The 144179-nt window shown below is 41.4% G+C and overlaps 1 protein-coding gene across 1 annotated transcript; it reads left to right on the forward strand.

Annotated features, from left to right (window-relative positions):
• Positions 1-7196: 7196 nt before the first annotated feature.
• On the forward strand, positions 7197-97703 carry LOC114656786 (leucine-rich repeat-containing protein 38-like). The gene is made up of 2 exons (XM_028808393.2): positions 7197-8406; positions 97313-97703. Exons 1-2 carry the CDS (start codon positions 7767-7769, stop codon positions 97558-97560), a joined length of 888 nt encoding a protein of 295 aa, XP_028664226.1. The 5' UTR covers positions 7197-7766; the 3' UTR covers positions 97561-97703.
• Positions 97704-144179: the final 46476 nt, after the last annotated feature.

Raw genomic sequence — 144179 nt, forward strand, 5'->3', positions numbered from 1 at the left:
TCAGGGTTGAAAGCCGGCCATACCTTGGGTCATCTTTGATGTCCTCCAAGATGGACTTCTATAGCCTCACTCTTGACTATAAAGGGAATGTAGCTGGTACACGTTCACTAGGTGGGGATGAATCCATGGGTGTGTTCTTCTCTTGTGTTAGAAATTCAATGAGCGTGTGATGCTTAATTTAGCAGTTTTTGACATGCATACTGATGTTTGTTAAATGGCTAAACATTTAGTATAAACCACAAATGATAGAAACTTGGCATTCATACATTTTAGAATGCAGGAGTAAATGATTTAGCCACATATAAAGAATGCCCTTTTCATTGTCACATTAGAAATGCTTTCTTTTGCCAGAATGAGCGCATTGTGCCAGACACTGTAAATGCCAGCTGGCATTATTTTTTCTTTGTGAGGAGCCTGTTACTCTTCATGATGTAAATATTTATTCTAAATTTGTAGGTTTCCACTTCTGAGTGGGTGGACCAAGTGCTAAGCAGATCTTGGTACTGTTGGGAAAAAAACAAAACAATCTAAGATCACAGGAAGACAGGCATGTTTGTAGATATTTTCAGATATGCTATTTTTAACAGGCTGCAGGAGCCAGCGTATGATTCAGGCGGGCTGTCACAAGGAGCAGGACACCCACACTTTCAAAGTACCCACTTCACAGGGAAGCATAAGACCGGAGCAATGAAACATTCAGATGCTTAGGCTCCTATTCTTAGTTAATCTTCACACTGCCAGTGACACAAAATTATAGAAATGGAAAGCGATCAAGTATGACGTTCAGCAAGCTTTGATCTGAGCTCCTCACTGCTCATCAGCCAATTTTGAAAGCGGACATTTCCTTCGTTTAAAGGTGTTAGAGTCCTATTTCTTTAACCAACTTTTCAGTTATGAGCTGGCAAAACAGCAGAACCCTTAATCTGCTGATGTGTCAGCTGAATGTCCCAGAAAAAATTAAACAGAGCTTACAATGTTGTTTCCTCTGTTTTTGTATTTTTGTGGCAGTGTTCAACATATATTTGTATTTTTAAAAACTGCAGAAAAAAAAAACAAAACTTTGCCATAAGCATCAGGGTTGGCATACTGAGCACTGAAGGAGCACAATGTCATGAAAAAAATGGGCAGAATATATCGTCTGCCTGTAGGGGGCAGGGCGGCCTCTTCAAAAGTCAGTCAGTCAGTCAGTCAGTCAGTATCTAACCCGCTATATCCTAACACAGGGTCACGGGGTCTGCTGCAGCCAATCCCAGCCAGCACAGGGTGCAAGGCAGGAACAAACCCCAGGCTGGGCGCCAGCCCACCGAAGGACACACAGCACAAACTATGGACAATTCAGGATCGCCAATCCACCTAACCTGCATGTCTTTGGACTGTGGGAGGAAACCCACGCAGACACAGGAAGATCATGCAAACTCCACACTGTGAGGACTCGGGAAGCGAACCTGGGTCTTCTTACTGTGAGGCAGCAGCGCCACCATGCCGCCCCCTCTTCAAAAGGTCAGGTTTAAACTTAAAAGTCATAACTAATTAGGTGATGCATGATGCATTTTTATGATACATTATTTTTTTGTCTTTCTAGTTTATCAATAGTGTTGTGACTGTTTTACAGTTTTGTTCTTTTCTTTGTTTCTCGAATGTCACTCTCACCTCATATGTATTGGACACTTGCCTGGACATTTTATTCTTTGTGTAATGAAACTGTCCTGAGAGGCACTGAGTGGCCCAGTTAAGTGAAGAATAAAATAATCAATTAATCCACCCAACCTTGCATCACCGAACTATCTTAGTAATTTATTTTAAATTAGAGGAAATTCTTCCAGCTGCTGTAAATGTGATTTATGTTTGGTTTTATATATATATATATATATATATATATATATTTTTTTTTTTTTTAAGATCTTGGAGATAGCAATCACAGTGAAGGATCCTATATAAAGAATGTATGATTAGTAGAAGCACTTTCTATATTAATACTGATTAATAAAATTATTTTGAACATGGTGGCACAGTGGTAGCGCTGCTGCCTCGCAGTTAGGAGACCTGGGTTAGTTTCCCGGGTCCTCCCTGCGTGGAGTTTGCATGTTCTCCCCGTGTCTGCGTGGGTTTCCTCCCACAGTCCAAAGACATGCGCGTTAGGTGGATTGGCGATTCTAAATTGGCCCTAGTGTGTGCTTGGTGTGTGTGTCCTGCGGTGGGTTGGCACCCTGCCCGGGATTGGTTCCTGCCTTGTGCCCTGTGTTGGCTAGGATTGGCTCCAGCAGACCCCCGTGACCATGTGTTCGGATTCAGCGGGTTGGAAAATGGATGGATGGATGGATTTTGAACATATATATTGCTAGACACATGTGCATGGGGGAACAGCTTAAGGGGCTCTATTGATGGTAGTAACCTGCCAAATCAGGTTTAAGCTCTGTGGTTTAATGCCTTCTCCCTTCCTCCCTCTGTAGAGCAGAAGCCTAACTTCCACCCTTTTGGACCCTCACCCTTCCTGTCTAAGACCTACATATTAAAGAGGTCCACCAACCTAGTTCAGTTCTGTCTAGGACTGTTGTCTGAAAGGATGTTTGTTTTCGTGCTGGGATAGAATATATGGGGTTCTCCCAGGGTGGTGCTCCCAGAATCTTTAACATTGTTGTATCTCCTCTTTACTATATATATATATATACTATACTCATAAATATATGTGTGATTGGAATGTGCTTTTATTTTCTATATATATTGAATGATTGGGATGCTCTTTTATTTTTTGTATATACTGAGTGATTGGGATGGACTTATATTTTCTATATACATGTACTGTATATTGAGTGATTGGGATGGGCTTTAATTTTCTATATATATTGAGTGATTGGGATACGCTTTTATTTTCTGTATATACTGAGTGATTGGGATGCGCTTATGTTTTCTATATCTGATTCAGTTACAGAGATAGCATACTTTCACACAGGTGGCACATCGATTATGTGAAATCAGCTGCAGGCAGGTGTGCAAAGTTGCGTGTCTCACACAATGTCTCATGCTAGCAGAAATCTATAAAGCTCAGTAACTTAACTGTATATTCGGTTCACTACTCAGCTGAGTTTTCTATCTTGCAGACCTTTCCTGGAGCTTGGTAGCGCTAATGGAGATGCCTCTGAATATTTTTAATTTCCAAGAAGAGATAACTGGAATTAAGTTTATAGTATTTGCTGTCCGCCTTTAAAAAACTTCAATTTTTTTCTTTCAAGTTGAACAACGAAGTGTGTAAAGCCTCTGCACACTTCATTGTGTTGTAGATTTCACTTTAGATGGATACATTTGCATTTTTTGCCCATTAATCTACACTCAATAACCCATAATGACAAAGTGAAAACATGTTTTCAGAAAGGTTAGCATTTTTTTTTATTTAAAAACTGAAATCTGCTATTTTTTAAGTGTTCAGACCGTTTGCTGTAGCACTCCAAATTTTACTCAAGGGGAATCTTGTTTGCTATAATTCTCCTCGAAGTTTGTGTCTAGAACTTGAGCGGAGTCCACTTGTGGCAAATTGAATTGGATACACAGTTTAAAAAGGCACACACATACCTGTATATATAAGGTCCACAATTTATGTTGCGTGTTACAACAAAAACCAAGAAGTCCAAGGAACTTTCTGTAGACCTCCATGATCAAATTGTGTTGAGGCACAGATCATATATTGTAAGGGTGATGGAAAAGATGGGGGAAGACAGCTTATCAAGGACACTGCCTCCCCCAAGACGATAGATAGCAGCTTCCCTGGAGTGCAGCGGTGCTCTGGATGCCTGCAGGGCACTATGGGACTTGGAGTTTGGCAGCACAGCCCTGCTGGGTACTGTGGGTGCCGCCAGGGGATGCTGTGGGAAGTTGGTGGGAGAACAAATTCTCACCTAATCCGGAAGTACTAATAGACTATGACAATGGAAGCCCCAAAGTACTTCCGGGCTGATTAAAACCTGAATTCTCCAGTTGACCCAGAAGTGCTGGCAAGTCACGTGGGAGGAAGAACAGAAGCTCTCCATTCACTTACAATATATATATTGTGAGATGTCGCCCGAACACCATTAGACAGACACCAGCACTTTATAAAACACACATTTAATACCTTCAAAAAGTCCCACACAGCACACAGAGCTCCTGCACCAAACACCCCTACACACGGGCTCCTTCAATGTCCATGGGCCGCCTCTCTTCCTCCAGCCACTGGAGCTTCGTACTGCTCCAGCTCCTGACTCTAGCTCCTCAACTGTAGGAAGGTGGCCCTTTTTATATTCACCCGGATGTGCTCCAGGTTCTTGTTGATGACCTTCCGGCGGCACTTCCTGGTGTGGTGGAAGTGCCGCACTAGCACCCGGAAGCACTCCGGGCATCCCTGGAAGGTCCTTCCTCCACCTTTCCAGGTGTGGCGGAAGTGCATATCTCCCGGGCTCCACGATGCTCGTGTGCCCCCTGGAGGTGGCCACGGGCCCCACTGGGTTGGAGCCTCCTTGCTCCATCCCCGTGGTCCACTCCTTATCCAGGGCGGTTGCCCGCTCGTGGCCTGGGGGATGTACAGACTGCCTCCCAGTCCTTCCAGGCATCCCGGCTGGGTCTGGCTCCCAGCCTCCTGCCACACTGCCCCTCCGCAAGCGGAGTCTCGCGAGGGCCTGTCTCCCACAAAGCAGGTCTGAATTGCCCTCATCCAGGGCCTGGTCCTGCAAAATATAACACCCACCCACACTAGGGACAATTTAGAATTGCCAATGCACCTAACCTGCATGTCTTTGGACTGTGGGAGGAAACCGGAGTACCCGGAGGAAACCCACGCAGACACGGGGAGAACATACAAACTCCCATGCAGGGAGGATCCAGGAAGCAAACCCAGGTCTCCTAACTATGAGGTAGCAGCGCTACCCACTATGCCACCGTGCTGCCCCATATATATATATATATATATTGTGATAATTGCCTGGACACCACCAGTCGGAGACCACATCTTTATGAAACACGCACGTTTATTAAACCTTAAATAAACAATTCTCACACTCCACAAAGCACTAAGCAATAATCACCCTTCACTATTTCAGTCCTTTGCCGCCTCTACTCCTCCAGGGAGCTTTGTCCTTCTCCCACTCCCGACTCTGGCTCAATGACTGTAAGGAGTCGGCCCCTTTTATCCCTGCCCAGATGTGCTCCAGGTGGCTGATGATGTCCGTCTTGCAGCACTTCCTGGTGTGGCGGAAGTGCTGCCCTTTGACCCGGAAACACTCCGGGTGTCCCTGGCCTATCCCTCCGCCATCTTGCAGAGTGTGGCGGAAGTAACAACATCCGGGTCCCACGAGGTGTAAAGCGCCCCCAGGCGGTGGCCACGGATCCCAACAAGTCCGACAGTTCTGTTTCCTTTCCCGTGGTCCTTTCCTGCTCCATGGCGGTTGTGCCCTCTTGGCCCGGAAGCTATTCTTACCACCTTCCGGTCCTTTCTGGCCACCTGCGACAATATATATCATGCTGAATATAAAGTTGATTGTGTCTGGCATTTAAGTCTACACCATTTAAGACCATACACTATATTTCACTTCAAAATGTAGCTGGTGCCACCCCTCCGGGCAGTGCTGAGTACCCCTGCTAGTTCACTATATCATGTGAATGTAAAGTATTCTCTGTACCAAGTTCTAGAGCTACTGTGTATTTTTGTCAGATTTTGGCACTTGAGGAAATGAAGGAATGCATTGTGACTTGTCATGTCAGCCATCCGCAGTGATGTGCTACAAAGTGTCTGTGATGGATTAGACTGCAGGAATGACGTGTGCCATGTGACACAAGGGGTGCATACTGAGCATCTTGTATGATTATTTACAAAAATGAGATTTCTCATTCAAAGTAGTCTATTCTTCATGTTCATAGCTAGTTAATACATTATCGAGAAAGTACAATTCTTTTGAATCACCATTTTTTATAATGTAATATATTACTATGAATCACCATGTATATGATTTATAATGTAGTATTTTAGAGGCATAACATATACTATATATTACATATGGCAGATATGAAAAGTACAACATTAGAACATTCAAGATTTAGATGAGCACAGGCTACTCAGCCCAACAAAGCTCACCAGTCATATCCAGTTAATAGATAATAGATAAACATAATAGATAAAGAGAGAGATCCATGCATCAATCCATCTGTTTTCAAAACCGAAGTGGGCTTATCCATCCAAGCCATTTAATTCATTTTTACCAAGTCCAAGCCCATCCTGTCTGCTTTGAGCACAAGGCAGACAGCAGCACCTAACAGGGCACCAGTGAAATGATCCTGGCTGGATCAAATGGAGTGATACTAATGAATATTTTGAAAGAGCTTGGTAAGTTTTTAAAATAATCAGATATACCTTTCTTGAATTCTTTTTGGGGCGGCACGGTGGTGCAGTGGGTAGCACTGCTGCCTCGCAGTTGGGAGATCTAGGGACCTGGGTTCGCTTCCCGGGTCCTCCCTGCGTGGAGTTTGCATGTTCTTCCCGTGTCTGCGTGGGTTTCCTCCGGGCGCTCCGGTTTCCTCCCACAGTCCAAAGACATGCAGGTTAGGTGGATTGGCAATTCTAAATTGGCCCTAGTGTGTGCTTGGTGTGTTTGTGTGTGTCCTGCGGTGGGTTGGCACCCTGCCTGGGATTGGTTCCCTGCCTTGTGCCCTGTGTTGGCTGGGATTGGCTCCAGCAGACCCTCGTGACCCTGTGTTCGGATTCAGCGGGTTGAAAGATGGATGGAATTCTTTTTGTCAGTGATGCCTATAATGTGTATAATGTGGCACACACCAGGCATTTTTTGATAATGTTGTTTACAGCATGAGCCAAAGTTCCAGTTCATTAAGCTTGCATGTCTATTGACTGAGGATGATGGCCTGTTTCTGGACAGATGGACAGTCCAAGGCTAGGAAGTTTGTGAGGCTTTCTTTCAAAGAGACTCCTTGCTCAAACTGAAATAATTTCAGCACCACCTTCTGTCAGTCAGCTCCCTCAGTCTATCAAAGGCGCCCAAATGCCCAGCCGAGGAAGCGACGTTGCCAGTTGTCTCTTTAGACTGGCTATAAGCCTCACTCTGTAGTGAACTGCTTGGTGAATGGCTTAACGTTTATTTATCCCAGACTGCCTTCACTGGGCTGTTAAGGAATTACTCAGCCGGGATCTGACAGATTTTTTTTTTTCCTCTATTATTCTGGTGGGCCTCATCATCCAGTTGGGCTTACTCATATTTAAAAGAGGACAGCGCCGCAGGTCTGAACCGTGGAAGCTCCCTGGGTATCCTTGTGTGTCAGACACAGAGCTTAATTAATCCTGTAAAACAGACTGGCGGTTAACCTAACAAGTCGACTGCCTCTTCTGACTCGCCCCCAGCAGCCCTCCTCCCCCTCTGCTTTCCGCCCCTTGGTACATTTTCTAATCTCTGGTTCGCTGGTTTCCATTTACCTCCAGCTACTAATCTCCCCTCCCTCTCCTTCTCCATCTCTCTCTCTCTCTCTCTCTTTTGTCATCCCTCCTCCCCCTTCATACTCTTTCAAAGCTAGCAGGCTGCAATCCGATCTGTGCGGCAGCTACATGATCTCTTGGAAGCCGTGCCCGCTCTCTCGCTGCCTGCTGCCGAGCGTTTTTAGGTGCCGAACCCCGGGAAGGATGTCTGTATCTCAGCTTTGATTGCCACTGCTGTCCCTCACCCCCTTCCCTTCCCCTTTTCCTAATAACCCCAATTCCCCTCCCCAGCCCTTTTCTCCGAGTGTCCCCCCTCTCAACAATGTTGCCATGCTGCTGCTGGATCCAGCCTCTGCCACTGCTAGCCGGTCTTGTGCTCTGTGTTGCCTTACAGACTGGAGGGGAGCCATGCCCAGCTAACTGCCTCTGTCCAGACCCTCACACGGTGGACTGCAGCAGCCTTGGGCTCACCAGTTTGCCAGACTCCATCCCTTTGGATGTTCGGAGACTCCTGCTTGCCGACAACTTGATTGAACGAATCCCAGCGGATTTTTTGGTACTGTACAGTGATCTGGTGTACCTGGACCTGAGGAACAACTCTCTGTCAGCCATTGAGTTAGGCACTTTTGTCACTTCCTCCAGGCTGGTGTTCCTTGACTTGGGTTGCAACAATTTAACTGAAATCCCTGCAGGAACCTTTGGGGGATCTCATAGCCTGATTAAACTCCGTCTGGGCAGTAACCCGTACCTGTCCATGGTGAGTAAGGATGCCTTCAGTGGACTGACGGCCCTACGGGAGCTGGAGCTGGAACGAAACGCTCTGTATGGCCTACAGGTGGCAGCAGTGAGTCAGCTGCCCTCTCTTAGAGTTTTAAAACTTGAAGGGAATCCTTGGGTGTGTAACTGCAACTTTTCCAACCTGTTTACATGGCTAACGAAAAACTCAGACAAGCTTCCAAGCGGTAAGTTCGCATCAGTCTTTGTGTGTGTGTGTGTGTTTTCTTCTTTTCATTTGACTAATCTGCACGCAGGTGCCATTCATACTCAAAGAATGTTTAAAACCATTAAAGAGTTAAGAAGTACGTGGTTGGAATAAAAACCATCTGGGATTCCAATGTCAAAGTTCCTTAAACTGATTTGCAGAACTGAGTCGGTTAGTCAGCAGCACTGGGAGGCACAGGCACCTACCTGGGCTCCAGTCGCCAAAACTGGAGTAGCTAATGATTTAACGGCCATTACGGTTAACTCCATTATCTTTCATTGATTCCATAGCCAATGACAACTGGATAACAGTTAACAACTCCGCGCACGCAGAATTCATCACCTCCACCGCCTTTAGATAAAGAAACGAAGCTATCCCAATGTAACAGGCGGGCGCTGGATGCTTGAGCAAACCGAGACTCCCTTCATCCCCGGCGTTTCTGGTTACCGCTGCCTTGTGATGCCACCGTTCATATTCTGTGTTGTAAAACAGAAAGCGTTCAACATTTGAACGAATAGTAATAAAAAAAATGCCACAAAAAGAAGGTTCGTTTCTTCTCGTGCCGCCGCGTGTTTGGACTGTACACATGAGCCTGCCGATGAGGTTATTAGGTAATGCCATGTTGTGGGGATTTGCTTATTTTATAATTCTCTATGCTCACACATTTTATAATAATTTCTGCTGTCATTTCATTAAAACATTCTGTCAGTTCTTTTTAAGTAGCACCAAAGTTTTCGCCTGTTCTAATAATATTATTACAAATAAAACAGTCACATTTGTAACACGCCTCCTAGTGCGACTGCCTGAACGGTTAGTTAAATATCGATTGAGTAAATCTTATTTTATCACTAAGCGCTCTGCCAAGTAAAGCCTGACAGGGTACACAATCAAACAATGCATTATCCGCACATAGCGAAAACAACGAATGACCGTTAAATAATTAATAGATACCGTGCTATAAGTGACTGATGAAACAGAATTAGCAAATGAGACTCGGTTTATGAATTAGCCGAAAGTCAGTCAGTCACTCATTTTCCAGCCCACTACATCCTAACACAGGGGTCTGCTGGCGCAAGGCAGGAACAAATCCCGGGCAAAACCTGCACGTCATTGGGAGGAAACCCACACAGACACGGGAAGAACATGCAAACTCTACGCAGGGAGGACCTACGAAGCGAACCCCGGTCCCCTAACTGCGAGGCAGCAGCGTTACCACTACGCCATCCGTCCTTGGCCGAAAGTAAAGATTTCAAATTAAAACATAAGAATTAAGGATGTCGGATTTATTGCTCTATTATTTTGCTCAATTCCGGACGCAGTTTCCGTGCGCACCTCGTGTTCGGCTGTCAGTCTCAAGTCCAGTCAAGCAAAATGACACCTTTTATATACGCACGGCTGGAGTTGTCACGTTGAGGCAGCAGTGCTTGCTCTCTTGTGTTTAATCGTCTACACAAAATGGATTGTGCTTTTTTTTTTTTTTTTGCTTTGTAACGAGAAAGCAAAACCAGATGCGAGTTTCCTACGTTCGCGTGTGTGAAAACGAGATTTCATTTTTTATCAAAGAAAATTAAGTGTAATTTGTGCAAATCAAATCTTTAGCTTGCGCATTTGTTTTTAACATCGTATATCTCGAATCATAAAAAAGCAGCCATAGCTCGTTTCTGTGAGGTCGCAAATACCGTTGCAGACTTTCGGGGGCCGGAGAATTCAAAGACTCAAGCCCAAGACTGAGGACTCATCTGCGCTTTTATACGAACAGACCATCTGGTGGAAGAGTACAGACATTCTGTTTCAAAGTACTAGAAAACTCGCTTCCTTTAGGGATATACGTTTTAATTTCTTCCCTAATTTAGGTTCAATTTTGTGTATTTATTCTATTTGCAAAATGATTATGTTTTCTTTTTTAAAAGTAATAAAAGTTACTTTGCATTGAAACTGAGCTTCTTTGCCGAAGGAATATTCGTTCATTCGTTTTGTGAAAGCGCGTGCGCAGAAAGCTGCGTCCTATTTCTGGATGGGACGCCAAATCTGCACGGGGCACTCGCACAAAGAACACGCATCACCAAACCTACATGTCTTCGGAATGGGATATAAAACCACGGAACTGGCGTGAAATCTTCAAAATAAAGTGCCAAAGCGGTTCTTCAGGGTGATGCCATATAGGAAGAATTTTTGGTTCCAAAAAGACGATTCAACAAAGGACCCTTCATTTAGATTTGTTAGATAAATTCCCAAAAATGACTGTGGGGTAACGGATTTGTGAATTACCGATGGGTTCCTGATTTTCAAAGGGTGTCTTGCTGCATGCAGTCTACCAAATAACTGGTTCTTTAATGGCAATGTATGGTTGTTTACTGATCCTCATAGACCCATTGCTTTGGCAAAGCACCATTTCATTTTGGGAAGAGTTCTTCTCTTATGAAGTTGATTCTTTGTGCTTCAGAAAACTACCTAACATGTAGAAAAAAATCTGAAAATTTTTAATGGATGATAGGTTTCAGAAAACCCGCCGACTTAGTCTGTGTAACTGTATGTATGCAGCAAGAGTCCTTTTAAAAACTTGAGCCATTAGTATTTCACAAATCTGTTACAATCTTCTCATGATTATTTACTGTATGGATCCTGTTACAAATCTAAAGAAATGAAAGGTTCTTTCTGGAACACTCATGTGGAAGGGTCTTTTGGGAACATTAAAAATGGTTCCCTTATGGCATTGCTCTGGTGAACCACTCTGGCACCTTTATTTTTGGTGGGCTACCTATAGGACGCTTACAGATTAAGAAAGCCTGAACCTTGCCTGTGTTATTGTATGCATGCAGCAAGAGTCCTTTTAAAACCATGAGCTGCTGGTATTTTACAAATCTGTTGCCAACTACCCATGGCTATTAACTATACAGAGCCTGTTACAGATCTAAATACATAAATGTTCTTTTTAGAACCTTCATGTGGATGGGTTTTGCACAAACCAAAAATGTTTCCCCCATGGCACAGCTCTGAAGAACCATCAGGCACCTTTATTTTTAAGAATGAGTGTGTATATAATAACAAGTTCAGCTTTTCTTGATCTGTTAGCATCCTGCTAGGGAGCTTACTATACATTAAAGATTTATGTTTTGTCCATATATTAGGTAACTTTTCAAAACACCCTGAAAAAAATAAAAATTCATTTGCAGAAACCCATTCTCCAAAATAAATAGCTCTTTGTCAAACGAAGGCTAGTCAGTCATTTTCCAACCCACTATATCCTAACACAGGGTCACAGGGGTCTGCTGGAGTACCAATCCAAGCCAGCACAAGGCAGGAACAAACCCCTGGGCAGGGCGCCAGCCCACCGCAGGGCACACACCCACACCAAGGATAATTCAGGATCACCAATGCACCTAATGTGCATGTCTTTGGACTGTGAAAGGAAACCAGAGCACCCGGGAGAACATGCAAACTGCATGCAGGAAGCGAACCTGGGTCTCCTTACTATGAGGCAGCAGCACTACCACTGCGCCACTGTGCCACCCTTCAAACAAAGGTTCTACCACACAACTGAGTAAGAGTGGCATTTTAGGACCCGTGTTTTTAAGAAGGCAGGCAGTAAATGGGCTGCCAGTTCTTGGGGCCTAGGATGCCCCAACCATACCGCCTTAAGAATTATTATTACTATTATTATTATTACATAAAGACTGAAAAAAGTTATGCTTGCTCCCCTTCTATAAGGAAATTCAAACAGATTCTTACTTTTCCATTCGTCCATCACAATAATATTTTTCTTATTCTTTTAGAATATTTTAAGCAGCTTCATTTTATACATAAACGATGTTTTGCTTCTTTATATACATTTTCTTGAAAATGCTCGGTTTACAAACAATCAAGAACTCAATCTCTTGAGGACGAGTAAAAGTGAAAAAGAAAAGAGGGAGAGAAAGTGAAATTTGATAACAGTTATTCTGACCTTTTGCAGCAGGGTGCTGCAGTTTGTAGGCTTCCTCAGTTTGTTTAAATCCCATGTCCAGTTGAGTGCAGGAGTTACTGCAACATTGATTCCCATTTGCAGAATCAGAACAGAAGTCTCCGCTAATTTAACAAAGGCACACTGTAAATTAAAGGCATGGAATGACCCCCAAAAAAGGAATTAGATGAAACAAAAAAACACTTGTATGGAGTTTTGTGTGTGCCTGTTTGCTTTTTTTTTTACTTTTTTTACTACAACATCTCCGAGATGTTCTTGTGAAGATAATTGCAGACTTTACTTGTGTGAGTGTGTGTGTGTAAGTTTGCCCTCAAATCAATATGCACCCCTCTCCCTGCACTCTGAAAAACAACGGTTCCTCGATGGCACTATATTTGGTTGTGTGGTTACTCAGAGAACTATTACTTGATAAAGCACCATTGAATTCTGGGATAGGTTCTTTGCCCATGAAGTAGTTTTCTTTGGGGTTTGAAAAGATTCCTAATGTGTAGAGAAAACAGAAATCTTTACTGACTAGGATACAAACAGAGCAAGAAAGTAGAAACTAAGCCTGCGTTACTGTATGCAACGAGTCTGGGGACCCACCAATACTTCACAAATCTGTTATCATCTATACAGGGTTACTTAGTAACAAGCTAAATATATAAAGGTTCTTTCTAACACCTTCATGTGGATGGTTCTTTTAGGAACCAAAACTGGTCCTCTTAAGAACCACTTTGGCACCTTTATTTTTAAGAGTGTGCCTTGTGATCAGCGCTGCCAAGATAAGCCATGGCTCCTTATATCCCGCAAATGGATAGGCAACTTAGAAAATTGATGGGTGGATGGAAAATCAGCAATACTCACCTTGGGAGAGTCACTTTAGAAGGCAAGTCAGTATGTAAGATGATGGAAGGGGATCTCCTTCACTGAAAAGTCATACTGGTGGCTATAAGGTCTCATAGTGTGTGTGTGTGTGTGTGTGTGTGCAGGGCAGGTGAGCATCCTTAGGTGAATAATAAAGGCTATCACTGTTACAGCATAATAATACCATCATCTTTTATATACTCGGTTTTGAAAATATTCCATTTGTATGTACAATGTTTGCCAACATTGCTTGTAAAGAAATCATCATTTTTCAGTTACATTTTTTCATTTTTTACTTTCACATTTTCATTTTTTCAATTAATTTTTTTCATTTTTCACATCATTTTTTAGTTAAGTAGTTCTTAATATCTGTAATTTTTTTTTTTGCATTTTTATATTTTCTTAAACAAAAAAATACATACATGTGAAATAACTGTATTATTGATTTTGGAATTCAAAATGTGAGGATTAGCATATCACATTTCCACACTTCATGCTCATAAATTTGATGGTATCCCTCTGCCTCTTTTCAGTCTATCAAGAGAATAGTAGAAACACAAAGAGAGCGAGAAAGAGAAATTCAGAGACCATTTAATTAGACTCATGTGTCACAGTTTATAAATATGACAGATAGAGAAGGCACTTTATAATTGAAATTTGAAGGACACGATATAACAGGCAGACAGATGTGAAAAAATTACATGATAGCCACATAGACAGACGCACACATACTGCAGATTGGAACGGTACTGTCTGGTTAATTAGATAGATAGATAGATAGATAGATAGATAGATAGATAGATAGATAGATAGATAGATAGATAGATAGGAAAAGCACGATAGATAGATAGATAGATAGATAGATAGATAGATAGATAGATAGATAGATAGATAGATAGATAGATAGATAGATAGATAGGAAAAGCACGATAGATAGATAGATAGATAGATAGATAGATAGATAGATAGATAGATAGATAGATAGATAGATAGATAGATAGATATGAAAGGCACGATAGATAGATAGATAGATAGATAGATAGATAGATAGATAGATAGATAGATAGATAGATAGATAGATAGATAGATAGATAGATAGATTTAAATGACATTATATCATCTCTTAATTTTTTCATCTATAGAAAAGAGAAGAAGAAGATGTAATCCTTTCCAGGACAAGTCTCTGTTTAATACGTATCCAGACTACCTGGCATATTAAAGTAATGTTTAAAAAAATATCCCTTCTGGGCTTTTTGTGTAAGACAACAACATCTTGATTTTAGTTTAAAAGCTAACAGAAGGCTTGTGTCCTTCTAGTCAGAATCCAAATCCCCTTCATCTCCTGTGTTTCATTAAATATTTGGAAAAGCTTTTTGTATATCCACTTCATGTGTCTTGTCTAATGTGATGTTTACTTTAGGATTCTTTTTTAGCAGATCTTGTTGTAAACATTTTACATTCTATCTATCTATCTATCTATCTATCTATCTATCTATCTATCTATCTATCTATCTATCTATCTATCTATCTATCTATCTATCTATCTATCTATCTATCTATCTATCTATCTATCTATCAGAGCTTGTACGTTTTGACTCAGGAGACAATCTGATTAAGTGGTTTTCAAATGTGCCTCTCCCTCCTCACCCTCTTCATCATTCTCTTGATGTATGAATAGGAAGGGGTTTGGGGTGTTACCGCTATAACAATCACCAGTTAGTTCTCCGTCTCTCAATCACAGCCTGCTTCCACATGTCCTTGTGTATTTGTTTTCCTAAATCCCTTGTTCTGGTACATGCTGTTAATAACACTATGTAACACGATAATTGTTTGGATGATTAATTTCCTCACTGCTTGTCACACACACTACTTATTAAATAGCACAGTAAGTATGATTCTTATACACATGAAGTGTGGCCTTGTGGCACTGGCATTTCACTGTCATGTTAAAGTCTCTCAGCTCAGTGTCTGCCTTGAACTCACAGTATGGCATTTTATTTTATCTCTAAAAGATCTTCAGATAGGAAAAACAGGTGCTTCAAACAGAGGTGTGTTTGTTTTCTAATTTTCGTACTGTTTTGCATTTAATGGTTAGGTTTGGAATGTGCGTCAGTTTAAGTTTAAACTGTTAAATCAAACTCACTAAAATGAGTTAAAATAAAGAGTCACCCTGTGAATTTGAGGCAGACACTGAGCTGGGAGACTTCAGCATGACGGTGCAATGCCAGTGCTATAAGGCCACAAGGCCGCACTTCACGTGTATAAGAATCATACTTACTGTGCTATTTAAAAAGTAGTGTGTTTGACAAGCAGTGAGGAAATTAATCATCCAAACAATTATTATTTACAGTCAGGATATCATATATGAAGGCATATACTCCACTGAGCACATTATTAGGAACACCTGCCTGTACACCTGCTTATCCATGCAAGTATCTAATCAACCAATCATGTGGCAGCAGCATAATGCAAAAAATCATACAGATACAGGGCAGGAGCTTCAGTTAATGATCATATCAGACACTAGAATGGGCAGACCACATACCATCTGAAATACTGGGAAGGGGAAGAAAAAAGGAAAGATTTTGTAATGGCCAATCAAATCAATTACTATCATTAATTAATAAGCAAAGCAAGAAAGTCATGCGGACAGCAACAGGGGCAGCTCTAACGTGCACAGTATGCTGAAGAACACACCTTCAGGCTTGATATAAATGTTGAGAACAGTGGCACTTCTCTAATACGTGTTGTCAGATCATTTAGAGTACAACTAAATGATCTGTTTAATACATTTGTATTTTTATATTTGTAATATAATGGAGGCCTGAATCTTGAGATTGCAATGTTTGTGCGCCCTGGAGTGACAGTTCTAATAAGTTCAGTAAGGTAAGTGGAGGCGAATCCATTTGCAACTTTATGAGAGAGAGGGAGGATTTTCAAATTAGCTCTAAAGTTAATTGGTAGTCAATGAATTGATTTAAGAATTGCAGTATGACTCTGTTTCACATTTCTTTTTATGGTCATTTCTCTGTGTTTTAATTTGTAGGGCAGAAAGTGGGTGATTCAAATAGCCATAAAACACTATAATAGTCAATTATGCCTGAGACAAATGAAGGCACGAGTTCATCAAGATCCTTTAGTGATTAGTTATGCATTATTTGTAAGCTGGAGAATGGAGGTTTTACAAAGTCCAGAAATTTGACAACTGAAGCCTAACCTGTGTCACCGATGTCACCTTCTGTATGATTCAGGCAAACAGGCCGGTTGGGTTGAGAGTATTTTCATAAAATTGACAGAGCGAGCATCCAGCACAGATAACTGAAACACAAAAACCTTTGATGTACGTCAGTAAAGTCGTGAATTAATTATTTAAGTGAAGAACACTTTATGGCTACAATCAGTAGTTCTCAAGCTCAGTCTTGAGGTACCAGTGTGGCTGCAGGTTTTCCTTCCCACCATTTTTTCAGTATCAATTCAAACTGTTTAATTACATAGCCTCTTTTCCCCCTATTTTGCATTTAGAAAATTGTGCTATTATATTTACTGTAAAAGGAACTGACAACAGGGTGAAGTCAAAGGGTTGAGGTCAAGCTGGGACCCTGCTTGATGTGAACATAAGTAAAAAGAGGAGTGGAGAAAGAAAAGGACATAGACGTCCTTCAGAGCCTCTCTATCTCAGCAAGGGATCTGAATTGCTCTGTGCTGTAGAGCGCCATTCGGTTCTGTTGTTAGTTCACAAATGGATGCCGACAGCCAGTGACATTGTTCTTTAAGACTGAACCTAAGGAACCATTAAGTGCCACTTCTGTGGAAAACATTCTGCATTGTTCCTGTTCCAAAGAAGGCAGGTGCCACTTCACATCATGACTACAGACCAGTAGCACTTCATAAAGACCTTTGAGGGGCTGGTCCTGGACGATATGAGTCCTCTTGTGGTAGACCACCTCGACCCACTGCAGTTTGCCTATCAGGCAAAGACTGGAGTGGAGTTATCTATCTATCTATCTATCTATCTATCTATCTATCTATCTATCTATCTATCTATCTATCTATCTATCTATCTATCTATCTATCTATCTATCTATCTATCTATCTATCTATCTATTATATAGTGCCTTTCATATCTATCTATCTATCTATTACAGTGCATCTGGAAAGTATTCACAGCGCATCACTTTTTCCACATTTTGTTATGTTACAGCCTTATTCCAAAATGGATTAAATTAATTTTTTTCCTCAGAATTCTACACACAACACCCCATAATGACAACATGAAAAAAGTTTACTTGAGGTTTTTGCAAATTTCTTAAAAATAAAAAAACTGAGAAAGCCCATGTACATAAGTATTCACAGCCGTTGCTCAATACTTTGTCGATGCACCTTTGGCAGCAATTACAGCCTCAAGTCTTTTTGAACATGATGCCACAAGCCTGGCACACCTCTCCTTGGCCAGTTTCGCCCATTCCTCTTTGCAGCACCTCTCAATCTCCATCAGGTTGGATGGGAAGCGTCGGTGCACAGCCATTTTAAGATCTCTCCAGAGATGTTCAATCGGATTCAAGTCTGGGCTCTGGCTGGGCCACTCAAGGACATTAACAGAGTTGTCCTGAAGCCACTCCTTTGATATCTTGGCTGTGTGCTTAGGGTCGTTGTCCTGCTGAAAGATGAACCGTCACCCCGGTCTGAGGTCAAGAGCGCTCTGGAGCAGGTTTTCATCCAGGATGTCTCTGTACATTGCTGCAGTCATCTTTCCCTTTATCCTGACTAGTCTCCCAGTCCCTGCCGCTGAAAAACATCCTCACAGCATGATGCTGCCACCACCATGCTTCACTGTAGGGATGGTATTGGCCTGGTGATGAGCGGTGCCTGGTTTCCTCCAAACGTGACGCCTGGCATTCACACCAGAGAGTTCAATCTTTGTCTCATCAGACCAGAGAATTTTCTTTCTCATGGTCTGAGAGTCCTTCAGGTGCCTTTTGGCAAACTCCAGGCGGGCTGCCATGTGCCTTTTACTAAGATGTGGCTTCCGTCTGGCCACTCTACCGTACAGGCCTGATTGGTGGATTGCTGCAGAGATGGTTGTCCTTCTGGAAGGTTCTCCTTTCTCCACAGAGGACATCTGGAGCTCTGATAAAGTGACCATCGGGTTCTTGGTCACCTCCCTGACTAAGGCCCTTCTCCCCCGATCGCTCAGTTTAGATGGCCGGCCAGCTCTAGGAAGAGTCCTGGTGGTTTCGAACTTCTTCCACTTACGGATGATGGAGGCCACTGTGCTCATTGGGACCTTCAAAGCAGCAGAAATTTTTCTGTAACCTTCCCCAGATATGTGCCTCGAGACAATCCTGTCTTGGAGGTCTACAGACAATTCCTTTGACTTCATGCTTGGTTTGTGCTCTGACATGAACTGTCAACTGTGGGACCTTATATAGACAGGTGTGTGCCTTTCCAAATCATGTCCAACCAACTGAATTTACCACAGGTGGACTCCAATTAAGCTGCAGAAACATCTCAAGGATGATCAGGGGAAACAGGATGCTCCTGAGCTCAGTTTTGAGCTTCATGGCAAAGGCTGTGAATACTTACGTACATGGGATTTCTCAGTTTTTTTTATTTTTAATAAATTCACAAAAATCTCAAGTAAACTTTTTTCACGTTGTCATTATGGGGTGTTGTGTGTAGAATTCTGAGGAAAAAAATGAATTTAATCCATTTTGGAATAAGACTGTAACATAACAAAATGTGGAAAAAGTGATGCGCCGTGAATACTTTCCGGATGCACTGTATATAGTGCCTTTCATATCTATCTATCTATCTATCTATCTATCTATCTATCTATCTATCTATCTATCTATCTATCTATCTATCTATTGTGACAGATTAAGGTCTCCGTGACCCCTTGAACCCTCAGACCAGACGTCAGACCCCAGATAAAAGTCCAAATAATAATATTTATTATAATAATAAGTGCACAAAGCACCACTACTCCAAACTACTCTAATAATTAATAAACTATAATCAATCAATACAATAATACGCCACACTCCCAGACGCGTTGCCACCCTTCCACCCAGCTCAGCTCGACGTCTGGGATTTCCCATAGTCCTTTTATAGTCCTTGACCTGGAAGTGTTTTGCCCTGTCTGTCCACATGATTAGGAACACTTCCAGGTCATATAAAAACTCCACTTCATCCTGGAAGCACGTCGTTCCGTTGCGTCATGTGTTCATGACGCACTTCTAGGTTATAGGGCACGTAGCCCTCTATGAGCCTCCTTCCAGCGGCTCCTAGTGGTCCCCATGGTATCCAGCAAGGCTGTTTATAAAAACTACAATGTCCATATAGCCCTGCTGGAATTTGGGGCACTTCCATGTTGTTGGGAGAGCTCCATCTAGTGGCTTGGAGGCGAGGACCGGAATATTTGGCCGGCCATCCCTCACAGTATCTATCTATCTATTATATAGTGCCTTTCATATCTATCTATCTATCTATCTATCTATCTATCTATCTATCTATCTATCTATCTATCTATCTATCTATCTATCTATCTATCTATCTATCTATCTATCTATAGTGCCTTTCATATCTATCTATCTATCTATCTATCTATCTATCTATCTATCTATCTATCTATCTATCTATCTATCTATCTATCTATCTATCTATCTATAGTGCCTTTCATATCTATCTATCTATCTATCTATCTATCTATCTATCTATCTATCTATCTATCTATCTATCTATCTATCTATCTATCTATCTATCTATCTATCTATCTATCTATTATATAGTGCCTTTCATATCTATCTATCTATCTATCTATCTATCTATCTATCTATCTATCTATCTATCTATCTATCTATCTATCTATCTACAGTGGTGTGAAAAACTATTTGCCCCCTTCCTGATTTCTTATTCTTTTGCATGTTTGTCACACAAAATGTTTCTGATCATCAAACACATTTAACCATTAGTCAAATATAACACAAGTAAACACAAAATGCAGTTTGTAAATGGTGGTTTTTATTATTTAGGGAGAAAAAAAAATCCAAACCTACATGGCCCTGTGTGAAAAAGTAATTGCCCCCTGAACCTAATAACTGGTTGGGCCACCCTTAGCAGCAATAACTGCAATCAAGCATTTGCGATAACTTGCAATGAGTCTTTTACAGCGCTCTGGAGGAATTTTGGCCCACTCATCTTTGCAAAATTGTTGTAATTCAGATTTATTTGAGGGTTTTCTAGCATGAACCGCCTTTTTAAGGTCATGCCATAACATCTCAATTGGATTCAGGTCAGGACTTTGACTAGGCCACTCCAAAGTCTTCATTTTGTTTTTCTTCAGCCATTCAGAGGTGGATTTGCTGGTGTGTTTTGGGTCATTGTCCTGTTGCAGCACCCAAGATCGCTTCAGCTTGAGTTGACAAACAGATGGCCGGACATTCTCCTTCAGGATTTTTTGGTAGACAGTAGAATTCATGGTTCCATCTATCACAGCAAGCCTTCCAGGTCCTGAAGCAGCAAAACAACCCCAGACCATCACACTACCACCACCATATTTTACTGTTGGTATGATGTTCTTTTTCTGAAATGCTGTGTTCCTTTTACGCCAGATGTAACGGGACATTTGCCTTCCAAAAAGTTCAACTTTTGACTCATCAGTCCACAAGGTATTTTCCCAAAAGTCTTGGCAACCATTGAGATGTTTCTTAGCAAAATTGAGACGAGCCCTAATGTTCTTTTTGCATAACAGTGGTTTGCGTCTTGGAAATCTGCCATGCAGGCTGTTTTTGCCCAGTCTCTTTCTTATGGTGGAGTCGTGAACACTGACCTTAATTGAGGCAAGTGAGGCCTGCAGTTCTTTAGACGTTGTCCTGGGGTCTTTTGTGACCTCTCGGATGAGTCGTCTCTGCGCTCTTGGGGTAATTTTGGTCGGCCGGCCACTCCTGGGAAGGTTCACCACTGTTCCATGTTTTTTGCCATTTGTGGATAATGGCTCTCACTGTGGTTCGCTGGAGTCCCAAAGCTTTAGAAATGGCTTTATAACCTTTACCAGACTGATAGATCTCAATTACTTCTGTTCTCATTTGTTCCTGAATTTCTTTGGATCTTGGCATGATGTCTAGCTTTTGAGGTGCTTTTGGTCTACTTCTCTGTGTCAGGCAGCTCCTATTTAAGTGATTTCTTGATTGAAACAGGTGTGGCAGTAATCAGGCCTGGGGGTGGCTACGGAAATTGAACTCAGGTGTGATACACCACAGTTAGGTTATTTTTTAACAAGGGGGCAATTACTTTTTCACACAGGGCCATGTAGGTTTGGATTTTTTTTCTCCCTAAATAATAAAAACCATCATTTAAAAACTGCATTTTGTGTTTACTTGTGTTATATTTGACTAATGGTTAAATGTGTTTGATGATCAGAAACATTTTGTGTGACAAACATGCAAAAGAATAAGAAATCAGGAAGGGGGCAAATAGTTTTTCACACCACTGTATCTATCTATCTATCTATCTATCTATCTATCTATCTATCTATCTATCTATCTATCTATCTATCTATCTATCTATCTATCTATCTATCTATCTATTTATTATATAGTGCCTTTCATATCTATCTATCTATCTATCTATCTATCTATCTATCTATCTATCTATCTATCTATCTATCTATCTATCTATCTATCTATCTATCTATCTATCTATCTATCTATCTATCTATCTATCACATTTACCATATTCTTTGTCATTCACATTTTTCTATGAAGTTTGCTGTATCCAGATACTGAAAGCCGCTCCTTCAGTGTCATGTTCATTTTGTGTGTTAATTAGTAAGTAGTGATTTTTTTCTAAACGCAAAATGTAAGAGAAGAAAAAAGCTCAGCTAATTAAACAACTAAATCAATTTGAAGTGAGCCTGAGCCATTGATTACATTGGTACCCCTGGACTGAACTTGGGCAGCCCTGGTTTAAATGATAAATACAACTGGGGGTCATCAGCATACAAATAGAAGTTAAAATTGTGTTGCAATAACTACATCTGTAATTGGGAACAGACACATACAAAACATACAAAACAAAGCATTTTGGTTCAGCAATCTTTTGAAAAGTTCTTTGAGAAAGGTGTTGCTATTAGCATTTTTTTATTGTTTGATATTCTCACTATTGAAGTAGATGCAAAAAGGAGTAAATATTTGTCAGATTTTGTAACTCAGGGCTTAATAAGAATGGCATTGATTGAAATGGGGCTCATTCATTATGAATTATGTTGGCAAGTCTATTTATTAAACTTGTTTTCTGGGACTAAGCTCACTGGGAAAGACATATAAACAGTGATCAATGTTTTTGTAAATTCTGAAATTGTGCCCGCTATGTTGGCTGATTAACAGATTTTATAAAAATGTCAACATGGAGAGAGATTGATTTAGTTAAGGCTGTTGGAGTAATAATCCTCATTGATTAATCATTTAAGTTTGAATTCACTTTACCATAGAGCTCAGTATAAAGACTGCCTGATAATTTTCTGAGATGTGGCTAATGGCAGAGGTTTCTCATAGCCCTGCGGTTAGCTCTGCAGCTTTACAGACCCCAGGTCCTGGGTGGGAATGCCTGCTTGCTCTTTCTGTGCTGTTTGTATATTCTCCTCATATCCATTCTGCTTTTTGTCCAGGTATTCTGGCTTTACTCAAAGCCTGCACACAATATATTTATTTTAAATTAGTTTTGCAGTCACGTAAAAAAGTAAGTACACTCCATGAAATGTATTTTTCTTTTTTAACATACACATTATAAAATATCAAGATTTGATCTTGATTTAAACATTATCTATAGAGAAAGCTAACATAATATAACAAACATCAGGCTACATTTACATTTTGTAGGTCATAGTGTAATTTAAATAAACAAAAATGTAAGATTCGCATGTTGAAAAAGTAATCCCATCCCCGTATCACCTCAAATACCTCGAGTTAAAATCAGGTGTAAATTATTAGAGCATCATTCGAGAGGATCTGCTCTGAACCCGTCTTATTTAAACCTCAGACATTAAGTTTGATTTGTTGCTGAAGTGTGCCTTATAACCATGTTGAGATCGAAAGGGCTCCTTGTGTCTTTCAGATAGAAGCTTATTAATGTCTTTGAGTCTGGGAAGGGATTTAAAAAGATCTCCAGACAATCAGAAATCAACCATTCCATGGTAAAGAAAATGATTTGCAAGTGGAGGAGACGTCAAACAACTGCAGACGTGTTTGGCCAGGCCACCCCAGCAAGTTCCATCTGAGAGCAGAACACAAAATGCTGAACGAGGTCTCGAAGAATTCCATCATTTCATTACAAGACCTACTGGTAGCTCTTGCTACTGTTGACTTCACAAAGTCTTCCTATTAGAAAGAGTCTGCACAAGTTAGGCCTACATGGCAGGTGTGCCAGGAGGAAACTTTTGTTGTTCACAAATAACATAAGATCAAGACTAATGCTTGCCCATGAATACCTTGGGAAAGACCAGGACTTCTGGAACAATGTGCTCTGGACAAGGTGAGGTAAGGATAGAGTGATTTGTACCAGAGGGTGCTTGAAGATAATGGGATACCATCTGTCAGACAACTGAAACTCAGCTGAAAGAGGACCTTGCAACATGACAGTGATCCTACACATACCAGTAAATCCCAGAAAAGCGGAAAAGAAAGAAATGGAGCTTTTTTAAATGGGTACCTCAAAGCTTGCATCTCAATCCAATTGTGATGCTGTTGGGGGGATTTGAAATGGGCAGTGCACACGAGACACCCCTCAAACATCACACAGCTGAAAGTATTCCACACAGAGGAGTGGGACAAGCTGTCTTCTAGTTAATGTCAGAGACCTCTAGATCAGGGGTAGGCAACGTCAGTCCTGGAGAGCCACAGTGGTTGCAGGTTTTTGTTCCAACCCAGTTTCTTAATGAGCAATCAATTATTGCTGATGAAACACTTATTGCTTAAGTGATAGTTTGATGCTTCATTTTAGTGGTGTCGCTTGTTAAGTCTCCCCGCCCTTAATTGCTTATTTCAGTCTTAAACAGCTGCATTCAGTGTGTTAATGGCTCCTTATTTAGTAATAAGATGTAAAAGACAAAGCAGCCAGAAGTTCTCCATCGCTAGACCACTAAAATGAAGCATCAAGCTATCACTTAAGCAATAAGTGTTTCATCAGCAATAATTGATTGCTCATTAAGAAACTGGGTTGGAACAAAAACCTGCAACCACTGCGGCTCTCCAGGACTGACGTTGCCTACCCCTGCGCTAGATGGTTCTAGGAATGGCTGACTTGTGGTGGGCAATGCCAGCAATTACAGCCAAGGGTGCAGTTACATTTACACAGATGAAAATGGCATACCTGTTCATTCTCATTGAACAAATCAGTGCAAAGTCAAATTTTGTGGGTTTTTTTTCCTCATTTATATCACTATACTGTATGACGATCAAACCGTAATATACAAACATACTTTAAAAAAGAAAAAACATTTCATGGGGTGTACTTTGTCATGTAACTGTTCATGGCTGTGTGCGTGAGCGGACTCAGTGATGGACCGGTGCCCAGGCCCGTGCTACAGAAACAGACTCCATGCCCCATGACACTAAACTGAATTAAGTGGCTGTTACCGCATATATAATGGATAACAATAAATATTTATTGGTCGATGTTTCTGAAAAGTGTTTTGTAATAGAGGTCACTGTGAAAGGCGATATGTGCTGTACATGAAACATCCATCCATTCTCAAGCCCGCTTAATCCAGTACAGGGTGTAAGGGGCCTTCCTTAAAAGCGCTGTACAAAAGGCAGGAAATTAAGACTGGATAGACTGCGTAGACTCTCTCAGGGTGTATGTATTAAATATAATTTCTAAAAACAATTTATTAAAAACATTGAAGTTGTGTCTGATAAAATGAAAACTAAATCGTGCTGCTCGCTACAAAACCACACGAGCCGTCCGTTAAGATCACCGAAATGGCAGATTCAGAGCACCGTGGCCACACACCCGTCAGCCTTCATTTTGCACACTGACTCTCACAGCACTCACTGTGACGGAGCGTTCCAGACTAGAAATACAAGGTATAAAACCGAGCTTGAGGCATTCAGAGGAGCAAGTTGAGTCAATCTGGGTGACTTCACTAAAAAGAAATTGGAATTAAACTTGAGAAGGCAACCCAGTAGACGAGAGGAGCTTCAGTTGGATTGTGGGAGCCCAAAGATGGACAGATGAAGTCATGGGGGGGGTCATCAGGGGTATGTAGGGGCACAGTCTGGAACTTTGGATGCGTGGTTTTCTAGATACGTGCAGGGTCCCAAAAATGATTAGGAAGCTTCAGTGGCAGTCAGCTGAGGTGTTGCTGCTTCATGGCACTTGGTGTCTGCTGTCAGTACTTTAAAGCAGGTGAATGCTTCCAGTATTAAAATTATTAAGTAGAAAAGTGAAATCAAAAGTGATGTTTGCAACAGCCGACGTGTCCAACATTGAGTGATCATGGCTGAAAATGTGACGTCCCCCTAGACCAGGGTCTTCGGTTAGACAAAATTCATTAAAGAGTTTTTAAGTGGAGCAGGAACACCAATGGCGTGGACATTTAAAGTTTACTGCCATGATTATATAGTGTGGAGACTGGCTCGGACACAGACAGCCAGACACGCTCATGTCACCCAACACACGTGTATTATACATATTTACACAGTCCAAGTGCCACAAACCCCAATCTTCCCCAAAGTCCAGGCCAACCACTCTGCCTCTTCGGACCACCTCCTTCTCTCTTTCTATCACCTTGTTCTGCTTCCACCCGACTCCAGCCTCGAATGAAGGGAGGCAGCCCCTTTTATCTGTACCCGGATGTGTTCCAGGTGTACACCAGCAATCCCGCGGACATGCCCCAGTGTGGCGGAAATGCCGGCTGTCCTCCCGGCAGCACTCCGGGTGTTCCCTCTCTTCTTCCCTCCAGCACTTCCTGGTGTGGCGGAAGTACTGGGGTCCAGGGTCCTTCAGGCAGGGGGACGCCCCCTGGCGGTGACCATGGGCCCCTACAGGGTAGGGCTTCCAAGCCCTGTACCCGTGGCCCCCAATGCAACCAGGGCGGACGCCCCCTCGCGGTCTGGAGGAGGAATGAGCCCTCCTCCTGTCTTCCTGGGCGTCCCGGCCGTGCATGAGCCCCGTCCAGGTGCCACAATAGTAAATACACAGAGCATAAATAGCCAAACTTAATTGGCACCACAATGGCTGTGGTGTAGTGATATGTTGCATATAAGTTGATTAATATTTTGTTTGTCTTCATTAATAGAATTAGCATTGTACTTGTTATAATATTTAAAGAGCAAGGAAAATGGACAAACCAGTTTTTTTCTTCTATCTCCACAATTTTAGGAATGCTGGTTGTTATGACTGAATTGCTGCCCACCTGACAGAGAGGGCTAGTTTTATGGCTTAATGACTTGCATTTCCTTTACACAATACATAATGTTTGCACAATAAGGAATTTCAATCCATCCATCCATTCATCCATTTTCCAACCCGCTATATCCTAACACAGGGTCACGGGGGTCTGCTGGACCCAATCCCAGCCAGCACAGGGCGCAAGGCAGGAACCAATCCCGGGCAGGGGGCCAACCCGCCATAGGACACACACACACACACACACACACACACACACACACACACACACACACTAAAGGGACCCAACAGGACAAAATCTACTCTCTGTATATAAAATACTAAGCCTAAAAGTGCAATGATTTTGTGCAACGATTTTATGTGACGTTTTAATGTCACATTTTAAATCGGGCCTTATTTTAAAACCTACATATATATGTTTGGTATCATTCTTTTCAGAATTTATTAGACTTTAATGTGATGTTGTTAGATTTTCAGATTGTTATTCCGTTTTTAAATTATAAACTAAAAAATATCAAGAACTCACATCCCGCGAGTCAAGACTTTGTGCCAAGAGATTAAACCATGCCTGGGGCCGGAAATAAAAGACAAAGAGTAGGACAGCTGCTGTACCGGCTTTTAAATGTTCAAAGCGCTGTGCGTGGTGCAGATCACGTGGCACAACAGCACCAGCAAGCCAGCAGCTGATCAAGCAAAGAAAAAAAAAAACTGTTTCCTTCTCATTGTATCACCGTTTAAGAGAGGATTTCAGAGGAGCAACCTGTCTCTTTGGGGTGCGTCCAGCCCCCCTCTTCACAACGCGAGCAGCAGAGATGCAATGTGGCTGGTGCACAGTGCAGGCTGGGGGATTGGCGAGTGAAGCGAGCAGGGAGCGAACCCTCTAGTACTGGCTATATAGTTTAAGGTCACATGGACCATTAACAAATGACAATAGACGTGTCTATCAATTTGTCACATTTGCAGAATTTGACCACTACTTTATAAGGCTACAGGGAGATGGAGTCTACCCCAATAGCTTTTGGAGAAACACAACACAGCTACAGAGAGACCTTTCACAGTTCATAGGGACAGCTGGCACAATAAACAGGATTCAGAAGTGGTTTCCTGCAGCTTTGTTGTAACCAAACAAAACATTGTGCCACCATGTTGCTTCGCTCCCACTGCACTAATTTAGAATCTTTACATATAATATGCTACTGTGGCTGTCAATTTCCCTGTCAAGGGTTTTAAATCACCTGTAGCTTGCAAACCGTTGGACCTATTGACCTGAAATTTGGTACACATATACTACATGATGTCTATTATCTGCTTTCGGGGTGGTGATTAACCTCCAAGGTTATTCCTCTTTTTATTTTTATTTTATTGTAGAAACTATTCTCTGCAGCGTCCAGAAGGGTGGACGTGCGGTTCATGCGTACGGACGCCGTTCTCATCCTTACCACCTTCGCCGTCACTTCCCCTACCTCTTCATATCTTAAATCATTCTTGAGGCAGATTGAAGACTGAAGTGCCAGCTTAAGTGAAAAATTAAAGAAAACAAACTAAGTAATCGCAACACAGACACTGACTTAATCACTTTTAACGCGAAAAGATGTCGACAAAAGAAGAGAAAAAGCAGGCTGCTAGGGTGGAGAAAAGAAGAGCTGCTCAGGGAACAGCAAGCGCATCAAACTCTGAGCAAACGAATGATAAACGTACAGAGAAAGAGGATGAAAACTATAAGTCAAGTGTATTCAAGTGTATGCGCCGTTACTGGTCACCATATAATCTATTATGCATTACTTTTGTTATAGTTGGCTGGTACCTCTCCCAATTTCTACTTAGAGTACCAGCAATGTTTCTTAGTGTACTGGTGAATACTGATTTGAAATTTAACAGGGATCCCCAATCCCTGCTCTTCAATGGAATATTATTGTATTATTGTGCCACTTAAGGAGACAACAAAATCATAATGAGTTGGGTCACCTAGTCGATTCCCATGTAACTGAAATTTCAAAGTTTAAACAAAAACACATAGACAGAGTTGTCTTACTCAGACATGAGTCTCTTTCAAAGTGGTGATGGAGCTGGTGTTCAGGAAAATGAGGCAAAAGGGGCAGGTCCAGGAGGCCGGATGACGAAAGTGACGTCATTGCCGGTTTGTCCGTCAATCATCCATTCTGGAGAGGGAGGGAGGAAGAGAAAAGGCATTAAATGACAGTGCCACCCCCTGGCTTGGAGTGTGTTTACTAGTAAACGAGCCCTGAAGTTGTCATCCATGCGCATGTGTGTGACATGGGGCATACAGTGCATCCTGAAAGTATTCACAGCGCATCACTTTTTTCCACATTTTGTTATGTTACAGCCTTATTCCAAAATGGATTAAATTCATTTTTTTCCTCAGAATTCTACACACAACACCCCATAATGACAACGTGAAAAAAGTTTACTTGAGATTTTTGCAAATTTCTTAAAAATAAAAAACTGAGAAATCCCATGTACATAAGTATTCACAGCCGTTGCTCAATACTTTGTCGATGCACCTTTGGCAGCAATTACAGCCTCAAGTCTTTTTGAATATGATGCCACAAGCCTGGCACACCTATCCTTGGCCAGTTTCGCCCATTCCTCTTTGCAGCACCTCTCAAGCTCCATCAGGTTGGATGGGAAGCGTCGGTGCACAGCCATTTTAAGATCTCTCCAGAGATGTTCAATCGGATTCAAGTCTGGGCTCTGGCTGGGCCACTCAAGGACATTCACAGAGTTGTCCTGAAGCCACTCCTTTGATATCTTGGCTGTGTGCTTAGGGTCGTTGTCCTGCTGAAAGATGAACCGTCGCCCCAGTCTGAGGTCAAGAGCGCTCTGGAGCAGGTTTTCATCCAGGATGTCTCTGTACATTGCTGCAGTCATCTTTCCCTTTATCCTGACTAGTCTCCCAGTTCCTGCCGCTGAAAAACATGCCCACAGCATGATGCTGTCACCACCATGCGTCACTGTAGGGATGGTATTGGCCTGGTGATGAGCGGTGCCTGGTTTCCTCCAAACATGACGCCTGGCATTCACACCAAAGAGTTCAATCTTTGTCTCATCAGAGCAGACAATTTTCTTTCTCATGGTCTGAGAGTCCTTCAGGTGCCTTTTGGCAAACTCCAGGCAGGCTGCCATGTGCCTTTTACTAAGGAGTGTCTTCCGTCTGGCCACACTACCATACAGACCTGATTGGTGGATTGCTGCAGAGATGGTTGTCCTTCTGGAAGGTTCTCCTTTCTCCACAGAGGACCTCTGGAGCTCTGACAGAGTGACCATTGGGTTCTTGGTCACCTCCCTGACTAAGGCCCTTCTCCCCCGATCGCTCAGTTTAGATGGCCGGCCAGCTCTAGGAAGAGTCCTGGTGGTTTCGAACTTCTTCCACTTACGGATGATGGAGGCCACTGTGCTCATTGGGACCTTCAAAGCAGCAGAAATTTTTCTGTAACCTTCCCCAGATTTGTGCCTCGAGACAATCCTGTCTCGGAGGTCTACAGACAATTCCTTTGACTTCATGCTTGGTTTGTGCTCTGACATGAACTGTCAACTGTGGGACCTTATATAGACAGGTGTGTGCCTTTCGAATCATGTCCAACCACCTGAATTTACCACAGGTGGACTCCAATTAAGCTGCAGAAACATCTCAAGGATGATCAGGGGAAACAGGATGCACCTGAGCTCAATTTTGAGCTTCATGGCAAAGGCTGTGAATACTTATGTACATGTGCTCTCTCAATTTTTTTATTTTTAATAAATTTGCAAAAACCTCAACTAAACTTTTTTCACGTTGTCATTATGGGGTGTTGTGTGTAGAATTCTGAGGAAAAAAAAATGAATTTAATCCATTTTGGAATAAGGCTGTAACATAACAAAATGTGGAAAAAGTGATGCGCTGTGAATACTTTCCGGATGGACGGTATTCCCCTCTGGTCTTCAATTGAATGTAATTGTATCATTTTGGCACTTGAAGTTCACGTGGAAAGAAATGCAGTTTGATCAAATGTAATGGTATCATCATGGTGCTCTAAGTAGTTCAGCCCATACCCCCAGCCACACACATTCAGCTCTTCAATCAAACAGATATAAACAGTGTACAGCCTGTCATTTGGGTCCACTGGGTATATGGGAGCGAAACTTGGGCACAAGAAGAATGTATGAAATCCACACAGGTAATTACTAGGCTCATGGTTTAAATCCAAGATGCTAACCACAACACTGCCATGCATCCTAAAAAATATATATACAGTCGACCCTTGATATACGACCAGCCTGACATGCGAACAATTTGCTTTACGACCAAAATTTTTGTTTTGATTTATGACCAACATCTTACGTTACGACCCGAATGCGGTCACGTGTATCCGCTTGTGCGATTGTAAACAAACAGCTGAGAGCATTTGTAAGCGTCAGTCGGAGCCCAGATACATGCGTTTGTGGACGTATTTTCGGTCAGTGCAGTGCTTTATATAATTTATTTCAATAATTGCTAAGGAAGGAAGCGAAGGTAATGAAGGTAAAGAAAACAATCACAATTGAAACGAAGAAGGAAATTGTGTGGAAATATGAGAGTGGCGTTCGTGTGACCGATGTCGCTAATATGTACAGCATGTCGAAATCCACCATCTCGACAATTTTACAAAGAAAAGATTTGTATAAGGAATCTCCTTCCAAACAATAACCACCTTCCATTTCATTCTCCTCCTCCTTCCTTCCTGCAAGCCAAAGATGTCAACTTAAATGGTTAATACAGTATGAAATTGTTGTTTCTGGTAGGCTAGGCACTTTTTATAACTTTTTGGTAAGTACATTAGAAAAATTATTGGTGTTTTTGGTAAATTATGCACATTATACAACCCTTTTCTATTAAAAAAAGTTAAGTAAGTGTTGCTGTGGGCGGTTCGGAACACATTAAGGGCATTTCCATTATTTCTTATGGGAAAAATAGTTTTGACTTACAACAAACTTGAGTTACAACCAGCCCTCACGAACGAATTGAGTTCATGAGTCAAGGGTCCACTGTAAATATAATATACAGACCAGGGACCTTGCTCCCCCGGGACACCTGGAGAAGGGAAGGACCAGGCGAAGGGAAATGTCTTCCCTGGGGTGCAAGAGGGCAGCAACCATGGATAGCTCAACCCTGTGGGGGTCTGTGGCCACCGCCAGGGGGCGCCTGGACAGTTCCGGAGCCTTGGCATACAGCACTTCCACCACACCCAGAAGTGCTGCTGGGTGTTAATTAGGAAGCATCTGGAGCACTTCCAGGTGCAGTATAAAGGAGGCCGCCTCACTCCACTCGGGGAGCCGGAGTCGGGTGGAAGAGGACGGAGCTTGCAGGAGAGGAGTGGAGGCGGTGAAGAAAAGACAGAGAAGGAAAAGATAAGGACTGAGTTTATTGTGCTGGTTTGTGTACTGTGTGTGCAGGAAACGAAAAGAAAGCGTGTGTGTTTTGGACATCTGGCTCTCTCAGTGTCTGCTTGTGTCCGGGGTATCTTCTACAGTATATAATACATGTGGTGTTTTGATTTTTGTGCTCACACTATTGAGGTTCACGTTCTCTGCCATTTTGTCTATATGGGGTTTGCTGTTCTCCCAGTCTCTATGTGAGGTTTCCTATTTCTGCTTTTTCAAAAGACCTGCACGTCAAATGAATTGTGGGCTGAGTGAGCCCAGGGATGGACCAGCACCCCATTCATAGCTGGGTCATGCATTGCACTTGATGCTTCTAGGACAGACTCATGCCATCATGACCCTGAATTGTATTAAGCAGCTTATATTACATTATGCTGCTACAAAATGCTTATTTTTCTTTCATCTTTCAATGTTAACTTGTTTCAAAAGAACTGAATCCAATTCAAAAGCAAACATTGTTAATCAGAACAGCAGCTTCTTCAGTTTTGCCTTTCCAATGAGGATAAACAAAACCAAACAGAATCCTTTCCAAGCTCTGGCCGGAGGTGTAAGTGTGTATCCCCTTACCAATGCTCCTGTAACCTGCCTTGTTGTACACTGGCAGCTTAAATGATGCAGCAAGCCCACTGGCTTGTATATGATACACTGGTGTACTGCGCTCCAGGGTTAAGGATGAGCGGATTCTATCTATAATTCAGTGAAACACAAAAAGGGAGTCTCTCCTCAGCTCAGGCCTGGATATTGTGAGCATTGTGCTGTGTAACGGACACCACGGCCGTCTCTGAGAGGTGCCACACTTGTTGGGAGAAAGAAAGAAAGAAAGAAAGAAAGAAAGAAAGAAAGAAAGAAAGAAAGAAAGAAAGAAAGAAAGAAAGAAAGAAACTTTGCACAGAGCACCTAAAACAGCTTTCTGAAATAATTATCCATTTGAACACTCACTCTCAAGTTTGAGACATGTCTTCCACAGCAGCAGGTAATTCAGTTTCTCACAATTAACTCACTACAAGTACACACTTTTCAGTTCCACAAACAGCTTAAACAATTAAAATTAGTCTGCTTATCGATCTTTACTTTATGTAGCACCTTTCACCTTAAACTAAAAGAAGTGGGAATTTAGGGTGCAATGATAGGTGGGAACTAAATTGGCTCAAAGAGTTAGGATTTTTTCACTCAAATGCTTTACTTCTGTTTTGATTTGTAAAGCTAGATGATTGTATTTACGTCTAACATCTTCACATTTATGTCCCTGCTGTGAGAAGCAGCACGGACACAAACAGATGGACATCATTTTAAAGTCCACCACACGTTTATTTCCCATATTTACAAGGTCCATAACTGCACAACCCCAGTGCCACCAGCACCAATCTCCCCAAAGTCCAGGCCTCTCTTCCAGTGCCTGCTTCCTTCAGGCCACCTCCACTCTCCTTCACTCAGAACCTTGTCCACTCCTCGCCCAACTCCAGTCATCGTTTGTAGGGAGGCGGCCCCTTTTATACCTGCCGGATGGGCTCCAGGTGCTTTTCCGACACTTCTCTGCGGACACTCCCCTGTGTGGCGGAAGTGCCAGCTGTGCTCCCGGAAGCCCTCCGGGTGTCCCCAGTCTTCTTCCCCCCAGCACTTCCTGGTGTGGCGGAAGTGTTGGGGGCCCGGGTCCTTCAGGCAGGGGGACATCCCCAGCGGTGGCCACGGGCCCCTACAGGGTTGGGCTTAAAAGCCCTGTACCCGTGGCCCCCAATGCAACCAGGGCAGATGTCCCCTCGTGGTCTGGAGGAGGAATGAGCCCTCCTCCTGTCTTCCTGGGTGTCCCAGCTGGGTGCCACCCCCAGCCGCGTGCCACACTGCCAATAACTAAAAGTTCAATTCTTTCCGTGTTTAGTTTTAGAAAATGAATGCTCATCCATTCTACTCATCATTAGTAATATACACCTGTGCGAGTAAGTCTCAGGATCAGAGGGCTTAGAGCGTGAGGGTCATCTGGTGCTACAGATAAGTAAACCCGTGTGCCATCTGCATAAAACACCTTGTGTTTCAAAATCATCTGACCTAACAGGAGCATGTAAATTGAGAATAAAAGTGGGCCTGCAGCACACCATGAATAACTAAGAGGAACGATCTCCTCAGTCTGTCAGTGGAGCAGGACAGTGACAGCAGTATGTCGCTGAAGCTGCTTCTCTGTCTGGAGATGACACTGTTTAGTGGATGCAGTGGATTCTCCATGATTGGCAGGAGCCTGCTCAGTGTCCGTCGCTCTGTCACGGATGTCAAACTATCCAGCTCCGTGCCTACAATAGAGCCTGCCTTCCTCACCAGTTTGTCCAGGTGTGAGGCGTCCTTCTTCTTTATGCTGCTTCCCCAGCACACCACTGCGTAGAAGAGGGCGCTCACCAAAACCATCTGATAGAACATCTGCAGCATCTTACTGCAGATGCTGAAGGATGCCAGCCTTCTAAGGAAGTATAGTCGGCTCTGTCCTTTCTTACACAGAGCATCAGTTTTGGCAGTCCAGTCCAATTTATCATCCATGAACATAAATAAAATAAATGATAAATAGAAGTAAGATTACATAATCACAATGAGGAAACCATCAGTATTACTGAAGATCACGGAATGCAAGTGAATAGAAATGAGTCTTTAATCTTGTTTTGAACATTTCAATTGTAGACGACTCCTTTATGTGATGAGGTAAAGAGTTCCACAAGCGAGGAGCAGCAGCTGCACAAGCCCTGTCCCCCTTAGTTTTACACTTGGTACGAGGGACAACCAGAGACAACTGACCAGAAGATCTAAGCACTCTAGATGGCTGGTGTAAAGCACACAATTCAGATAAATAGGCAGGAGCAAGCTCATGTAAAGATTTAAAAACTAGCAGCAAGATTTTAAAATCAATTCGAAAACTGACAGGCAGCCAGTGTGAATAAGCTAATAGTGGAGAAACAGAATCAGACTTTCTTGCCCCAACCAGAAAGCGAGTGGCATCATTCTGGACCAGCTGTAACCTGCGTATCGGGGTTTTGCTAATACCAGAATACAGTGAGTTGCAATAATCAAGGCGAGAAAAGATGAGGAGCTTTCTCAAGATCTCTAGAAGATAAAAAAAGGCTTGATCTTACCTAATAGACGAAGCTGGAAAAAGCAACTCTTGACTACAGAATTAATCTGTTTCTCAAAAGAGAGCTTACTGTCAAAGATAACACCAAGTTTGTGGACTTGAGGTTTGCAAAAGACAGAGAAAGGGCCGAGAAGTCCAAGACCAATTTGGGCTTTAGCTGATGGATTCACTATAAGCACCTCCATTGTATTTAAGCCTGTATCTCGGTAGCTTTTGCTTTCTACTTGGGTTTCTTGTCATGCTGGAAAATAAATGTTCTCCCAAGGTGCAGATTTCTTGCAGACTACATCAGATTTTCCTCCAAGATTTTCCTGTATTTAATTGCATTCATTTTTCCCCTCCGGCCTCACCAGCTTTCCAGGGTCTGTATCCCCATAGGGTGATGCTGCCACCACTATGCTTCACTCTGAGGATGGTGTGTTTGTGATATTGTGCAGTGTTCAAACATGGTGTTTAGTCTGATGGCCAAAAAGCTTCATCTCGGTCTTATCAAACCACAGAACCTTCTTCTTGCTGACTCCAGTGTCTCCCTTATACCTTCTGGCAAACTCTAGTCAAGATGCTGTTTGCATTTTATTAACAGTAACATTCTCTTTGCCAGTCTCCCATAAAGCTATGACTGGTGAAACACCCAAGCAACAGATGTTGTCTGCCCAGTCTCTCCAGGCTCATCCACTGTAGCTTGTAACTCATTCCGAGTTTTCATAGGTCTCTTGGTGGCCTTCCTCACTCATCTTCTTCTTGTATGGTCTCTCAGATTTTTGGATGGGCTACTCCAGGCCCATTCACAGCTCTGCCATGCTCTTACCATTTCTTAATGACTGACTTAACTGGAGTCCAAGGGATATGCAGTGACTTGAATATTTTCTTGTCTCCATCCCCTGACTTCTGCTTTTCAATCCCCTTTACATAGCATTGCTTGGAGTGTTCTTTTGTCTTCATTGTGCAGGTTAGATCACCATACTGATTCACTCACCACAAATCGGTCGTTCCAGATGAGGAATTGAAACCTCAGACAGGTGATCTTCATTGAACTAATTCTGTGCCTTCTAACACCAATCGGTTGCAACAGTAATGATTTATGGGTGTCCTATTAAAAGGGGTAAAGCAATAAATTATTTTATTTTTTTAAACTTCTAATTAATTTATACCACTTTGCAATGGTCTGTATTTTTTTTACTTTGACATTAAAAAGTCTTTTTCACTTGATCATTGTCACAAAAGCCAAATTAAATCCACTGGGATTCAATGTTGTATAACAATAAAATGGGAAAACTTCCAAGGGGCTTAATACTTCTTATCGGCACAGTATACCACCATGCCATCCTGCCCGCAGCACCTGAATAGCAATTCCATTTGTAAATATTTCATTATTGACCTTTATTTACTCTTACTACTGTGAACATTAATAATAGAGTCATCATTTAAAATGCAAATAAGCTGAAGGAAAGTTTAAGGCCTTGAAAAGTTGAAAGAGAATTACAGATTAAATGATAAATAGTATGCAACCGCTGTGAAGGTATTATTAATTAATATGAATCTGCTGCATTTATGAAAGCAATCGATAGGCACATATACAAATCTGCAAGAATTAGTCATGTTACTAATTAGTTAAAAGGTCACTGCATTAAGAAGGAAGGTCCTACTGAGCAAAGGGGTGGTTGGAACACCAAACTCCGGAAAGAGGCCTGCTATGGCGCTGGGGAAAGCATAAAGGCAAAATGGAAAACAAGGCTACTTGTAACATTGCTGCCTCAGAGTGAATCCCATGTTAAGCTTTCTGTGTTTGTGTAGGTTTTCCTCCCACACCTTGTGAGGTTTATTTTATTTGATTATCCTTCAAGAGTGCCCTAAAATGGAGAAGTGTCCAGTGTGGAGATGGCTCCAACTAACCTTGAACTTAATTAAGTAGGTTTGATGATGGATGGAGGGCAGTATGGTGGCACAGTGGTAGCATTACTCCCTTGGCGCAAAGAGACAGGGCATTATATCCTGGATGTTCCTCCTATGTCCATGCGGGTTCCCTTTGGTGCTCTAGTTTCATCCCACAGTCCAAAGACATTGTAGTTGGGTGAACTGGTGATGCTAAACTGGCCCCAGTGTGTGTTTGTGATTGCAGCCATTCCCCATCTCTCTGTGAATAGTATTCATGGCCATTGATCAATGGACAATTTGCATATCACTGATCACACGGCCCATTGTTAGTCAATGGTGCTAGTTTCAATCATTATGCAAAGGTACTGTTTATAAGGTTGGAGAAACCTGCAGTCAACTGAGACTGAAGAAGTCACTTGGATGAGTGATGTAACGTATCTCCCTGGAAAAGAACTATGTCCAGATGAACTGAATCAACTTTCTAGAATTATCAATTGTCATTTATTAAGGAAGAAGAGAAGCAAATGTTTCACACATTGTTATAAAATATATTTCCTTCTGAATTGATAAGTAATATGGGCCATTCTAAACACTGTTTGGAGGAACAACGTAAGTTGATAACAAAGTCGATTGGAGAGGGGAAAACGTATGAAGAAGTGCAGCAAATTAGAATTGATCTCAAATGCGGATCGAAGAAAAGTCAGAATGGCAGAGATTCAGCCAATCATCACCTCCAGAAAGATCAAAGATGATCTAAAATGACCTGTAAGTATTGTTGCAGTCAGAAGATGTTTGATCGAAGTTACGCTATCAGAAAGAAACCCCCGTAAAGCACTAGTGTTGAAAAAACAGCATGTGCGGAATCAGTTCAAATTTGCCAAGAGACACATTGATTGGGCCAAAGAGAAATAGTGTAACATTCTGTGGACTGTACTTTTAGTGGTCATCGACAGTATGTCAGACGACCCCCAGGTACTGAATTCAAGCCACGGTATACTGTGAAGATACTGTAGTAAAGCATGGTGGCGCAAAAATCATGGTATGGGGGAGTTTTTCATACTACAATGTTGAGCCGATTTATTGTATACCAGAGATCACGGATCAGTTTGAATACTTCAAAATACTTGATGTTGTTGCCATATGCTGAAGAAGAAATGTCCCTGAAACAGGTGTTTCAACAAGACAACGACCCCAAACACACGAGGAAGCGAGCAGCATCTTGGTTCCTGACTCAAAGGATTGAGGTAATGGAGTGTCCAGCTCAATCCCCTGACCTCAACCCCACTGAAAACTCATGGGGTGACATTAAAAATGGAGTTTCTTAAGCAAAACCCCAAAATTCACAGGAACTTGAGGAGAACTCAAGTTTGAAGAGAAAAATATCACCACTGCTGTTTTTTTGAACAATATGCATTTTTTTTGCTTCCTGTAAAAGAATAATGCAGACTTGATCAAATTTGTTAATGCTTTGATTTGGAATTGAACGTGTAATATTTCCACTATGTTTGAAATATAGAAATAAAAGTTAGTTAAAAATATTTCACTTTATTAATTTTTTAACACAGTTGTACAAAAGAGTCCCGCCAAACATTTATGGTATCCACTTCATCTGATTTGTAGATCTTTCAAGTTTATGACACACATTTGGACCTTATTTGTATTTTAACTGAGAGGAGACGTGTTTCTCAACAGCAGGAATGGGTTTGTTTAGCTCTGAGTTCTGGCTCTTTAGAGTAAACACGGACATTAATGCTTAAAACAGGACAGCATGTGACGGGACTGCAAAACAAAATAGCCATATAAAGTCTCATTGTGCTGGTGAACCAAAACAGCCACAAACCTATCTTTGGGTTTGATTTAAAGCAGGCTTGACTGGCTTCAAAATAAAACCAAACGTATCACCGCCGGTGTTTTGTGGGACATCCTAGACTCCACAAAAGGGCAATGGACACTCATGTTTCAAGTCTCACAGCACTTATCCCTTAAACACTTCTAGGAATGCTCCGCTTCTGTAATTGACTTCACAGTTAAAACTAAGCCTGTAATCAGAATTTTCTGGAATGTTGCACTGTCTACCCTGTCCCAAAATCCCTTTCTTAAACGAGAGTTTATATAACAAAACAGGAATTTGATTAGATTAACAGGTGGTTAATCATCTACATTTGTGCATCAGACAGTTTGAATTGTGCTGCTGTCACATCCTCGAAGTTGTGAATGACAAGTCAAAGGGCTCATACATCCTAGCAGGCGGCTTCTTTACATTAAAGGGTCACATTTACATTACAGTCCTACAGGAAGCTTCAAAGGCCAAAGGCTGTGTACTGGGTTGTTCCTAGAAAAATGCTTTTCCTTATCTATGTTTTTATATCAAATAGTGAAATGATATTCTTTTGCTATCACAGATTGTAGAGTTGAAAGGAGATCAAACATGTCCCAGTTACTTTGAGTTCAAGACAGGAACCAACCCTGGAGACAGAATCCATATATTGTCACAGATGGCCGGGATTCTTACCCGGCTGGGACACCTCTTCACTGGAAGGATCGGGGGAGCAAACCTGGTCAGAGCGTTACCTCCCCTGGGATGCTAGATGGCAGCCCCCATAGGTTGCAGCAGTGCCTTGGACTCTCGCAGGACTTCATGGGAGATGGAGTTGTCTACAGACCTGTTAGGATCTGGAGGTGCTGCCAGGGGGCGCTGTTCCTGAGCCTTAGATAGATAGATAGATAGATAGATAGATAGATAGATAGATAGATAGATAGATAGATAGATAGATAGATAGATAGAGATAGATAGATAGATACTTTATTAATCCCAAGGGGAAATTCACAAAATATATAATATATTAAATATATAAGAGGTCAGCTGACAGTACTCGGTGAGCCAGAGTCGGGTGGAAGGTGGACGACTCTTGCCAAAGAGGAGTGGAGGAGAAAAGAGAGAAAGAGAAGGAAAAGAGGAATATTGTGCTTATGCATTGGCACTGTGTTGTGGGCTCGTGTTGAACGGGGAAGACATTCTCCATGAGTGAAGAAAAATAAAAGCACTCATGTTTTTATAAGTGTCAAAACATTCCTTCCAATAAAGTCTGACGTTCCTTTACCGTGATGGTACGTGATGTTGGTGGTTAGTGTGAATTTGTAGTTCCTTGCTCAACATATTCGCTCCTTTTGTATGATTTTCGTATACAGAGCACACTTGGTACATAATCAAAAACAAATAAAATTGTGTCCATATTTTTACATCCGCCAGTACATTAATAGTGATGTTCGTGAGCAAAGCTGCAGGTATTAGCTGGTGTAAAATAAATACATGGTGTGCTGATTTAAGTGCAAGAGAGAAAATGAGGATTTCACATGTGCATTGAATATTGACACCTTATGGACAAACCTCGGGACAGGGTTCCAGAGAAGAGGTGCAATACATTTAAACCAATGGCGACCAACTCAGCTTCTGGAGGGCCACAGTGGCTGCAGGTTTTTGTTTCAGACCCTTTTTCCATCAGTTACCAATTGTTTATGAAGGTAGAACATAATTTGCTCACTTAATTATAAATGACTTGCATTTAAATTGTATCATTTTTTTACTTTCTCATATATGAAGTATAGGGAAAGTATTGTAATCATCCAAAGATTTGATGTTGACATTTTGATGAATCTCAACGTTTTAGACCTCCCGAAAGTACAATTTTTGGAATTATGTCTGTGTGTCTGTCTGTGTGTGTATCTAAACGTGATAACTTGAGTACGCTTTAAGTTAGGTCGACCATATTTTGCATACATATATTAGGTACAAAATGTAGATTTCGATCAACTTTTGGGCTATTTCCGTTAACTGGAAGTGGTACTTTACCTTTTATTGTGTAAGAAATAGCTAAACAATAATAAGGCTAAAAACAGGTCAACAGATGGCCGAGTTAACTTAGGTCACATTTGCACTTCAGCTTTAAGGGTGAACTATGTACTTGAGGACACCATTGGAAATTAAGGAGAAGTGTACTTAGGACTGAAGTCAGGAAGCACTTCTTTTCACAAAGAGTTGTGGGAATTTTGACCAAACTACCAAGACATGGAGCTGAAACCCTGACAACCTTTAAGAAGAATCTGGATGAGATACTGGGACATGTTAGCTATTAGCTAAATAAATGAGCCTGACGGACTGGATGGTCTCCTGTTGTTTGTCAAATTTCTTTTGTTCTTATTGTGTTTCTCATTCAATATCCATCCATCCATTATCCAACCCGCTATATCCTAACTACAGGGTCGTGGTGGTCTGCTGGAGTCAATCCCAGCCAACACAGGGCACAAGGCAGGAAACAAACCCCAGGCAGGGCGCCAGCCCACCGAAGGGCGCGCATACACACACCAAGCACACACTAGGAACAATTTAGAATCGCCAATATCTTTGGACTGTGGGAGGAAACCGGAACACCCGAAGGGGAGAACTTGCGGGGGGAACATGCAAACTCCACGCAAGGAGTACCCGGGAATCGAACCCGGGTCTCCTAACTGTGAGGCACCAGCGCTACCCACTGCGCCTCCGTGCTGCCCTCAGAAGTTTTCCTTCCTTTATATTTTCTTGCTTTATAGTCCTTCTGGTGTGTGTTCAGACCAAAGTGTATGTGTGTATATATTTATTTATTTACTTATCTATCTTTTTATGTATTTATTTATTGAAAGAGCTTCTGTGAAAGCCAAATTTCACCCAGGGGACAAATTAAAGTTCTGTCTATCTAATTAAAGTTCTATATATGATGTTTTCACAGCAGGTTATGTGGTAAATGAGTGCCTGACTAAAATTGTTAATAGTCAAAAGCAGACAGGAGGCAAGCAAGGCACTTTAAAATGACAGAGTCTGTGAAGCAAGCATTATGGAATCGTGATTGTGAGATAAAATGGCTGAGATATACAAAACTACAAAGGAAATGCATAGGAGGAATGCTAAGGGTACATACAGGACAAGAGATCTCAAATATCAGGTATTTTAAATTTGTTCTTTTACTTGTGATCAACAGATAACATAGCTATTGATACATAAAGTGTTAGCCATCCATCCATCCATCCATCCATCCATCCATCCATCCATCAGTTTTCCAACCCGCTGAATCCGAACACAGGGTCACGGGGGTCTGCTGGAGCCACTTTAAATAACCTGCTGATTAATTCCAGAATCATAATACTTACCACTCTAAATTGAATTAGGCAGGTTTGAGAATGTTATATTGCAAAAAACACACATTTTTTTTTTTAACAAAGAAATGTTTGTTATAAATACATAATGGCAGAAACTGGAATGAAATCAGGCACAGTACCAGTCACTCAGTCGTTGTCCAACCTGTGTAACAAGGCGCTATATAAGCGCCCGACCTGACACAGATTCACACCGGAGGCACGTATAAAATAAAAAGACTTTCGTTTTTCTTCTTTGTCTTCCTTGTAATCCCCACAGGCACAACACAGTCCCAAGTGTGAAAAAGCACCACCAAAAACACACCACACACTTTCCTTTTGTCGTTCTCTTTCTCGTCCACCACCACTCCTCCTCCAAGCTTTGTCCTCCTCCTCCCGACTCTGGCCAATGAGTGGTGGTTGCTGGCTCCGGAAGTGCACCAGGTGCTTGATTGCTGACATCTAGCTGCACTTCTGGGTGTGGTGAAACTAATGCCCAGATGGGGCTAGCAGCTCCTGCTGCAGCACCCCCTGGTGGCGCCTGTGGAATCCAACAGGGCTACGCCAAACTCCAACTCCCATGAAGCCCTGTGGGAGTCCGAGGCACCGCTGCAACCTAGGGAGGCTGCCATCTGCCATGCTTGCTCACCTGGAACATATGCTGCAGGGGCATCCCGGCCGGGCATGGGCCTTGGCCATTTGTCACACCTGCTAAATCCTAACATAGGGTCACAGGGGTCTGCTGGAACCAATCCCAGCCAGCACAGGGCGCAAGGCATAAACAAAATGGATGACTTCCAGAGGTAGAGCGAGAGCGGGGGGTCTGTAGAATTACAGCAGAAGGCTACAGTTACTTTTCCAACAATAATCCTTAAGGCAAGCAGCCTTTGCTGGAAGAAGCACGCAGATATGGCAAGCCAAATTAACATTTAGAGATATCTCAAAATGAATTTCGGATATCTTAAAATGTAATTGTAAATGTAATGTCACTCTATTGCTGTGCTACCTTAAGGGCTCGAGTTTCAGGATATTTTGAGAAGTCTTGCGGCGCATTTACCCGTTCAAAATCCTGCTACAATGTCAACAGAGTGACCCTCACCAGGAAGCATTCTGTTCGCAGTGTTCAGAGACGGTCTCAGTGCGGCTGACTAAAGGAGATCTCCAATTAGCTCACACTGTGAGTAGACCACTTCTGAGCTAAACATTGTGGGCTTAAAACTGAATACCAGCAGTTCTCCACAGTGGAAATCTTCGAACAGAGATGCTTCGTGGTGTGAGTCCATGACAATTCAAATGTTAAGTTGTGTTATAGATAGATAGATAGATAGATAGATAGATAGATAGATAGATAGATAGATAGATAGATAGATAGATAGATAGATAGATAGATAGATAGATAGATAGATAACATGGAGGTGTCCCGAATGCCAGCAGGGCCTCATGGACAGTGGAGTTTAAATGCACAGCCCTGCTGGATACCATGGGGGCCGCCAGGAGTTGCTGCAGGGAGGCCCAGGGATTTATATTTTCCGTATAGCCCGGAAGTATTTCCAAGTCACGGGAACAGAAGAAATTATATACTTCCGGGCTGAAGAAAAAAGAGATTTTTTTACCTGACCCGGAAGTGCTGGATAATCACATGGACTGAGGGCTCAGAAGCACTTCCGGGTCGAGGACTATAAAGGACTGTGGGAAATCCCAGAGGGACGAGCTGAGTTGGGAGGCAGGGTGGCTAAGTGCCTGGGAGATTGGAGGATTGTTTATTTGATTATTATTGAGTATAGTGGAATGGTTGTTCTTTGTGCACTTTATTATTATAATAAATATTCATTTTGGACTTTTATCTGGTGTCTGACGTCTGGTCTGAGGATTCAAGGGGTCGACAGTGCCTCTATATTGTCACAATATAAATATCTTGGGAAGATGTAATCTTCTCGAAGAGACACTTTGATGTCATGCGAGACTAGACATTACAACCTTTACAACCTTAGAAAGCAAGACCCATGAGACAGTGACTTTTGCATGTCACGTCCTACTTACAAACAATTTAAAACAAGTTCACGGACATCTAACCTTGCAGTTGTTGGAATGCTTTTAGCACTTCATGTGCTCCCAGCTCTTAAAAATGTTATACGTTCTAGATGGCATGTGAACGACTAAGCGAAGAAGAAAGAGCAGCGCATCGAAAAGAGACATGAAAGCATTGGAGAGAAAAGAAGGCAAAAAAGGATGAACAAGACAACAATAATAATCTATGTGCAAATTCAGAAAATAAGGAAAGTACTAATCAGCGCTGATGTCCCGCAAGAGACACTTTGACGTCTCACAAAACAAAGCAGTGAGACAAAAGGACAGCTGCTGTACAGGCTTTTAATTGATCGACACGCAGCAGAAAGCCAGCAGCTGATCTGTCCACATCTCCTTAGCGTGCGTTCAGCCCGCTCCCCCCACTTCACAACGCAAGTGGCAGAAGTGGCTGGTGCGTGGCGCGCCCCTGGGGGTGGGCTTGCGAAGCGAGCATTGGGCAAAGCCCCCTAGTATATATATATATATATATATATATATATATATATATATATATACTAGCAAAATACCCGCGCTTCGCAGCGGAGAAGTAGTGTGTTAAAGAGGTTATGTAAACATATATATACATAAACATATATACATATATACATATATATATATATACATATACACATCCACATATATATACATATATCAACATATATATATACACATACATATACACACATACATACATACATACACACGCAAATATATATATATATATATATATATACACACACACATGCAGACACATACATATATATACATATTTGTATATCTACATATATATACACATATATACATATATATACATATTCATATTTGTATATCTACATATATATATACACATATATACATATACATATTTATATATCTACATATATATATACACATATATCCATATATATACATATACATATTTGTATATCTACATACATACACATATATCTATCTATATCTATCTATCTATCTATCTATCTATCTATCTATCTATCTATCTATCTATCTATCTATCTATCTATCTATCTATCTATATATATATATATATATATATATATATATATATAGCTGATTACCCAGTGGATTCGCTCACTGAGTGCAAGAGAAAAAAATAAAATGTATGTATAAAATAAGTTTAATTGCCAAATTTATTTTTTGACAAATAAAGAGCACTTACAATAACATAGAAATCAATATAAACAACATTAACATCATTATCATATGAGAATATGAAGTAATATATAAGAAGCACATTGCATATAAATATAAATTATTAAACAGTAAAATGTTCTTCTATAATACACTACCGTGGCTATTCGTTTGTCTGTCCAGGATTTTAAATCAGCTGTAGCTCGCAAACCGTTTCACCTATTGACTTGAAATTTGGTACACAGATACTACGTCACGTCTACTATTCGCTTTCCCACACATATGAACATATATATATATATATATATATATATATATATATATATATATATATATATATATATATATATATATATACACATACATATACACACACATACACATATATACATATACATACATAGTGCGTTGCAACACGGGCTGTTATTGTTACATGGGAGGGAGAGGACAAATCACAGCTTCCCGCTTTCTAATCGGGCTTGTGATTGCTGCTTTGACGGATGCCCAGATCCCACAGTATTTCCCCTTAGGAGAGGCGTTAGGCAAGTGTAATTGAATAGCGGTGCTGCAAGTTATTACTCTTTTTATCTTTATTTTATTTTATTGTAGAATCAACTCACAGCTGCGCGCACCACTGCGTGCGTGGCGGATGCGTACGGCTGCCGTTTTCATTGTCTACCACCTTCGCTAATCATTCTTGAGGCAGATTGAAGACTTAAGTGCCAGCTTAACTGAAAAATTAAAGAAAACATACTAAGTTTTAAAAAAAATCAGTTTTAACGGGAAAAGATGCCGACGAAAGAAGAGAAGCAGCGGGATGTTAGGGTGAAGAGCTGCTCATTAAGCAGCAAGCGCATCAACCAAACGAACAAACGAATGGTAAACGTACAGAGAAAGAGGATAAATACTATGAATGGTCATGTCAAGTGTATTCACTCCACGTTATCGTGCTGTGCACTGTTACTGGTATTTTGATAAAAGAATCTGAATAACATATAAGAATCGTATAAATTATTAAACAGTAAAACATTAACATTTAAGAAGTAAAGATACATTGAGTACTACTGTAGTGCTTTCGGGTATAGTACATTTTTTGTTTGCCCATTACATGCATAAATGTATACATTTTTTGGTGTACCTACCCAAGAACACGCGACATGACCCGGCAGTTAAAAATTTATCGCTCCAGCAATTTTAACTCTGTTACAAAGTCATCTAATATGGTATTGCAAACGGCAGCGGGAGCGTTTCTATAAACTCAATTTAAACTTATTGTTTACACCGTGCTTTGAAGATGCATAGTATGCGACACGTGTTTCGCCGTCATTGTGGGCTCATCAGGAGTACACAGTCACTGCACTCCCTTACGGGAATCGATCCTCGGACGTAGAGGCGAAGCCCCTAACGTTGTGCCACGGCGTGTGTTTCGTTCATTTGACAGCATGTAGATCGGGGTAATTACATTGCAGGCATTCGTAGTCTGATTCACAATCTGATTGTATGGGTGGTTACCTACCAGGTAACGCTTGTGGTTGGTGAGCAAGTCGGCTAACTTCTGCCACGGTGCCCTCTTTCAGTTGCGAGAAGCAGATCATACAATGGTTGAAATAGTTTAATATATATAGCAAAATCACCGCGCTTCGCAGGGGCGAATATGGTATTGCAAACGGCAGCGTTTCTATAAACTTAATTTAAAGTTACGGTTTATACCGTGCCTTGTTTCATATTCTTTTCCTACCTTATCAATTGTGTAATGTGTTTTTTGAACAGGTTTGATTCATGGAAGTGATCACTCCTGCTGCGTTCAGTCACTTCACGTGAACCACTCTCTTGTGTGATGTTGCAATGTCCACGGGTTTATTTAATGTTAGCTAAGACCCGGCAGTTAAAAGTTTCTCGCTACAGCAATTTTAACTCTGTTACAAAGTGATGCAAACTCTCGTTTATACCTCGTGTCTTCTCATTAAACTTGTATCTCGCGAATATGGCATTGTAAACGGCAGCGGGAGCGTTTCTATAAAGTTAATTTAAGGTTACGGTTTACACCGTGCTTTTTTATACCTCGTGTCTTCTCATTAAACTTGTATCTCACGAATATGGTATTGCAAACGGCAGCGGGAGCGTTTCTATAAAGTTCATTTATACTTACGGTTTACACCGTGCTTTTTTATACCTCGTGTCTTATGAAGATGCTTGTATGCGTCACTCACTCGCTTCTTATTGTTTCGCTGCCTTGTCAATTGTGTAATGAATGTTTTCTTCAGCGCTCTTTGGGGCCCCTTCTTCTTTTCTACGTACTGAGTGCACAGTCAGTTCACGTGATTACGTGGGAGGCGTGATGACGCGACACGCAACTCAGTCTCCTACGGCCATCTTGCTGCCTTCCATTACAGTATATGGACAAAATAGAGGTTCCAGTTATGACCATTACGCGTATAATTTTAAAATGAAACCTGCCTAACTTTTGTAAGTAAGCTGTAAGGAATGAGCCTGCCAAATTTCAGCCTTCCACCTACACGGGAAGTTGGACAATTAGTGATGAGTGAGTCAGTCAGTCAGTGAGTGAGTGAATCAGTCAGTGAGGGCTTTACCTTTTATTATTATAGATATATATATATATATATATATATATATATATATATATATATATATATATATATATATATGGTTGAAATAGTTCACTGTCAAATAAATGCAAAGAGTACACGACACGTGTTTCGCCCTCATTCTGGGCTCATCAGGCATACACACTCCACTGCACTCCCTCTCGGGAATCGAATCTCGGACGTCAGCGCCAGAGGCGATGCCCCTAACGTTGCGCCACGGCGTGTGGTTCGTTTATTTGACAGCATGTAGATCGGGGTAATTACATTCACGGCATTTGTAGTCTGTGTCACAATCTGATTATATGGGTGGTTACCTACCAGGTAAGGGCACCGTGGCGGATGTTAGCAAATTGCTGGCCAACCATAAGCGTTACCAGACTGATTCAGACTACGAATGCCGTGAATGTAATTACCCCGATCTACATGCTGTCAATTAAACGAACCACACGCCGTGGTGCAACGTTAGGGGCATCGCCTCTGGCGCTGACGTCCGAGATTCGATTCCCGAGAGGGAGTGCAGTGGAGTGTGTACGCCTGATGAGCCCAGAATGAGGGCGAAACACGTGTCGCGTACTCTGCATTTATTTGACAGTAAACTATTTCAACCATTCTATGATCTGCTCCTCACAAACTGAGGGCACCGTGGCGGATGTTAGCAGATTGCTGGCCAACCACAAGCGTTACCTGGTAGGTAACCACCCATATAATCAGATTGTGACACAGACTACGAATGCCGTGAATATATATATATATATATATATATATATATATATATATATAAATACAGTATGTTAGTAGTTGGAGGTGTACAGAATGAAGAGAAAAGGAGACAGGCCTGTTCCTTGTGGTGCTCCAGTGTTCATCACCTCCATATCAGAAACACAGTCCTTGAGTCTCGTAGGCTGCAGTCTGCCCAGTCCATTACCCAGGACACCATCCTCTCATACTGTATAAGATCTTATAGTCAAATACAAAATAATTTACTTTGTTCACTTGTCAGGGTCCCTGCCTAAACATAAATTAGATACTACAAAGCAGAAAGGTAAAAAGAGTGCTGAATATGAGAAAAGTCAAACTGTGTTAAACAAACAACCAATCAGGATTATAAAAAGTGCTAAAGAAATTACCTTTCAGGTGAAAAAAGTGCTTTATAATTTGTAGAATTTGAGTCTGTCATGATCAGAACAGATGAGTAACCCACCTCTGTGCAGATCCCCCGGTATCCCAACACCAGCAGAATTGGGAGGCAGGGTAGCACTGTGACATTAACCTAAAACTGCTCCACCTGCTGTTTTAACAGAGAACTTGTGCATTTCAGCACAACTCACTTTGTGGCTTTGCACTTGCTTATGTAACATTTCTGTCTGATCCAAACCGTATTAGGTGGAAAGTTGATAAATCCCGCATTCCGTTAATCATCATAATCCATATTTAGAAGGAGAGTAGTGCAATAATCTGTGTCTGCTCTCTGAAAACAGGCTCTACTATTTTTAAATAAAAATCCTGTTTAAAATTTGATTTCTGGTTCTCATGGCTGACGTCTTATTCTGTCAAATACAATTGAAATCATAATCTGCCTCTTGTCATAAAGCCTTCCTGAGCTTGTGCAGTTGGTTCCCTCTTTATTTTAATAGGATACCGCAGGTATAATGCATTCTGCTGATTTGGGTCTGTGCTACTTAAATGATAAAATCATAATCTGGGTAGGACAGGGCTGCACCTTGAATCCTGGCTATATATGAGGTACCTACGTAGTTACAGTCAGCATCCAAACTAGGAGAATCTCCCCTGAGGTGGGGTACAACAGTCAAGCAGGCAAATGTATGCCTGAGACAAATAAGATGAATGACATAGTGCAGCCTCTGAAACAGCAGATGTGTGTCTAATTAGTGCTTGGGCCTTTGCCATCAATCAAATACTGCATTTTTTTATTATATTGCAAAATTTAACCAAAAGTCCACTTCTGTTAAGGATCAAAGTGAAAATACCCAAAGGCTTTTGTAAAATACAAAATTGCGGAAAAAAAGTGAATTAGAATTGACTCCAGCTCAGTTAGTGGGCCCACTGATTCTAATTAGGCAGGACGGCTCGAGAAAGGTGCAGGATTTCCAACCCTGGAGTAAAACTGTGTACTGTCCCGCAGCATGTCGCCAGTGAAACGTGAAATGCTCCTTCCCCAGTCGCTTCGTAGTGCCTTGATGATTGAGCCTGGATCTAATAAACTGAATGTGTTGCAGTTTTTGCAGTGGTATGGCACAGAAAGCACACTTTAGTTATGGAGAGCAGTGCCCATGTTCTTCCTGGGGGTTTTGCTTTTGGCAACAAACCTCAAACATTTATTGTCCAGGCTTAAATATTCATTTAGTAAGCTTGTCAAAAAGGGACGAAAAGAAAAAGAGGACAATGCTTTTCACAATTTATTATGATGCTTGCAGAACTAGAGTGGATGTTAAATAATGAGTTATGTATTGAAGCTTTATGGATAAAATCATTATGGTGCATTCAATGGCTTAAACGAACCAAAATGACCTTGCAATAGTCCAGCACTGAGATCACTAATAAATGATAGTCAGCAGCAGTGCTTTCATGCAGATTTATTAAACAGTTCTTGGAAGAAAACAAGTTATCCAGTTTAACTCAGTTACCCCAAGTGTCCATCCATCCATCCATCCATCCATCAATTTACTGATACTTATTCAGATCTGGGTCACAGGAGCAGCAATCTAAGCAATGATGCCCAGACATCTCTTTTCCTTGCCACATCCTCCAACTCCTCCAGGAGGATACTAAGCTGTTCCTAGGCCAACCATCAGATGTAATCTCCCCAGCGTGTCCTGGGTCTACCCCGAGGTCTCCTCCCAGTTGGACAGTAAGGCGTCCTGGAGGCATCCTTATTAGACGCCAGAACCACCTCAACTGCCTCCTGTCAATGTGGTGGAGCAGCAGCTCTACTTTGACATCTTCATCATATATCTAAGGGTGAGCCCAGACACCCTGCAAAGGAAACTCATTTCTGCTGCTCGTATCCACAATCCACTTCTTTCAGTCACTACCCAAAGCTCATGACCATAGGTGAGAGTAAGAAGAGAGATCGACTTGGAAATCGAAAGCTTCTTCTTTTGGCTCAGCTCCCTCTTCACCACAACTGACTGGTACAACATCTGCATGACTCTGGACACTGTTCTGATCTGTCTATTGATTTATAAATAAATAATAAAGTCCCTACCGCAGACTGATCATTTATTATATACACCCTTGGGGTACATTCTCTCTCCAACATACCCTCAAGTGTGCCATTAATAAACTTTCAATCTGCTCTAGGGACTTTTTTTTAGTTATTTATAAATGCAGCTTCACCTAACAATGGAAGTTTTCAGGGCAAAAGAATATGCGCCGTCACTGTTAAAAAAACTGATATAAAAAATTCCAAACTTACCCGTTAATATGTCAGCAGTTAACAACGACTTTCCTGTCATGTCAGGATGTGCAAGTTTCAAATTGTGAAACTGACACTGAAATTTATTTTGTAATTATAAAACACATAACTCACTAAATAGTATTCTGGGATTTTAAAAGTTTTTTTTTCTGTAAATGGAAAAAATTGATTATTTCTCCCTAAAGCTCAGCTCACACTTCCTTGTTTACCAGTGTTATTTTCTGCAGGTGTGTCAAACATATAATCCGTACCAATTTATACCTCTTGTTGACATCACTGCCCAGGAGTTCAGTACGTTTTTAACAATGTGACATTCTGCATTATTTTCACCAAAGACATGCTAAAATGCATCGTCATGCACATTACTGTGATTTCTCCACAGGAAGACTCAGTGCATGGAAAGTCAACACAATTCACTCCTTACTTCACTGGAGATCCTTATTTACTACTAAATGACAGAATGGCGTGTGTGGAATTAATACATAAAAAATACTTCCAGACTGGAATTAGAAACACAACTTATTTTGTGATTCGCAGTGTGAAAGATAGGAGACACCACAGAGGCCTAAACCTCAATTACGAACACACAAAACAAGTCCCGGGTTCAAAACAAAGATTTATTACAAAATACCTAATACAAACACTTATGCAAGTTGTCTCTTCTCTTCTCCTTTCTTCACCACATTGGACTTCTCCGAGGCGAGTGTTGCATGTCTACAGTACCATCTTTGATTCGCCTGGACAAGGCAATGTGGTCTCTTTTATTGAAGACTCATGAATACTTCCGGTGCCAAGGCTTCATATGGAAATCTCAAAGGATAGGGAGTATAACCCCCAACAGCATCTAGCGGCACTCACAAACCCCCACAGGGTTGTGGTACTGGACTATATTTCTCAGCATTCCCTGCGGTTGTCTGAATGGATACCAAAGCCGAGAGATGCGGCCACCTAGTGTATGGGGGAAGCCAATAACCTGCATATATTGTTTTCCCCTTTCTTTCCAAGCTATTGGTGTCCCGGCCAAGTAAGGATTTCAAATCAAGTCTTGCTGGGACGTCGGTCCTCACGTGTCGTCCCCCTCAGCAGGTAACCGATCACTGATCACAACACATCATCATGTTTTCCATATATGTTATGATACAGCAATAAAAAATGTTAAAACATACCAAAGTCACAGCTATTGTCATGAAAAGTCAAAACTCACTTTCTCTTTATATCATGACAAGTCAAATATTTCTAAAATAATAGAATTTAAAAAGGTTTCTATTTGAGCTGTAATATCTCAGAGTTACTTTCTTTTTACATCACAATATTTTAAGCAAATAATTTTCTGATATCAAAATATACTGATGCGGCAGCACAGTGGTGCAGTGGGTAGCGCTGCTGCCTCGCAGTTGGGAGACCTGGGGACCTGGGTTCGCTTCCCGGGTCCTCCCTGCATGGAGTTTGCATGTTCTCCCCATGTCTGAGTGGGTTTCCTCCGGATGTTCAGGTTTCCTCCCACAGTCCAAAGACATGCAGGTTAGGTGGATTGGCGATTCTAAATTGTCCCGTGGGTGTGTTTGTGTGTGTCCTGCGGTGGGTTGGCACCCTGCCCGGGATTGGTTCTTGCCTTGTGCCCTGTGTTGGCTGGGATTGGCTCCAGCAGACCCCCGTGACCCTGTGTTCGGATTCAGCGGGTTGGAAAATGGATGGATGGATGGAAAATATACTGATGAATACTTCATGCTTACAGTGGATTCAGAAAATATTCAGACCCTGAAGGATGGCCTGAAGACATATAGAAATAAGAGACTTCAGTTTATGATTTTTAATAAATTTGTAAACTTTCTGAAAACATGTTTTCACTTTGTAATTATGGGTTGTTGAGTGTAGTTTGATGGGTAAAAATTGCAAAAATTGCTTCACTCGCTAACCCCCAGGTGGACGCTACGCAGTAGCCAATTCGCGGATCTACTGCTCACTTATGGGGAAGCGCATGTACAATTTAAACAGATTGTTATTTTCATGGGAATTGTTACATATGCATAATAGAACTAACAATTTTACATTCCAGCAAGTAATTAACCATAGTAAAATAATAGTCAAACATAATAAATTGAAAGAAAATTAAGTTTCATGTTGTGTTAGAGGTATTCCTTGCGTTATACGTTTTTGTTCTGTTTGGCTTTGAAATTAACATGCAAATACTTTTTCAACTTACACTTTTACTTTAAAACTTCAGTAAAAACAATATTTGGAATTAACTTTTCGTCTATATCGCATTGAATTTTGATTCTGTATTTGGACTTACATCGTGACAATACAACGTATAACTGTCCGTGAGTGAATTACGTTTCTTTCTCTCTAATAAATAAACCAACTTTTTTGAATGTTTGTCCCTGTGATTTGTCAATCGTCATAGCAAAAGCTATTCTAATGGGAAACGGTTAACATTTTAATACGAATAGCATATCAAGATTTCCTTTGGTGTCTAATGTTATCCACGACCTTTCTTGTCGACTGTTAAAATTTTACATGTCAGAATAATTTTTAATACAACTAATCTTGTCCTATTGCATAGTTCATCACTCAGACATAAATTACACAGTAACATTACAATACATCCTTCTTTCAAAAGTAATTCGGCCGGTGAAAGACCGGACGGTGTTAACGGTTGTAGATATTCTACGAGATATTGTAAGTTGATGTTTTCATCTTCCACACCATCACCACCAACTGTTTCAGCAGCCTATAATACGCATTTAGCCAATTTGCCGTGTAACTGATTGACAATTTTCGCATTAATTCGTTTGACTTCATCTTTTCTCGGTGCTAGGATTGCCCATGTACTCATTTCTTCTGTTGATAACCCTTTGGGATGAAATTCTTCAATAAGATTTGGACATAATAAGTCTTCCTTTATTGGGAACTTAAAGTGAGGAAAACATAAAAAATTTATAAGAGCTGAGAGCGCAGGAACTGTGTCTGACAAAACATTCACACGAGTGAGAGGTGAGAGGACCGGGGGCGTGGGCCATTAACCAGAAATGATTGAGAGGATGGCGGGACTGGAAAAAATCTCTTGGCAATAGTCTCGTCTCGTCTCGTCTCAAGATTTTCTTTTATAATGGAGAGAAATATACAATACAATAAACAGTGAAGAAGTGAAAGGGGTTGAATAATTTCTGAATCCATGGTATGTCACAGCATCATGGTGTATGGCTTCATCTATGATTTAATACAGAAAATCCCAACATTTTTTCCTATACACGTCACTGTATTGTCAAAAAAATTTTAAGAAAATGAAGAACTGGAATGTCAAGTTGGCAGTTATAACAAAAAAGAGAGTGATGTAACCGGATGTAAGAAGCTGAAAGAAGGAAATGTGGAGAGCAACTGAGTGATGCCAGCCTGGCTACTACAGAGAAAGGGACCAGAATGTCAAGTGAGGATATTTTTTAATTTAAGATACTTTTGTCACATCCTCTTGTCCTTCCTTGTAAAAGTATAAAAGGTGAGCATCTTTTGCTTTTGTATTTCTTTGTTTGAGGCTCTCCTCTCTGCTATGAGGGGCCTCACCCGCTGTCTCTTACCTACACAGCCTTCTTATATTTCTGTTTTGCCCCCAGCAGTCACTTTCTCTTTTAATCGAGCTGATTATCTTATCCTCTTTTGGGCCTGACAGTAACCATGAAACTGCAAGTGAAGACCTGGTGACATCTTAGCAGCTCATGCCGTGTTAAACTGTAGTGATACTTAGTGATCATCACATCAGAGACTGGGGACAGAAAGCTTGTTAATCAGCACATTCTAGTAAGAATTTCCCTGTACTCTGAGCTTGTGACAATAATGAACTTAGGATGTTCATGATCATTTTCTATTTAGGCCAGAGTCTATCCAAACAACATCCTGCTCATCTCATTTTCTTATCTCACTTGTCTGTTATATACTAATTCAATCAGTGCAAATATGGACCAAATGTGCACAGCAAAATTCAAGGGCACTCACCTGTTTTGAAAAAGGCCAGTCATTTTAGAAAATAGGAGTGAGGCACAGGTAAAAGAACACGGTCAAGGCAAAGCCGGGTTCAAAACCAAAAGTTAGAGAGAACGTCAAGGCCAAATCATAAACCAAAAAAAAAAAGCAGAGCTTTGTTTCAATAACCAGTAATCAAAATAACAAGTGTGTCACTAGGTTTGTTCCAGTCTTGAATACAAAATGAGCATCAAGGCAGCCTTTAAATCCTTCACCAGTTATCCCAACGTCATGAACCTGGAGGCCATGAGATGCACCTTGTAACCAGGACCTGCTTTAGGATGACTGAAACCACAAAATGGCCGCCCCATAGTCTAAACAAAATGGTATCTGAAAAGACGTCAGGGACGCATAAACCTGAGAAACGACACCAAATTTAAATATAGCCTCAGGAAAGCCTGGATAAATATTCAAAAGAAACTCTACTCATAACACGCACAACCAGATATGTCAGATGTGAAAAACTTGTGGGGTTCCAGCTGGGATGCCATGTTTAAATGCTCTAGGTTTTGTAGAAATCAAAGACTGAGGGAAAAATGGAGGATAATGTCTCTCATAAGTAGATTCTGTTGCAACTGGAAAGGCAGTGTGGCGTAGTGGCTAAGGCTTTGACCTTCAAATCCTGACATCATGTCATTTCTAAACCTGTTCAATCCAGACCAGGGTTGTGTTTGGGAGGTGTGAGCTGAAGCCAGTCCCAGCCAGCGCAGGGCACAAGGCAGGAACAAACCTAGGACAGAGTACCAGTCCATTGCAGGACAAACACACACAAACACACCGAACACAAACTGGAGCCAATTTAGCGTTGCCAATTCACCTAACATACAGTGGGAGGAAACTGGAGCACCAGAAGAAACCCAAGGAAACACAACGAGAACATGCAATCTCCACTCGTGAACCCAGGTCTCCTTACTGTGGTCCTGAGGCTGAGGGTTCAAATTAAATCCCACACTTCACCTGCCTGTGCTCCAATTGGAAAAACGAAAAGGAATATAACTTAAATTTTGTAAGCTGCCTTGGACAAAGGCATTAGACAAACATGAAATAATAACTGCAGTGCTTCCTTGGGTATCTTCTGGTTCAAAGACACTGAACTTCCTGTGCCCAAGTATTTTATACTGGAAGGGGAGGAGTCTGAAAGGAGCGGAAGTGACATCAGGGTCCCTTGGGTGGGACATCCTCTCGTAATGTAATGTTAGTGTACCGGATGTGTAACTTTTTTTTTCCATACACCTTGTGTCCATGCAAACTACAACAATAACATTTATTTCTATAACCCATTTAAACAAGATGTAACTCAAAGTGCTTTGCAAGACATCAAATAAAATGTTTACAAGAAAAAATAAGATTAGAATAATAATGATTAGGCGTCACGGTGGCGCAGTGGTAGCGCTGCTGCCTCGCAGTAAGGAGACCTGGGTTCGTTTCCTGGGTCCTCCCTGCGTGGAGTTTGCATGTTCTCCCCGTGTCTGCATGGGTTTCCTCCCACAGTCCAAAGACATGCAGGTTAGGTGCATTGGTGATTCTAAATTGTCCCTAGTGTGTGGGTGTGTGTGTGTGTGTGCGCCCTGCGTTGGACTGGCGCGCTGCCCGGGGTTTGTTTCCTGCCTTGCGCCCTGTGTTGTATGGGATTGGCTCCAGCAGACCCCCGTGACCCTGTAGTTAGGATATAGCGGGTTGGATAATGAATGGATGGAATAATGATTAACATACCAAAAATAATTCAATATGCACTTACAGTACATAACACAAATATACAAATCATATCCTACTTTATAGATTTGTTTTCAAGTCTTTAATAAGAAGTCTGATGATAAGGTCAGATGCCTGGGGAGGGGAAAATAATTTTAAAAATGCAGGGGCGAGATACTGGTGAAAAAAAATCTGCAGGAGTTCCAGGGCCAAAAGACCTCTCAGCCCCCTCTGGGCATCCTACACAACATAAATGTACTTAAGACATCCTTTATTGTTTTTTAGGCCTTGGACTGGAGGATTCAATGTAGTGGGTCTCATGGAAAGTTGGGGTACTTGCTTTCATATGTGCATCACAGGTAGCTGCACATTAATGATGACTGCAAATCCATGAAAATATTAAGTCTATGCATCCATTTTTCAACTCACTGAATCCGAACACAGGGTCACGGGGGTCTGCTGGAGCCAATCCCAGCCAACACAGAGCGCAAGGCAGGGAACCAATCCCGGGCAGGGCGCCAACCCACCACAGTAAGTCTATGCATGTATAGTCTATTAGGAGCAGAACTAAAATGCAGCAAGAGGAAACCCAAATTAAAAAAGTGGACTTTTAGGTGTTTTTTCTTTTTTTTTTTTCCAGAGTGTTAACCTCTATTAGTAATGTATTCCATATTTTTTGGCGCCTAACAGTAAAAGGCCACCACCCCATTTCTTTTAAGCTTGACTCTTAGAATAATAAGCAGACCACTGTTAGAAGATCTAAGGTTATGACTTGGAATGTAAGAGGACAGGCAATCCAAAATATAGGAAAGAGCAAGACTATTTCACTCTTTACATACCACTAGTTGTGCTACACATCTAAGATGGATTGAAGTCTAAGCTTCAGTGATAAAGTTGGCAGTGCAACATCAGTTTGAATGTATTTTGTAATGTATATAGTATTAAAATTAATTACGACAAATGTTTGTGATGCTCCATCTGTTGGAATGTCAAATGCAATGCATGCAGTCATATGAAAAAGTTTGGGAACCCCTCTCAGCCTGCATAATAATTTACTTTCAATAAAAAAGATAACAGTGGTATGTCTTTCATTTCCTAGGAACATCTGAGTACTGGGGTGTTTTCCGAACAAAGATTTTTAGTGAAGCAGTATTTAGTTGTATGAAATTAAATCAAATGTGAAAAACTGGCTGTGCAAAAATGTGGGTCCCCTTGTAATTTTGCTGATTTGAATGCCTGTCACTGCTCAGTGCTGATTACATTGAACACCAAATTGGTTGGATTAGCTCATTAAGCCTTGAACTTCATAGACAGGTGTGTCCAATCAGGAGATATAAAGGTATTTAAGGTGGTCAATTGCAAGTTGTGCTTCCCTTTGACTCTCCTCTGAAGAGTGATAGCATGGGATCCTCAAAGAAACTCTCAAAAGATCTGAAAACAAAGATTGTTCAGTATCATGGTTTAGGGGAAGGCTACAGAAAGCTATCTCAGAGGTTTAAACTGTCAGTTTCAACTGTAAGGAGTGGAATCAGGAAATGGAAGGCCACAGGCACAGTTGCTGTTAAACCCAGCAGGTCTGGCAGGCCAAGAAAAATACAGGAGTGGCATATGAGCAGGATTGTGGGAATGGTTACAGACAACCCACAGATCACCTCCAAAGACCTGCAAGAACATCTTGCTGCAGATGGTGTATCTGTACATCGTTCTACAATTCAGCACAATTTGCACAAAGAACATCTGTATGGCAGGGGGATGAGAAAGAAGCCCTTTCTGCACTCACACCACAAACAGAGTCGCTTGTTGTATGCAAATGCTCATTTAGACAAGCCAGATTCATTTTGGAACAAAGTGCTTTGGACTGATGAGACAAAAATTGAGTTATTTGGTCAAAACAAAAAGTGCTTTGCATGGCAGAAGAAGAACACCGCATTCCAAGAAAAACACCTGCTACCTACTGTCAAATTTGGTGGAGGTTCCATCATGCTGTGGGGCTGTGTGGCTAGTTCAGGGACTGGGGCCCTTATTAAAGTCGAGGGTCGGATGAATTCAACCTAATTCTTCAGGATAATGTTCAAGCATCAGTCACAAAGTTGAAGTCACTCAGGGGTTGGATATTCCAACAAGACAACGACCCAAAACACAGTTTGAAATCTACAAAGGCATTAATGCAGAGGGAGACGTACAATGTTCTGGAATGGCCGTCACAGTCCCCTGACTTGAATATCATCGAAAATCTATGGGATGATTTGAAGCAGGCTGTCCATGCTCGGCAGCCATCAAATTTAACTGAACTGGAGAGATTTTGTATGAAAGAATGGTCAAAAATACCTCCATTCAGAATCCAGACACTCATCAAAGGCTATAGGAGGCGTCTAGAGGCGGTTATATTTGCAAAAGGAGGCTCAGCCAATGATAAACAAAAATTCAAAGAATTAAGAGGGGTCTGTTGGAATGACATGTGCAATGCATTTTATTACAACAAATGTTTGTGATGTGCCATCGTTTGGAATGACAGAGACATAGCAACCAGATGGGCACAAAAATACACAGACACACAGACATTTACCATATTACTAAGTGGATTAGTAGCATTTTTAAGTCAACAACGTTAAAACTTGTGAGATGCGGTCAGATTTTCTTTTTCTGGTTAAAATTCTTTTTACGATAATTTCTGAACTAACAGCAACCAATGGATGTCTTTCTTAGGTAGTTCTGTTAGGAGTGCATTACAATTATCATGTTTCCCCTGAAAATAAGACAGGGTCTTATATTAATTTTTGCTCCAAAAGATGCACTAGGGCTTATTTTCAGGGGATATCTTAAATTTATTCATGTACAATAATATACATTTATCCAAATAGAGTCATGGCATCTTCTTCTGTCAACTCTCCACATTCAAACCCTGAATTTCAGCCTGAAGTTAGGATCCTCCGGGATCGATGTGTGTGCTTAGATGTTTGATAAATGGTTCGATGTGGTGAAGCAAAATGCCAAAATACAAATGCATTCGTGGTGCTTTGATATTCAAGCATTACCCAAAGTAATGACACGATACAATTTAAGGACATTAAGGACATAATGAAAATGTTTATTTTGTGATTAAAGTGGATATTTCAACTTTAAACTCGAAATGTCCTCTTTAATCCTGTAGTTTACTTTGTCATTAAATAGACCGTCGTAAACATCTTCTTAAAACCAACCCAGTTGTTAAATCACTACGTGCTTCTGGGGCTTCCTCCTGACCTGACAGCAGAGGCAAGCAGCATCGCCACACAGAACACATTACATTCATAATATTCCAGCTCTCTGCACATTTAGAATTCTTAGATTTACACTTGATATCACTTTCATGATGAAATGCATTAAAATATGTATGTTACATTTTACAGATAAATTGTTAACTTTGTTTAAATAATGAATACTGATAATAGTTACACATACGGGGTGGCATGGTGGCAGAGCAGTAGCGTTGCTGTCTCGCAGGGAGTCGCGTTCCTTGTGATCCCTGCCTGGAGTTTGCATGTTTTCCTCGTGGGTTTCCACAGTGTGCCCAGTTTTCCATCCAAAGACATGAAGGTTTGGGGATTTGGTGAAGCTACAATGACGTTAGTGTATGTGTGTGCTTGTGTTCAGCTTGTGATGAGCTGATGCCCCATCCAGAGATTTTGTTTCTGTCTTGCGCCGATGCTTCTGGAATGGATGGATGTAATCATTAAACATCCTTTTCAGAGATGTGTCCTCGGAATTTAATGGATGTTTTGGGCACACGTGTCGCATCGTGTGAAGTATAAACCTGGCCTTAGGTGCCTTACTTTTCAGCTGATGATCTTGACTAGGGCTTATTTTTGGGGTAGGGCTTATATTACAGAGCAGCCTGAAAATCATGCTAGGGCTTATTTTCGGAGTAGGTCTTATTTTCAGGGAAACATGGTATCTAGTCAAATAAAAACAATAGTATGAATTTTTTCCCCAGCATCTCATAGTGTTAGAAGAGGTTAAACTCTTGCAATGTTCCTTAAATGGAAAAATGCAACCCTAGTAATCTGGTTCCTGTATGATTTAAATTGTAGGTCATGATTACACTTAAATTATGTCCTGGTCCCTGTAAGGCACTCGCCAAGCCCACGTGTTTAACAGAGGACTGTTATGGTTCAGCTCAAGTTTCTTAATTATTTCTGTAGTGTTTTTGTTGTTTTTCAAATATAATTTGTCTTTTTATGTTGTTTGTTATTTTGATTTGTCTTTTTGTAAAGTATACATGATTTTTATTTCTATTTTGTTTTAGTTACTAAAGTTTTGAAGTTTTTAAATTTTATGCAGATACCTTTGCTCTGTTCCATGTGTTTTGTGGGTGGATCCCCTAGAGGCGGGGCCACCCTGACATGCCTGCTGAAGGACCGCCCTCAGCCCTTCTAATTGAAAATTTCACTGACTTGTGGGCGTATGAAGGGTGCTTAGTGTTGTGTGTGTTCATACTTTGGTTTATTCTTTGGTTTAATTTACTACTTCTGTAGTTAGCTTTCAATTTTTGGATTAATTACTGAAATTTGCTTGTTCTGGGTTTTTAGGCAAACTTTAATGCCTCATTTAGATTATTTGTTCTTTTTTCATTTAAAAAAATAAACATGTTCATTTATAAAGATTCTGTATTGGACACATCACTCAAGACAGAGATTTCATGGTTCCTCTCTCTTAAGGGTATATTTTGAGACGTTTTTGAACTTTTAAACCCAGACCCTTATTTGGGGCTGCACAAGCTGAGGCTTGCGTGTGGAGTTGGCAATCAGACTGCCTGGAGTGAGGTCTTTCTTTAGAGAGATAGTGAATGTCCTGGCCTAGTAAAAATTTTCAGAAAGTTTTTATTCGCTAGTTTTGTACCACTTTCTTCCAAAAGTAGCATTCATGACACCTGAAATTACTTAAATCACTGAAAATGTTGAAAACAGAAAATCATTGAAAATCATTGAAAATTTTTGAAAACGTTGTACTGTCCAATGAATATTTTACTTATTATTGGGTACCCTAATGATGATGTTGGGGAGCAGAGAGTGCCACCATAATATCTTTGATGCAAATGTCCTGCTATTGAAATTCTGGGGGGATCTTTAGGAAGTATGGGGCAGCTGGGTTTGCTAGGACCACCCTCAGTATGAAGTTTTTTTGGCTATATGTATGTTTCTTAATATTACCAAGCAGAATAGGAAACATGACAAATCTATGGAACCATTTCTTATTTAAAATAACACACCTTACATAATGAACACCATCTAAAGTCACCGTACAGACATTATGTCAGATTACTGTATATACTCAGGGAACAGGCGAGTTAACACAATCAGGGTGTCAAAACAGCCATGCTGGACTGAATATGGAGACTTACTGATTAATCAGACCTGTCTCACTCAGTTCTCAGTCATGGGGGGCCAGAAACCACACTAGCAGCAATCAGATACAAGGCAGAAATCGATCCTGAACATGACGCCAGTCTATGATGGGCATGACTGTATGACAGTTACACTTAGTTACATCTCCAAAAGTCTTAGGAACATGTTTGTGCTGCAACTACTTGTTTTCCTACACAGTCACCAGTTTATTAGGTACACTCCAGATGTTCACACAAATTTCTACATGACATGTGTACTATGATGGTGTGAATCGGACAGATCACTATTTCTAGTATCAGTTAGTGTTCAAACTGAGCACTTGAATTGGCAAAGTGAGTGGCCTTAATAACTTTGAGCATGGCATAATAGTTGGCACATGGAGTGCTGGTTGTCATGGGCTTTTCATCCACATGATGTGAAAAGCAAAAAAAACAACCAGTAGTTGGTGATCCTGTGAACAAACACAGCTTGTGGATCAGGGGTTCAAATGAGCAAAACAGAAAATCCACAATAGGGAAATCATATCCAGATTCTACAATGGTGTTCAGAATGTCACTTCAGCACACACCAATAATCAGATTTTATCTCCAGTGTTAACGTTAACATTATACAAAGTTATTGTCTGTTTTACCTGCATTTTTATCACTCTAATTTAAAATATTGTTTTTTATCAGTATGCTTCTGCTGGAGTATGTGAATTTCCCCTTGGGGATTAATAATCTATCTATCTATCTATCTATCTATCTATCTATCTATCTATCTATCTATCTATCTATCTATCTATCTATCTATCTATCTATCTATCTATCTATCTATCTATCTATCTATCTATCTATTTTGAAACAATTTTTCTTAAACAGTCCCCCAGACTGATGTCTACTCAATTATATCGATCTCATTTGTAAATCACTTTGGATAAAGCTAAGCAAATAAATATACGTGTACATGTAGTAAACACAATTGTTAACCTAATCCTCATTCTGTTTTAACACCTAGTCCAGCATTAGACACGTCTTATCACAATATCCATATAATATTGATGCCCTTGTCAACCAACAGGTGACACTTCCCAATAAATGAATGGTCACAACAAATAATCCCAAAAGCCCTCGGCTGTCTCAGCTGCAGAGACATCCTTGTGTGCTCCAGAATCCTCTTGATGATCATGCATGAAATGAATCACTCCCAAGTCTTCATTTACATTGTTTCTCTGACGCTAAAACTACTCTTTATTCCAAAGCTTAGATGTATTTTTATGGTGGCGTGGCTCCCACTGCCTATTGGCCTTAGCTTTCGGCAGTAAACTGCCCTTTTCTCTTTAGTCTTGAAACTTCCATTTTCAAATGTACTACTGCATTCTTATTTGTATTCATCTGTGCAATCGCCCAGTGATTTTATTTTGTCCTGAGGCCATCTTGGACCTTTTCACATCTAACGCTTACATGGGTTCACTGCATTCATTTCCTATCTTTATACTTTATGTACAAACTGTCAATTCATTGTATTTTATTCCATTCAAAACATAATGATTTGATTGATTTTCTTCACAATTCATTGTGTGTTACATCAAATCAAACTGTACTATATAGTGGTCTTCATCAGGATATTGTACATAAGCACCTTACAAGCCTGCCTGCCTGCTTGCCTTGCTTTTGACTCTTATTATAAGACTGTGGCCGAGGTGGTTAGTCCCTTTGTATAGCACCTTTCAACAGTCAATTTCACCCCAATGTGCATTATGTTGCTTTGGGTAATTTCACTTTTAATTTCTAAGTAGTGGACCTCTGGACTTAGAAATAACGAACACTTTTGACCCTTCTTGCCAAACAGGCACCCAGTAAAGATAACTTCACCGCAAAATAATTTTAGGACAAGATGAGCTGGTTCAATAATTAGTAAGTACTTAATTTCTACAGACTTTGTTGGATTTGGAGTCAAGAACTTAATGCAGATAAGAGACTAAGTGTTTGTGATGACTGCCAAATAAGAAGATATTATTTAAACAACCAACTGTGTCGGTTTCCTGTCAGTTTAAACAATTCTGTGTCTTTATGGGTATTCATTACATAATTAAGACTTTGTAAAGTTTGCATTTATAACTGCCAGTGAGCTTGTCACTCAGTGAAGAGAGCTATAGAAAAAGAAACTGAAACTGAATTGAAATGTCTTAGCAGGCTCCGCTACTTTACTGCGTATACAGGAGATAAATAGGCAACAATAATTTGTCTGATACCCAGAGCAGGTCTCTTTGCAGGTATTATTCATTTCATTGTAGCCAGGTATCCAGTCGGTGGCAGTGACTCACTTAGATGGTCAAAAGTAGACACTGAACTGATATGGCAGCTCCACACGTTTGAGCCACTAGACCAACGGGCCCCAGAAATGTTGTACCACCAGGTCAGGGCCTCCCTTTAATATAAATCCAGTTCTGCAAAGCTGGACATGATCCTGGTTTTTGGTTCCTGCTAACAGCACCCCCAGAGCTCCATTTTGGACAACAGCTGACCTATTATTTAAAGTGGATGTATAACAATAGCAGACTATTAACAAATATGTAATCAAATATCTCTAGGCTGGGTTATTTTTATCTTAAATTTTTAAGTATTGAATTGTTACTAGGCACAACTAAAGAACATATTTCTTCACACACATACACACATCATATTGATCTGGAATTTTAACAAAGAATTATTGATAATTTTTTGTATGGGCCTATGATTTTTACATTTACAATGTATATGCCAAATATTTTTTTCCAGTATAGTCGACCCTTGATATATGACCGGCCTGAAATGCGAACAACTTGCTTTACGACAAAAATTTTTGTTTTGAATTACGACCAACATCTTGCGTTACGACCTGAATGCGGTCACGTGTATCCACTTGTGCGATTGTAAACAAACAGCTGAGAGCATTTGTAAGCATCAGTCGGAGCCCAGATACATGTGTTTGTGGACGTAATTTCGGTCAGTGCAATGCTTTATATAATTTATTTCGATAATTGCTAAGGAAGGAAGCGAAGGTAACGAAGGTAAAGAAAGAGATCACAATCAAAACGAAGAAGGAAATTGTGTGGAAATATGAGAGTGGCGTTCGTGTGACCGATGTTGCTAATATGTACAGCATGTCGAAATCCACCATCTCGACAATTTTACAAAGAAAAGATTTGTATAAGGAAACTCCTTCCAAACAATAACCACCTTCCATTTCATTCTCCTCCTCCTTCCTTCCTGCAAGCCAATGATGTCAACTTTAATGGTGAGTACAGTATGAAATTGTTGTTTCTGGTAGGCTAGGCACTTTTTCTAACCTTTTGGTTAGTACATTAGAAAAAGTATTGATGTTTTTGGTGAATTATGCACATTATACAACCCTTTTCTATTAAAAAAAGTTAAGTAAGTGTTGCTGTGGGCGGTTCGGAACACATTAAGAAAAATTGTCTTGACTTACAGCCTACTTGGGTTACAACCAGCCCTCGCGAACGAATTGAGTTCGTAAGTCAAGGGTCCTCTGTATTTTCTTTACCAGTAATGGTGGCCTGCACAATAACGTGGAGTGGATACACTTGACTTGAGCATTCCTAGTTTTCATCCTCTTTCTCTGTACGTTTATCATTCGTTTGTGTAGATGTTGATGCGCTTGCTGCTTCCTGAGCAGCTCTTCTTTTCTCCACCCCAGCGCCCCGCTTCTTCTCTTCTTCCACTAGGCATCTTTTCGCATTAAAACTGATTAAGTCAGTGTTTGTGTTGCAATTACTTAGTATGTTTTCCTTAATTTTTCACTTAAGCTGGCACTTAAGTCTTCAATCTGCCTCAAGAATGATTTAAGATATAAAGAGGTAGGGGAAGTGACGGTGAAGGTGGTAGTGATGAGAACGGAGCCTGTACGTATGCGCTGCACGGCCACTGCTGAGAGTTGATTCTACAATAAAATAAAATAAAAATAAAAAGAGGAATAACCTTGGAGGTCAATCATAACCCCAAAAGTGAACAGTAGAGGTCATGCAGTATATGTGTACCAAATTTCAGGTCAATAAGTCAAACGGTTTGCGAGCTACAGGTGATTTAATACCCTGGACAGACAAATGGCGTATTATATAAGAAGATGTAAAAAAGTGGCGTGATTTACCTTTTGAATGCTTCCCATTTACAAAAGCAATGTTCAGTTCCATATGAATTCAGTTCAAAAGCAGGGCAAAAGTAACTCACAAGTTACATAAAACTGATGGTCAAAAAATAGACAACTCCCAGATGATTCCAGATCACTGTAAAGCCCCAGCTGCCTTCATGGTTGCCTTCAGCCTGTTTCTGTATTTATTTTTTAGAAGGGATGAAGGTTACCAAACATGAGTGATTCTTAAAGCTATCCACTGTTGGTTAATACTCCATTAATACAACTAAAATGAGCTGCTAGAAGTGTGCATTTTATTATTAATAATTGCTAACGATATTCTATCTTATCGTATATTTTCTGCACTAGTCTTCCAACTTCTAAAGCTGTTCTGAAAACGATGATACAGCAGACAAGTTTACAAAAACTAACAATATTGTAACATTAGTGCATTGGACACTCGCTCTACAGAATGCTTGTGTTGGTGAGATTAGGACAGCACTAACCTGTTACTATGCACTCTTTTGCAAAAATCCATTGGTCTTGGAGTGTCATTCTGGTGTTGATTGATCCAAAGAAGTGAGATGGAGCTGTGACTTGGACTCAATAGGCACAATCTGGCACGGGCATTGGATACAAAATTGGTGAATGAGGTCAAGTGAGCAAGACAGTGGAGAATCATTGTAGGAGCTCTGAGAGATGAAGCAGTGGAACTGAAATGCATTCTAGCATGGAGACTTAATAATAATAATAAATTTTATTTATATTGCACTTGCATTAGGCTGTGTGAAATATGACGCTTTACCGCTTTACGGACCCGACACAGACTGACACCGGAGGCACGTATAAAAAACATCAACTTTTATTGTCTTCTCCATGTCCCAATGGCACAGCACTGTCCCACAATTACAAAAACAGCAACACAAAGCCACCACTCTTCCCGACAAGCATTGTTGTCCTCCTCCTCCTCCTTCTCCTCCTCCCCAAGACTCCAGCCTCTTGAGTAGTGGCTGCAGGCTCCTTTTATAGCCCACCCGGAAGTGCTTCAGGTGATAATTGACCTAATTAAGGCTGCACTTCCGGGTGTGGGTGCGTTACAGCCCACATGGGCTCATGAAGCCATACAGCTCCCCCTGGCAGTGGCCACGGAGCCCAACAGGGATGAGCTCCGATGTTTCACAATTGTGGTCCCGACGCAACCCAGGGGGGCTGCCACCAAGTGTTCCCGGGAACGTAGTGTGCATCCCATGGCAGCTTCCCCGGATCCAGTGTCAAAGGGGTGTCCCGGCCGGGCATGGGTCCTGGCCATCCGCCACAACTGCTGTCATCCAAGTACTACCTGAACCCTGCTAAGCTTCTGAGATCAGACGAGATTGGGCCCATTTAGGCTGGTATGGCTGTAAGCATTAGACTGCTGTATAACTAACGGACCTTTTTAAAGCCCACTCGCACACCCTCCTGTATAAGATTCTAAACAAGATTCTTTATTTTATTTGTCACATGCATAGTTATACAGGACCACACACAGTGATCCGCTTATCAAAACTGTGCAAAGTTAGAAGAATCAGTGAGATTAACAAAAAGTCCTAGATTGAAAGATAACACTATAATAGAACATAATAAATAAGTAAAATTAAGTGTATAAAGTAAAATTAAGCGTTAAGGTGCAATAGTGCAGTGATTATTGTGCAAAACCAAAGTTAGACAGGTGCATAGTTAAATGACAGACCAATTCCAAAACAAGGTAAGAGTAGACGGCATACAACTTACAGTCCAGTCTAAGTACAGTATGTGGAGGGTCATGGATGAGATGGCATGTTCTGATTTAACAGTCTTATGGCTTGAGGGTAGACACTCCTTCTGAGTCTCTCTGTCCTGGCCAGGATGCTACAAAACCTTTTGCCTGATTTTAACAGACTTTATAATGAAACTGATACAGGACTACTTTCATGGAACAACTACAGAACATTTTCAGTTCTGTTTATTTAAAAACAATGTGAGGCAATATAAAGACAATCTTTAAAATTGGAATGGAGTTTTCTGTGGCCCCCAAGCTTAGCCTTGTGGATCTCCAGTTTGAAAACCACTGCCTCACTAAAGTCCATCCATCCATCCATCCATCCATCCATCCATCCATCCATCCATCCATCCATCCATCCTCTTCCGCTTAACCGAGGTCGGGTCGCGGGGGCAGCAGCTTGAGCAGAGATGCCCAGACTTCCCTCTCCCCGGCCACTTCTTCTAGCTCTTCCAGGGGAATCCCAAGGAGTTCCCAGGCCAGCCGGGAGACATCGTCCCTCCAGCATGTCCTGGGTCTTCCCCAAGGCCTCCTCCCGGTTAGACGTGCCCGGAACACCTCACCAGGGAGGCATCCAGGAGGCATCCTGATCAGATGCCCGAGCCACCTCATCTGACTCCTCTCGATGCGGAGGAGCAGCGGCTCTACTCTGAGCCCCTCCCGGATGACTGAGCTTCTCACCCTATCTTTAAGGGAAAGCCCAGACACCCTGCGGAGGAAACTCATTTCAGCCGCTTGTATTCGCGATCTCATTCTTTCGGTCACTACCCATAGCTCATGACCATAGGTGAGGGTAGGAACATAGATTGACCGGTAAATTGAGAGCTTTGCCTTATGGCTCAGCTCCTTTTTCACCACGACAGACCGATGCAGAGCCCTCATCACTGCGGATGCCGCACCGATCCGCCTGTCGATCTCACGCTCCATTCTTCCCTGCCTCACTAAAATGTACTATAAATCACTGAGACTGTGTTTGCATGGTACTTGGATTAGATAGATAGATAGATAGATACTTTATTAATCCCAATGGGAAATTCACATTCTTCAGCAGCAGCATACTGATACAATAAATAATATTAAATTAAAGAATGATAACAATGCAGGTGAAAAACAGAAAAACAGACAATAACTATGTATAATGTTGAATGTTAACGTTTACCCCTCTGGGTGGAATTAAAGAGTCGCATAGTTTGGGGGAGAAACGATCTCCTCAATCTGTCAGTGGAGCAGGACAGTGACAGCAGTCTGTCGCTGAAGCTGCTCTTCTGTCTGGAGATGATACTATTAAGTGGATGCAGTGGATTCTCCATAATTGATAGGAGCCTGCTGAGCGCCCTTCGCTCTGCCACAGATGTTAAACTGTCCAGCTCCATGCCAACAATAGAGCTTGCCTTCCTCACCAGTTTGTCCAGACGTGAGGCGTCTTTCCTCTTAATGCCGCCTCCCCAGCACACCACCGCGTAGAAGAAGGCGCTCGCCACAACTGTCTGATAGAACATCTGCAGCATCTTATTGCAGATGTTGAAGGACGCCAGCCTTCTAAGGTAGTATAACCGGCTCTGTCCTTTCTTGCACAGCGCATCAGTATTGGCAGTCCAGTCTAATTTATCATCCAGCTGCACTCCCAGATATTTATAGGTCTGCACCCTCTGCACACAGTCACCTCTGATGATCACTGGGTCTATGAGGGGTCTGGGCCTCCTAAAATCCACCACCAGCTCTTTGGTTTTGCTGGTGTTCAGGTGTAGGTGGTTTGAGTCGCACCATTTAACAAAGTCATTGATTAGGTCCATATACTCCTCCTCCAGCCCATTCCTGATGCAGCCCACGATAGCAGTGTCATCAGCGAACTTTTGCACATGGCAGGACTCCGAGTTGTATTGGAAGTCCGATGTATATAGGCTGAACAGGACCGGAGAAAGTACAGTCCCCTGTGGCGCTCCTGTGTTGCTGACCACAATGTCAGACGTGCAGTTCCCAAGACGCACATACTGAGGTCTGTCTTTAAGATAGTCCACGATCCATGCCACTAGGTATGAATCTAATCCGATCTCTGTCAGCTTGTCCCTAAGGAGCAGAGGTTGGATTGTGTTGAAGGCGCTAGAGAAGTCTAGAAACATAATTCTTACAGCACCACTACCTCTGTCCAAGTATTGGCATCCTCTGCTCCCACCTTCTCCTGATATGCATACTGCAGAGGGTCAAGGGTGTGTTGAACCTGTGGCCTAAGGTGGTGAAGCAGCAGCCTCTCCATGGTCTTCATCACATGTGATGTCAGAGCAACAGGCCGAAAGTCATTCAGCTCACTAGGACGTGATACCTTTGGGATTGGGGTGATACAAGATGTTTTCCAAAGCCTCGGGACTTTCCCCTGTTCCAGGCTCAGGTTGAAGATACGCTGTAGAGGGCCCCCCAGCTCCGATGCACAGACCTTCAGCAGTCGTGGCGATACTCCATCTGGACCCGCTGCTTTGCTGGCACGAAGTCTCCTCAGCTCTCTGCTCACTTGCGCTGTTGTAATTATGGGTGGGGATGTTTTTCCTGGGCGGCACGGTGGCGCAGTGGGTAGCGCTGCTGCCTCGTAGTTGGGAGACCTGGGGACCCGGGTTCGCTTCCCGGGTCCTCCCTGCGTGGAGTTTGCATGTTCTCCCCGTGTCTGCGTGGGTTTCCTCCGGGCGCTCCGGTTTCCTCCCACAGTCCAAAGACATGCAGGTTAGGTGGATTGGCGATTCTAAATTGTCCCTAGTGTGTGCTTGGTGTGTGGGTGTGTTTGTGTGTGTCCTGCGGTGGGTTGGCACCCTGCCCTGGATTGGTTCCCTGCCTTGTGCCCTGTGTTGGCTGGGATTGGCTCCAGCAGACCCCCGTGACCCTGTGTTCGGATTCAGCGGGTTGGAAAATGGATGGATGGATGTTTTTCCTATGCTGGTATCAGCAGAAGAATGTGTGGAGGGTGCAATACTAGTTGTGAGCAATAGAAGAACTTTAAAACAACACACAACATAGATTTTGAGGCTGATATAAGGCTATTGTTGATATAATGATACTTTTCTGAAGCACAATATGATAGTCTTTAACTAAAAAAGTGGTACCTATTAAAATGACCATTGATGCACAATATAATATATTCTTTACCTAAAAAAATACTGTTGGTTTATGTAATGATACTAATGATACATTTTTAAACTTGCCTAATCTAGTCAGAGGGGCTGAAGAGTATCCTGGTGTCACAGGAAGCAAGGTGTGAAATGTCCATGGATGTCAGGGCCAATTAACCCAACCAGCAAGTCTTTGGGGGTATGGGCAGAATGCCTACCCAGACACAGGAAGAACATGAGAACTTCACTGACATCATCCTCTAACTCTGGGTCTATGAGGCAGGAGCACTAACCACTGCATAACCATGCCACCAGGCCATGACACAATGTTAGTTATAAAGCATTCACACAATTGGGGAGTTAAGGGCTGCCCTGGGATATACGCCATTATTAGGACAAAATGAGCAACCATCATAAGTCCTTTGATATCAATTATTCAGGTTGCATATACAGTAAATGCCACTTAATGGTTTGTCTCACTGCATTGTAGCATCTGGAGGCTGAAAACCAGAGAAGAAGTGTATAGCTGTCAAGGCCATTTGGTCATTGTGACACCATGAAATGGCTCACTTGACGGACTGAAAGGTCATCTCTGACACTTCAATTCTGTTTAATTATTTGAAGAAACAAAAAGAAAAAAAAAACACACACACACAAACATCCAATTCAGAGCAAGCACAGAGTCTCTGGACATTATCTGTGTGGAGTTTGTATGTTTTCTCTGGGTGCAAATGTGAGTTTCTCCAGATGCTGTGCTGTTCCACCACACCCCTAAGGCATACAGGTTAGGGTTAATAGCAACTCTAACATGGCAGAGTATGAACAAGTGTTGTAGTGGGCCCTACAGTAGACTAGCACCCTGTCTAGCACTGCTCCATGCCTTGCTTCTAATGCAGCTGTGATAGCCATAGGCACTTTTTATGCTCTATATCAGGCATGTCAAACACGCGGCCCCCGGGCCGCATGCGGCCCGCAGCAGAAATCTGTGCGGCCCACATGACAGATCCTAGTTAGCACTAAACTTGTATAAAATGATTACTGTCATTTGTGATTGAATTATTCTGCATCTTCGGCGTTACTTATTGACTTCTCTTACTTCTGCCTTCTGACAAAAGCGTGTTTTCCCATGGCATTACGGTACCGGAAACATCATCTGCTAGCATAGCCATGACCCTTGTCCAAAGTTAATGAGCCGCTACGTCGCAACTGAAGTCGTAGGCTGCAGCAGCGGGCAGCAGGGGCGGCCTTAGGCATGTGCAAACTGTGCACCTTCACAGGGCCGCCACGCCAATATATATTGAATATAAAACAGAAAGAGAAAATAACGACACAGCTGACGGCAATGTGGCCAGAAAACATTGTGTTTCTTGTTAATTAGTACGCTGTATTTACAAACGTCGCTAGAGTCGGAGCAGTAAGCTATATGTAGTATTATAACGTTCTGCTGTAATGAGAATATCATGGGCTGCCACTCGGTTTTCGAGTTACAGACACGCGTATATAGAAGCGTCTCATGAGCACAAGGCGGCTATGCAGTGTCCGCAACGGACTTGGCCACCCGCCGTGCATAAGATACTATATTGACATTGCCAGGCGAAGGGGCCACCGATTCTTTCTCTGCCCAGGGCCGCCATGAGCCTACAGCCGCCCCTGGCAGGCTACACTACTGGCTGGGCTGCTGAGACTGGCCACTGGGCAGAACTGACCATCACGAGCAGTAATAGCTCGCATATTTTCACGTTTTTTTTGCTGTAGTTTCATGTAATTTTGTGTTAGTATTATAACGAACAGTGCAGACTACAGCTGAAGCTCTGAAGTGGACGCGAGAAGTTGGTGAGTTGTTTATTAACAAATTTTTGTGATTTTGAGTTTGTAAAATTATTGTAGGTCAGGTGGCTTTTTGCATATCGGCTTATTTTACAATATAAACTTTGAAGTAAACTTAGTAAAGTAAAATTTGATTTTTGGAGGATTTCTTTTCCAACTTGATTTACTGAGCAATGAATTCAGTGAGCGTTTCCGTGATTTCAGTTCACACAAACAGGGCATTGCGCTGTTCTCTTACAACATTGAGAATGCACCTGAGAATATCCAAATGGAATTGATTGAAGTGCAGACAGATTCTATTCTGAAGGCAAAATACAACGAAGTTGGTGTGCCAGGCTTGTATGCTTACCTGCCACCCTCGTATGTGCAGATCCGTAAGTTTGCATCGAGAGTACTGTCAATGTTCAGAAGCACTTACCTTTGTGAGCAATTGTTTTCATTAATGAAAGCTACCAAAACCCAACATCGCTCAAGACTTACCGTCGAGCACCTTTCATCCCTCATAAAAGTTGCAGCTGCACAAGATTTCAAGCCTGATATTGACGAACTGGTTACTAACAAGAGATGCCAAGTGTCGGGACAAAATAAATAAATCTCACACTGTAAGGCTCTTATATAAGCAATGAATATAATAAGGACCTAGCTAAGAGGCTAAGACTCTAATTCTACACTGTTGTATGGAGACTGTATGGAAATAAATTGCTTTTCTTTAAACTTTAAACTTTAAGTGTTACATTTTTTAAAGTTTTCAGTATTGGAAAGAAAGCTACAGTAACTTTGTATAATAGTATTTGTTACAGTGCGGCCCGCTGACGCACGTATGGCAGTCGAAGAGGCCCACCAATGGTAGTGAGTTTGACATGCCTTCTCAATATTATATTATACAAGCCATCTCCCGTGGATCGCCCACGTAGCAGTGAAACAGGACAGTGAAGAGGGCCCGCCCAGCTCCCCACCCCTGACGTCACGCTTCCTCCTCCCCTCGGCCCGCAGCCTCTGTCTTGGATTAGTGCAATTATATCACTCCTGCAATGGAACTGTAATTTTTAGCGCAATGAGAGAAGTTGCAAAATCATCCGGAATGTTCAAGCAAATTATAGAAAAAAGCCCGATCTAAATCCGTGAAGTAGTTCTCTCGCGAAAACTGGACAGACAGATATTGGATTATATTATATTATATTATATTATATTATATTATATTATATTATATTATATTATATTATATTATATTGTATTATATTATACCAGTAATGGCGTACTACATGATAACGTGCAGTGAATACACTTGATTTACAGTTTTCATCCTCTTTCTCTGTACATTTAGCATTCGTTTGCTCAGAGGTTGATGCGCCTGCTGTTTCCTGAGCAGCTCTTCTTTTCTCCACCCTAGCGGCCCACTTCTTCTCTTCTTTCGTTGGCATTTTTTCATGTTAAAACTGATTAAGTCCGTGTTTGTGTTGCAATTACTTAGTACGTTTTCTTTAATATTTCACTTAAGCTGGCACTTAAGTGTTCAATCTGCCTCAAGAATGATTAAAGATATGAAGAGGTAGGAGAAGGTGGAAGGGAATGAGAACAGTGCCCATACACATGTGCTGCACGGCTACCCTGCTGTGTGCTGCAGAGAGTTGAATCTACAATAAAATAAAATAAAAATAAAAAGAGTAATAAAAATCATCATCCTGAAAGTGGATAGTAGACGTCACGTAGTATATGTGTACCAAATTTCAAGTCAATAGGTGAAATGGTTTGCGAGCTACAAGTGATTTAAAATCCTGGACTGATAAACGAACAGCCACGGTAGCGTATTATATAAGCAGATTATATTATATTATATTATATTATATTATATTATATTATATTATATTATATTATATTATATTATATTATATTATCAGTCAGTCATCTTCCAACCCGCTATATCCTAACACAGGGTCACGGGGGTCTGCTGGAGCCAATCCCAGCCAGCACAGGGTGCAAGGCAGGAACAAATCCCCGGGCAGGGTGCCAGCCCACTGCTGGGCACACACACACACACACCAGGGACAATTTAGGATCGACAATACACCTAACCTGCATGTCTTTGGACTGTGGGAGGAAACCGGAGCATCCAGAGGAAACCCACGCAGACATGAGAAGAACATGCAAACTCCGCGCAGGGAGGACCCGGGAAGCAAACCCAGGTCTCCTAACTGCGAGACAGCAGTGCTACCACTGCGCCACCGTGTCGCCCTCCTTTAATAGCATCAATGCTGTTAAAGGTGTTATATAAAATATTAATGGTGCAAAACCTGCAGTAGTGGTAAAGTTTTGAATTTCTATGTATTTCATATAAAAGTGAGAAATTAGTATCACATCTCCTTAAGATCGTAACCCCTCGTTCAGCACCTGAGCAGCCATGGTTGTAACCAATGGCTGTAAAACCACAGCTGGGAAGAGTACAGGTTTAAATGGCATGGGGTCATGACACAAAAAAGGTGAGGGAAATGTGTGACTGAAAACATAAGTGTAATGCAATGGACAGGAGCTGGAGCCCCATTCCCAGGAGTTCTCTTCTTTGAGAAGTATACAAAGTGGCTCTTCAGAGAGATGACATAGGGGATCACTTTTTGTTCCCAAAAGGGCTTTCCACATGAAAGTTGCAGAAACAAAAGAAAGAACATTTAATTTCTTAGCAGATGCTTTTATCCAAAGTGTCTTACAAAAGAGGTCAGCATAATCGAGTAAACATCAATCTGTTCAACAGTTTGGGAACAAGTGTTACAAGACAAGATTAAAAAAATTGATCATTACAAATGAAGAGCTCAGAGCTAAACAGATCCATAACAGGTTCCATAAATAGCGATAAACAGAAGATAACAGATTTGCAAAATATCAATACATTCATCATTTTAAAAGAACTCTTGCTCCATGCAATACGTCAAGCTAAGTTCAGTTTTCTTGATCTGCTAATATCCTGCTAGGCAGCCTACTATCAATTAAAGATTTCTGTGTTGTCTTCATATTAGGAACCTTTTCAAAGCCTGAAAAACTGACATCATTTGCGAAGAACCCTTTCCAGAATGGAATGTATTTTTTTTTTGTTTGTTTTCTCAAGCAGTGGTACTACGACAAATCTCACAACCACAATAATGGACACTGGGGGCAAATTACATATCAAAAACCTGAATTATGGCGAGGAGTACATAAGTGGCAAATTCTAAGTCTGTGACTTGACAAATATAATTGTATGTAAAGTGCAAACAGACATAAATTGTGCTATAAGTGTATGTAAATTCTATTATATCATGCTATATTATATTGCATTATATATATTTTTATAATTTTATTGAAATCACACAACATTCCATACAAATAGATCAATTTTTACAAAAATAGGATCGAAAACCAATCAACCCCCACTCTTAAAAAAGAGAGCATGGCCAGCAGAGTATAACTTCCATCCATCCATCCATCCATCCATCCATCCATCCATCCATCCATCCATTATCTATATTCTAACTACAGGGTCACGGGGGTCTGCTGGAGCCAATCCCAGCCAACATAGGGTGCAAGGCAGGAAACAAACCCCAGGCAGGGTGCCAGCCCACTGCAGGAGTATAACTTAAAGCTAGTAAAAATAAGTAAATAGATGAATTAATAAGTGAATAAAGATAACTGGAGAAGAAAAGGGGAGAGAATCTGCTTCCTCAATGCTGTAAAAGTTTAATCTAAAATGTTATTGATTAGATCCTGCCAGGTTTTGAAAGAAGTTCTGCACAGATCCTCTAAGTGAGAATAAGATTTTTTCCAATTTCAAATAGTATATAAAATCAGTATATAAAAGAGGAGAGTTAGGATTCTTCCAGTTTAGAAAGATAAGTCTACGTGCCAACAGTGTAGTAAAGGGGATTCCAGTTTGTTTGTCCTTCTCTACTTTAAGCCCATCTGGAGGTCCACCAAACACAGCTGTTAATGGATTAGGAGGGATTGTGACACCAAGGCTGTCTGAAAGGCACTTAAAGATTTTGGTCCAAAATTATGTTAATTTGGTGTAGGCCCAGAACATGTGGCCCAGTGAGGCTAGAGCTCGATTGCAATGTTCACAGGTTGGATCTTGTCCTGGAAACATTTTGGACAATTTTAATTGAGAGAGATGTGCTCGATATATAATTTTGGGTTGAATAATTGTATGCTTTGCACATATGGAGCTCAAGTGAATTCTCTACATTGCTACCTTCCCCTCCTTTTCTGAGATGTTGAGTGAGAGATCCTTTTCCCATTGTCCTCTTGGATCTTTGAAAGGGAAGGACTGTAAAATGATTTTATATATTGCAGAAATGCTGTCTGTGTCCTTGAGACTAAGTAATATTTTTTCCAGCATAGAGTGAGGTGGGAGGTGAGGAAAATCGGGCAGGTTCTGTTTAACAAAGTTTCTAATTTGAAGGTAGTGAAAGAAATGTGTTGCTGAAAATATTGCATTATATTAGCTAAAAGTAATCAAATGAATGGAATTCTAAATATGAGTGGCACTGGGCTGGAGCTCTTTGAATGCCAATCCAACCACTGGCTCTCTTCATGTCCTCATACGTTTTCTCCAGATTCTCAAAAAAATGTTCGTTTTATATCTTATACATGTGCAGGCCAGAGTGCGCGGTAACTGTAAACTGGCCTTTATTATAGGTAGCATGGCCAGCCGCTGGCTCTTTGCACTTTAATAAGTGGGTTTATTAAATCGATGGATGGCTAGGAAGAATAGAACTCATCAAATTATGCTTAGCTTTGAGGTTTCGTTTTCTATGGCTGTCCCCTTTGGTTTTTTGCAGGCAGCTCTTTCCTCTGATTACTTCAATTAGGATCCTACTCTGTGTTCTTACAGACTGAAGTTTGTCCCCATTTCCCTTTTACCAATTGTTTCAATTTTATTTCAGACAAGGTGACAGCCAGTAGATGTCGTTCATTTTTTGTCTTGGTTTAGCTGATTTTTAGAAGAAATTCTTGCCATACTCTGTAAGGTTGAGTTGAATTATTTAGAAGATTAGAAATAGTAAAACAATAAGGAGAAAATCCAAAGGGCACAAATGACAGACAGCTCTAGAATCACAAAGCACTGCCGACAAGGAGACAAGGACATCCATTTAATTTTATTGACAGGTGCAGTAAAATCCTTCTTTAATAATGGTATAAAAAACAAACTGAGTCTTATGAAAAATGTGCAGAATACAAAGCAATCTGTGACATTGAGAATTTTGGTAAAGAGAAGATGACCATCCATGTCGTGCTTTCCAGACTCTGGGGCACTGGGTTTAAGGAATCAACTGTCCAGTGCCTTCCATGCTCTAACTGCATTGCTTAAAATACCCAGAGACCTTGGCTGAGAAGGTGATGGTCACTTTTGGTGCTTGCTGGACAACAGGATGTTATTTTCAGTTTTCATTAAATGGCTCACAGTGCATAAGCATGTCACGTAATAAGACAATACATACTGAACACATGGCAGACTGAGATGACACTTACAGTCATATGAAAAAGTTTGGGAACCCCTCTCAGCCTGCATAATAATTTACTCTCCTTTCAACAAAAAAGATAACAGTGGTATGTCTTTCATTTCCTAGGAATATCTGAGCACTGGGGTGTTTTCCGAACAAAGATTTTTAGTGAAGCAGTATTTAGTTGTATGAAATTCAATCAAATGTGAGAAACTGGCTGTGTAAAAATTTGGATACCCTTGTAATTTTGCTGATTTGAATGCCTGTCACTGCTCAATACTGATTACTTGCAACACCAAACTGGTTGGATTAACTCGTTAAGCCTTGAACTTCATAGACAGGTGTGTCCAATCATGAGAAAAGGTATTTAAGGTGGTCAATTGCAAGTTGTGCTTCCCTTTGACTCTCCTCTGAAGAGTGACAGCATGGGATCCTCAAAGCAACTCTCTAAAGATCTAAAAACAAAGATTGTTTAGTCTCATGGTTTAGGGGAAGGCTACAAAAAGCTATCTCAGAGGTTTAAACTGTCAGTTTCAACTGTAAGGAATGTGATCAGGAAATGGAAGGCCACAGGCACAGTTGCTGTTAAACCCAGCAGGTCTGGCAGGCCAAGAAAATCCAGGAGCGGCATATGTGCAGGATTGTGAGAATGGTTACAGACAACCCACAGATTACCTCCAAAGACCTGCAAGAACATCTTGCTGCAGATGGTGTATCTGTACATTGTTCTACAATTCAGTGCAATTTGCACAAAGAACATCTGTATGGCAGGGGGATGAGAAAGAAGCCCTTTCTGCACTCACGCCACAAACAGAGTCGCTTGTTGTATGCCAATGCTCATTTAGACAAGCCAGATTCATTTTGGAACAAAGTGCTTTGGACTGATGAGACAAAAATTGAGTTATTTGGTCAGAACAAAAAGTGCTTTGCATGGCGGAAGAAGAACACCGCATTCCAAGAAAAACACCTGCTACCTACTGTCAAATGTGGTGGAGGTTCCATCAAGCTGTGGGGCTGTGTGGCTAGCTCAGGGACAGGGGCCCTTGTTAAAGTCGAGGGTTGGATGAATTTAACCCAGTATCAACAAATTCTTCAGGATGATGTTCAACCATCAGTCACAAAGTTGAAGTTACGCAGGAGTTGGATATTCCAACAAGACAATGACCCAAAACACAGTTCGAAATCTACAAAGACATTCAGGCAGAGGGAGAAGTACAATGTTCTGGAATGGCCATCACAGTACCCTGACTTGAATTTTATTTAAAATTTATGGGATGATTTGAAGCAGGCTGTCCATGCTCAACAGCCATCAAATTGAACTGAACTGGAGAGATTTTGTATGGAAGAATGGTCAAAAATACCTCCATCCAGAATCCAGACACTCATCAAAGGCTATAGGAGGTGTCTAGAGGCTGTTATATTTGCAAAAGGAGGCTCAACTAAGTATTGATGTAATATCTCTGTTGGGGTGCCCAAATTTATGCACCTGCCCAATTTTGTTATGATGCATATTGCATATTTTCTGTTAATCCAATAAACTTAATGTCACTGCTGAAATACTACTGTTTCCATAAGGCATGTCATATATTAACAGGAAGTTGCTACTTTGAAAACTCAGCCAATGATAAACAAAAATCCAAAGAATTAAGAGGGGTTCCCAAACTTTTTCATTTGACTGTATTTGAAATGCTTTATGACATTCATCTTCATTGGTTATTCCTATCATTTTTTAAAATACTCTGGGAAGACCATCATCATTTTTCATCATAAATACTGTAAATCTCTGTGAATTAAAAGCAGGGTACTCCAAGGTGAGACTCTTTGTTAAAGGAAACAAGTACATTTGGGGTGGATAGGTTTGTCCACTCATCTATCCATGTTTTGAATTTGCTTATTCGGATTTAATCTAATCTGTTGCATGAGACGGACACCTAAGACAGTTCTCCACTAGAAGGGGTGAATGCTTCTTTTTTTATAGATATAAAAGATATCCTACATTTTACTTATTTAAGCAGAAGTCCCCAAAAGAATACTTAAAACATGAAGAAGAAACCATAAGGAGAGAAAGTGTAAAAACACTTCAAGATCCAATGAACTTTAAGTCGGCACAGAATGAGGAAGGGCCGGATCAGCTGGGGTCTCCAGTGGAGTATCCAGTCCATCTGGCAGTGAAAATGTGCCACTTCTGAGTGGCAAACCCAAACCAAGGTGGGCTTTGTCTCCACCAGCCACCATTACAAACAGACCCTGTACTTCAACGGCCTTGACACCACCTGATTACATAATGCTGGGAAGATGGCAAAGACAACACTATTGAGCTGAAGTTACTGATGATCAATCCTGGAGTGGATAAACAAAGCAGAATAGTCAACAATATAGATGAGCCAGATAAAAAAATAAATAAAGGCATAGAAAAAAACAGCAAATTTGAGAATAGAATCAAAGTATCCGGAGCTCACCTAGAAGAAATAAAGCACCTGCTCACAAACTGAATGGTGGGAGTAGAACAAATGACATCTGCTTCACCATGAAAGAATAAATGCCCTAGAATGTGAGTGCAATGTGCTCTGTAATACACCCATGGTGTCTGAATATAGAAATATCAGGAAAAAAAGTCAGGATCAAAGGACTACCTGAACAACCAGTCACGACCCAGTGAAGTTTGTAACGGTATTCATTTCTAAAATTTTTTGAAGAGGACTGTGAAATTGTCTATTCAGTTTTACAGTTGCAAACAAATGGTATCTGGTGATAATAGTTCTTCATGGCATCAGATCTCAAAGCAGACTGTTTTCATGTGTAGCTCCTAACTACTGGAACAAGCGGCCCACCTCCATCCAAACTACGACTCCATGTCTGTGCTTGAAGAAGCGTTTGAAGACTCTCTTCTTCTGTAAACATCTTTTTAATTGCTAATGGCTTTCATGCAAGGTTCTTGGTAACTCAGAATACAGTAACTAATCTCATTTTGCTCTGTTTGCTTTAGAGTTCTTAAGTTCTGGTGGTCAATTTGTAACCTTGTCCTGTAGCACGTTTCGAACCTGCCCTCAGATTGATGTTTACTTGATTACATTGACATCTTTTTTTAAGTCGCTTTGGATGAAAAGTGTCTGCTAAGTGAGTAAATGTAAATGTGTGGAGATGGAGCCTATCCCAGAAGCATCAGGTGCAAAGCAGAAATCATTGAGTTCCAGTCTACAGTGTCTTAGGGGTTAATTACGAGTCATCGATCAACCCGAACTTCATGCTGTTAGGATGTCAGCATAAATCTGAGTACCCAAAGAAAAATCAACACACTCACAGGGTGAACATGCAAACCTCACACAGGCAGTCACTGAGCCAGGAATCGAACCCACTTCCCCTGGAGCTGGAATGCAACAACACTAACCCATCTTTTCAACCTTTGAATTTTAAAGTGTTTAAATGTTCACTACTATAGGCAAGATTAACAGCTGATAAAACCAAGTGTTAGGCACAAAAAAAATTCTTGTATAGGATGCCAATCCACAAGACACACTCCCCCCACCACCCCCCACTAGACCAACTTCAAGATCAAGATACCCTTCTTGTGACTGTATATTGTATCCACTTAGATTACCTTGCATATTTCTGAGATATATAGGATATAGAATATATAGGAGACTGAACCCAAGACCAAGGTCCCCAGAGGTTGGCATTGTTAACCACTGTGCCACAGTAACACCCCACATTAGCACACCAGTTCTTCGGAACTGTGTGCCATGTAGCTTAGGCCTTGTACAATATGACCAGATCGAATAGCAAACAGAGTTTTGAGAAGTATGTACAGCAACTTTCAAAAGTCATTTTGCATAAAATATTCACAAGTATTGGGATTTGTATTGATCTCTTTTGTGGCCCGTCCACCATTCAAAGATGAAAAAAAGTTTTTTAAAACATGCCACTTAAACCTGCTGCAATGGGACGAAGGTGCCATCTTGGCTTCTCTATTAACATTAAGTAAATGCAGCAGCTCGTCTTGTATTTACCCAGCTGAGACAGTCCCGTGCCGCTTCTCCCTTCAGGTCGCTGCTCCCTGTAGCTGCACACATTCAGCTCATATCCATGATGCTTGCCTAGTAGTCAGTGGGTCAGCACCTGAGTATAGAGAGACACTAGTAAAGTGCTATGCTCCTTCTCACCTTCTCAGGTCTGGCAGGGAACAGCATCTGGTGATGCCACTGCTACGTGGCATCAAGTTTCAATCCAGACTCTTTTCCTGTGTGGTTCCAAATTGGTGGAATGGGCTGCCCAACTCCTTCCATACTGCTGACTTCCTCAATGTATTTAAGAAGTGACTAAAGACCCCTGTGTTCTGTGAATATCTGTCTAACTGAAAAGAGGAAAAAAACACTTTGCACTGCCATATTTTATCCATCCATCCATGTTCCAACCCGTTGAATCCGAACACAGGGTCACGGGGGTCTGCTGGAGCCAATCCCAGCCAACACTGGGCACAAGGCAGGAAACAATCCTGGGCAGGGTGCCAACCCACCGCAGGACACACACAAACACACCAAGCACACACTAGGGCCAGTTTAGAATCGCCAATCCACCTAACCTGCATGTCTTTGGACTGTGGGAGGAAACCCACGCAGACACGGGGAGAACATGCAAACTCCACGCAGGGAGGACCCGGGAAGCGAACCCAGGTCCCCAGGTCTCCCAACTGCGAGGCAGCAGCGCTACCCACTGCGCCACCGTGCCGCCCGCCATATTTTATATTCTTGGTTAATTTGTTTAAGTTTAATTGATTTAATGATTATAATCTATCATTGTAAATGTATGAGTTATTACGTCTTTTCACTTGTGGCTATCAACTTCTGTTACCTGTCCTATTACACTTGCTGAACAAACAGGCCCGAGCCTAATGTTACTTGATTGTTTGCCTGTTTTGTACGTCACTTTGGATAAAAGCACCTGCTAAGTAAATAAATGTAAATGTAAATCCAAGAGTGCCTCTGGCATCAAAAATGCTGCATTTGTTACAAATAAAACACACGACAGAGGGATCAATAGGGAGAACACAAAAAGCAAAGACAAAAATGGATGCTCTGTCCACTTTGGGCCTTTCTACACAGGTAGTTCCCCTGTCTGTCAGGTTGTCCATCTCTTACTGGTAGCAATCCAGGTGCTTCCTGCTTACTACCAGACTTTTTTGACTATTTTTTTTTATTTCCTCTGAGATTCTTCTGCTGCTAGCCACCAAACAGAAGATCTGATGACCTTTTGCCAGCCCTCCATTGTCCCCATCTTTCTTTGTTTCTCTAGGTTGCTCAAACATGGCCAAACATATCAGTAAATGTATTTTAACTGAGGTCGTCATAGAAAACCTATAGACAGCCTCTAGAGACATGAGGACACAATGAAAATGTACTAAGGTTATTTTCAGTTCAGTCCTAAGTCCTTTTTAGTAGACCTCAGCCTCTGGAACTATCAGCCTGCAGTGTTAATCACTGTGCCACTATATCAGAAAACGTTTTAGAATGCCTACACCTCCATATAATACCAAAAGTTATATGAAATGTAATAGAGTTTAGGTCAAACATATCTATCCTTATAGAGAGACCTACAGAGGTGTGAAAAACTATTTGCCCCCTTCCTGATTTCTTATTCTTTTGCATGTTTGTCACACAAAATGTTTCTGATCATCAAACACATTTAACCATTAGTCAAATATAACAGGAATTTTGGCCCACTCATCTTTGCAAAATTGTTGTAATTCAGCTCTATTTGAGGGTTTTCTAGCATGAACCGCCTTTTTAAGGTCATGCCATAGCATCTCAATTGGATTCAGGTCAGGACTTTGACTAGGCCACTCCAAAGTCTTCATTTTGTTTTTCTTCAGCCATTCAGAGGTGGATTTGCTGGTGCGTTTTGGGTCATTGTCCTGTTGCAGCACCCAAGATCGCTTCAGCTTGAGTTGACGAACAGATGGCCGGACATTCTCCTTCAGGATTTTTTGGTAGACAGTAGAATTCATGGTTCCATCTATCACAGCAAGCCTTCCAGGTCCTGAAGCAGCAAAACAACCCCAGACCATCACACTACCACCACCATATTTTACTGTTGGTATGATGTTCTTTTTCTGAAATGCTGTGTTCCTTTTACGCCAGATGTAACGGGACATTTGCCTTCCAAAAAGTTCAACTTTTGTCTCATCAGTCCACAAGGTATTTTCCCAAAAGTCTTGGCAATCATTGAGATGTTTCTTAGCAAAATTGAGACGAGCCCTAATGTTCTTTTTGCTTAACAGTGGTTTGCGTCTTGGACATCTGCCATGCAGGCCATTTTTGCCCAGTCTCTTTCTTATGGTGGAGTCGTGAACACTGACCTTAATTGAGGCAAGTGAGGCCTGCAGTTCTTTAGACGTTGTCCTGGGGTCTTTTGTGACCTCTCGGATGAGTCGTCTCTGCGCTCTTGGGGTAATTTTGGTCAGCCAGCCACTCCTGGGAAGGTTCACCACTGTTCCATGTTTTTGCCATTTGTGGATAATGGCTCTCACTGTGGTTCGCTGGAGTCCCAAAGCTTTAGAAATGGCTTTATAACCTTTACCAGACTGATAGATCTCAATTACTTCTGTTCTCATTTGTTCCTGAATTTCTTTGGATCTTGGCATGATGTCTAGCTTTTGAGGTGCTTTTGGTCTACTTCTCTGTGTCAGGCAGCTCCTATTTAAGTGATTTCTTGATTGAAACAGGTGTGGCAGTAATCAGGCCTGGGGGTGGCTACGGAAATTGAACTCAGGTGTGATACACCACAGTTAGGTTATTTTTTAACAAGGGGGCAATTACTTTTTCACACAGGGCCATGTACGTTTGGATTTTTTTTCTCCCTAAATAATAAAAACCATCATTTAAAAACTGCATTTTGTGTTTACTTGTGTTATATTTGACTAATGGTTAAATGTGTTTGATGATCAGAAACATTTTGTGTGACAAACATGCAAAAGAATAAGAAATCAGGAAGGGGGCAAATAGTTTTTCACACCACTGTACCTTTCTTCTTGTTAAATTGTCCTACATTGCTTGACTGGCATGAGGCTGAAGAAGGACCTGACAGTTCTTTAACTCTTTGAGGGCTGAATATTTTTTCCAAAAAAACAGTTATGTTTTCTCACAGAAATCTACATAAAACTTCTGTTGCTGCATACTGTGGCTGCCAGTTTGCCAAGAATGAGCAGCAGGCTTGCTGCTAGGCTCTCTTCATGTGGCTGGGACAGCAGTAGCGATCACAGTCGCAGTGCATTACAATCTGGTTTCTACTTCTTATCATTGTTAAGTGACAGTTCTCCCTGGCGAACATTGTCAGTACCACGATTTCCTAGGGACCAATCAGCTGAGGCTGGAATCTCTCAGATTCGTTTTAGATCACTTGTGTCAAAATCAGAGTCCGACAAGTCATCGTCCAGTTAAGAGATAATAGGCAAAACGTTGCCCAATGAGTATTTTGCTTTATGTATTCACTTTGAACTCTCGACAGATGTCAGTGCCATTTTTGACATTGTCTGCTCCTTGCTATTCACATGAGCACAGGAAATCTCGGTCAATCCTTCTAGCAACGAGAGTCCAACTAAAATTTAATGGTTGGTTTTGTCACAGTTTACAGCTGATTCCCATCGTCAACTCCTCCTTTTGACAAAAGTCGTCATCAGCCCTGAAAGAGTTAAGGTGCTTGGCAAAGCCTACAAGAACAGTTAAAGCAGAGGATCCTACACAAAGTGTGAGATGTGGGTTGCCTCCAAAAGGATCAGGCAGACAAATGACAGCTAGAGTCCAGACTTTACTATTTATGGATGAGTGGGAATGCTGGCAGCAGTTGAGGGTAACTGGCCTAAGCAGGTAAGCCAAGGCTTTGGGTGATGTGAAATATGGTGTCAATGGAGGACACTTTGCAGCTTTAAAGGCCATTTGTTGATCCCCAGAATGTGAAGTAATCACCAGGCAGAAGTAGGAGGTCAGTGATGGAAGAACGAGGAAGAGACAGTGTTAAAGTGAGTCCGAGTCCGCCTTATAATTTGTTTGTTTTTGTGGCGTGACATTCTTTTATTATGAACGTGCCATCTTTTGAACTAATTCATGTTTTTTCCCCAAGATTTGTGTATTTTGTGAAAGCTAGGGGTTCACTTATATCATATAAGGCACGTAATAAAAGAAGACAGCAACACATTTCTGCATTACAATTAGATTTATTGCCTCTGAAAGAAAGAAACAGGAATTCAAGGTGGAAGGCTCCTGTAGATTGAGCAGCGAAGACATGATGAGAAAAAAAACAACTAATAACAATAATCCTATTTTTGTGTCCATGTGTACAAGGTTACAAGAGCGGCACTCCATCTGGAAACTGAGTTCTGTGTCCCAGGAGCCCAGTCTGCCATTCTGGCCCGTTCTTCTGCTTTATGATCTCAATCCACTAACACCACAGTTAACCTTTGACACTCACAAATGAAACCACAGGATTAATGGCCAGGTGGCCAGGTTGTGGAAAGACACAATAAATGGGAGCCTGAGATCTAAATCATTCCAGGAATGTCATTTGAAAGCCCCAGAGCATCAGGCTCATTTCCAAATCAGAGCTTTGCCAGTTCGCATTATGAACAGGCATCTACTTCACCGCGTAATCCTGTGTGTCACTTCTCCTATAGGCTTTTTGGACAGTTTGTTCCAGGTTCTTCTTAGATTTTTAATTTCATGCAAAAGTGGTTACAACATAAAGCATCATTTGCATTCAGAAAGGTAATTCCCTTGATAGCCATTGATACTTTTTTTATCATGAGACCGTTGCATTGAATTAAAGTCTAGTGATGACGTTCCTACTGTTGTAAATGCCTGTTATTGTTTGACATTACTGATTGACAGTATAATTTATGATTCACATATGACTGAAAAGCCTCATTTCAGCAGCCATTACCTCTCTGTTAATCCTTAATTAATCACATTTATTGTAAATACTAATTGATTATTGGACAATCCTTTGCAATTGTGTCAGCACTGCTAAAACCTGTTATTCTATTCAATAAAGCAAATAAACTGCCTTTTTGTCGTGACTCAGGAGTCCCTAAAGCACAAGAGTCCCAAAAACACTTTCAAAGTTGCCCTCTAGGGTTGGGAATACCGTTGAAATCCCAACTAGATACAAAAAAAGGGCCTTGAATAATCTTTATAAAGGATTTATTTTAAACAAAGGCTCAAAATCCATGAAGCTCCTAAGAGCACAAAAGCACTGCCCGAGAAGGCAAGGCAATCCACTGCAAACAAAGTCCCAATCCAGAATCCAAAGGTGAAGTCAAAAACAAAGCACAGGTTCAAAAATCCAGGGATTACAAAAAGCAGTAAAGCACAGCAAAAGCATAAGTGACATTCCACTGCCTAATGCGTTCAAAATGAACCGCCAGGAACTATGGAAGGCCCTCTAATAAATAGGGTGGAGGGCAGTTCCTGGTGGTGATTGGCAGGTCGCCTCACCCCTTGGGGAACCACCCATAAAACAAATGCTACATAATCAAAAAAAACACAAAGAATAATATACAAAAGAAACAAAAGAAACATTAATCCAAATAAATGATACAGGATTAAACAAAATACACTGAAAAAAGTATAACATTGATGTTGTTCATTCAACGTAAATTTTCTCTTTCAAGCAACTTAAGATTAGTCATTTAGTGTTGTAGCTTGAAATATTTGGTTTCAGATCTCAATCAAAGTAAAAACATTTCTTTGTACTAAAGTAAGTTATGGTGGAGGGAATAAACATAAAAATCCTATTTCAGTTAACCTAATATTTTAGTTTGTTCGTGTGCTGTGTTTGAGGGGCTGTTTGTATATTCTTCCGATTGAACTTTCCAGCAGGATGGCTTTCCAACTGCCAAAAAAGAACAACTTAAAAAACAGATTTAGTATAAAACAAGTGAATTGCACCCTATCACTCTAAATGATTTGCCTCAACTTAAAAATTGTGGGATCAGTAAGCTAAAAAGAATTATATTGGTTCAGATTGAAAATATTAAGTGTGAATCATCACCTTTTTTTTCAGTGTACACAACTTTTGAACCCTAACCAGGGTGAAACACAACACTTGTCTTGGTTTACAAGGTACTGACATTCGTAAAGTTCAAAAGTACACAAAACAAAACACATCAACTGTTGGTTTCTTTTTTGGGATATGAAGATTATTTCAAGACACAGAGTGTCATGACACTGAAGATTTCATATAAGTGTGTCTGTTACTGTTTTGAGAGAAGAGGGCAAACACGATCTAACCAGGACAAGAAAAGAAGGGGAAGGCCAAGATGTACAACCATATTAAGAGGATAAGTACATCAGGGTGTATAGTGTGAGAAACAAATGCTTTACAGGTCCTCAGTGTGCTGCTTTCTTAATTACATTACAAATGTAAGTGCCGTCTGTAACAGTAAAATGATAACTGATCAAAGAGGCAGAGTTTTAAAGAAAAAAAACGTATCTGAAACTGGCAAAAAAAGAATTGGTTAAAATGGGCAAAAGTTTGGAATCACTCAGAAAAACCCTGTCCAATGTCTGTATTCTTTTGCCTAATTTAATGTTTTCTTTTCATCAGAGTCACACCTTTCAGTTTAGCTAACACAATCACAAAGGTTTCTCTAATAACCAGTTAGCATTTAAACGTGATAAATTAAGGATGAACTAAGAGTGTTTACCATTAGGGCCCTGGAGTAATGACTGCTGAAATAATGGGGCTTTGCAGTCATATGTGAAAAGTAATTATAAATTAGTCATTGACAATATTAGTAATGTCTTTGTCTATATTTTAAAATCAATTCATGTACCTTGATAAAAAAAAAGATATTAATTTAGAAAAACATGAACATTTCTGGGTGATTCCACCTTTTTAAATGCTACTTTGTAATAGCATAATACTCATAAACCCAGTTAATGCAATTCAGAGTCGCAGGGGCCAGAGCCTATCTCAACACAAGCACAAGGCAAGAGCCTTAAAAAAATACTGAAGTATCTGTTGTGTGCGTAGGTATTTTCTATTGAAAGACACCATATATAATGCTCAAAAAAATTAAAGGAACACTTTTTAATCTGAGTATAGCATCACGTCAATAACACATCTGGGCTATTGATCTGGTCAGTTAAGTAGCAGAAGGGCTTGTTAATCAGTTTCAGCTGCTTTGGTGGTAATGAAATGAACAACATGTGCACTAGAGGGGCAACAATGAGATGACCCCCAAAACAGGAATAGTTTAACAGGTGGAGGAAGGCCACTGATATTTTTCCCTCCTCATCTGTTTTTTCACTGGTTTTGCATTTGGCTACGGTCAGTGTCACTACTGGTAGCATGAAGCGATACCTGGACCCTACAGAGGTAGCACAGGTAGTCCAACTTCTCCACGATGGCACATCAATACATGCCATTGCTAGAAGGTTTGCTGTGTCTCCCAGCACAGTCTCGATGGCATGGAGGAGTTTCCAGGAGACAGGCAGTTACTCTAGGAGAGCTGGACAGGGCAGTAGAAGGTCCTTAACCCATCAGCAGGACCAGTATCTGCTCCTTTGAGCAAGGAGGAACATGATGAGTACTGACAGAGACCTACAAAATGACCTCCAGCAGGCCACTGGCGTGAATGTCTCTGACCAAACAACAGTCATAAACAGACTTCATGAGGGTGGCCTGAGGGCCTGACGTCCTCTAGTGGGCCCTGTGCGCACTGCCCGACTCCATGGAGCTCGATTGGCATTTGTCATAGAATACCAGAACTGGCAGGTCCACCACTGGTGCCCTGTGCTTTTCACAGATGAGAGCAGGTTCACCCTGAGCACATGTGACAGACGTGAAAGGGTCTGGAGAAGCCATGGAGAACGTTATGCTGCCTGTAACGTCGTTCAGCATGACCGGTTTGGTGGTGGGTCAGTGATGGTTTCGGGAGGCATATCCATGGAGGGACGCACAGACCTCTACAGGCTAGACAATGGCACCTTGACTGCCATTAGGTATCGGGATGAAATCCTTGGACCCATTGTCAGACCCTATGCTGGTGCAGTGGGTCCTGGGTTCCTCCTGGTGCACGACAATGCCCGGCCTCATGTGGCGAGAGTATGCAGGCAGTTCCTGGAGGATAAAGGAATTGATACCATTGACCAGCCCCCACGATCACTCACCTGACCTCAATCCAATAGAACACCTCTGGGTGTGACATTATGTTTCGGTCCATCCGATGTCGCCAGGTTGCACCTCAGATGGTCCATGAGCTCAGTGATGCCCTGGCCCAGATCTGGGAGGAGATCCCCCAGGACACCATCCGTTGTCTCATTAGAAGCACATGTGGGCCATACAAACTACTGAGTATGATTTGGAGTTACTGCAATGAAATTTTGGCAAAATGGACTAGTCTGCCACATCATTTTTTCACCTTAATTTTCAGAGTGTTGTTGAATTCAGCCCTCTGTAGGTTGATAATTTTCATTTCCATCAAACAATGTGGCATCCTTTTGTTCCTAACACCTTACCCAGTCCATATTGGTAGAGATAACCAGCAGGATTTTTTTTTCCCATTGAGATCTGATGTGTTTTCAAAGTGTTCTTTTCATTTTTTTTATAATAATGTTTGCACTCCATAATGGCTATGGAGTGAAACTGTAATTTATGGGGTTGTCCAAGACCACAGACTCATTGTATAACTCGCCAGCACTCTAGCTAAATGAGTTGTGTCATTGTGATTTGTAAATTGCTTTAGATAAAGGCATCTGCATAAAGAATAAAAGTTTAAACAGTGAAAGTGTTTGGACATGTTTGAAATTCATCATGCTATGTGTGAAATGTACAGTAGAAAGACTTCATAATTATACAGGTATATCTAACTTGTGGCACCATTGATGATAATGGCTGCTTAGGCACTATATTAATCCAGAAAGTTGTGGCTTACTAGTCGATATAACACTTAATGAATTTGCAAGTAAAAACTGATAGCATGCTTTTAAAGGTGGTGCCCCATTTCACCCCTTGATTCAATAATGGTGCAGTTCCTTTTGATTTTTTGGTGCTCTGCTCCACTCAAAGGTCCTGAGTTCCATCAGACTCCCAGCGCCCGCATGCAGCTGGATTAACACGATGTGAAGGGTGTCGTCTCTCATTTGAAAAGTCGCCAGTTCGAGGAGACGCTGATCTGTTCTGACTTTGCAAACTGCGCTAAAGACATGTCATGCTGAGAATGGCACACTTCGCTTGGCAAGAGAGGAAAGCATAAACCCTGCAAAGAGTCGGTTGATTACATAAAGTGCCTTTTAATATAAATAAGAGAAATTCCTTATTTTCCCTTGCAAAGATAATACTGGGACAATAATTAGAGCTATCCTTTTTACTTCACAAAGCTCCTTTAGCAACATCTTAAGCAATTTTACAAAACAGGTGCTCCCAAATTTCATTCCAATTAGCATAAAAAAACCAATAGAATTTTCCACCTAGATTCTTGTAAGGGATGGCCAGATACTTTACCCAGCATGACCCACTTTAGAAATTGTTGAGCCTAAAAGGCCCCTGGTGGCACTCGCTCAATAAGACCGCTCTTATTGGCACCCTATGGTGCAACTGAAAGGAGTTTCTACTGGTTGTCGTCTCTTCTACCAATATAACTTTTCTTAAACCTGACAAAAAAGATGACTTTTTTTGTTCCTAGTTATTAAAAAAAAATAAAATTAGTTTAATTATCAAAGGTTATCCTATCGCAGTCTTAACTACGTCTGGATCCCACAATCACAATAACTATGCATTTGTCCAGCTTCCTAAACCACTTATCCGGGGAAGCTTTGTGAGGAAAAGCATATCATGATCATCACAGAGCAAAAGTCAGGAATAACATCTGGGCGAGGTGCCAGCCCATTACAGGGTGAGTACACAAAGACCAACACAACCAAAACTGCATGTCTTCGGGCTGCAGCAGAAAACTGGAGGACCCAGCAGAAACTCAATACAAGGAACACCTGACCCCATTCTCCTTACTGAAGCAGCAGTGCCATCACTGTGCAACCACCCAGGCATTAGCTATGTAAGAAGCTATATAACATAATGTGTGACTGACCAAATGAGCTATGAGGCACAGTTGACCTCCCAGTTCACCCTGATGATAAAAATAATTAATCCTACCATCTGTATTCTAATCCTGGGATACCAGAGAAAATTAAAGTGATGCAATGGCTAGTCCACACAGTAGAGGGCACAGATCAGTTATTGCCTGGTCTGCTATACAGAAGGTGAAGGTATGAACAGTCAAGCTGAGGAGACTTTAGAAATAATTCATAAAAAAAAATGACCTTAAAAATTAAAGATTGGCAAATCATGTTGTTTTTCGTGTCTCCTATGAAGTTTATGTTTTATTATAGTTTTCAGTTTAAAGTGAAAATAAAAGTGGGAGTCAAGGGAAATCCTCACAAATGCAGCAGCTTTGTATGTCAGCACATGTGTTCCCGATCTGTGTGTCTAGTTGTGTGTGTGTGTGTGTGTGTGTGTGCGTGTGTGTGTGTGTGCTTCCCCATCTCATTTACTGAACCTGAAGGTGTCTCTGGCCCCGAGTGTTTATTGACCCGTCTTACTGTGTATACAGTATGTGTGTGCATGTGCTCATCTCTGCAATCCGATTTTGATTCTGTTTGTTTGTGTAAAAAAATAAAAAACTGTGTGTATGTCTGGCAGTGTGTGCGTCTGTGTGTGTGTGTGTGTGTGTGTGTGTGTGTGGGGGAGTGTGCGTGTGTGTGTGTGCGTGTGTGTGTGTGTTATGAGGTGAAAGCTAATTAATAGGAGATATTACACAAATGTGTCATAGTGTTTGTATGTGACAAAAAGCTTTGCTTTGTATCCTTTGTCTTTGCCTGTCTGTCAATATGTCTCCATCTTAGTGAAGTTGTTTTCATGTCGGTGTGTCAGCCATGCTCCTGAGTGTTACTGTGTGTCTACTGGGGTATGTACGTGTGTGTCTATTTTTGTATGTGTATATGCAGTTCTCATTGTGTGTTCCCTGTCATGCATATTTGTGCCTACAGTACCTGGCTACGTATGTAATTATCTGCTGTCGTGAGTTTACAGTATACAGCTATCTGCTGCTGTATGTCTCACTGTTTTCCTATAGGAGTCGCTAGCTCCCTGGAAATACGCTCGTTTTGTAATTTCGGAGTCTTAAGTAATCTTGTTGGAAGGGAGACCAGGGAGACGAGACGTGATCTTCTCAGAAGACACTTAAAAGATCCGCGAGACGAAAGAGATTGGCCACGGAGTGTCTCGCGGGGACCTTAAACATGAGACTTGGTGCCAACAAGAGATTGTAATTTGACATCCCGCGAGAGACACTGTAACGTCATATGAGACAAGGAAGTGAGACAACATTTAAAACAAGTTCACGGATATCTAACCAAGCAGTTGTTGGAATTCTTTCATGTGCTCCCAGCTTTTAAAACAATGACAAGCAAAACATGCAGCTTGCCAGCAGCAGCAGTTGGAAGCCAGCAGATGATCTGACTGCAACTCCCTTAGCGTGCGTTCAGCCACCCTTTCACAACGCGGGCGGCAGAAATACGAAGTGGCAAAATGACAGCTGCTGTACAGGCTTTTAAATGATCGACGTGCAGCGCAACAAACATAACAGGCAGCTCGCCAGCAGCAGCAGCAAGACAACATGATCCGACTGCATCTCCTTAGTGTGTATTCAGCTGCCCCCCTCTTCACAACACGAGCAGCGTTATACGTCCTGCGAGAAAGAGATGTAACCACGCCCAGGGCCGGAAATAAAGGACAAGTATTGTTTTTACAAAAGTTTTAAAGTAAAAGTGAAAATAATGCATATGTAACAATTCCCATTATATATCCGGTAAACCAAACCCGGGGGTGGGTGAGCGAGGCGAGCAAGGGCAGAGCCCCCTAGTATTAAATATAATATTAAAAGGCGATACCCCTCCCTTAGTGATATGGCGGTACGAAATCACATAGGAGAAATAACTTAGCTTTCTTTAATGACGATTTATGCGGCATAAAAGACAATGATAAGACTTTTCACCGAAGTGGGAGCTCGATGTATACAGTCTGCCATTTTCGTCTCTACGCTGGAAGAATTTTCAGAATAGGATGACAGTATCTCCCATCCGTCCGTCAGCTTCAAAGGTGTGCCGGGCAATATTCCAGGGTTTTATATCCTTTCTTCATGTGCAGGCCCCCACTTAGGTAAATCATGCCATTCCAAACAAGGAAAAGAAGACCCAGTATCATACTGACTCTGTCACACAGAAATAGTACAATGCCCATTTTTGTAGTTGTCTCCTTCTTGTCTTCTAATGCTTGCCTAGCAGTTCTAAATGATGAGCCCCTGTGTGTTAAATCTGTCCTTGTGTTAGCTGTACATGTGAGTGGATTTATAAAATATTTTTTGTACAGAACACAGTGACATATTAAACTTATGTACTTATTACACTCACTGATTGTGTGGGCTCACATGCATGTGTGTTCATGCAGCACATCTCTCATTGTGTGTCTCCCTATCTGTGTATTATTGTGTGCAAATTATCGTCTTTGCGGGTCTCCCTGTGTGTGTCCCTTCATGCCAGTACATGTATGCAACTGTGTGCCATTGTGCGTGTGCACGTCTTTGTGCATGTACAGTATAAAAGTGCCTGTAAAGGTGTGTCTCTTTGTCTGTATTATATGCAACTGTCATGTGCATAAGTGTGCCTACAACTTACAGCTGTCATTGTGCATCGGCTTTTCAGTTTGTGAGTGTTCATCTGCCTGTCTGTACGTGTGTCTCACTGTGTGTTTACATGTGCACTTGTGCATCTCTTTGTGCCCGTGGGTTTGTGGGTATGTGTGACACAAGGGTGGCACTGTCCCTCCCATTCTATTTACACATCTGTCTATCTGCCTGTCTCTCACTTCTTCCATGTCCGTGAGCATCTGTCCATCCGCCTGTCAGTTTACGTCTGTCTTCTGTGTCTTATATTTCTTCTACTCTGGATAAGAGGTCATAGTTTACTGTTGTTGTTCATTTGTGTGTGGGTGTAGCTGCTGGTACGCAGGTGTTTACGTGTTTGTCTACTAGTGTGTTTGTGTGTGTTTATTTGTCTGTTTGAGACTACAAATTGAAGCTACTCAATGAGTGGTGCTACAGAAATATCTCCCACAAACACACCAAACATGAACCCATTACTTAGAAGTCCAAAGAAAAGTTAAAAACATTTCATTTTTTTTGAGGCAGCACCGTGGTTAATGTTGCACCCTCACATTTCCAAATCTGGGGCTTGTCATTGCCTGTGCAGAGTCTTTATATCCCTACCATGTTTCCAATCTTACGCCATACAGATGGTCATCAGGTGTGGATGTGCATCCTGTGACTGACCCCATCCAGAACTGAATGCTGCTGGGAATACGTTCAGACCGCTCTCAGTCCTATAAGAGAAAACGCAGGCCAAGACAAATGAATTAGGCCACTGCAAGAGTGGTGGACAGTGTGCCAGCTGGCACTGTGAGGCTGAACATAGAAGTGTCGCCATTCTGCACATTCTAGACCTAAAACTCTCAGCAAAAACTCATATAAATACATATTTAATAATAAGAAGTAGCACAGAACATCCCACACTAGATAACTGCAATTGATTCAAAGATGAGGGGGACCAATTAATCAAAGATCAAAGGTTAAGTGGAGCCAATGAGGCTGAATGTGAGGAATAGCAGGAGGGTGGTGGGGTCAAGAGGTGAGATGCTTGATAACGGCTCCAAGGAAGCAAGTGTTGACCTCCTGTTTTCTGGTGTCCCCCAGCTGGCCATATCTTTTCTAGCACCTGGATCCAGTCAAACATAACAAGAATACATTTCACCAGAATGGCCATAGGAGGTCTTGGTTGGATGTTTGTTAAAACTGAATTATTAATTTGCTGAATGGACTATTTTCATGTGGCACCTTGGCAGTAGTGGGTCTATAAGACTAGGTCCACCCCTGGATGCGATGCCAGTCCTCCATTCCTACCTAAACAGCAAATTTAACAGTCACCAGTTTGCCAGTCAACCTAACCTGCACAGTTTAGGGATGTGGGAGGAACTCACATACACACAGGGAGAACATGCAAATGGCACATGGACAGTCATCAAGCCTGGATTTGAACCCAGGATTCTGGATGCGTTGAGTAGCAGTGGTAGTCACTGTTCTATCATCTGATGCATTACTTTTGCTTACCTACTAAAAAAGTTATGATAAGGTTAAGTGATCGATCTGGGCCTTGCATATAGCTGATCAGTGCTCTGACCCCAATCTAGCCCAATCTAAAGTTGTCCTTATTTGTCTTAACTGGGGAAAATAAAAACAAAATGGTAAAAATGTGGCCAGGGCAGCATGACTTTGAATGTAGTAAGTGATTTCAAAAAGCAACTACTTGATGACTCCATTCCTGCTCTCCTTCTTTCTCTTTGTCTTTAATGCCCTGCAGGATTCGATGGGATGGAGTGCTCTTTGCCATTGGATGGCCGGAGGGTGGCACTGAACCAACTCTCAGAAGATAGTTTCAGGGGCTGCCAGCTAACTCTCACCCTCACAGATTATCTCATCATCATCTTCTCGGGTATCTCTGTGTCAGTGGCTGCCATCCTCACCAGCTTCTTTCTGGCATCCACCGTCCACTGTTTCCAGCGCTGGAGCAAGGCCAACAAGACAGATGAAGAGGACGGAGATGACTAGAGGGCTTCTTCTTCTGGAGCTTCATCCTTTAGACAGGTTCCATACACATCAGCACTGAATCCAGCAGAGGTCGCCTTCCTCCTAAAAACACTGTGTGGAGCTGCACTCTGTACTTGTCATTTTTTTAATGAGGGCTTTTCTCACCGATGGCTCCAGTGGTCCGACTAAGGGGCTTGATTACTTCAGTTCTCATCAGAAGCTTTAGCAGCAATAGCAGTTGAAGTAGAAACTCTTTTGCAGTCAGTAGCCATTGCACTTCAGACCACAGAATGGAATCATGGGAAAAAAAATAACAAGATCAATTCCTCACTTGTACATGTTAGACCCTGATTAGTCTTCCCTAGGCAGGGTATAGTTTTTATACGCCTATGGGTGTGTCTGCAGTAATCATCACTTGGTTAGAGGAATTTGAAAAAAATTTGCTGATGTGACTGTGTTCCAGCCTCGTATTCTAGAATGCCTACCATAATGTGCTATGCACAGGGCTAGCTTCCCTTTAAAAATGAACGCCAATGAGGTGCTAAACCAGCTTGTGTCATCCTACCACTTCATAGCAATTATAATTTTTTTTTTACGTTTCATATTTTATTTTTTCCTGAATATGTTCTTTTTGGATAAATGAATCCTACGGATCCATTGCCTAAAAGCACTTTACGGTGACTATGGTTTCAGGATGCACAGTTAGGATGGGAGAGTGAGGTAGCAGTATTCTCCCACCCAAAAACCCATGACTGAAGAGTGATTATCCATTTATCACTGATTACGTTTCCCCCTTTCACAATGTCAGTCTTATTTTGTATAACACTTTTCAGTGAGCACATTACATATACAAACTAGATTTTTTCAATCAAAACAGATTAAACTCAGTGCAGTAAGAAAAGACGACTCAGCTATACAAATCAATAATGGAATTCTGTGGCAGGGGATTGAAGTGTCAACGAGGTAGAATACAGTCCAACTATCACATCAATAAGCCACTCAGTCTCTAACACAACCTAACATTGTCAGACCTTCTTAAATGCAATTCAAGGGTGCAAGAGCCTATGACAGCATAAGGCAGGAAGCTCCTGACCATAGCACAGCTCCCGTCTGCACACTGGGCCAATTTGGAAACACCAATCAATAACACGTCTTTTGTAGATTTGGGAGGAAGACACACAAAGACATGTGGACAATGTGCACACTTTACACAGGGACCAGATTTGAACCTAAAAGCTGGATTTATGATTCAGAACAGTGACCCAATGCACTAACATTCTTTACATATTACTAAAGTCCATTTAAAAAATAACATTCTCAGACTCACTTAATCCATTTCATGACCCCCGTGACCCTGTGTTTGGATTCAGTGGGTTGGAAAATGGATGGATGGATGGTTGTAGGAACATATTCTGGCAGCTTTGGCTAAAAGACAGGAGCCAAAAATACATAAGAGGCCACACCACTGCAGGGTCCACTAACACATTCATCCATCCTCACATGGGACCAGTTTAGAATCAGCAGTTAACCCAACACAGACTTCTGGAGTATCTGAAGGAAAATCCATGCAGACACAAGGATAATGTACAAAGCCCAAGCACACCACAACTAAGTGCATGAGTTGAACCAGAGCCACTGGATCTATGCCACCTAATCCAACAACAATATTTTTATATAGTGCCACTCCATTCCAGACTGTAACACAAGTAACAAACAGTTACACTCTTATTTTTATAATGTGGGCCCTGGCAGGTTAAACAACTCAGTCGGGGTTAACCGGTGAGTCTGTGGTCCAATATCTGAACCCCAAGGTTTAAAGAACCAAAATGGTGGGTGCTATAAAGCTGCAGACCAAACAGATGTGAAGGAGGAGAGGTCATTAGTCATTATCCAACCTGCTATATCCTAACACAGGATCATGGGGGTCTGCTGAAGCCAGTCCCAGCCAACACAGGGCGCAAGGCAGGAACAAACCCTGGGCAGGGTGCCAGCCCACCGCAGAAGGAGGAGAGGTGGAATCATTTTAATGGAACTGCAGTATTTCATACAAACCAAATTTGAACTGCAAGAGTAGTGTGAATTTTATGTGCCTGGGCTGGCCAGTGATTTTTAGATGTGTCCCTTTTTGCTTCTAATGTATTTTATGCAGTTTATGTTGATTGTTCAAGCTATAGTTCTGCCACCTTTAGAAATGACCTGCCAAGTCAAATTAGCTATGAAGAAGTGTGTGTGTCTGTGTTTGGTTTGGTGATGGGGGTTGGCCCTGTGATATACTTTGCAATCTAAACCTCATTGTTAATTGGCGGATTATTACAACAAGCCAAGTAACGTAATACAATATGGAGATGGGATCTACCCTATGTTAGTCAGCCATGAACATCTCCATTTTATCCATCTGTTTCCTAAGCCTAGTCCTTCCCAGTCCTAGTCAGAATTCCCGTGAACCTTAAATCACACTCACGCTCTCATACACAACGTACATGGGGAAATCACTAAGGCATTCTGTGTGGAATGTACAAGAATTAGACTGACCATTGAACCCAGAGCTGTGAACGGCAGGGGGCTTTAACACTGACATTAGTGTTTATTTGTGGTGCTGCAGAACAACAACAGTAACCTGTCATCTAATGGCAGCCTGTTTCACCAATGAGAATGGCTTCAAATTAAGAAACTATTTGGAGCTAAAACCTCTAGTGGATTTGGGCAGTTCTGGGTGTAAATTTAACAGTGCTGCCAACTTGCAGATAAATTGATTTAGTCAATCTAATCAGCCATAGTTAGATAGTGGTTAGAAGTGGCTGTTCATAGCTTTAGGAACTGCGGTTCTCAATCTGTGTGTATGCTTTCCCCATACATGTTTCAATTTCCTCTCCAATGCAGGTTAGGTTAATGGTGAGATGTGTCCTATGATTGATTGGTATTCCATGTTGGATTTTTTCCTAGCTTGTTGTCTGGATAGTCTCTGGATCCCTATTATACTGCATTTGATAGTGGATGAATGAGTGGATTACAGTGCTGTAGTCGAGGTCAGACATCTTTAGCAAATTGCTTTCACAATGCACAGGTGCAGCTGATGCTATCAAGCCATGGATGCTAACATCACCCCACATCAGACTTTCACTTGCAGTTAAGTAAGTGTCAGACATCTCAAGGGGCATGAAAGCACAAAAAAAGCAAGGGGACATACAGACATGGCTGTCCACAAATGGCTAGGAGAGAGTAACAGCAAAAGCACAGGTGATGTGCATAGTTTGAATGGGATAAAAACAATGGTTAAAAAGGCCAAAATTGTACATGATGGAGAAAAAGTTGGCATGGCAGTGTAGTGGTTTATGCTGCTGCCTCACAGCTTAGCTTAATTACTTTTGTACATTACAAACAGTGGCAGCCCTGAGGAATCCCATATTCACATTGTCCATTTAGTATAAAGCTTATCGAACCATAACTCACTTTCAGTGTCTGAGTCACTCTACACCCATCAGTACCTGTGGCTTGAACTCCCACATCTTTAAGTTTGATCACTAGGCTCTCATGTAACAAGCTTTCCTATAATTGAAGCAATGCAACAGTTGGTACTTCTGCCTCAGATCTCCAGAGTCCTACCCAAATCGCTGCACATTCCAACTTGCTTTATCACTCCGTGGTTACTCTGGGTTTCACAGCACTATATAAATGTAAAGAATTATTATTATTATTATTATTATTATTATTTCAACAGACATTAAGCTGATCAAAGATTAAATGGGCTTGGTATATGAGAGTGTCCCCTGCGATGGACTGGCGTCCCGTCCAGGTTTAGCTCCTGCTCTGCACTCAATACTTCTGAGAAAGCCTCCAGCCTCTGAACCCTGAACAGGATAAACAGGTTTTGAAAATGGATGGACTCAAATAATAAAGGTGTTTCCCTGCAGACAGGGAAAAAATAAAAATAATCATTTTTCTTTGAGGGTTCCTTGATTGCTATGTGACAGCAGTATGGTTTCTGCTGATTAAAAAAAAAGCTTGTCAGCCAAAAATACAAACCAGGGCAAAATTCCAATGGATGTTAAAGAAAAAGAGAGCTCAATGTTGAGGTTAGCAGCATGCCAATCTCAGTTTGGAGCTCCCAGTCATCCAACAGTCAATCAGCCAATAGTAAGTCACCCAGCCCTTAAACGGTAGGAGCATTTCTTTGATTTTGTTGCAATAAAAATATTTTGTTTACCTGTTACCTATTAGTACTCATATAAGTAGTAATGGTGCCCACAGAAGGCCGACACATACTTCGTGGTACACCTAGTGATATCTTCACTATGGAACAATCAGGATACCAAAAGATAAGTAAAATGAAGTAAAAGGAGCAAACAAAATGCCAGCACAAATAAGAACATGGCATAACATTCAGAGACATCACCTGAAATGGCTATTGGACATGACATACAGACAGTTTCTAACCAACTTAGTCCTGGGGGTCTGCTGGAGTCTATCCCAGCTAGCATAGGGCAGGAACAAAGCCTTGACAATCCATCACAGGGTGTATTGGGCATGTGAAAAGCGCAAAATAAACAATTTAAATGAACATTTCTTAAAGTAAAATTGAAGAGCAAATTATTCAGTACAGCCCTGTCACACGACAACAATTTCTCCAATCATTTTCAGGAAGAGACTTCATTTACATAATCTTAGCGAGTCGTAGTCAGTCGCGGTGTGCTAAAGTCATGTAGCTTGACATCCCCAATAGACTTGACTACATCTCTTTTGATTTTGTTTTAAGTTGTTGGGGCATCTTGTGTGGGTGCGAGAACTGACAGCCAATGACCACTCACCTGAAGTACAATGCATAGAATGCAGCCATGAGGAATAAGGAACTCGCCATACTTGTAAAACATCCGTACTGTCATTGGTGTGTTCAGGCAGCACATTACATAAAGCAGTGAACTCACAATACTTCGGAAGTTTCAAACTGTGCTGTGAAGTCTTCACAGAGTCATGTAGTTTGTCATCCCCTGCAGTTCCTGGTTGTGTGATCTGACATCCTCAAGGTGATGAGATCCAGCAACTGTAGTAGTCATTGCTGACTTCCCCTTCATAGCAGAAGTCATGTAATGTGCCACAGGCTTAACTGAGGTCACACAGAATATTCCATTTTCAATTTTTTTTTTACTTTTATGGTTATGAAGATCATTTAACTCACCAGTATGACTTCAAGCTGCAAGAGAATGGAGTTGGTGTTGTAGAAGCGGGAGCAGGCAATTGATGTGTCTGAGAGTTCCCATCAGCCTGAGACTCTGCTGGACTTTCAAATATTTATACTGGGAATCTTTACTGCCAACAGGAGCGGCTACCTGACACGTCAGTAAAAATACACAAGCTGAAATAACCTTTCTCAGGGTAAACGTCAATAATTGACTTTGGACCGAATGTTTTTCTGTTTTAAGATAGGTAATTTAGAAAATTTTCTGATGTTTGCTTAATGGGAGCTTTTAAAATTTACAGATTTGCACACCATGCTCCATTTAAGGTATTTCAAGGAAAACTTAACTTTTCTCACGTATTTCCTTGACAATTGGTCCACGGCGAGCGGAGTTGTTTAATGCGGACAAACAGGCAGAGAGACGAGATAAACATGGCAGTAACAATACTTGCTTTTTACATTTTATGCAAACATATCTGATAATGGCACAAAAAAAATGCACAAAACAGCTCTGCCATCTTGTAGGAGTGAAGAGTCAAAGAGGGCTGACTGTGTTAGCTCTGATTAATCTCGGCTCTCAGTTTTCTCGAGTAACTTTGGAGTAATTGCCATTGCCTGGCAACAGCAGCCGACTCTGAAAGTTGGGGGTGCGACTAACAGAGTGGTCAAGCATGACAAATGTGCGTTTGTGGAGCTCCAACACCTGCGTCCTCTTAATGGCAGCTGTGACTGGCAGCATAAACCAGATCAGTTCAGGGCTGCCGGTTTTAGAGAGCAGAATCTTCTTCTCATGGCCTTCTGCGTGCAGTTAAGTGAGCAAAATGCATTAAACCACCACCGCGCTTAATAACAGGGAGCTTAAAATAGTGCTAATTGGAGACTCTTAATCAACGGTTTCCGACTTGCTCAATAAGTTAGGCACAGAAGCCATGACATTTTATTAGATATGGAGAACATTAATTAGTGGAAGAAGGATTTCAAATGGCACATTCTTTGGGGGGGGGTTTGGTGATGCACTTTAGCATCAATAATGCAGATTTGCAGCCTCTTTAAATTTTAATAGAAGGACATGAAAGAAAATCAAATCAAGCACCTAATGGAAGTACTGCCAAACATTGTATTTTTATTTATTTATTTTTTCTGCCTTGCATCCACTGCTGTAAATAATAATTTTATCATTCATCAGCATGCCTACATTGCCACTCATTTCATACACTGGCATGCATTCAATACACAATCCACCCAGCCTCTAAATCCCTGAGCCTCTAATCTCTTAGCACATGCCTGTATGCAACTTGGCGAGGAAACCGAACTGCCCACCATGTTGTGCCATTGGAGCCCCTCCAGAGGTTAATTCAAATAGTAGCTGATGCACACTGTGACAGCTGGTTGCACATAAATCTGCTCCAGATGATACCACCGGCACACCCTGCCTCTTCCTGGCATCTGCTGGCTCCAGCCTGTTTTGCTCTGCTTCTCACTCTGCTCCACACATCTTGGATTTCCCCCAGACAAGCTATACAGTATCAAGTAATAATGAAGTCTGACTAACAACAGCCCTCTTTCAATTGTCACCATGATGGATCACTGTAGGTTGATTAAGAAGGAGAGAAATGGAGCTGTCCTGATATGTTGCATGGCACTTACCTACCTCCTCTTGGTGAGCCAACAGGTGAGGTTGCCCAAGAGCTGATACGGTATCATCTGCCCGAGCTGGCTTGCTACGTGACAAGGGGCTGGAGATCACTGTGTAAAGGTGTATCTCTGGATGTGGAACACCTGCCCACTGCACCCGGGTCTAACACCTCCTTTTTAATTTGATTTGAATTCTGTTTTATTTTTTTTTTTACAGATGTCTGTTTCTCCCTGTGAAGCGGCAACCCATACACATTTTTGTATGGGTGACACATTAAAACATTTAACTGTGCTCTTTTTTAGAGTTGAAAGCAAAGAACGTTATTTTCAAGGGGAAGCTCGTTTAGCCAGCACATGTAGGCTTTCAGGCACATATGCATATTTTAAAGAATATCATCCTAATCACACAGTAATAGTATTATTAGAATTATTTTATACTTCTGTTTATACCAGATAAAGTCTTTTTACTTAATGAAATCCCAATAGCCATGATGTAAAAAAAAAAAACTGCAAAAAGCAATGTGTATATGTTTAGTAAGATAATTATAATTTTTTTAAAAACATACACTTGTTGCCATGGGTTTTTATTGTGGTTTCCAAAGCTTTTTAATACATAGCTTTTCCCTTGGTATAGGTGGTACACTGGGCCCAAGACTGCTGCCTCTGCTTGTTCTCCCTGTGCCTATGTGTTTTTCTCTGAGTGACCCACTTTTCTTTCCAAAACCCATGCATTTTAGGTTATTTGGCAGCTCTAAACTTCCACAATGTGGGTGAAAATGGACTAGCACCTCATGCATAGATTTAGTTCCAACTCCCAGTATGTGCTGCCAGGATAAGCACTGACCCAGAACTGGATCATGGATGGATACTCTTCATGTTTCAGTTTCCTTCTATACAACAACACTATGGTGCCACAGCACGGCAAGAAAGTGAGTACTAGTTTGTGTGTGCATGAGCTAGCTTGACCTGTGAAGGACTAGCTTGTCATGCAAGGTTGGCATTTTGTGAGACAGTCCCTGTTTAACACTAGAATCCATGAAGCCTACGAAAAAACTTGTAATACCGGGCCATCTTAAATTCCTTCGCACCTCATCATTGGCTCCTTTGTTTTCCAAATGTGTTAACCAGCACAGGCAACAAGCAGCCTGCTATCCCATCCCTCCCACTGACACAGCTCAAGTTGCACAGAAGATTCTCAGAGCTCAAGTCTGTTTATCTGGGTGTGAAGTGCCTGGAGTTGTAGAGGGTAAATAATATATCGTTGTTTGGAATACATGCATTTCATTTGTGTTCCGTGTCTACAACGATCTGGGTAAATGTAGGAGGATGGGAAATGCAAAGCAGGAATTGTTGAACATATAACTAAAACAGAAACATTCTTATGTTTTAGTAATAATTGACAAAATATAGACATCAATTGTATAATGTGTGAAGACTGAAGTCCAAACATCAAATAAACAATTTCACAAAAGGTACAAGTACTGTATAACAAAACAAGTGTGCTTTTATTCAAGAATATAACCAAAGAAAAAGAAATCGGGTTAGGTTATGACGTTGACACGACCGCTTGGGTGGTGCAGAAGTAAGAACTGCTGATTCATAATCAGGAGGTTGTGGGTTCAATTCCGGGCCCTTCCTAAATTTACTGTTTTGAGTAGTGAGCTGCTCTTATTGTTACTATTATAGAATAAAAGCATATATTTGAATTATTTGAGTTTGTAACAGCCAGTGTAAATTTATGGTACTTGTAAAAGTTTGCGTTTTTTTTTATTATTCGGTTTTATTCTCTCAGTCACGTTCACACTCTCCTCGATCTGACACTGCTTGTTTTCAAATAAAAAAATGCTATAATAGAGGTGAATTCAGTTAAGGACGATATATATATTTATATATAAAAAAACATTTATATGTTACTTATATAAAAGCCAGATCGAATGTTATTAATCTATTTACCTTGATTTATTTGCTTATCTTCCTACAGCTTAAAATCCTAAGTAGACTGCAGAGCTTTTAGCAATGCTACTTAAGTACACGAATGACTTTAGCTGCAGGTGGAAGCTCCTGTCGCACTTTACGCAACTGTTGTTACGGTTCTGCCTTTATCCAGAAACGGTCTCAAAAGCTTTATGACCTTAGTCTTGGAAAGTCTTTCTCCCGTGGGGCGACTGGGATCTTTTCCTGAATAAGGAGTGGCATTGCACATGTACTTTGTCAGTATGCCCATATCGATCAAACAAAGGAAACTCTTCAGCCTACTTGTGACTTTACGCTGTAGAAAGATACATAAATAAATCAAGGTAAATAGGTAAATAACATTCGATCTGGCTTTTATATAAGTAACATATAAATGTTATTTTATATAAAGAACATCACAAAACATAATCACAAACAGAACTTTGCACAATACCTTGACAAACTCGGTATGCCATGCTGTTTCACTGAAGGACATGCATGTGGCAGATTCACTCGCAGGATGACACATGACTTCTTGCTGCATAAAAACGGTGCCATCTTTTGCCTTTACGCCTGGTGCAGCTGTGCTGTTCTTATGTGTGACTGGACGTTTCTTGTGGGGAGAGCTTCTGTTCTCTTTCTTTGATGTAGAAAGGTTCAACCTCATCTGAATTCACCTCTGTTATAGCACGTCTTTATTTGAAACCAGCAGTGTCAGATCAGGGGGAGCGTGAATGTGACTGACAGAAATAAAACTGAATAAAACAAAATAAAATAAATGCTTAATAGTACCATAAATTTACAATGGTTGTTACAGACTCACATAAATCAAATGTATGTTCTTATTCTATAATAGTAACAATAAGAGCAGCTCACTACTCAATGGTAAATCTAGGAGGGGCCAGGAATCAAACCCATAACCTCTTGATTATGAGTGAGCATTCTTACCTCTGTACCACCCAAGCGGTCGTGTCAACGTCATAACCTAACCCGATGTCTCTTTCTTCGGTTATATACTTGAATAAAAGTGCACTTGTTTTGTTATACGTGTATTTTTTGTGAAATTGATATTTGGACTTCAGTCTTCACACATTATACACTTCATGTCTATATTTTGTTAATTATTACTAACATGAAAAATGTTTCTGTTTTAGTTTTGTGTTTAACAATTCCTGCCTCGCATTTCCTGTCATCCTACATTTACAGAGATTGTTGTAGACACAGAACACACATGTATGTATTCCAAATAACAATATATTATTTACCCTGTACAACTCCAGGCACCTCACACCCAGATAAACAAGACTTGAGCTGGGAGAACTTTTTGCCCGAGTTGAGCTCCGTCAAAGGGCAGAGGTGGGATAGCAGGCTGCTTGTGGTGATCAATACATTTGCAAAACAAAAGACGTTAATGAAGAGGTGTGAAGGAATTTAAGGTGGCCCAGGATTACAAGTTATTTCATAGGCTTCAGGGATTCTAGTGTTAAGAAATTTCAAATTCAAATATTGGGTAAATGACTGAATTGGATCTAAACAGGCACCAAATGTGTGAATGTAAAGTGTCAATATTCTCTATTCTTGCCTGACATTGGTCACTGTCTTAAACCTCATGATGGCTGGATACCCTCCAGCTCGGCATACTCCTTAAATGGAATTATTTGGTTTAGAAACCAGATGAATGTATGATGTTGCCTTAATTTGGCCCAGTGTGAGTGAGTGAGTGTGCCCCATGATGGCTTTGGCATCCCTTCCAGCATTGGACTCTATCTCACATCAAGTGATTCTGGTATGGACTGGAGCATCCTATGAAGCTTTAATGGGAATAAAATCACTTAGAAAATAGATGCATCAAAGATGCAACACTAAACTGTTGTCAACATACCTCTTGATGAACAGGCATCCTGCCATGAAGAAGGTGCTAAAGAAGCTGAGTCGCATGATGCTTTATGTGGCTCAACACTTAAAAACTGGGTGAACACTGTTTATAAGCATGTGAGTGACTGAGTAACACCATGGTTTTATCCCAGGCATGGTCACTATCTCTCTTTCTTATACTTTCACATCAGTTCCTTTGTTCATTTTATTTGTGATTCTGGATGGTCTCTACACAAATGAGTACTCCATGACTGCAGGTCACTCACTGCTTTAGGTCTAGATAATCTCTAACTCTCTATCACTCTGTACTAAAAACATGTTTGTAACGTCTAGTCCTTCTTTCTAATCCTGACTCATTGAAGGTCAATGTGGGATTTGCATTGTTACTCTCTACTGCATTTATTCTAGTTTTCTCCCACAACACTGCAATGCACAATGCATATATTTTTTAATTAATGTCTCTGATGCCATCTGCCATCTGAATGCTTGGTGGCCTGTCCAGTGTTGGTTCCTTCCTTGTAGCCTATGCTTCTAGCAAGGGTTCAGAAAGTGGGCAGATGGAGAAAATAAACATGGATAAAAGGATACCTATATATACTCTAGCTACTTGCAGTATACAATTTAGCACCTACAGCATAACAGAAAATGACTTTACAAATCAGACAAGAAAGCAACATCCCTAGACGCCACCACCACACCCTATTAACAACACCAGTTAACTGTATTAAAAAAAGTTGTATTTCATTAAAAATCAACAAAATTCAAATTGCCCTGTAAAAGCCTCATTTGATTTGCGACTTACCCTAACTGTTGCTGGGGGTTACCGCCTACTCGCTCCGGGCTCCACCAAAGAACAACTGCCGATATCCTGTAGTTACTTGCCCTCACTTGTTGACCAATCTTCTCTCTGTCAGAAAATGTGCCCCAAAAAGAGGTTTTATAAGTACTATGATTAGACAACACTGCCTGCCAGAGGCTGCAACTTATATTACATCCTTTAGGCCATTAAAGGCTCTGTCTTAGTACCTTAGACATCTGCAATCTACTGTAAACAGATAATGAGCAGACTGGGGAACACCAACCTGACAATTTCGGCTCCATGTGTGTTGACTGATCCTCCAATTAGCTGTGAACCACCCAATCTCAATGAGATTGCACAGGTGGTGAACCAGCTGAGGGGAGGAAAGGCTGCAGGGATCTGTGGTATCCAGTGTGAACTTCTCCAGGCTGGTGGTAAGGCTGTCCTCCTGGCATTGCAAACAATCTTTGCTTCCATTTGGGAGACTGGCATCATCCCAACTGACTGGAAAACAGGACTTGTCATTCCTATCTGGAAATGGAAGGGTGATCGCCTGGATTGCAGTAACTACAGAGGGGTAACACTGCTCTCGATGCCAAGTAAGGTCCTTGCTAGGGTTGTCCTCAATAGGATCCGTGATCACTTGCTCACCTACCAGCGACTGGAACAGTCTGGTTTTATGCCTAAGAAGTCTACCATCGACCGCATCCTGGCACCGAGGGTTATCATGGAGCGCAAACGTGAATATCGGCAGAGTTTCTTTGCAGCCTTTGTCGATTTACGCAAAGCGCTCAACTCAGTTGATCGAGCTGCGCTGTGGGACATCCTGAGGGTTCCTACTCCTACTCTGTTCAATTTTTGTAAGGACTGGGTGTTGGGAAAGGTTGTGGTGTCCAGCGGCTTTGGAGCATCTGTTGGTGAAGAAAGATTCACGGATCTTGACTTTGTTGACGATGCTGTGATCTTCACGGAGTCAATGGAGGCTCTGATCGGGGAGCTCAAGAGACTGAGTGAGGAGTCTGAGTGTCTGGGCTTGCGAGTGTCCTGGATAAAAACCAAAGATCCAGGCCTTTAATGACCTCTTGGGCACAGCCATCAGCAGTGTGTCTGTCTGAGGAGAGAGTGTCGACCTTGTTGAGAGGTCTACTTACCTTGGCAGTGACATTCATGTCTCTGGTGACTCTTCCTATGAAGTCAGTAGATGGATTGGGAGAGCATGAGGGGGTCATGAGGTCTATGGAAAGGGGTGTTTGGCGCTTCTGATATCTATGCTAAAGGATGATGGTCCAAGTCTTTAGAGTCCTGGTCCTTCCTGTTTTGTTATATGGTTGCGAGACATGGATGTTATCCAGTGACCTGAGACGAAGACTGGACTCTTTTGGTACTGTGTCTCTCTGGAAAATCCTTGGGTACCGTTGGTTTGACTTTGTGTCAAATGAGCAATTGCTCATGGAGTCCCGAATGAGGCACATTACCCGCATTGTGAGGGAGTGTCAGTTACGGCATTACGGCCATGTGGCGCATTTCCCCAAGGGTGATCCAACTTGTAAGCTCCTCATTGTTGGGGACCCGAGTGGCTGGACCAGGCCAAGGGGTCGCCCACATAACAGCTGGCTGCGGCAGATAGAAGGTCATTTCCGGAGGGTGGGACTGCACCGCGTGTCTGCCTTGGCGGTTGCCAACCAGAATCCTGAGTTGTTTCGTCGTGTAGTGGGTGCGGCAACACACTGTACCAATGCATGCTCCGACAACTTGACTTGACTTGACTAGTGTGTTGACTACAAAAAAGAAAAAATTTCACCCTGTGCTTCCTGTCAAATTAACTATGAAGACCGAATGTGGCAATGTCTGTTCGGGTGTGCTTGCTGTGACCTTACATGAATCAGCTTTAGAAATGGACTGCCAAGTAGATAAACATTTGAGGTGTTATATAATGAACAGCTATGAAAAGCACTATATGATAGATTAACAGCATTTGTAGAAAAGAGAAATGTAACTCCAGAAATTAAGAAATACTATAACAAGCAAAAAAACAAAATCTCAAACACACAAGGGCCTTAAGCAAGGCCCTTAACCTTCAATTGCTCTAGGAGCGCTGTACAATGGCTGATCCTGCGCACTGATCCCAAGGGGTATGTGAAAAAGATGCATTTCACTGCATGTTGTCCTGTAAAACTATGTATGTGACAAATAAATAAAGAATTATTATTATTATAAAGGACCCCCAGTAGCGTTTCTTGACCCACTTCTGCTGAATAATTTGTTGGCTGAAAGTCCTCAATGTTAGTGTGTTAGAGTGAGGATGTGCAACATTGTTCATAATGGCCATTATTCTCTACTCCACTGCTACCTCGACTAGGCCGAGACTGTGTTCCATATCTGAGCCTGCTATATTAATAAGCTTGTTGATTTGATGTTTCTCTCTTGAAATGATTGGAACAGGACAGGACAGCAAAGAAAATCACGAACATTAGAGTTAAGGAACAAGTAAAAGATGTCACTACTGACATTAAAGGAATGCAGTCTGCTAAGAATATAGAGTGGTCTAGATCTAACTATGCAATTATTGCATTGCATTGTATTTAACGTTGCATGGTTAGATCTGGACCACCCTGTAGCTATACAGATAGATGATTTGTCATGATGTGCTAGTTCTTGTAATACAAATGCAGATAACTCCCTGGGAATCCACAGTGACAGAATGTTAGAAAAACAAAGGACAAGTGCTCAACTCAAGGCATTAAGATGCACAACCTGAGGGAGGAATGGAGCAAGTTTGGCTCCTTCTTTTATTGTAAGTGGTGGTGATTTGGACAAGCGATGATGTGCTAGCTATTTTATTTTACTATTTTAGGCAGGTAACAGGGCTCAGCACAAGCTGTGACATCTCCGTTGTTATTTGCACAAGTTATCAGCCCAGTGCGTGTTTCAATCATTACACTGATCATCAGGAGGTTAACAGTGCCTCACTTGCTTTCCATTTCCTGCCCGTCCTGACCTCAATTCCCGCTTCTGACATCTTTGGATCCCTTGAGTCCTTGTACAGGAGTGCCTCCCTTGTCCTCAACACCACGAACTTTAAACTGCTAAAAGGGAGTTGCAAGATGTTACTACTTCCATATAGAGCCACGCTGCTGAGGATGCATGGAAGGCCAAGCCACTTGCAAAGGTAGCTGCTGCTCCTACTCTCCATTGACTCTACCGTTGTCATTGGGACTTTGTAGACCAGCAGCAGTCACAGGCTCCTGGGCAGGATGGCATGCTGGTAAATCCAGGCCCTGAATCTCCCTGGTAGACCAGACTTGTTTGCTTTTGTAAGCTACTCTTCGAGGACTTTGGTGGTCTTTTTGATAGATTTGGCATCCTTTAGACTGACATCAAAGACCTTCCCCAAACTCTTCACTGGCAACTCAGTAATGGACAGAATGGTGTCCCCAGCTAGTGAAAAGTGGAACTTGTCCACTACACACCCCTTCTTCAGTACCAATGACGTAGACTTGCTGGGTTTGAAGCTCATCCTTGCCCATGCAATGAGCTCTTCTAGACCTTGAAGAATCCACCTGGTTCGTGGCACTGAGGATGTGGTAATCATAGGATCATCCACGAAGGCCCTGATTGAGAGATGTCTCGTGCTGGATTTTGTCTTTGGGCCTCGGCATTCAACCTATCAAAGTCTCATCTGAATAATTGCGTTAACTTTAAAGCAGATTTCAGAAGGTGCAATGGCATCTTTGTGATTGCTCTTGTTAAAGTAACAGGAGGGCTGCCATCTTTGTATAGTTTTCATCTTTCCAGTGTGGTTCCTAACATCTACTTTGGCTTCTAAACCTTCTTGGCATAAGACAAAGGCAAGCTGAACTTATTTTAAGCTAATTAAAGTTCCAAGCCTCTACCTCACAACTTCTTACAATTATATACACACTGGTTAGTTTATATGAGCTTAAACATAGATAATAACACTTCTTTATATTGTTCGCTCTACATTTGCATATTTTATAGGGTTCTCAGTTGGTTTGCATATCAATTTTGTATCCCAGAATTCAACAATCTGTTCAAACAATTTGTTTATCCCTGTCAATTTGTTAAACTGATGGTTTAAAAGAAGACCAGATCTAGTGGACTGCTTTTCTAGAGTGGTCTCAAACTTGGTCAACAATGTCTTTTAAAACTTAAAACATATTGAAAAGGAGCTTATTTTTATTCATTGTAGCCTGATGAGGAGCTGGTCAGTTCAGTTTGCACCACTGACTCACAGTGTGTAGCACCATAATCTTAATGCTCAAAATGGAGAAGTAAAGCAACAATGTAATCCTGAAATGATGTGTACTATGGAAAGGCGCTATATGAAAAACAACTTGCAAACAGCGGGGCTTAATTGCTAACAAATTAGAATGTAAGCCACCAACTCCAAGGACCTGAGTGGGACACCAGACCTGCCAAGCTTCCAACAGAACCACCAGGACGGCACTGGGACTACACATTTTTATCTGGAAGTTCCTTTGGATAAATGAATGCATGTAATAAAGCTAACATGTGCATAAATCTTCCATTTTTAGTTTTGTCACATGCAGCCATCCATTATGAAACTTGTCAAAGCCCGACTCAGAAGTTCTGGATGGCATGCAGGCTCTCCACACACATTTATATGAAGCTAATTTTAATGTCACTGATCACATTAACAGCACATCTTTGGACTGTGTGATAAAACTAGTAGTAAGTGCGGAATTGGGACAATGATGACACTCTACACAGGCCGCACAACAAGAGTCCTACCATGCCATCCCCCTAAAGCAATTGACATTGTTACTTCACTATAGCTCTGCAGGGTCTCGTTATGACCTGAAGAGTGTGCTGTCAAGAAAGCAGTGGGGCATCCACAGTGGGCAAGCTGGTAAAAAAAAACAAACAAGGGGGAAATCAGCAAAATGCACAAAGTTAAGTGTCCTTTATAACATCACCGCCTCGTAAATTACTATGGTAACAGGTCCACAGGGCTGAAACTCTGCATGGCCCAGTGAGAAAGGTTGAGAGTAAGATGTGAAGCAGAAAACGACAGCACAGCGTTGGCACATTACTGTACAAGCATGCTAATAAGGCCTGGCATGTGGCGACTGGGAGATCAAGCAATGCTGCCAGAGGCCTGAGTCACAGGGCAGCATGTAAAAGAGGCGCGTCTCCTTTATTTGATCATCAGTTGACTGGCAGACTCCGTGATAAGGATATATCCAGTTAAATCTAAAGGTGACCTTAACTAAAAGAGTATACAGTGTGGCAAATTAAGGCCACAGTGGACTCAAGTGGATGACTGCTCTTTTGTAGATCACATGATGTTCACATTTTGTTTATACAGCTATCTGTTAATTTTTGGTAAACATTTCTTACTCTGCTATGTAACGAAGAGCCTGAACTAGAAAAATTAAGAAAAATCAGGAAACAGCCCTGGATGGGGGGGCTTAAGGCCATCATAGAGCCCTAAAGTGCATGGAAACTTACACATTCACAATGTCACCAATGTGTTAGGATTACTGATGACACCTGTGCACACACACTCACACTCACTAATAACACACCAATTTGAAATTAAACTGTTTAATTTCTCCGGGGGCTTGATTTTACCGTATAATATCCGGCACTTTATAATGTCAGTCGTGTAAGTCAAATGCGGAAAACTCACGCTATTGGTCCAAGAGATTATGATACACTAACACCCACCTGAGAGAGTAACCACGGAGCACACGGCCTTTTATTTCTATGTATTGTGCCTACGTGACCACACGGTAATACCTAAACTATTCCGAAGCGACGTTTGCACTGATTTGTGTTTTTTATATCTCACACCCTCATACACCTTTATCGTAAGAGTATCCCTTATCTATGATGGAGCGTTAGATCAGGAGAAAATATGAGGCTGGTTTTACATTAAAAGTTGATGAAGTTGTGAAAGAAACTGGTAACTGTGCTGCTGCCACAAAATTCAATGTGCCTGAGAAACTGATGCGAGATTAGAGGAGGCAAGAAGATGTAATAAAAAAATTTTAATTGCCACATTTTTGAACGGGCATATAAGTCGGGGTCTGATTTTATGATCGATTTTTTGGGTTTCAAGACCTGACTTATACGTGAGTCTATACGGTATATATATATATATATATATATACTGTATATATATATATATATATATATATATATAAAATCTAACATCTGTCTGTCTGTATGTCTGTCTGCTTTTCACGAGAGAACTACTTTATCGATTTACATCAGGTTTTTTTCTATCATTTTCTTGAACATTCCAGTTGCTTTTGCAACTTCTTTCATTGCGCTAAGTATCATAGTTTGCTTGAATCGCACAAATCCAAGAGAGAGGCTACAGGCCAAGAAGAGGGGAAGCGGGCGGCAGGGCTGTCTTAACAGCATTATAGGCCCCTGGGAAAAGTAGTGCACTGGGGCCTCTACCTATACAAGCACTCAGCAAGTCACAGCATACATAGATTAGCATGGGGCCACCAAGCAACTGTCCAGCGTGCCCATGCGTTAAGACGGCCCTGGCAAACGGGGCCCTCCTCACTGACGCGCCAGCCTCCGTTTGAGTTACTCTAACTCTCAGCATGTGTTGGAGTGTACCTTGCCTCCCCTGTTTGTTCAGCAGACATTATCGTCTAGATATTGTAAAGGAGTAACGTTTGACGTTTTTGAGAGAAAGATCAGAGCTACATGCATTTTAGAGGGTAGCTGCTGATTGGCAGAGATATCACGGCCACGTGCTTTTCTGACTGGACATCGTTTTGAAAGGTATACGTCTGTGTATAGAAGGTCCTACAATTCACAGTGCATGTCAGGACAAAAATCAAGGCGTGAAGTATACAGAATTGTCTGTGGACCTTCAATGGTAAGGCACAGATCAGAGCAAGGGAATAAAGCCATTTCTAAAGCTTTAAGTGTTCCCAGGAGCACAATGGCGTCAGTAACTGGCAAATGGAAGTGGATTAGAACCACCAGGATTCTTTTTAGAAAAGGCTGTCCAGTCAAACTGAGTAACTGGACAAGCAGAGCCATGATGAAGGAGGTGACTAAGAACTCAATGATCACTCTAGCAGAGCTTCAGAAGTACTCTGCTGAGATGGGAGAACCTGTAAGAAAGAGGACCATCTCAGCAACACCCCATCAACAAGGTGTTTACAGTAACGTAGCTAGACGGAAGCCACTCTTGAGTAAAAGGCAAATGACAGCCTGCTTGGAGTTCATCAAACAATATTTAAAGGACTCTGAGAGAATGAGGACAAAGATTCTCTGGTCTGATGAGATATAAATTGAACTCTTTTGGGCACTATGTCTGGTGAAGATCAGGCACGGCTTATCACCTGTCTAATACCATGCCTAAGATGAAACATAACGGTGGCAGCATCGGACTATTGAGCTGCTTCTCAGCCCCAGGGCCAGGAAAATTGGTCAAAACTGAGAGAAGGGTACATGCAGCCAAATATGGAAAGCTCTATGAAGAAAACCTGCTCCAGAGTGCATGCCACCTCAGACTGGGAGTGACAGTTCAACTTTCAGCATGACAATAACCCGAAGCATACAGCCAAGAAAACAGTAGAGTGGTTTTGGGATAACTTTATACATATCCTTGGGTGGCCCAGCCATAGCCCAGACTTAAACTTCATAGAACATCGGTGGAGAGACCTGAAGATGGCAGTTTGCATACAGTTACCATCACATCCAAATGGAACTTGAGAGGCTCTTTAAGGAAGAATTCAAGAAAATAACCAGATGCTGGTATTCCAAGCTCATAGAGACCTACCCAAGAAGACATAAAGCTGTAATTGCTGCAAAAGGGACTTTTACAAAGATCCCTAATTAAGGCCCTGAATACTTCCATGAATTCATGAATTTGCACACCTTTCTGAAAACATGTTTTCACTTTGTCATTATGAGTTATTGAACACAGTTTGGTGGGAAGAAATGGGAAATGTATCCATTTAAAATTAAATGTACAATACAACAAATTGTGCAGAAAGCGAAGGGGTCTAATTAGTTTCTGAATCTGCAGTATATTAAGATTATTGATGCACTCTCTTGTATTGGGCCAATTTAGATGCACTGGGTGTTTGGTCTAATTGATCACACTAGAGCAGAAATTTACACTCACTAGTACACTGCAGAATCACCGTATATTAGGATTTTTGATGTCACACTTGATTACACTTGTGCACTCACTAATAGTGGGCAGAGTCACCATGTGTTAGGATCTTATTGGCACACTCACCTATACTGCCACAATTTAGAGTCACCATGTGTTAAGTTAAATTACGAAACTCACACCCACACTCATACTGACATAGACATATTCTGGGCAAATTTAGAGTAACCGTGTGTTAGTTTAACTGAATACACTCAGACGCGGACTTCTACACATTAATATTGAGTCACGGTACATTGGGATTATTAATGACATTTGTACACTGTCATTTCTAGAGGTCCACAGCTCTAAACAGATGGCCAGTTTTTAAATAAATAATCACGGCACTCGTGGCTTAAGGAACGGGTGTGATAGTGTGGTGGGAGCAGTTCCCGGGTGCGATATGGGCATGGGTGTTTCCACTCTGAAGTGTACATATGCAGGATCTCCTGTGTCTGTAATTGATGCCAGGAGCTGCTAATCGCCACACCTATGCCACGTCCCCATTATAAATAGGAGAAGTGTGAGTGCAGAGGGTAGAAATAAAGAAAAGAGAACAAGAAATGGATGGAGGTTAAGGAAAAAAGAAGGCAGGAAGCTGTAAAAGCCGGTGCAGGAGTGTGTGAGAGCAGGCTCGCTGGATAGCAGGCAGGCAGCTGGGAGGAAAGCCCCAGAAAGGAGTGCTTGGCCAACACTCGGTGGAGGCGATAGATAGATAGATAGATAGATAGATAGATAGATAGATAGATAGATAGATAGATAGATAGATAGATAGATAGATAGATAGATAGATAGATAGATAGATAGATAGATAGATAGATAGATAGATAGATACTTTATTAATTCCAAGGGGAAGTTCACATACTCCAGCAGCAGCATACTGATACAAAAAAACAATATTAAATTAAAGAGTGATAACAATGTAGGTATACAGACAATAACTTTGTATAATTTTAACATTTACCCCCGCGGGTGGAATTGAAGAGTCGCATAGTGTGGGGAAGGAACGATCTCCTCAGTCTGTCAGTGGAGCAGAACAGTGACAGCAGTCTGTCGCTGAAGCTGCTCCTCTGTCTGGAGATGATACTGTTTAGTGGATACAGTGGATTCTCCATTATTGACAGAAGGCTGCTCAGTGCCCGGCGCTCTGCCACAGATGTCAAACTGTCCAGCTCCATGCCAACAATAGAGCCTGCCTTCCTCACCAGTTTGTCCAGGCGTGAGGCGTCCCTCTTCTTTATGCTGCCTCCCCAGCACACCACCACGTAGAAGAGGGCGCTCGCCACAACCGTCTGATAGAACATCTGCAGCATCTTATTGCAGAAGTTGAAGGACGCCAGCCTTCTAAGGAAGTATAGTCGGCTCTGTCCTCTCTTACACAGAGCATCAATATTGGCAGTCCAGTCCAGTTTATCATCCAGCTGCACTCCCAGGTATTTATAGGTCTGCACCATCTGCACACAGTCACCTCTGATGATCACGGGGTCCATGAGAGGTCTGGGCCTCCTAAAATCCACCACCAGCTCCTTGGTTTTGCTGGTGTTCAGTTGTAGGTGGTTTAAGTCGCACCATTTAACAAAGTCCTTGATGACGTTCCTATACTCCTCCTATACTGAGGTCTGTCTGTAAGATAGTCCACGATCCATGCCACCAGGTATGAATCTACTCCCATCTCTGTCAGGTTGTTCCTAAGGAGCAGAGGTTGGATGGTGTAGGAAGCATTCACTCCAGGTGGATGGTTCCAAGGAGCTGGAGTGACCGGGAGTATGGACAGCTTGCTGCGTAAGGCTGAAAAGGCTGTGGGAGTCGAGTAGGCTTGGGAGGGTGAACCTCAGCATGAACGCCCTGGCCGTTGGGGAACCTGAGTCTCGGTCCAATGAAACTGCTGTACGTAACCAGGGGATGTAAGGCAACCGGACCAGGAGAGAGTCAGCTGCACCTACATATAGGACGACTCCCCAGTGGTAAGGCCCGTATGGGAGAAGCCAGGGAGCCACCAGCTAAAAGAAGAAGGCACCAGGTTTTTATAAAGGACAGCTTTCAGCCAGTATTTTAACCTCGTTTGTTTTTTTAATGGAATTATTTATTGGCATTTTAGCCTCCACTTATTGCACCTGCTTTTATGGATTATTTATTTATTAACTTTGAGTACTGCACTTTATTTGGACAGATTGTTTAGTTTTGATGATTGTTTTAATAAAAGTCCTTGTACACTTTACACCTTCCCCTTGCTCCAAGTATGATTTGTCCTCATCTGCCAGCTCATTTGGTTACGTGACTGATGGTGTTGGGTTCAAAAGGCTCCCAGAAGAGAAGAGGGAGCATGGAGCAGGACACACACACACACACACACACTCACAAACACTGGAGATCTGTTAGGACACACTAACTCATGCTGGGGCAATATGGAGTCACCATGTGTTAGGGCTAACTGATCACACTTCGGCACACAATTACACCCATTGGTACTGGGCACAGTCACCGTGCGTTAGGATTATTGATGACACCTGGGGACACATAAACACACTATACAGCCCCAATTTAAAGAGAATGTGCATTAAGCTGATTGATGACACTCACACTAACTCATCACAGAGCCATCATAGTTTAATTCAGAATTTAACTCAAACTGTGGGGCGGGCCCCCCTAGGGGGACATGAAGTAACAAAAAGGGGGGCGCAAAGATGTGAAAAAATGAAAACAAGAAAATATGAAAAATACATCTATTGAAACCAAAACAAATTAACTTAAACTACATTCTGATACTAGAAAAATAAATATATAGTTAGTTATGTCGATAAAAGTTAAGTAGGTATAATAAAATATGCATCGATTATATATCATTAATTAAAAAAGAACAAATTGGTATTAGTGGGCTCCTTTCAAAAAAACGTAAGGGGGGGCGCGATTAAAACTGCTATGAAAACTCAGGTCTCAAATACTTAAAGATTGAGAAACTCTGGTTTAATTCATAACACTCTGGGCAGAGACACCGTGTGATAAGGCCATGTCAGATTAGATGACTTTTTCCAGTAATATAGCTGTCATTTATATATTCGTAGCCAGTCAGAGTCAGTCAGCGACGAGATAGTCACCTAGTGAGACATTTCCAGTGACTCTCTCCAACTAGTCAGTGACTTGCTCTGACAAAATCAAAGAAGTTGTCATAAAACACTGGCAGCCAATGAAAACTCATCCAGAAGTACAATGCGTATGATGCAGCAATGAGGAATGAGGAATGCGGGTGTTTTCTTTTTACAAACAGAAGAGAAGATCATCTGCCTGATGCTTCATGTTTTATGTGCCATGGCAGAATGGAAAAAGGAAAAGGGGGTGAGATTGGGGCTGAGCTTGCCGTGCCCGTTAACCCTTTGTTAGGCAGTGCGCTGTTGGCTGTCACAAACACATGTGAGCACGACTGTTGGAAGGTAAATCAGACATGTCCACCGATTTTCATTTGTGTAAATTGACATAGTCCGGTGATGGGATCAAGAACTTCAGTCAGCAAGTCTGACACAGTAAGTGACCAGATGTTGCATAATGTGACATCGGCTTCAGACTCATTGTGTTTTAGGATTAACATTGATGGCGCTTGAGGACACACTCACATTAAGTCATACTGGGTCAATTTAGGGTTTTTTATGTGTTAGGGCTGATTGATCACACTCACTTGGACACCACAGAGTCACCATATTTTAGGACTATTAGTGCCACCTACAGACCCTCACACTTACACATACAGCTATAATCTGTGTGTGGAGTTAATGGATTATACTTGGATACACTCCTACATGGGCGGCATGGTGGCGCAGTGGGTAGCGCTGCTGCCTCGCAGTTGGGTGATCTGGGGACCTGGGTTCGCTTCCCCGGTCCTCCCTGCGTGGAGTTTGCATGTTCTCCCCGTGTCTGCGTGGGTTTCCTCCGGGCGCTCCGGTTTCCTCCCACAGTCCAAAGACATGCAGGTTAGGTGGATTGGCGATTCTAAATTGGCCCTAGTGTGTGCTTGGTGTGTGGGTGTGTTTGTGTGTGTCCTGCGGTGGGTTGGCGCCCTGCCCAGGATTGTTTCCTGCCCTGTGTTGGCTGGGATTGGCTCCAGCAGACCCCCGTGACCCTGTGTTCGGATTCGGAAAATGGATGGATGGATGAACACTCCTACATTTTCCAGTTCAGGCAAATGGCACTAAGTGTTAAGATTATTGATGAAATTCATGCCCACATTCAAATTTGCTAATACAACGGCAAATTAGAGTCACCATGTGTTCGGCTAATTTCTTACACTCAGACACAAATTAACACACACTAGTCCAGGGCCAAGTCGCAGTGCATTTGGTTCATTCATGAAATGAAGTGCCACGCTCACACTTGCTAACAAAGGGCCAACTTAGAGTTATGATGTGTTAGGCTAACTGATTACACCCAGGCAGACGGCCGCACTCACTAAAGCTGGCCCAATTCTAGTATCGTCGTGTCTTTTCTTATTTGACAGTGCTTTCTCAGGTATGCACACTCACTTATGCAGCGTCACCATGATTTACATTAACAGCAGGTAGATTTCCTAGACCCCAAGTGACCCAGCTGCCAAGGTGTTGAATGTGATGAGCTGTTGGGCAACCAGCAGTACTGGTGTGGTTACATTGGTGGGCATGCAAGAAACAAATTGAGACCCTCCACCTCTTCAACCAACAGACTAGTGTTCAATTTCCATCTTAGTTCCTGTCTTTGTGTTCCTAAGAGCTGACTCTCAATTTGCAAAGATGGATTAACTGGACTCTAAACTGACCTGGTGTGGGTGAGTGTGCCTTCAGGTGGTCTGCTGTGAGGCCTGATACTATAAAGAGAGACCCCAGTTTCTTTACAGCCCTGTAATATTTTAAAAGGGTAGAGAAAGTGACTGTATGATAGGAATGTGCACAAAAAGGTGGCTGTAGTGGTTCAGGCCCCTGGCAATCTTCCCCTACCTGTTGGTTTCCTCCCATTAGGAAAATGTGCCTCAATGATATGTAAAGTGCCTTGTTAAAGCTAGGTAGGCTACTCTTTGCTATCCATCGACATAACACGTGCTCTTTAACAGGGGTGTCACTACAATGGGGCATGTATTTTTTTAGAAGCACAATACAGTGACTGAAATGAAGCTTGTGGAAGAAATCGTTACCTTAAATATACAGTGGTGTGAAAAACTATTTGCCCCCTTCCTGATTTCTTATTCTTTTGCATGTTTGTCACACAAAATGTTTCTGATCATCAAACACATTTAACCATTAGTCAAATATAACACAAGTAAACACAAAATGCAGTTTGTAAATGGTGTTTTTTATTATTTAGGGAGAAAAAAAAATCCAAACCTACATGGCCCTGTGTGAAAAAGTAATTGCCCCCTGAACCTAATAACTGGTTGGGCCACCCTTAGCAGCAATAACTGCAATCAAGCGTTTACGATAACTTGCAATGAGTCTTTTACAGCGCTCTGGAGGAATTTTGGCCCACTCATCTTTGCAAAATTGTTGTAATTCAGCTTTATTTGAGGGTTTTCTAGCATGAACCGCCTTTTTAAGGTCATGCCATAGCATCTCAATTGGATTCAGGTCAGGACTTTGACTAGGCCACTCCAAAGTCTTCATTTTGTTTTTCTTCAGCCATTCAGAGGTGGATTTGCTTTTGTGTTTTGGGTCATTGTCCTGTTGCAGCACCCAAGATCGCTTCAGCTTGAGTTGACGAACAGATGGCCGGACATTCTCCTTCAGGATTTTTTGGTAGACAGTAGAATTCATGGTTCCATCTATCACAGCAAGCCTTCCAGGTCCTGAAGCAGCAAAACAACCCCAGACCATCACACTACCACCACCATATTTTACTGTTGGTATGATGTTCTTTTTCTGAAATGCTGTGTTCCTTTTACGCCAGATGTAACGGGACATTTGCCTTCCAAAAAGTTCAACTTTTGACTCATCAGTCCACAAGGTATTTTCCCAAAAGTCTTGGCAATCATTGAGATGTTTCTTAGCAAAATTGAGACGAGCCCTAATGTTCTTTTTGCTTAACAGTGGTTTGCGTCTTGGAAATCTGCCATGCAGGCCGTTTTTGCCCAGTCTCTTTCTTATGGTGGAGTAGTGAACACTGACCTTAATTGAGGCAAGTGAGGCCTGCAGTTCTTTAGACGTTGTCCTGGGGTCTTTTGTGACCTCTCGGATGAGTCGTCTCTGCGCTCTTGGGGTAATTTTGGTCGGCCGGCCACTCCTGGGAAGGTTCACCACTGTTCCATGTTTTTGCCATTTGTGGATAATGGCTCTCACTGTGGTTCGCTGGAGTCCCAAAGCTTTAGAAATGGCTTTATAACCTTTACCAGACTGATAGATCTCAATTACTTCTGTTCTCATTTGTTCCTGAATTTCTTTGGATCTTGGCATGATGTCTAGCTTTTGAGGTGCTTTTGGTCTACTTCTCTGTGTCAGGCAGCTCCTATTTAAGTGATTTCTTGATTGAAACAGGTGTGGCAGTAATCAGGCCTGGGGGTGGCTACGGAAATTGACCTCAGGTGTGATACACCACAGTTAGGTTATTTTTTAACAAGGGGGCAATTACTTTTTCACACAGGGCCATGTAGGTTTGGATTTTTTTTCTCCCTAAATAATAAACACCATCATTGAAAAACTGCATTTTGTGTTTACTTGTGTTATATTTGACTAATGGTTAAATGTGTTTGATGATCAGAAACATTTTGTGTGACAAACATGCAAAAGAATAAGAAATCAGGAAGGGGGCAAATAGTTTTTAACACTACTGTATATCTATACTAGCCGTCCCCCACAGCTCTGCCCGTAGTGAAACAGGACAAATTTTAAAAATCAATAAATAAAAAGGTATTGCTAGCTAAGTGGAGGCAAGGTACACTCCAAAACACAGAGATGGACCGACTCCCCAGTTCTGACGTCATACTTCCCCTCCCCTTGGCCCGCAGACACTGTCTCGGATTAGCGTGAATATATCACTCCTGTAAGAGAACTATGATTCTTAACGTGATTAGAGAAGTCGCAAAATCAACTAGAATGTTCAAGCAAATTATAGAAAAAAACCCGATCTAAATCCGTTAAGTTGTTCTCTCATTCGTTTAACTAAGGGGATGTAAAATACGCCCTGAGGCTGGCGCGTGAGTGAGGACGGCCCCCACCTCCCTCCCCTCGTCCCGCTGTGTCTCTCGGATTTGCGCATATAAATCAGTACCACAAGTGAACTATGATACTTAGCACGATGAGAGAAGTCGCAAAATCAATTAGAATGTTCAAGCAAATTATAGAAAAAAACCCAATCTAAATCCATTAAGTAGTTCTCTCGTGAAAAGCGGACAGACATATGGACAGGCAGACAGACAGGCATTGAATTTTATATTTATCGATATTAATAATCAACACAAAGAACCAGAGAGGAGGAATGTTGTCCGTTGTGTCATTTATTTCTCTTCACAAAGAGAGATACACTCCATGAATGGTCACAAGAGCGAGAGCTTTATTTATAGATAACTAAATTTACATAACAGTGCTGAATTGATGCTTACTCTGATTGGTTCATTAGCTTGCATTCAATCTGATTGGCCAAAAGACATGAGGTGTTTTAGCAGAAAGTATAACCAGCTTACAAACTCCAAAATAAAAGTCTCATTTCTGCTACATTCTTGGTCCTTACAATTTTTTTCAATACTTCTTGAGTTCCTGTGTAGGTGACATCTGTCAAGTCTTACTGGGGTCGTGAAAGTCAGCCAACTTCTTGAACCATCACCCAGGGCCTTCTTGTACTTTTATCTGGTTTCCTGATGTGCTTGAACAGATTTCTGACATTTATTAACCCTTTTATTCTACTTTTAAGACAGATGCTATATTTTAAATTGGAAAGCATACCAAAACACTTTATGTGCAGTAATTATATTACCCCTAAATGACTATATGATCGCTAAGTCTCATTGTTCTTCCACAAGCTGTAGCTTGCTTCTTGGCTGTAGACATACCCACTGAAGCCTGACCCCCAGCTTTAATGAATCTCTATGGGGAAAATCATCCACACTTTAAGTAATCCAACAAAATTATGAACATTCATTGATCAACACACCTTCATATACACATCAAGGAAGGAAATTACCAATAGTTCATACTAAATGTACCCGATTGGCTGTTATTGTGAGTTATTTATTGATCTGCTTTCTGTTTGCTTTTTGAACCCCTGGATTCATATTGTGTAAGGAAGACATCATTTGAAATTATTCATGTAAGTTTCACATAATGCTGCTGTTTGTAATTTACAAAATTATAGAGTTTGAAATTTGAAAACTGACTGGTGGTTGTGAGAATCCTGCCGCTGTAAATATCTGCAGGTAACTAACAGCAAATACAACTGACGGTTGCTTCACTTACTTCAACATTAAAGGTAGTCATCCTCTTTTGCATCACCACTATTTTCTGAGGCACATCTCAAGATATTTTAAATACAAAAAGAATTGTATAATGTTCCTGATGTTACATGCATATTTTTAGAGAAATTAAACACACAGAACTAAAAGTAGGCATTAATTTGTCACTGGGAATTTAAGTGTAACAAATCCTGTCTTATAAAGTGCCACTTCTCTTTTCTGAGCCATTGCCCACCAAAAGGTCTGTGCGTGTCACTGCTGGATGAGCCAGACAAAGTTTGGAAGTGAAGCATTGACGGGTAAATCTATAGTCGTCGACTTACGACCTGTGCGACTTACAACATTTCGACTTACGGGCAAAACGACAGTTTTTGCCATGCTAGCTCCATATCCTGTGACTTATTCATCACAATCTCAGTTTATTACCTGCAGCGATTTCAATTACGTTCAGTTACATACATCCATCCATCCATTATCCAACCCGCTATATCCTAACTACAGGGTCACAGGGGTCTGCTGGAGCCAATCCCAGCCAACACAGAGCACAAGGCAGGAAACAAACCCTGGGCAGGGCGCCAGCCCACTGCAGCGTTCAGTTACATTTGTCTTAAAATTACAGGAAAAAAGGCAATTGATCTTGACACAAAATTTGAAGGGGATTAAGTAGAACACTGTCGGGCAACCGGTGTGCACCGTGGAATTTTCCATGGGCGCCGCGAAAACTTTTGTAAAATATTTAAAATTGCTAGTGTTTTTGAAGTTTTGGAAGCTCTTATCTCTGTGAGCAAGGTTTTTCAACACTTACGGAAATGAAGTCTAAGAAATGCGAGAGACTTCAAATGATCGACAAGGAAATGCGCGTCTGTCTTTCGAAAATTGATCCTCACATCAATCTCATATGTGCTGAAAAACAATCTCAATGTTCACATTAATTAAATTTAAGATTTATCCTTTGATTCCTTTATTAATAAAATGTCTTTCAAACTTGTAAAATTAACTGTTTTTATTGGCGATTGTCCATAGATTGTGTCATCACGACTTTATTTATAGGCAGTCCCTCAGGTGCGCCGTGAAAGAAAATTTTTGGACTTAGTGCTCCGCAACTCGAAAAAGGTTGCCTTTCGCTGAAGTAGAATGAGGGAGGAAAGAAAGCGAATGCGATCGAAAGTGAGTTGTATTTATCCCATTGTGTTATACATTACTATACATACTGTCAGGTCTGAATACATACATCAGTCCACCTTACATCCAGACTGACTTACGACCGGTCTGTTGGAACCTAACGTGATCATAAGTCGATGACTTCCTGTTAGTCTGCCAACAAAGGAGTGCATTTACTCCACTTCTGTACTGTCACTTCCAATAATCGACTTTTGCATTATAAGAAATATTGGTGAAAAGCACTACACAATAAAAGCATAGAAACTGGACAACAGCTGTGAAATTTTCATAGAGGACTTCCTTTATCAGGGGTGTAGCCAGGTGGGTGTTCAGATAAGTCATTTGACCAACCCTAAAAAAATAAAACATAATAAACACTTTGTCTCTGTAAAATACCCTTAAAAAATACAAAATATACAAATTAGATACAGTGAGGAATGGGCAGGAGCCTGGACTAGCTGGGGACATCCTCAGTTGGGGAGGTCCTGGAGACAGCATGCTTAGGACACTGTCTCCCCCTGAATGCTAGATGGCAGCTCCCATTGGTTGCAGCAGTTCAAGCATATCAGGTAACCAGGTGAAGGTCAGGTGGACAACAAAGAACAGGAATGTATCAGGAACAGGTTGATGTAACACACCAAATGTATGACTAACAGATCAGCAGATGTCCTGTACACAATTAAACTGGACAGTTGTCACATATATGGAGATTTCAAGGGTAATATCTAAACTAGGAAATAATGGAGAAAGACGTTTATTTAGGCTGGTTCTGCTCTATGCTTTTAACCAATCAGAGTGTGAAATGTACCCATTGATTGTTATGCAAATGAAGTTGCTTATAAAATAGACCTACAGCTTGAATATATTAGGAGAAATACTGTACAGCAACGGTTGTGGAAACTGAAGCTTCTGGGCATAGCTGTTTATTTCCGATGGGTTCCTGCACATGTAGGTGTTCTGGGAAATTTGGTAGCTGATAACTTGGCTAAACAGCCACTGTGTAAAGGGGAATTAAAAGTCTTAATAAAAAAGTCCATGAAGTCAATATGGCAACGGAGCTGGGTTAAAGATAAGAAAAGACGGCTTTTACGTGAAATTCAGAAGGTGATGGGAAAAAGCAAAGTAGGAGGTAGAAATAATAATAACTAGGGGGATTCGCTCCCTGCTCACTTCGCTCGCCAAACTGCACCAGCCACTTTGTGTCTCACGTTGTGAAGAGGGGGGCTGAACGCACCTCAAGGAGATGCAGTCGCTCCTCTCAAACCCCTTCTTAAATACTGATACAATAGGAAAAATGTAGTTTTTTTTTACCTCCTCTTTGCTCGATCAGCTGCTGGCTTGCTTGTGCTGTTGTGCCGTGTGATCTGCATCTCGCACCGTGGTTAGAACATTTAAAAGCCTGTGCAGCAGCTGTCCTTTTGTCTCACTGCCTTGTCTCTCTTCTCCCCCAGACATCCTCTGCTCCTGTTGGGGGTCCCGCTCCCAAGGTGTGCCCCTATGAAGAGGAAGATTTTCTATTCTTTGAATTGAGAGACGGAACTGTCCCCTCCGACTACACATAGAGCTCGATTCACTCTTGAAAGAGACTTATGTTTGTTTGAAGTGTCTGAATAACATTTCTGACTCTAAAATCTCCTGTGTATCTGTGCAACTCTGTGACTCAAGCGTGACAGCGTATGTGGATTTCACTTTCACCAAACAACCTATCTTTTAATTCTCGCAGATACGCCTTTTCATTGGGAAGAAACACTACTTTTCCCTGATGGCAACACAAATTAGATAATCTACAAGTCTCCAACTTAAAGTTTAAATCCGAACAATATATTCAATCTCTTTTTGCTGTTCCGTTATTTCACTGAGTAATAATTTCCATTTATTTGCGCTAATGCGATTTTTACTATCGTTTTTTTTTGAGACTTTCAAATTTTAGTACTTTTATTACCTCTAACCTGCTCTGCATGTTTATTGCGCCAACGTTTTTGAATTCTTTAGTATGTTCTACTTTGTCATCTACTCTTTGCCTTTTATTTCCGGCCCTGGACGTGGTTAAATCTCTTGGCATAAAGTCTCGTCTCGCTGGACGTGAAAGTGTCTCTCTGAGAAAGAGAACGTCTTGTCCGAAGCTAAAAAGTCTCATCACGTCCCAAGATTTTTTTATATAATAAAGAGATAATAATTTATTTTATTTATAGGCGCCTTTCAAGGCATACAAGGACACCTTACAGAGCACATTAAAAACAACAGTCACAACATAAAATTAATAAAATATTACAGTAAAATAAAACCAGAATAAATACAATAATACAATTGAATTTAAATTTATCAGCTAAAATTATCAAACAAAGTAAGTCAGCTCAAAAAGTTTTAAGATGAGATTTAAAGGAAGGAAGAGAGTTGCTATTACGAATTGTCACGCACACGTGCTTCGGAGACAGTCAATAAACCCGCAGGTGAGTAAAAGATCGCGAGACGAAGGGCTACCGAAGAGTAGTAACCTCTCTCTCTCTCTCTCTCTCTCTCTCTTCCTGCAGAAACAAAGAAGAGAAGTAAACGTTCGTTCTGCAGAGCCAAAATGGCTGACTTGTCCTTCCGTCCCTCCAGGATGACGTCACGTTCAAGTCGAAGCCATGACGTAATTTCCCCTTAATTTCCTGTAGCCATCTTTAGTTCTGTATAAATACCCCTATGTTTGCACTGTTATTTTGTCAAATGTTTTGGTTGATCCCTATTTTGAGATGACTTTATTTTGACCTGTCCACTGGACATTATACGGGGAGGTTCCCCAAAACTTTGTGCGACTGGCTACAGGAAATTAAGAAGGGGAAGTGACATCATGGCTTTGACTTGAATGTGATATCATCAAGGGACAGAAGAACAAGTTGGCCATTTTAGACCCATGGTACAGACATTTACTTCTCATCTTTGTTTCTGCAGGAACAGAGAGAGATAGATTAGTACCCTTCGGTAGCCCTTCGTCTCGCAATCTTTTACTCACCTGCGGGTTTGTTGACTGCCTCCAAAACGCACGTGCGTGACAGGATGTCTTGTGGAAGAGAGTTTCATAGGCGAGAGGCTGCTCGACTGAAGACTCTGAACCCCACTGTAGTCAAGTGAGCACGACGGATAATAAGATAGATAGATAGATAGATAGATAGATAGATAGATAGATAGATAGATAGATAGATAGATAGATAGATAGATAGATAGATAGATAGATAGATAGATAGATAGATAGATAGATAGATAGATAGATAGATACTTTATTAATCACAAGGGGAAATTCACAGATAGGAAGAAGATCTAAGGATACGAGAAGGAACGGAGATGTGAGGATGATCAGAAAGACAAGGGGGTGCCAGATTATGAAGGGTCTTGTAAGTAATAAGCAGAATCTTAAAATCAATGTGGTATTTAATAGGGAGCCAGTGAAGCTGTTGAAGGACAGGAGTAATGTGTTCTAAGGAAGGGGTTCTAGTAATAATACGGGCTGCAGCATTCTGAACCAACTGGAGTTTGTAAAGGAGTTTGTGAGGAAGACCAGAAAGGATAGAATTACAATAATCAATACAAGATGTCACCAGAGCATGAACAAGAATAGCTGAAAGAGATGGACGTAAACGGCTGAATTTACGTAGATGGAAATAGAGAGACTGAGTGACATTATTAATATGTGCCTCGAATTTTAAGGTACTATCACGAATAACACCTAAGCTCTTAACCTGGGAGGAAGAAGAGATAGGAAATAGAAGAAGGAAATAAGATAAGAGGAGGGAGGAAGTCGTAATCACAAGCTTATGTCTCAGGCACACAGGATTAAACTACTCACTGTACAGGATAAACAGACATGGCACCGGGTTATACAGTAGGTGTTTTATTCCTGAAGCAGTAAAACATGTATTACTGGAGTGCACTGCATAAAGGGAGCAAAGAACACATCTGTCAGTCAGTCATCGTCCAACCCGCAGGGTCACAGGGGTCTGCTGGAGCCAATCCCAGCCAGCACAGGGCACAAGGCAGGAACAAACCCTGGGCAGGGTGTCAGCCCACTGCCAGGCATGCACATCTTTTTGAAAAAATTAAATCTTTGGGACAGGAGGTTTTTACAATAGAAAGTATATTGGTAGTTTAGTATTCTCAAAATGCATATATTAATTTTTAAAAAATATTGGACTTTTTGATGCTACCTGCAGTAGGGTGTGCTTCCTGAGTCTCCACTCCACACTCCAGCTCAGTAGGTGGCAGTAATGCACCTTTTACATTGGTCTGCCAACCGCCATAAAAACCCAGAAGAAGAAGAATATTTGACCATTCTGATCATGCTGTAGAAGAATACTCCCTGTTCAAGCATTAGCTGAGTAATAAATGACACAAATGGACAACCTCACCTCTTGCCTGATTACTGACTCAGAGGTTTTATCAAAATTGTCCCGGTTGAGGATAAGCTTCTTTCTTTAATTAAGGTGTTTGGTTTCTACTTCTTACAGTTGTGTCCCTTTTCTTTATACTCCATTCTGATTGCACCACTCCACCACTTTGTTTCTTTACTACATAAACTTCCACAGGAAGCCAGTCGTTCAAAGTGCCCACATTAACATGGTGTAAGGAAAGTAATGCTACACCTTAACTGAGCAGCCCAAATTAATTATTTCAAACGATTGGTAGGGGAGGGTCAGGTTTCTGTGTAATCTGAGCGCCAGTGACTTGGGTGATAGTTGCAGCCCACGCCAACTGGAAAGCAATCAAGTTATGTATTGAATCTCTCAATAAAGTAATGCATGCAGGCCACTGGGGTGCACTCAGCATGAGAAATGCTTATGTAAGAACATGATCTGTGAAAACAAACATCAGAATGAGACAGTAGAGGTGATAAAAGAAGGGGCTGGTGGGGATGACATTATGTGTGAAGGGTTTCCTGAGAACAGATAGTGCTGTAGGCTGCCTGCGCCAGGAGCGTGATGGATTGTTTGGAAGGCCGATTGACTGCTTGGGAGCAAAAGAAGGCTGCCAAGGCAGAGTGATGGTCGCAGTGGAGATATTTACATGTGTCAGCAGTGCTATGTGGCTCCACCCCTAGCTCCTCCTTTTCCTGTATTTGTCCCGCCCTGTCAGATCAGTGCCTGTTGCTATGCAACATTAATTGAGCATCATTCTACTGGATGTCAGTCAGTCAGTCATTCTCCAACCCGCTATATCCTAACACAGGGTCACGGGGTCTGCTGGAGCCAATCCCAGCCAACACAGGGTGCAAGGCAGGAACAAATCCCGGGCAGGGCACACACACACACACCAATCACACAATAGGGATAATTTAGGATCGCCAATGCACCTAACCTGCATGTCTTTGGACTGTGGGAGGAAACCAGAGCACCCGGTGGAAACCCACGCAGACACAGGGAGAACAAGCAAACTCCATGCAGAACCCAGGTCTCCTTACTGCGAAGCAGCAGCGCTACCACTGCGCCACCGTGCTGCCCCTTCTACTGGATACGTACCATATAATAAAACACTAAGCTCTGTGGGTGTGTGTCTTGCCCCTCAGTGCAATCTGATTGGTCAGATTAACTTTGGTGTGATTGGTCAGTTTGGTTTTGGAGGTGCAATTGAAAGAGGAAGTGCGAGTGTGAGACACATGAGGAGGAGAAAAGGCATAGGAGTCACACTGAGAGAGTTGAATAAAAAGATGGAAAATATAAAAGTGGACAGTAGGCAAGTCAAGGTGCCTCAAAAATAATGACAGAGTCTGAGCAGAAGGCCTTATGGGAAAACACTTGAGAGAGACAGTGCCAGTCAAGAGAGGTTCAGACGTGGATATCAAGAAAAGGCACTAAATGTACATGTTGAGCAACTGATAGCAAATGTTTTTGAAATTATTCTATTGCAGTACCTGTCATCGAAATAAAAGGATACGTGTCTGTGTGTCTGTCTGTGTGTCCATCCAGTTGCTGTGTCTCTCTCACTCCAAACGATGGTGCATCACAAACAGTTTAAGTAATAAATTGCATTGCATTTCTCATTCCAATAAGTGGAGCATCACAAACATTAACTCTGCTTTTAAGATTCCCAAACCAAATGGCATAAAACAGAGACATACATATAGTATGGTGCACCGCAAGTGTTAATGCTGAGGTCCATGTTGATCACTTAGATTTCCAGCTGTCTTAGCACAACTAGTATTATAATAAAATGCTAAGGCCTATCACACAGTCACTCGCATACCATTAGGGCTAGAACATTGATCTTGGTTTTAATCGAAAGTGTATGACTTCATATGTTCTACTAATTCAAAAGTAAATTCATAAGTATTGGAAACCTGGGGGCCATGATTAGTGATTGTATGTTTAATACAAAGTGATCAAGAAAGCAAGTGATAACCACCACGATGGCAGAAAGATAGAGAACAGCAGCAACATCTGCTGAGCAACAAGCACATTGTAAGGCGATTAAGTGATTTAGAATGAGAAAGAATAAGAAGACAAGATACTAAAACACATAGACAAGCAAGAAGTGATCCTGAATATAACATTTTAGTTAGCGCCCGCCTGGTGGCCAAAAAAGTGGACCTCATAGTGACGTGTGGTTGTGTGTTTACTGCGATTCGATCAAGATACCAAGCGATAACCACCAGAAAGAACAAAATAGAGCTGTGACATGTGGAGAGCATCAAGTACATCACAGGTGAAAAGCATGGTCCCCGTGTTCAGAATTGACTGTCAAGTGTAAGTATTGTGCTCATTGATCATCGAATATCTAACTTTATTAAACGTAAATAAAACACATGTAGAAGTAAACCCCCCAAGGAAGACAGGACAAGTTCAATCAATTAGCTTTTTATTCAGTCACAGTTGAGTACCTGGATTTGACATTGCAAGGCAGAAGAGCAAAGTTACATTTTGTTCTATTGGCTTTTTATAATTTCTTCTTCCTCCCCCTTGCTCTTAATTATAACAAAAAATATAATATCATTTACTTAAGCATTTTATTTTGTTACGCTAATGGGCCATCTGTTCTTATTTTTTCACTTGTCAGATAGATCCTAAAGAATGAAAAGTCATCTTTCCTGTGTCAAATAGACACGTTCCTAAAGAAACTGAAAATTTTCCTGGGTCGGCTTACTGCACCCTGTCTTATGACAGTCGCCTGTATGAATAATCTGCCGTTATAGCAAAATGGTTTTGTCAGCTATTAACCCAAAGTAGCTTGCAAGCAGTTAATTTTTCTTTCACACATGGCAAAGTGATCTGTGGTTATCTGGTGTGATGGACGGCCGGTGTTTCAGTCTGGCTGGGACGTCCCTGAACAAAAAAAAGGAGGAAGAGCAGGCTTTTCAGGGCACTGAATCCCCTGGGACGCTAGGTGGCAGCTCCCCTGGATGGAAATGGTTCCCCAAATTCCCTCAGGGCATCATGGGACATGGAGTCCATTTCCTTAGCCCTGTTGGGTGCCATGGGTGCCGCCAGGGAGAGCTCACAAGGAACCTGGGGACTCCTACTGTTATTATGACCCGGAAGTACTTCAGAGGCACGAGGACGGAAGCCCGCAGTACTTCCGGGCTACTTGAAGGATGATGTGGTGTTTGACCCAGAGAAGGAATACTTCTGGGTCACGGACTATATAAAGGACTATGGGAAACCCAGCAAGCTGAGCCGGAGTTGGGAGGTAGTGTGACGGAGCTGCTGGGAGTGGAGGATTGATTTATTGTATCATTGATTATTGATTTATTTGTTTATGGTGGTGATTGTGGAGTCTACTGTGGCACAATATCAGAAAGAAGAAATTAAAATTATTTCTGGTACTTTTACCTGGTGTCTGGATGGTTTGTCTGTGGGTTACATGGGGCAACAGCGACCCTAGTGTCACACTGGTTATGGCAAAATGATTGAAAAACCAAGCAATAACCACCATAATGGTGGAAAGAAAACAACAGCAGCAACATCTGCTGAGCGTCAAGGAAATTGTAGAATGTAATAAAGTGATGAGGAACGAGAAACAATAAGAAGCCAAAACGCTAAACTACATTGTCAAGCAAAAAGTAGAACACAGTTGAGCAGCAGACAAACACGGTGGCTATAGGCATGCAAGACAAAGTCCAGGATACAGAATTCAAAAACACGTCATGGGCAGAATGCATGGTAACAACCAGGAAGACTGTGAAACAGTCAAAACCTCTGAACATGTGATTATATTGCATTTACATCCCTACATTGTTTCTTTGAAGACCACTGTTTAGAAAACTTACATTAGTGATGTCATCGATATCACACTGTATTTTTTCATCTTGAAAACAAAAGAACATGTTACCAAAACAGAACAAGCGCTGCTTGCTCTACATGAAACACCAAAAGTAATAAAAGAATTGTCAATGACCCCTTATCTTTAACTTGCTTTTTATTTGCATTTTATTAGAGGTGGCATTCCGGACTGCAGTCACATGGTGTGAGTTTTTACTATGGTGAAGTCAGAGTGTCGCATTTTCAACGGGTGTATAAGTCAGGGTCTGATTTTATGATCAGTTTTTCAGGTTTCAACACCCAACTTATATGCGCGTATATACGGTAAGTAATAGTTCATATTGTACTCATGTGCTTACTACTAGATGGCTGTCTCTAGTCCATCTTGGTCTTTGACCCAGCATGGCATTTGAATGGAATGAGCGATGGCTTGCTCCAGCATGGATGGAAAAATCCTGAGAAAGACAGAGTTTTTTTGTTACGTCACCCGCTGCACTCGGGTCCCGATTCAGGTGGTTCATCGTGTCGTGGGTGAAGCAACATGCTATCAGTGCATGCTCTCAGCCTTCTATCTTTGTCTTCCTTGATGTTTCTCCCGGACCAGGATAAGTCGACTCCCTACTTCATACCAATCCTGTTCAGCCACAACTCCAGTCCTGACCCTGTTCTAGCACAGGTTTTGCTCATGAAGGGAAAAGAGGCCTCATAAATTCTACCTACTTATCCTTTCCATTCGAGGCTAGTTAATAGGCTTTCATCACAGTCCACCTGTATTCCCTCAGGCCAGCTAGCCAGAATTTCTGAAGTTTTCAGTTTGCTAGTTTTAACCTGCAGTAATACAACATTCAGTTCTAAGGTATTATTTCTTTTCCAAGTAGCGGGTGTTTCATAAAGTACGCAGTTTTTAAAAATGCAATAAATCAGCCAAAATCGAAGCAAAATTCAAAATTTTTATTTAATTTCATTCAACATATACTTCAATTTAATAATGAAAAATGATATTGAGCGTATGTCCACCTCCACTTTTTCTCATCCGATTGTTTAAATTAACGATAACTCTTTCACAGACATCCCTGTCAATTTTGCTGATTACCCGTTGAATTTCCCTCTTCAGTTCAGCAATCGTTTGAGGTTTGTTCACGTAAACTTATGACTTCACAAATCCCCATAAAAAGAAGTCACCAGGTGTGAGGTCACATGACCTCGGAGGCCATTCTTGGTTGCCACCGTGAAGTGAGATCAGATTTTTCACAAAGCAAGGTGATTGTCTCCCGGGATGTATGGTAGGTAGCCCTGTCCTGCTGAAACCATATTTCATCAATTCCGTCATCCTCCATTTCTTCCAGAGCAGGCCACAAAAAGAAAGTGATTATGCCCCGATAACGGTTGCCATTTACAGTAACTGAATTTCCATCATTATCTTCAAAAAAGAAGGTTCCAACCACACCTCCTGCCCAAAAACCACACCAAACCGTGGCTCGTAGGGGATGCATGTCGTGCTCTTGGATCACTCTAGGGTTTTTGTCACCCAAATGCGGCAATTTTGTTTATTGACATATCCCGAGAGATGGAAATGTGCCTCCTCACTGAAGATTATTCTTTTTGAAAAATTTTCGTCCTCTTGTTCCAAAATCCAATCGGCAAATCTTTGCCATTTTGCATGATCTGCTGGTTTCAGCTCTTGTGTCAACTGAATCTTGTAGGGGTGCATATGAAGATCTTTTTTCAGTATTTGATACACCGAAGATGGTGACATACCCAGCTGTTGTGAACAACGGTGAAATGACTTCACGGGGCTCACATTCACACTGTCTTGCACTACCGCAATTTTTGACTGCGTTCGAACATACGGTTTCAAACTGGCGATTTTCTGGTTGCAACTGACCCAGATTCTACAAAATTCTCTACCAACCTCGAAACTGTTGTTGCGGTAGGGGTATTGTCACATCCAAAGATCGTGCGAAGTTAACGGACAGTCTCTGCGTAGCACTCCCTATTTTTGTAATGAGTTTTCACAATAAGAATGCACTGCTCGATACTGAACCACTCCATGGCTACTAAATGGAAAAATGACAAATGGTCTTCTAATCGGAGTGATATTAGATAACGAAAATGATAGGAACAGTGCTGACAAACTTCAAACGAAAAAATCCCACGCAATTTTAGATATTTTTATCATAATATTATTACATCATAGAAGCGCCTTCAATACTGGACTGGAGGAACAAGCCAGGAAAATGTAACATTAAGTTACATGGAAAATATCATTTTCATAATGAAATCTAAAAGCTATCTTGGAAATGAATGAGAAAATGGTTTATTCCAGAGAAGAGATATTAGACTGTAGTGTTCTACATTTGGGTTATTTTTTCTATTAATCATTGCTTTCTTAATACCTAAAGTCCAATACCTAACTGTATGATGATGTAAAACAGGAGCGAATTTTAAAAATAGACGTGCATGTTCAGTTACATGGCAACTCCAAAGTGGCCCACCATGGGTCAGTCTGCTTGTGTGCATTAGTGTGCCCTCTCATGGACTGATGTTCTGTCAGGGTTTGGTCTAAACCATGGATCTCCAGCTCCAGTCCTGGTGGGCCGCAGTGGCTACAGGTTTTCATTCTAACCCTTTTTTTAATTAGTGACCTGTTTTTGCTGATAATTAACTTCTTTTGAATTTATTTTAATTGACTTGCTCTTGAAGACTCAGGCCCAATGTTTCTTTTTCCTTGATTAGCAGCCAAATAATAATGAGATACAAAATGAGCTAAAACAAGACCAGCAAACTGTGACCATCATACAATATTTGAAAATAAAAAGGATGGAGGTCTAAGGAATATTGATTTCCTCAGGCCTCCAAAACATTTGAACAGTGCTCTTAGAAAAGTAAAGAAAAAATCAACAATTTGTGCTATTGCACAATGAAAGTAGCAACAAGCCATGGAAGTAAAGAACGGGTTTAATTAACAACAAGAATCGGTGCCTAACTAAGCAACTGGTTGGAGTTTGAGGCCCTGACTTAGTTGGTCTTCTGTTGGCTCACTCACTTCACATGTTATTTCTGCTTGGGTGCCATTTAAGGAAAGAAATGAAGCAATTCAGAGGAACAAGGAAGAAATTCAGGGGGAACAAATCCTAAAAAAAACAATTCAATTAAAAGTAATTAAAAAAAAGTTAATTATCAGCAAAAACAGGTTACTAATTAAGAAAAGGATTAGAATGAAAACCTGCAGCCACTGCGGCCCTTCAGGACCAGAGTTTGAGATTCCTGGTGTAGACTTTCAGTCTGACGCTGCCAGCATAGGCCACTGCTCCTAATGTCATTGTAATGGAGAAAGTGCCCCATAGATGGGGGTTTAAATATCAGACCCAACAGTTCATTACGGGGCACTCTTATTGATTTCCGGGGAGAATTAGCGTCACCAATAAACTTAACATGTGCATGTTTGGAAAGTAGGAGGAAACTGGAATAGTGGGGGATAAGAGAGGGCGTCTGCACTTGCCAGACAGTGGCCAGGGTGGGGCATAAATGTAGAGTGCCAGGGCTATGAGAGGACAAAACATGTCCTATCTATCTATCTATCTATCTATCTATCTATCTATCTATCTATCTATCTATCTATCTATCTATCTATCTATCTATCTATCTATCTATCTATCTATCTATCTATCTATCTATCTATCTATCTATCTATCTATCATATAATGCCTCACATATCTATCTACAGTATCTCATAAAAGTGAGTACACCCCTCACATTTTTGTAAATATTTCATTTTATCTTTTCATGGGACAACAATGAAGATATGACACTTTGATACAATGTAAAGTAGTCCGTGTACAGCTTGTATAACGATGTAAATTTGTAACTCAACACACAGCCATTAATGTCTAAACCACTAGCAACAAAAGTGAGTACACCCCTAAGTGAAAAATGTCCAAATTTTGTCCAAAGTGTCAATATATTGTGTGGCCGGCCACCATTATTTTCCAGCACTGCCTTAACTCTCTTGGGCATGGAGTTCACTAGAGCTTCACAGGTTGCCACTGGAATCCTCTTCCACTCTTCCATGATGACATCACAGAGCTGGTGGATGTTAGAAACCTTGCGTTCTGTTTGAGGATGCCCCACAGATGCTCAATAGGGTTTAGGTCTTGCTTGGCCAGTCCAGCACCTTTACCCTCAGTTTCTTTAGCAAGGCAGTGGTCATCTTGGAGGTGTGTTTGGGGTCGTTATCATGTTGGAATACTGCCCTGCGTCCAGTTTCCGAAGGGAGGGGATCATGCTCTGCTTCAGTATGTCACAGTACATGTTGGCATTCATGGTTCCCTCAATGAACTGTAGCTCCCCAGGGCCGGCAGCACTCATGCAGCCCCAAACCATTACACTACCACCACCATGCTTGACTGTAGGCAAGGCACACTTGTCTTTGTACTCCTCACCTGCTTGCCGCCACACTTGTTTCACACCATCTGAACCAAATAAGCTTATCTTGGTCTCATCAGACCACAGGACATGGTTCCAGTAACCCATGTCCTTAGTCTGCTTGTCTTCAGCAAACTGTTTGTGGGCTTTCTTGCGCATCATCTTTAGAAGAGGCTTCCTTCTGGGACGACAGCCATGCAGACCAATTTGATGCAGTGTGTGGTGTATGGTCTGAGCACTGACAGGCTGACCCCCAACCCTTCAACCTCTGCAGCAATGCTGGCAGCACTCATGTGTCTGTTTTCAAAAGACGACCTCTGGATATGACGCTGAGCACGTGCACTCAACTTCTTTGGTCGACCATGGCAAGGCCTGTTCTGAGTGGAACCTGTCCTGTTAAACCGCTGTATGGTCTTGGACACCATGCTGCAGCTCAGTTTCAGGGTGTTGGCAACCTTTTTATAGCCTCGGCCAACTTTATGTAGAGCAACAATTCTTTTTTTCAGATCCTCAGAAAGTTCGTTGCCATGAGGTGCCATGTTGAACTTCCAGTGACCAGTATGAGAGAGTGTGAGAGCGGTAACACCATATTTAACACACCTGAGACCTTGTAACACTAACGAGTCACATGACACCGGGGAGGGAAAATGGCTAATTGGGCACAATTTGGACATTTTTCAGTTAGGGGTGTACTCACTTTTGTTGCCAGCGGTTTAGACATTAATGGCTGTGTGTTGAGTTATTTATCTATATATATAATTCACTAAGCAGCCGACCATGGCATGCAAGACAGAGACCATGGGATACGCACGACAGAGCCACGCCTGCCAACTCACAGAGCCCCGCCCACCAAAACTAAGACCATGGGATACGCACGACAGAGCCCCGCCCGCCAACTCTAACCCTCCTCCCACGTCCACCCTCGCTCTTGAGGCACTGCTTGCTCATGTGCTCGCCCCCAACACCTCACCAAACACATCCTCACTTGCTTTGTTCTGTGCTACAGTCCTCATGCAGCTGTGAGCCACGTTGACTGTTTATTTGCCTATCATGGCCACCGCTTCAAATGTATTTCATGGAAACAACACTTCTTTCAATGTTATACAAATTCCTGCATCAGGTAACTGTTTGTTTCTATCAGTCGTTTTTTTCTGGAAAAATGTCATTGACGAAACTGTTGCTCTCGAACATCGCAACATGGCTGTAACCTTTGTTTGCCAACATTGCTATAACTTCGGCGACATGCTGTCTGTTGTTCTTAGTCACGGAAGCACAGTCATACAGTCTGCTCAACAATACGCTGACTACATGAATACTTCCAGAGTTTATGGTGGCGAGGCAGAAATTGTGGCGATGTCCCAAATGCTTCCAGCTACTATCACCATTCACTTCCGAGAACGTCCTTCATTCCCTGAAGAATTTCTTAGCAGTCTTACTCCCACTGGCATGCCTCCACATAAACTCAAAATTAAAATTGGTTCAGTCTTCATTCTTCTCAGAAACCTCATGCCAGCAAGAAGTCTCTGTAAAGGCACTAGACTGACTGTTACCAGCATTCACCGCAATGTACTGGAGTGTAAAACAATCATAGCTGCTACCTCACAAACTGTCCTTATTCCCCAGATATCCCTGACCCCATCAGATTCAAATTTGCCTTTTACTTTTACACGCGGACAATTTCCTGTTAGATTGGCCTTTGCAATGACAATTAATAAGGCACAGGGACAAACTTTCAAAAAGATATTTCTGTATCTGCCAAAACCAGTTTTCAGTCACAGACAATTGTATGTTGCTCTCCCCAGAGTTCCATCTTTTCATTCACTCACAGTCATATCCTCAAACCCACCCCATTTGGACAACTGTGTCGTTCAGGAAGTGTTCAGCCATCAATAAATAATTATGCGGCATATGCTACGCCGCGGGTTGGCTAGTTCTTAATAAATGGGCTTTGAATTAAATCTAACACACGTTAAATTAATCTACTTAGCCTCAGAGGTTTTATTCTAAAACACACCCTAAGGAATACCTGTGAGACTGCATACAAAATATTATTTATAAACACTCTAGCTACTTAGGTTTATCTATCTATCTATCTATCTATCTATCTATCTATCTATCTATCTATCTATCTATCTATCTATCTATCTATCTATCTATCTATCTATTATATAGTGCCTTTCACATCTATCTATCTATCTATCTATCTATCTATCTATCTATCTATCTATCTATCTATCTATCTATCTATCTATCTATCTATCTATCTATCTATCTATCTATCTATCTATCATATAGTACCTTTCACATCTATCTATCTATCTATCTATCTATCTATCTATCTATCTATCTATCTATCTATCTATCTATCTATCTATCTATCTATCTATCTATCTATCTATCTATCTATCATATAATGCCTCACATATCTATCTATCTATCTATCTATCTATCTATCTATCTATCTATCTATCTATCTATCTATCTATCTATCTATCATATAGTCCCTTTCATATCTATCTGTAATATAGTGTCTTTCATATCTATCTATCTATCTATCTATCTATCTATCTATCTATCTATCTATCTATCTATCTATCTATCTATCTATCTATCTATCTATCATATAATGCCTCACATATCTATCTATCTATCTATCTATCTATCTATCTATCTATCTATCTATCTATCTATCTATCTATCTATCATATAATGCCTCACATATCTATCTATCTATCTATCTATCTATCTATCTATCTATCTATCTATCTATCATATAATGCCTCACATATCTATCTATCTATCTATCTATCTATCTATCTATCTATCTATCTATCTATCTATCTATCTATCTATCTATCTATCTATCTATCTATCATATAATGCCTCACATATCTATCTATCTATCTATCTATCTATCTATCTATCTATCTATCTATCTATCACTAATGACCCATAGTTTCTATACCAGTTTTGTAGTATGGTGGTGCAGTGTTTAGCACTGCTGCATTAAATATCAAGAGTTCTTGGCTGTACATTCTCTACATGGAGTTAGTGAGGGGCTGCATCAGTGTGTATCTGCAAACAAAAGGGGTTAAAGGTTATTTTGATGCTGGAAAGAAAAGGTGAAAGACACAACATTTCAGCTATATAATCTTTATGAGATGTGCAACTGATAAAGAAACTAGGTAACTAGGTAACCTTTTGTAAGACGCCATGTTGATCTCTTTTCCTCTATTGCCTCTCTGCTGTACTTCTGCTCTCCCCTTTCCTCCTTTCCTCTTCCCTTGACTTTGTTCCACTTCTCTCCTATATTTCTCACCTGCTTCTACCTTTTCAGTTGGACACCTGATGACAGCTATAGAGCCAAAATGTGGTGTCTTTAGCCTTCTTTCCTTTTCAGTATAGAAGCAAGCTTTAATATACCCTGCATGTCTGATTAGTTTATTGGTATCTCTAAGTTGGCTTAGTATGTGTGAGATTGCCTGGTAGTGGGTTTATTCCTAATGAATTTTTCTAATTCCTAATGACACTAGGATAATAATAATAATAATAATAATAATAATAATAATAATAATAATAAGTTGCATTTATAGAGTGCCTTTCACAAACCCATGGTCACCTTATATAAAGAGAAAAAGAAAAATTACACAGAAGACAAAAGTTTGCTACAGCAGGTAAAACCCCTACAACTCTTAACTGGAAAAGCTGGTAAGAAAAAGGATGGCTGGAGCTTTCTGTAGGCCCTGACACACATATCTGTAACACATTTGGGGCACAGGTGAGCTAAATGACTTTCTCACAGTTACACATTGAGCGAGACTCCTTAGCCAGAAGGCCTTGCAGCCTGCACACAAGTAACTATATAGATAGATAGATAGATAGATAGATAGATAGATAGATAGATAGATAGATAGATAGATAGATACTTTATTAATCCCAAGGGGAAATTCACATACTCCAGCAGCATATAACCACTGTACTTCCTATGACTGTTCAAAAAATAAGCGTGTTATTTCTTTCATTTGGAATTTGTCTTAGCATTCCAAGATTCTCTCAAATGCCAGCCTTTCTGTGTTCCATGGACAGCACCCTGCATTCTTAGTGCTTTGTGCCTCCTCCCCGCCAGTCTCAGTTTAAACTCTCGCCTTGACTGAGTGACTTCTGTGTTTGTCCCTTCTGCCACAATCAGCAGCTTCAAGGCATCAGCAATGCACAAATGTACCTGCCACCCAAGGGTGAAGAGGACTGCTTTTCAAGAAGAGATTGATTCGACACCTTAAATTATTCAAAGTGACCAATCTCACAGGACATCCAGCAATCAATTTGTTAGATAATTTGCCACCACCAAGGACACGGAGACATCCCAAGTGAGGCGGAGTGTTTTATTACATGAGGGTGGCAGCTTGCAAGGTCAGTGAAAAGCCATTTGTCTGTGGATCCATCCTTGAGCAGCCAGACAAGAAGACAGCATGCAGCTGCCCTCCATCAGGGTATCTCACAGTTATTCCTTCAATTAATCTTCAATCTCTGCGTGATTAAACATTATTTTAACATTATAAAACAATTAATTCTGTAAAGATACAATTGTCGTAAAGATTCTGTAGCTCCCACTCCCAGCGCATAAAAGATCAAGGACAGAGTAACAATAATAGCTTACCACCCCACACTAATGCTGTAAAATAAATCACAAGCAGATGAGGGATAAATAAAAACACAAGGATGGACTTTTATTACTCTCCTCTAGAGAGCTAGAAATGTATGTGCCCCCCCCCCCGCCCCACCATGGATCCTGGGTATGGCCCACTGCAGAAGAATCCAAT

This window comes from Erpetoichthys calabaricus, chromosome 8 (assembly GCF_900747795.2).
Source record: "Erpetoichthys calabaricus chromosome 8, fErpCal1.3, whole genome shotgun sequence".
Taxonomy (NCBI): Eukaryota; Metazoa; Chordata; class Cladistia; order Polypteriformes; family Polypteridae; genus Erpetoichthys; species Erpetoichthys calabaricus.

Coding starts and splice junctions, on each gene's coding strand:
- LOC114656786 (XM_028808393.2), top strand. CDS start 7,767: ATGTTGCCATGCTGCTGCTGGATCCAGCCTCTGCCACTGCTAGCCGGT. Junction 8,407..97,312: donor CTCAGACAAGCTTCCAAGCG/GTAAGTTCGCAT, acceptor AATGCCCTGCAG/GATTCGATGGGATGGAGTGC.